This window comes from Babylonia areolata, chromosome 11 (assembly GCF_041734735.1).
Source record: "Babylonia areolata isolate BAREFJ2019XMU chromosome 11, ASM4173473v1, whole genome shotgun sequence".
Taxonomy (NCBI): Eukaryota; Metazoa; Mollusca; class Gastropoda; order Neogastropoda; family Buccinidae; genus Babylonia; species Babylonia areolata.
In genome coordinates, this window is record NC_134886.1 from 10,452,461 (window position 1) to 10,575,287 (window position 122,827).

General features: G+C 40.9%; 4 protein-coding genes across 5 annotated transcripts; 3 read left to right on the plus strand and 1 right to left on the minus strand.

The window, feature by feature from the left end:
- Positions 1-5,663: 5,663 nt before the first annotated feature.
- Positions 5,664-30,883, plus strand: LOC143287509 (uncharacterized). Its single transcript, XM_076595542.1, has 12 exons — positions 5,664-5,799; positions 7,584-7,707; positions 8,577-8,704; positions 11,071-11,190; positions 12,437-12,516; positions 13,499-14,192; positions 14,622-14,695; positions 15,922-16,005; positions 17,512-17,647; positions 18,161-18,286; positions 19,943-20,073; positions 20,845-30,883. Exons 1-12 carry the CDS (start codon positions 5,724-5,726, stop codon positions 21,004-21,006), a joined length of 1,935 nt encoding a protein of 644 aa, XP_076451657.1. The 5' UTR covers positions 5,664-5,723; the 3' UTR covers positions 21,007-30,883.
- Positions 30,884-41,546: 10,663 nt separating this feature from the next.
- Positions 41,547-53,730, plus strand: LOC143287292 (tRNA (cytidine(32)/guanosine(34)-2'-O)-methyltransferase-like). Its single transcript, XM_076595235.1, has 11 exons — positions 41,547-41,631; positions 42,640-42,788; positions 43,217-43,286; positions 44,230-44,332; positions 45,175-45,253; positions 47,258-47,310; positions 48,220-48,273; positions 49,973-50,075; positions 50,578-50,661; positions 52,127-52,230; positions 52,874-53,730. The coding sequence occupies exons 2-11, from the start codon at positions 42,668-42,670 to the stop codon at positions 53,081-53,083; spliced, it is 981 nt and encodes a 326-aa protein (XP_076451350.1). The 5' UTR covers positions 41,547-41,631; positions 42,640-42,667; the 3' UTR covers positions 53,084-53,730.
- Positions 53,731-56,219: 2,489 nt separating this feature from the next.
- LOC143287510 (uncharacterized) lies at positions 56,220-109,233 on the plus strand. 2 transcript variants are annotated; one of them, XM_076595544.1, is made up of 10 exons: positions 56,220-56,352; positions 59,263-59,852; positions 91,640-91,788; positions 95,449-95,561; positions 96,254-96,379; positions 97,012-97,131; positions 98,739-98,838; positions 100,174-100,268; positions 101,188-101,325; positions 101,998-109,233. In XM_076595544.1, the coding sequence occupies exons 2-10, from the start codon at positions 59,296-59,298 to the stop codon at positions 102,073-102,075; spliced, it is 1,476 nt and encodes a 491-aa protein (XP_076451659.1). In that variant the 5' UTR covers positions 56,220-56,352; positions 59,263-59,295; the 3' UTR covers positions 102,076-109,233. The 2 variants fall into 2 exon arrangements, with proteins under 2 accessions (XP_076451659.1, XP_076451658.1); XM_076595543.1 differs by lacking the exon at positions 56,220-56,352 and adding an exon at positions 56,830-56,925.
- A 3,659-nt stretch (positions 109,234-112,892) lies between these two features.
- LOC143287511 (uncharacterized) lies at positions 112,893-119,826 on the minus strand. Its single transcript, XM_076595546.1, has 5 exons — positions 119,371-119,826; positions 118,364-118,509; positions 117,775-117,882; positions 116,756-116,859; positions 112,893-113,882 (listed from the first exon to the last, which is right to left on the minus strand). The coding sequence occupies exons 1-5, from the start codon at positions 119,500-119,502 to the stop codon at positions 113,710-113,712; spliced, it is 663 nt and encodes a 220-aa protein (XP_076451661.1). The 5' UTR covers positions 119,503-119,826; the 3' UTR covers positions 112,893-113,709.
- Between the last annotated feature and the right edge of the window lie 3,001 nt (positions 119,827-122,827).

A 122,827-nucleotide genomic window follows, 5' to 3' on the forward strand; every position in this document is an offset into this window, starting at 1 on the left:
TCTTCTGTGATTATTGCATGTGTAATATACAATCATTGCACTGAGTTATTGTATGCAGAGTTTACTTAGAGTTGACAATAAGCATTTTTGTCTTTTATATGGTATGCCGCATACTGAATTACTCTGATTTTTGTGTATTGTTTATGTGTTTTCACCACATTGAAATGAGTGAAGATAAAAGTGGCTGTTTTGTATTCCATCGCCCCGGCGTACCTTCCCTGGTCGACTTTGTATTTGTATTTCTTTTTATCACAACAGATTCCTCTGTGTGAAATTCGGGCTGCTCTCCCTAGGGAGAGCGCGTCGCTACACTACAGCGCCACCCTTTTTTTTTCTTTTTTTTTCTTTTTTTCTTTTTTTGTATTTTTTCCTGCATGCAGTTTTATTTGTTTTTCTTATCGAAATGGATTTTTAATCTACAGAATTTTGCCAGGAACAACCCCTTTATTGCAGTGGGTTCTTTTATGTGCGCTAAGTGCATGCTGCACACGGGACCTCGGTTTATCGTCTCATCCGAATGACTAGCGTCATGACCACCACTCAAGGTCTAGTGGAGGGGGAGAAAATATCGGCGGTTGAGCCGTGATGCGCCGAACCAGCGCGCTCAGATTCTCTCGCTTCCAAGGCGGACGCGTTACCTCTAGGCCATCACTCCACTGACTTTTTCGTCAGTGTGTGCGTGGGTAGTTGGAAAACACTTCGTTAGTTTAGTTGTAATTCGCACATTTGAAAAGAGCCAAATCTGAATCAAATCGGTCCAGACTCAGCTGATCGGACGGCTGCACGACCCAATCATAATTGTGGTGAAGAGCAGTGGCCGAGAGCGAGAACGCCACTACCATGATTGGTCAAAATTATCTTTAATCTGTTCCACAGTTCACATGGTTACACTGCAAACAAGGACAAGAGAGCATCAACAAGCTGAATGCTCACAGACCTACTGTGCTCACAGCGTTGCCCTTCAATTTTAACATGACGGCTAATGGACCGGCAAATTATCATTTGTATCGAATACGTTATTCATAACTGAACAGCAGATGAAGAAACTAAATAAATCACTACACAAATAACACACAAACAAAATACAGTAGATTATAAAATACAAATAAAATACAATACATTCCAGTTTTAGAGTTGTGCTTGCGTGTGAATGAGAGTCGACTCAGTGGTGCGAAAGCGCTCTTGATTTGTCTCTGCACAAGATTCAGTGCTACTGATATCAATATTGTTATCATTATTATTATTATTTTCATCATCATCATCATCATCATCATCATTATTATTATTATAACATAATCAGGCCTGATATCATAGTCGTAATATGATAGAATCAAACGCTGTTCTGCAGCACTGGAGATCATCGAGAACCCGCATTGATGTTGGTGTGTTTCCGGAATGTGAATCATGACATATGAAGTGAGTATAAAGCTCATTTCCGTAAAGCTTCGATTGTTCAGAAGTGGCCCTTCCGGCAATATCTTTCGTATGTTTTCCTCCAGTGAAAACGGAACAGAGAGAGAGAGAGAGAGAGAGAGAGAGAGAACTATGCACGTCACACACACGGCGCGCGCGCGCACACACACACACACACACACACACACACACACACACTGATACATACCCGGCACACACACACGTCACACACACACACACACACGCGCACATACACACACACACACACACACACACACACACACACACACACGTGACACACACGGCAAACACACACACACACACACACACACACACACACACACACACACGTCACACACACACATACGCACGTCACACACACACACACACACACACACACACACACACACACTGATACATACCCGGCACACACACACGTCACACACACACACACACGCGCACACACACACACACACACACACACACACACACACACACACACACGTGACACACACGGCAAACACACACACACACACACACACACACACACACACACACGTCACACACACACACACATACGCACGTCACACACACACACACACACACACACACACACACACACACACACACACACACACACACACACACACACACACAGAATGATTACAATTTTATGCATGGTGTTGGGTTTCAAGTTTGTGACCACTGACAAGAAAACATTGCTAACCTCAGTTTTGTTCATAAAATCAGCATTGTCAAAGTATTTGTAGACTTCAAATGCAGACTGAAACTGAACACTCCTGTTCTTAGTGTCTTGTGTGCTTCTATTGTCAGCAAGTTAAATAAATAAACACCATGTGCTGATAAGAAAACCCACAACAAACAAAAGCTTAATCTGATATGCAGACGCTTTTCAATAACAATATCAAACAGAACAATATAATGTTTGAGGAAAACAAGCGGCGCATGACTGACTTCTCCGGCTTCACTTCAGTATAATGAGTTTACAAACCACTTCAATGTGAACAACAAATGCAGGGCGTGCTGGGTCAGAGGGGAATTTAGTGAGGGCGATATGAATTCTCTCAGAGGGAAAGAACCAATTGTCATGTTCGATATAACTCAGTCAGGAGTCTAATAAAGCCGTAGCAAAACTGAAGAACAAGACTGAACTATAACAACCCGGTGAAAAGCAGCAACAACAACAACGATGGTAATGATGAGAACAATAAACCGCAATACTGATGATGATGATGATGATGGAGTGATGATGGTAACATTCTTAAAAATAATGTGCTGCTCCCTCATGATTGATCTTGACCACTTGGTTTAGAGCACACACACACACACACACACACACACACACACACAAGGTTTTCTTTATCAGTTCTAAGTCTTCGGTTTTCAAATGTATATACTATTAGACGAATACTATTCTGACTCACGCCGCAAACGAGCGTGCATGACATCCGTTTCTTTGACCATGTTTTGAACTGCCGAGTCCAACAATGGGATACAGCATTCTGCGACAGACTGACAAGATGTGCCATTCCCACTGAACTGCTCGCTCACAGTTGTCAAACAGATGTAACACACACACACACACACACACACACACACACACACACACACACACACACACAAGCCATTCATAGCGTGGAATAGATGCAGTTTAGAACAGTGGTGGACAAAGATATCAGTACTGTTTAAACAGACGAGTCTTCAGAGAAGATTTGAAAGGGGTTGAGGAAGTGAAGTGTCCAGTGTTGAATCTTCTTCTTCTTCTTCGTTCGTGGGCTGCAACTTCCACATTTACTTGTATGTACACGAGTGGGCTTTTACTGACGTATATGACGGTTTTTACCTCGCCATGTTGACAGCCATACTCCGTTTTCGGGGGTGCTGAATCGAAGGCTGTTCCAGATCGTTGGACCATGACAGCGGTGTCCCAAACTCTGGCTCTTTAAAAAAAATTTTTTTTTTTTACCCTTCTTGTGTTCCCATATAACATTATGATCCCCTTAGATGAGATGTCGTGCGGAAGAATTTAACTTGCTTTGTTTATGAGTTGATAAGGAATTATTTCACCCTATTTTCCTTTTTATTGTTTTTGTTGAATGGAAAGGAAGGTAGGGGGTGGTGTGTAACATGCACTGGCCTAAGGGAAGCAAACACTCCAATACAATGCTATCCATGATAGTCTAGAGTAATGTCCCTTCCCCCCGAATCGCAGGTCGATAAATAGAAACTGTTTCAAAACAGTCTGCGTGTCTTCGTTCATGACCTCTGCGGCTCTATTCCTGAAGATACAATTTTTTTAACGTCTGTTCACTACAAGCTGATTTAGACACGTACTCGTTCATTCTTGTCAGCACACACATACATTCTCCAAAATTGGATGTGGGAGTATCGAGCTCAGTGACCCCGGGAGGGAGAAGTGACGGGGGTCACGGTCACACACACATACACAACCAAACAAACAACACCTGCTAACGGTGGAATAGTGGTGCGTCGGATGGAGGGATAACTTGTCTTAAGGAAAAGAAGAAGAAAAAAGAACAGAAAAAAGAAAGAAAGAAAGAAAGAAGTACCCATTACAGACGGGCATATACTGTATGCGGACCTAAGCAATCGATGTTACAAATTGCTGTGGACATGATCATACAGAACATACATGTATGTAATCATCAATGTTTCTCAGTTAGACATGAGAATGTTTCAGAGCGACTTTAAAAGTGAAGTAGCTGGGCGTGTAAGGAGTTAAGGGCCGAAACACTTCTCTGAAGACCTTGTACTGTCCAGCTCTCACTAGAGTTGTGTTTGGTTTTTTTTTTCGGTTTTTGTTGTTGTTGTTGTTGTTTTTAATTATTTTTTTTAAATCACATACGATGATTATGGTGGACTTAGTACTGAGTTCGTAGGTAAACAGAAAATATAGCGGTGGGAGTTCGTTGGTAATTTTGGTGGGAGATTTGGCGAAAAAAGAGTCAGGAGTGAGATGTTGAGGGTCACGTGACCAATCTGTGGATCAAGAGTTTGATTCCTGCATGGTTCAGTGGACTTATCTCGTCAGTGTACACTGTCAGTTCTATTAGCCATTAGTGAAAAATTCAATCATGCATGACAAACTCAAGAATCAAGAAAGCTCCGCATAGACTGTCATCAGCTGACCGAGAATTGAACCGGTTACATCCGTCAGTTCGGGACCGATGTCGAGCTGTTCGCTGCACATCGATCCGGACTGAGGATCGATGCCCAGCGCCGGTCAACCTTTTTATATTGAGTGATCAGAGTTTGAAATGTCAACTCAAAACTTCGAATACCTCCACGGTTGCTTAAATTATAATAAATATTCATTCCTAGATGTGGCAGTTTAAAAAAAAAAAATTTTTTTCGAAGGACGTGACTGATAACGAGACAACAAATAAAACAGACAAATGGGAAAATAAGAGAGAAAATATGTAAAACTATCATATGCCACCTCCCACCTTGAGTGTCTGAAATGAACCGGCCGAACTTACCTCTATGGTTTCATGGGAAAACACTTCCAAATTGATTTTCATAAGAGGCAAATCATTTCTCTAATCTGCAGATGGAAAATGAAATGTCTTAAGACCAAGTTTGTCCGAGTCGGTAATGTTTCTTTGCATCTGTGGTGCTCACATAACACTGAGGCCGATCATATACTAACTTGCCATAAGTGCCATGCACAGGGATTGTGCCATCCCTGAAAATGAAATCATCTTCAGTGTTGACAATCTTCAGCAGTCCATTGCTAATGTATGACTTTTTCAAATCCTTGTTAAATAGTCAAGTTGGTTCGCTGTCAGTTTTTCATTAGAAAGATGTTATATTGTTATGCTTATATATATATATATATATATATATATATATATATATATATATATATCTTTTTAACAAAACTTAAATCAACCATTTTCTGTATGTAACACACACACACACACACACACACACACACACACACACACACACACACACGTCACACACACACACACACACCGTCACACACACACACACACACCGTCACACACACACACACGCGCTCATGCACACGCACGCACACACACTTTCATTTACTTGCATGCGATCGCAATCATTTCTTCCCCCCTTCGACTTTTTTTCCTACCCTCGTCTAATAACACAGACAGTGAAAAGACGTTAAACTAAAGAACGAACAACCTGTCAGAGTCGAATTTGTGGAAGGGACGTAACTCTTAATCGCAGCTACAGCATCAATGGCGTGAACTGATCGACGGTGTAGCAGACGACATTTCACACTATGATAAACGATGTCACCTGACTCAAAAGCAAAACTTACTTATCTGATGTTAGGAAGTATATATTTTGTCGGTGGCATCGAGCATGGTAAGTATAGTGCTATACATTTTTAAAAATTTCAGTTGCTGCTCCAGCAATGATGTTCTTTGGGTTTTGTTGCATATTTTCCCATACTGAGCAATTTCGCTTTCAGTTTGTGTCAGTTTGTCGGTGTATTTATGAATGTGTCTAGTTTTGTAGACCAGATCGTCTCGATAGTGGAAATGTCTGAATATTCATCCAGAATCCGCTTTTCTAGTTATCAGGATTGCATGAAATGTCATACCACATAAGTTCCTCAGTTTTGATTTTGACCCGAACACTTATGCCCACTCGGGTGTCGACATAGTTTTCGCAAACAATAAAATTGTGATTTCTGTGCCAAGTTAATTGTTGGAAAAACAAGCCATGATCCGTATAAACCACATTCCATATGAATAATGGTGTTTTTAACCATACTGCAACAGTGTTTACTTTTTATGACATTGCAACGTTATTTATTTTAATGTCTTTTCCATTCTGTTTCTCCAAAGATATGTCTCATCTGCCTGTGCCTGTTCTCTCTCCCCACTCACTCTCTCTTTCCACTGTATCTCTATCAGGTTCATTTCTCATTAGAGTTGAGTACATGGTGGCATTCGCCCATAAGGTCAAGTTGTCTAGTGCAATGTATTTGGTATTGATTATTGGTATGGGTCACAGTTGTAGAGAGAGTTTGAAGTTGCTTAGGGATGAAATCCTGGCCATCAGATGAAGTCTTGATCAGAATCCAGGGTGGGAGTTCAAGTCTTGTGTCCAGCTATGAAGTTCTGGGTGTGCAATTCAGGTTGAAGTCCATCAAGGTTACATGATGAGGTCTGTCAATCTAGGAGTGAGTCCTGGTCATCCATTTGGGATTTCAAGTCCTGATCCAGGTTTTCTATCTCCACCCTTAGTTATATATGATATATAACTCAGCCCCACTCTCTCTCCCAATTAATGTTTTTGTTTTTCTTCCTTCTTTCTGTTACATGACGAGTATCTAATTGCTGGTGATTTTTTATTTACTTTTTTTTTTTATTGTCTTATGTTGTTTTCCTGCTGATCAGGTATAATTTGTGGTTGCCTACAGTCTCTGCCCATGAAAATATAGCAAATCAAACATTTGTTGAGATATAATTCTTTTGTTGATCAGATGCTTTCCACATGATTGGGTGTAAATCAAGCATTTATACATGTGACTTCAGCCTCCCTGAGACAAAACATACCTGCATATCTGTAACAGTAAGAAGATTTATTATTTAGGTAATGTACAGTTCCTAGTTGTTAATAACTCTTCACAAAGTTAAGGGGGTATTTAAGAAGAATACATCAATCTGGTAATATTTAAAGATAAACATTTCTCCCACGCCATACCCCCCCACCCCTACACACACACAATTAGCATGCATGCACACAAAACCAAGCACAAACAATTCTTGCCTCCTGAATTCAGTTGTTTTGTATACATTTAAGTGTGTGAATTGCCATCATCATGTGGTGTGACAATAAATATGTTTACATAAGCATGTATATGTGAATATGAACATGTGGTATGACAATACATATGTTTTTTGTACATGTGTGTGTGTGTGGATGTGTGTGAGCTCATTGTGTGTGTTTGAGCATGTGTGTATTTGTAGTGTGTACATGTGTGAATGTGTACATGCAGGCATGTGTGTGTATATATGTGTGTGTGAGTGTGTGTGTGTGTGCAGATGCTCAAGCATGAATTTGAAAAATAACAGTTGGGGACACTGCTCTGTAAAATGTAAACGCACTCCCAATGAATGGTTTCACTTTGTGCTGATCAGGCGTCAGTGTCCCCCGAGGCTGGCTTCACTGGAGACAACATGCTGTCCAGGCCAGCAGTATGGCGGGCATGGCAGTGGCTGCCTATAGCGTAGCAACCCTCCTTGTGGCTCCCTTTGTTGGCAGGTGAGTCATTTGCATCTTCTCTCCCCTGGGGCAGGTCTCCAAATGACTGCCTGGAGATGTAATGAGTGCGAACAGATCATAACAGATGCCCTGTCTTGTCTCAGTTGATAAGATATGCTGACAGTTGTTTGAATAATAAAAAATATAAAAAAATTTGGTCATGTGGTTCATTCACATTCGAATTACAGGGATGTATATAGGATGTGAACAGATTTATTCTGTCCAGCTGTTGAGTTGTGAATTGCCTTTGCTGTTTTATGGTTGGGTTTGTTTTGAGCCCCCACCTCTCTCTCTCTCTGTCTCTGTGTTTCCCTCTCTGTGTATATCAGTGTGTGTGTGTGTGTGTGTGTGTGTGTGTGTGTAAAGGGTAAGGACTGGATGAAAAACTGTACACCATTAATTATCCTCAGAAATGACCAATTTGTAAATTTGTCCTCTCTCTCTCTCTTGGTTCATTATTGATTTTTTGCTTTTGGATACGTGTTTCTATTTCAGCCAAACAATTTTGGTCAATGCTTATAGACACTATGTTTTGTATCCCCCTTGCCAAAAGGGTATCTTTGCCAATGGCAGTAAAATCAGTGTCAGTGTCAGTGTCTCTCTCTCTTTCTCTGTGTGTGTGTCTCTCTCTCCATTCTTCTCTCACTCTTCCCTCTCTCACAAATTTTCAGTCTTTCCTCCTCCTCCTCCCCTTTCATTCAGTTCTCTCTGTATGTCTGTCTGACCTTTTTCAGGTTTTGAACAGTCACACCTACATATTCTGCACCAGTATGCATGCATAGAATTGTCACCATGTCGCATGCAGTACTGTTCTTACCTTTCCCTTATTTCTGAACAAGGTTCTTGTCATCGTAATCATTGTGTTATAGATGGGTGGACAAGCCAGGGAGGAGCAGGAGGGTGCTGATAGTTGGAGCGTGTCTGCACATCACAGGTGCCACACTGGAGATTTTCCTGGCCGATCAGTGGGTCACAGTTGTAGCCAGGCTGATTTCAGGTAGAATCACCAGTGTGGGGGAAATCTGTGGGTAAACCAGTGAGGGACTAAACAAGGACTAAGGATGAAAAAATAGTTCATTCAATTTACCTGTGTTGTTTTTTTGATTGCTTTTATTTTTTGGAATGTTGTTTTGTTGTTTGTTTGTTTTTATCCTTAAGTTGTTTGCAGTAAGGGAAGATTGGCTTGTTCCTGGAAAGATTTGTAGAGGGAGGAATGATTTGTGGCAAGCTGTAGTAAAGGCCTCAAGACCTGATCATTGTGATAGGTTTATATAAATGTCAGGCATCTGTTGCCTTTATTTATTATTTTTCTAACAGCAGATGTGGCATAGCTTATATGGATCATTTTGTTAACTCTGACACTTCTTTGAAACTGAAGCTATGGTAAACAAAAATGTAGAAAAATGTGGACACATAAGCACACACAAAGCAAGCACATATACATACATGTACACATCAGGCAAGCATGCACAAACACATGCACACACACATACAGACACACACACACCCACACACACATGCACGCATGCATGCACACATACATACATACGTGTGGAGTGATGACCATGTGGAGTGATGGCCTAGTGGTAACGCGTCTACCTAGGAAGCAAGAGAATCTGAGTGCACTGGTTCGAATCACGGCAGAGACCCAGTATTTTCTCCTCCTCCACAAGACCTTGAGTGGTGGTCTGGATGCTAGTCATTCAAATGAGATGATAAACCAAGGTCCTGTGTGTGGCAATCACCTACCGCACGTAAAACAACCCATGGCAACAAAAGGGTTGTCCCTGGCAAAATTTCAGTGAAAAATCCACTTTGATACGAAAAACAAATAAAAAAAAACTGCAGGCAGGAAAAAATACAAAAAAAACGGGTGGTGCTCTCAGTGTAGCGATGCACTCTCCCAAGGTGGAGGAGCCCGAATTTCACACAGAGAAATCTGTTGTGACAAAAAAGAGTACAATACAGTACAATACAACACAATACAATACACAGTTTGTGTACATGCAAGTGCTCAATGTCTTTCTTTTTGTTTCTGTCTTTCTTTTTCAAATTTACAACTACAGGCTACCTTGATGGATGCATGCACACACAGTTCACATAGAATACCTGACAATGTGTCACAATGATTCAAAATCTTTATTGATTCAATGATTGACTGCTCAATGATTTACTTTAATCAACCCTTTCACAGCCACGTTTCTGCATGAAAAACACTCCCCAGAGCCATATATTTTGGAGTCAGTGCTCTCATTCATGCTATTAGGCCCATGTCAAAACAGCACAATGGACTTGCTCACTTCAAACTTGGTCAGGGGGTGAAGATTAGTCATTGTTCTATTCTGTGGAAAAATGGCTGCAGGTTTCAATCTTTGTTACATGTGATAAGATTAATGGTCCCTTCAGAATGGTCCTTTGTTGCCGACTAAAGTCGCCAATGGCAGTGAACTGTCTGGTTGACTAAAGTTGCCTATGGCAGTGAGCTGTCTGGATGACTAAAGTCACCTATGGCAGTGAATGTTTGGTTGACTAAAGTCGCCTATGGTAGTGATTTGTCTGGATGACTAAAGTCGCCTATGGCAGTGAGCTGTCTGGATGACTAAAGTCACCTGTGGCAGTGAATGTTTGGTTGACTAAAGTTGCCTATGGCAGTGAGCTGTCTGGATGACTAAAGTCACCTATGGCAGTGAATGTTTGGTTGACTAAAGTCGCCTATGGTAGTGAGCTGTCTGGATGACTAAAGTCGCCTATGGCAGTGAGCTGTCTGGATGACTAAAGTTGCCTTTGGCAGTGAGCTGTCTGGATGACTGAAGTCGCCTATGGTAGTGAGCTGTCTGGATGACTAAAGTCACCTATGGTAGTGAGCTGTCTGGATGACTAAAGTCGCCTATGGCAGTGAGCTGTCTGGATGACTGAAGTCGCCTATGGTAGTGAGCTGTCTGGATGACTAAAGTCACCTATGGTAGTGAGCTGTCTGGATGACTGAAGTCGCCTATGGTAGTGAGCTGTCTGGATGACTAAAGTCACCTATGGCAGTGAGCTGTCTGGTTGACTAAAGTCACTTGTGGCAGTGAACTGTCTTGTCGACTAAAATTGCTATGGCAGTGAACTGTCTGGTCCACTAAAGTTGCCTACGGTGGTGAAAGGATTAACTATTCATTCGTATTCTTTCTTGAAGGACATTGTTTTGATAGTGATGATGGATGGTGTATGTTGTACTGACCAGTTAATTTCTTCACATATTGACTCATGAACCCTGTTTGAAAATGATGATAGATGATATCTTTATTGACTGGTTATTTTTATACTGATTGGCAAACCCTCTGCTCTACACTTCCCCATCCACTGGTGTTTTGATGGTAGGTATAGGGGGAGGCACAGATGCAGCGGTTTTGTCGGAGACCTCTCGATATACTCGCCCCACCCGCAGAACATCGGCCATGGCACTGCTTGTGGGAGCCAGACTGTTGGGCTATATGTTAGGTAACAGTGTGTCATGGTTTGATTCATATACCTGTGTCAGTGTGTGTATGTGGATGTGTTTGTTGTGATTCTGGTTGCCAACACTTGGACCTGGGTGTTTGTCAGTGATCTTCTGTAGTTTAGAATCAGCACTAGAAATAAATTGTGTGTCAAGTTCTTTTTCAAAATACTTTTTCTTATCATGTGGCAGATTTGTTTTTGTGTGCAGGTATGTGTTTATAGTTTGTTTTGGCTTTAAAAGTTCTTGTATTTAAATATTTTACAGACTGTCTAAAGGTAATTGACATATCTACAACAATCATGGTTCACATACATGTCTACAATTATACTAAATTCAAAATATGTGTAATATTACCAACAACTTCAGTTTTATCAGCAAATATCAGAACAATGAAAGAAGATAAGTGGAAATTGTAAGGGTATATGACTGTGTACAATTATCTCGGGTTATCATAAATATTGTATATATATTCCGGGAGGTTATCAGCCATAGCTACTTTCGTTTTCTCCGCATAGGCGGATAGTAGTTTGCACAGGACAGGAATGTCAGACCCCTGCCAGAGTCTGCACAAGTGGGTCACGGTAAGTATGTTACTTAAACGTAATTTTAGATAGAAAATTTCCTATCAGTGGAATTAGCATTTACAAGTAATATTAGAGGTAAAGAGAAGAAATGACAGAAATAATGGTTTCACATTCAAGTCTTCATATCTTGGTTGCTTGTCATGTGTATGTCAGTGTCCCTAGTGGGAACAATTTTTCTGTAAGGTCAAGTGCTTCAGATCTTGTGTAAAGTTACTTCAGTGTTCATGATTCTCTGCACTTTATGACTTTGCATGGTAATTTTTTACCCTGCCATGTAGGCAGCCATACTCTGTTTTTGGGTGGGGGCATGCGTGCTGGGTATGTCCTTGTTTCTATAACCCACCGAGCGCTGACTTGGATTACAGGATCTTTAATGTGTGTATTTGATCTTCTGCTTGCGTATACACACAAAGGGGGTTCAGGCACAAGCAGGTCGGCACATATGTTGACATGGAAGATCCGAAAAATCTCCACCCTTTACCCACCAGGCGCCGTTACCAAGATTTGAACTCGGGACCCTGTGATCAAAAGTCTGGTAAAAATGGACATACATGTAAAAGCCCACTTGTGTACATACCAGTGAGCATGGGAGTTGCAGCCCATGAAGGAAGAAGAAGCAGCATGTTAGTGATTGTAAAGTCACTTTGCTTTGTACGCACAGTGCCGGGACTGGACAGTTTGATGTGGAGAGTGGTGCTGACTCAGATACACCTGCCAGACAGGAGGACAGCTGTTCTGGGGGTATGTATTATGTCAATGATATCATGATTTGTCTTACAGACTTTCCATGGTACCATCAAAAGGGTTTTCAAATGATACGGTGGATATCTTCAAACCTATAATTGTTATATCAGGTACAAAATAGATGCAATCAAACTTGAATGAATTAATCGATAGGAAGAAAAAAGTGTTTAGCATGATGCATGTCTGCAGATGGATGTTAAACACAAGCGAACAAACCTAGAGGCTGATATAATATTTGCTTGAAAAGTAAAATTGTTGCTGTGTTCTAAAAGTATAATTGTTGCTGCATTTTGAAAAATTAAGATTGTTGTTTTGTTACTAAAAGTAAAATTATTGCTACATTTCGAAAAAGTAAAGTTGTTGCTTTGTTATAAAAAATAAAATTGTTTCTTCTGAAATGAATTACATTTGAACACAACCTTGTCATTACATAGACCCTGAAATGAATGTGCTTAGAATTAAATTGTTGCTGCTTAATGGACACTTTAGTAATCATGTTTGACTTATTGGAATGAAAATCAACATCGAAATAGAAATCACCATATTTCCGTTTCATAAATATGAACAAAACACAATACTGAAATAAAGATCACTGTTCATATGTTCAACATATATAAACAAAAATAGACATTGAAATAAAAATATGTCTATGTTTAACATATGTGAACAAAAATAGACATTGAAATAAAAAATCACCATGTTTTTTGTTTGACACAAAAGAAGAAAATTGACACTGAAATAAAAACCATCAGGTTTAATTTGACACACATGAACTAAAATAGACCTCAGAGTAAAAAATGTGCTTGAAAAGTAAAATTACTGCTTCATTATGAACACAAGTTTTTGTTTGACACATTTGAACAAGCAGGGACAGACTGAAGTAGTGAAGTAGATTTTTTTTAAATGCTTGAAAATAGAAATGTTGCTGCCTCATGACCACTATGCCTGAGACTGACCCATCTCCTCCCTCCCTTCCCAGCTGTTCCTGGCGGTGACATGGTGTGCAGTTCTGCTGCTGACAACCATGTTGTACACTGACCTGTGTCGCCTGCAGCCCCCTTCCCAGCATGCCTCCAGTGCCCCAAGTCCAGCGTCCACTCCACAACACCCCTCTGGGGATACCAGCATGCTTGTTTCTGGAACGGTTCCTTCCGTCCTGGGGGATGATTCTGAAGGGGTTCACAATGCCAGCTTCACGTCCAGCCAGCCAGTCTCCTTCACAGCATCCTTAACCAGCTCGCAGTGCTCTGAGTCCTCAACTCAGCATCTTCTGGGAAAATCCTCGGAAATGATCGAGGAAGCCGAGAAGTGTATCCAGCGCATGGCGGAACAGTCCTTCTCCTCGGCAGTGACCGTGTACAACAGTGAGGAGATGGAGCCGTCATCAGCTGTGAGCAAATGTGAAATAGTGCGACAACAACCATCTGAAGCTGATGAAGACTTGAATGAACTGATGCCCACGGCTTTCAGTCATGACCGTCGGAGCAGGAGCAGTTCTGGGCAAGAGGCATGGAGCTGTGTGGAATCTGGGCAGGTGACAGGGACCCAGCAGGCTTTGTGTGGGTCTGTGAGGCGGTCGTCTGAAGCGTTGGACCAGAACAGCTATGTGAAGCGGTCCGGTGTGTTGCCACGGCGTCTGCAGAATGAGTCTTGGGTTTATGTCTTGTATGAAGGTCAGTATGGTGATTTTTTCGGGGGGTCTTTTCTAGCATGTCACGAGTCAGTGCTGTATTGGTTTAGCTAAACACAGTAAAACCAATCTCTTCGCCACACCACCTGTATTAGTTTGGATTATTTACTTTTCTGTTTGTTTTGGGGTGTGTTATTTCGGTTGCGATTTATGTATATTACTCTTCAATTACCAGATATTTTAGCTCTTAACAAGTTTTATTCAGTTATGTGTATTTGATGCTTTATGTTGGTTTGAAATAATCACAAATGATATTCCACACTACTGTAACTGAATTAATGGTCAAATGGAAAGTATGTCTTCCTGTTTTGATTGTAACTTTTTGTACACGAAAAAGAAGATATGGCTTGAATTTCTTGTGTGTTTGCATTTACATTTTTATTTTATACTATTTTATTATTTTCATCTCCAGAGTTCATCCGCCATGACGTCATTGCACTGCTGGCCGTCATCATGAGCGGTTCTTTTGCGCACCTTTGTTTCCAGGTAATGGTCTTCCTGAACTGTTCGGACAACTTAGATTAGAGCAGCGCTGAATGTGAGAAAGTGTCATGGGTCACTTTCACAGTGAACGCTGCACCCAGTTCATGTACTGGGTGATTGTACCCACACCTGTGAATTTTGGTGTGCAGGTTTTGTTTATGAGGCAATCCATGTTTTTGCTCTGCATGTGTTTGACCATGCGTCAAAATGCAGTATTTTTACATAAAAGATACATATTGTCCTGCTCAAGCTCTGTGGGATGCAACTTTTTATGAAAATGATGATACTGAAACAGTTCCTTTACACATTTTTCTAGTATAGTCTAGAGCTCTGTGCTCTCTGTATTATCAGCGGGCTGTTATCTCCAGCTAAATATAATAAAGGAATAGCAATAATGCTGCATGCCTCTGTACATTTGTGAGATGTCCATGTCTTGCAGATGTGATAATGCACAGCTGTGAAAGTTTTGTGCTGAAGTTTCGACTCCTTAGGATAGGGCAATTGGCGATCTGAGTAAATCATGCTTTTCCTTGATGACTGTGCTTTCTTGTCAACTTCATTAGGTTTGATATGTTTGTGTGACAGTTTTCAGTTTCTGTTTCTCAAGGAAGCATCACTGTGTTTGGACAAATTCATATATGTTATACCACATCTGCTTGGCAAATGCCTGACCAGCAGCATAACCCAACATGCTTAGTCAGGCTTTGATTGCATACATATATATTTGTGTACCTATCAAAGTGGATTTCTTCTACATAATTTTGTGAGAAGACCACACTTAGATACCTTGGGTTGTTTTTCAGTGTGCCAAGTGCATGCTGCACACAGGACCTTGGTTTATCGTCTCATCTGAATGACTAAATGCTCAGTTTGATCTTCCAGTCAAACTTGGGAGAAAGGGCAAGACCAGGATTCAAACCCCGACCCTCACAGATACTGTACTGACAGATAAACATCTTTACCATTCATCCACCTTCCTCCTTCCTCCTTCCCCTGTATGTGCATCAACGTGGCTTTTGTAACTTGTGTATGTGTATCTCTGGGCCTTGCTTCATCTGTTGACAGCAGTAACATGACTGGTATACTTACATTGGCAGATGATCACAGCAGTAACATGACTGGTATACTTACATTGGCAGATGATGATCACAGCAGTAACATGACTGGTATACTTACATTGGCAGATGATGATCACAGCAGTAACATGACTAGTATACTTACATTGGCAGATGATGATCACCCCTGTTACACAAAGGTTCCTGGAAGCTCAGGATCTGTACGTCATCATTCTGTTTTGCCTGGCACTGGTTTTGGTAAGTAACGTAATACTCAGCACAGTTTTGTTTGTTTCAACCCCAAGATACACACTCATTCCACGCTTGTTCTGACAACAGCATCTGTTTGTAAAACACATTTTAAAAAGAACAATAATAGAATAAGAAAGAAAAGTTGGATGTGCTCACTCTCTCTCTTCAAAAAGAATTTCAGTGAAAACTTATTTGATCTCAATTTGCAAACTCAAGTTGATGGACAGTGTGTTGAGAGTAGGCAAGAGTGTGTGGGGGGCTGTGTATGTATTATATTTTTCATGTAGTAGTCATTTTGTTTAAAGTAAACCACTTGAACTTTTATGTGGGTTTCATTATCATTGCTTCTGTTATTATTGATTTTAGGTTATTAAAATCATATGGAAATGTATGGTATATTTTGAACAAACTGCTTGTGTTTTTATCTTCTGTGAGCAAACTTGAACACAGCAGTAGAAGCTGGGGTTAACTCACTTTATAATCTGAAGGGCATGTTGTGCACAGGAGTCAGATTGATGAACCTAAATGCTTCGTGGATGTCATTCCAGTCCATCCAGCCATCTGTAAGATCTATAGATTGTGCAAATTGTGCAAGAATATGTGAATCATGCAATTGAGTGAATCATGCAAACTGTGTAAATTGTGCAAAATATGTAAATTGCAAGATGTGTGTATTGTGCAAGAAGTGTAAATTGTGAAAGATGTGTTCATTGTGCAAGATATATCAGGAAAGGTCATTTCAGGGCATGGAAAAGAGGACATATTTTTTTCTCCTTTTATTCCTTCTCCTTCTTTATTGTTGTTATTGATGTTATTATTGTTGTTGTCGCTGTTCTTGTTATTATCATTATTATTACAATCTTCATCATTATTATTTTAATTCTTATGTTGTTATTGTTGTTGTTATTGTAATCATCATCATTGTTATTGTTTCCTTGATGAAGGAGGAGGAGGGAGATTACAAAGAGGTGGAGATAATGATGATGATGTTGATGATGATGATGATGATGATATTGTTATCATCATCATCATTATATCAATCTTATCATTATCATTACAGTCAGTGTTGTTGTTGTTATCAGTTTTTGATTGATATGGATACTTTTATAGCTCCTATCCTCGGTCAGAGACCAAGCTCTGAGTGCTTTACAAACATGGGGTCATTTACACAACAGGCTGCCTACCTGGGTATTGCCGACTGACAGCTGCCACTGGGCGCTCATCATTTGTTTCCTGTGTCATTCAATCAGATTTCAGGGACACACACATACACACTCAGATAGACATGTTGTGACATTTTACGTGTATGACTTTTTAAAAATTTTATTTACCCAGCCATGTAGGTAGTCATACTCCGTTTTCGGGGGTGTGCATGCTGGGTATGTTCTTGTTTCTCCACCCTTTACCCACCAGGCACCGTCACCGAGATTCAAACCTAGGACCCTCAGATTGAAAGTCTGACACTTAAACCATTTGGTATTGTGCCCGTCAATGAGTGTTACTGTGTTGCAGCTGTTGGTGGTGTGTGGGTCAGTGTGGGTGTGCAGTCCCCACCACAGAGTGCTTCACATGCTGGGGGCTGGGGCCTGTGTGCTGATCGCGGGCATCATCCTCTTCATGGTTCTGCTGCACCATATGGCCACACATGGTGTGTGTGTGTGTGTGAGTGTGTGTGTGTGTTCATTTGTTCTTTTGTTTAACAGCTATCTTTGTGTGTGTGTGTGTGCATATTTTTGTGTGTGTGTGTGTGTGTGTTCGTTCATTCTTTTGTTTAACAGCTATCTTTGTGTGTGTGTGTGCATGTGTGTGTGTGTGTGTTCATTCATTCTTTTGTTTAACAGCTATCTTTGTGTGTGTGTGTGTGTGTGTGCATGTGTTTGTGTGTGTGTGTGTGTGTCTTCGTTCGTTCTTTTGTTTAACAGCTATCTTTGCGCGTGTGTGTGCATGTGTGTGTGTGTGTGTGTGTGTGTGTTTATGTGTTTGCCTGTCTGTGTGTGAATGAGTGTGTGTGTCTGTATGAACACCAACTTGAAGTTTTGTGAGAGAGGGTGAGAGACACCATTACCCAAAGCATGTGCGTGTCTAAAGCACTTAGATTTTGGTCAGTGACCGAAGACAGGTGCTGCATTAAGTATCCATAATGGTGGTGACTGTGGAACAGATGGGGACACAGAGGAGCACATGGCACAGATCAGTGTGTGTGTGGGTCTGTACGTGGTGGGTCTTCCTCTTCTCCTCATCTCTGCCACGTCCGTGTACACCCTGCAGTCTGGCTACAGGCACCATGGTATGGTACGGCTCCCTGCCAGTTTTTTTGTTGTTGTTGTTGTTGTTGTCGGTGCTAGATATCTTCTTTTTTCTGTCACTCTCTTTGTTTCCGTCTTTATTTTTCTGTTGTTGGTGTTTTGCTTTCCTGGTCCCTTTGCCTGTGTTTTGTTTTGGAACTGTTGGCTTAAGTGTCTCTTGTCACTCATCTTCACTGCAATCTACCGATTGATTCTCAACAGCTCATCCCTTTCTAGTATGAGCTAAAATGACTATTAGTGATTGAGTGACTTTTGATAGTTTCAGAATTTGTTGGTAGTATTTTTGATTGTGTACTATTTACAATTTGTGCTATGACTTTTGTGTGTGCGTGCATGTGTGTATTGTGGGGGATGAACAATTTTTAATGATGTTTGGTATCTTGTGTTCAATTTTTCCTTTTTGATAATTACATATGTATTCTATTTGTAAACGCCTAGGGCTTATTTGCAAGATTTGGGGTAAATGCTCATAATAATAATAATAATAATAATGATAATAATAATAATAATAATCATCATCATCATCATCATAATCATTCTGTGTTTCAGTTTGTCTGTGTCTGTGTGTGTCTGTGATAAACTTGAACAAATTCATTTTCTCTTGAAATATGTTTTGTCTGTCAACACCAAATTTTGCTTGAAAAATGGGGGAACAAATGTCCACGCATTCAAATTATGAAAATGTACTTCTAGGAAGGTCACATGAAATTGTGAAGAAGCACAAAATGTTTCCACAGTCAATTTACAGAACATTATATTCTTATTTCAGTTTTCACAGACTTTCACTTTTTTATGTTAGTTATCAGCATATTGATTGATAGCAACCACTTATGATTAAAATAGAAACTTCTTTTAAATACTGACAAATTGCGTGATAGCAGTCATTTTTTATTTATGTATGAACTTCTTTTAGATACTATCACTTTGATTAATAGCAGTCATTTCTATTTTGAAACTTATTTTTAAAATGACACGTTGATTAATAGCAGTCATGTTTAGTTAATATGGAAACTTCTTTTGAATATTGACACATTGGCTAGTAATTTTAGTTAAAATGGAAACTTCTTTTGAATATCTACACATTGACTAGTTAAGAATCAACACGTTGATTAACAGCAGCTATTTTTAGTTAAAATGAAAACTTCTTTTGAATATTGTTAACATTGACTAGCAGTAATTTTAATAAAAATGGAAACTTCTTTTGAATATCTACATATTGGCTAGTTAAGAATTAACACGTTGATTAATAGCAGCCAATTTTCATTGAAATGGAAACTTATTTTGAATATTGATAATATTGACTGGTAGTCATTTTACTAGACATGGAAACTTCTTTTGAATATTGACACATTGACTAGTAGTACTTTTAGTTAGAATGGAAACTTCTTTTGAATATTGACACATTGACTAGTAGTAATTTTATTTAAAATGGAAACTTCTTTCGAATATCGACACATTGACTAGTTCTAATTTTATTTAAAATGGAAACTTCTTTTGAATATCGACACATTGACTAGCAGTAATTTTAGTTAAAGTGGAAACTTCTTATGAATATCGACTCATTGACTAGCAATCATATTTAGTTATTTAGATAGAAACTTCTGCATAGTACAGATGTTAATACTGTGTGTCTGCAGGTTTGCGTCAAGGTGTGTATCACAGTGCTCTGTCTGTGTCGGCCATACTGGCACCGCTGTGGATCGAGGGCACCATGACCCACTTCTTTCTGCACCATGCCGTCATTGTTGGGCTGTTGGTGATTTCTCTTGTAAGTGTCGCCTTGTGTTTGGGATGTCGAGTAGTGCGTGATGTCTCAGAACATCCTAATTCATTCATTTACGTGGGCATGCTGATTCTAGAGTGGAGCACAAATATATTTGAGAGATATATAAATATACACACATAAAAAAACAACAGCACGTATGCACATGCCTGAGCACAAAAAAGTACACACTTGCACACACACACACACACACACACACACACACACACACACACACACTCACACAATGTGCCTGCGGTTGCATGCATATTGTATGCACATTTGCTTCCTCACATGTTCCTAAATACCTTCATAATGCACATAGATTTCGCACAGACAGACAGACACTCTCTCTGTCTCTCTGTCTCTCTCACTCACACACACACACACACACACACACACACACACACACACACACACACACACACACACACACACACACACTCACTCACTCACTCACTCACTCACTCACTCATACATAATGGACAACAACTACATAACACACACTCCACACCCCTCCACACACGTGCACACAATACACAAACACCCCCACACACATCCCCTTTCCTTTGCTCCCTCCCACCCTCCCTCCACATACACACCACCTCCCAACACACACACACACACACACACACACACACACACCACACCACACCACACCACACCACATACACACACACACACACACACCACACCACACCACACCACACCACACCACACACACACACACATACACACACAACGGCAGGCAGGTCACAAACCTTACATCTGTTTCAGGTGACAATCTGTTGCTCTCACAAAGAGCTGTCATCACTACAAGAGCCAGTGGCGAGGGCAAGAGGCAGCCGCAGACACCAGGTCGGCCACACTCACTCTGTGGGAACGTCCATCTCTGAACAGCAGCCCCTGCTTCCTGATAACACTGCTCGTGGTCACTAGTTACCATGGCTGTGTTATCTCAAGAAGTTTTTGGGTTTGCTGTTAGTGCTTATTTTGATTCCATGTGTATGTACATTTTATGGAGAGAAGCATACACAAGTACATACACACGCAAACACACAGACATACACATAAACTCACACACATACACACACATGAGACATGCCCATCCCCACCCTCACACACCACACACACACACACAGACACACACACACACACACACACACACACACAAAAGAAGTCAGGAGTCTGGCATCTCTCTCAGGTGTCTCTCAGATGACATAATTATTATGCACTCTTCAGACACACACACGCACACACACACACACACACGCACACACGCAAACACACACACACATACACACACACACACACACACACCACACAACTACTCCTCAGAAGACAATAAAAAAACAACAACACCACACACACAGGTGTTGATGTAAACAAAGTGGAGGAGTCATTTTCTTGCTGTCTTCAGTGTGGTGTGTTCTGTATACCAACAAGTCCAGCTTGGCTGAGCTGATTGTACAATTACAGTTTAACATTTATGGTTAATGCCTGTCACATGTCTTGTTAATGTCTGTGCCAAATGCACTGACTGTTTTTTGGAATTTGACATCTTTGCAGATGTTCAGAAATGCCTGGTGACATTCAGACACTACTACAAAATTTGTTGTAGTTCTTGTTATCGAAGATGTTTTTATGAGTGTGATATTCAAGCGTTAGTTTTATGAGACTGTGTGAAAACCCATACAAGACAATCATGACATTATGTTTGCTTTTTCATTTTTATTGTGTTTTAATTTTTAAAGTTTATCTTTCCACGTCCTCTGGATAATTTGTGCTACAACATGACAACTAAAGACAGGGTGCTTCCATGTGTGTGAACATAAAGCAGATGAGGCGTGAGTGCTTTTGTCTACGGAACAGGATTCAGTTGCTATTTGCCCATCTGAGGTCTTTTGGCTGAAGTGTGGGATATTTTGTTTCGCTTTGGTTTCATCTTTTCCTGTTGTTGTTTTTGCTTTTTTGGTTTGTTTGTTTCCATTGTGTTTCTGCAAGTAATCTGAAGAGATATGCAAAGAATGTGAAATGGGAAAACTTTAAAAAAAACAAACAAATAAATCTGTGTTATCACTCTTACATGACCACATACATATCCGTCTGCACAGAACAAGGTTGAATACATAAATAATTAATGTGTGAATGTTTATAAAAAGAGTATATTGAAGAAACAAAGAAGAGAAAAGAAAACTGAACTGACAAAGCAGAACAATATTGAAGGTTGTTTTTTCTCTTTGTGACAATGCATTTAAAAACAACGACAATAAAGAAAAACCTTGTCAAAGTGCTAACAAGCATGAGAACAAGCGTCAAAGAGAGTGAATGGGAAACTGTATCAGCTAACTTTCACCTAATAAAGATGTTTTTTTTAGTGAACTTTCCTTCATTTCTGTTGAGAAATTAAACTGAAATCTGTGTAAAATTTTCACATATCTTTTTAAGATGATAAGAATGTGTCACTTACATCTACAAAACACACTGATTGACTTCAAAAGTTTGCCATCACCCCATGTGAGTCGTTTGAATGTTTGCCTTTCTTTGTTTTGGTTACTGGTCTGCTACTGTTTCTTGATTATGACACATTTGAGTTGGTCATATATGTAACTGTGCTGTTAGAAGCTGAGGCCTTCCATTCCAGTGTGGTGCTTTTGTGACTGTGGATGGTGAAAATGATGGCTTCCATTCAAACATAATGGGCGTATGTTTGAGATGTTGTTGTTAAAAGGGTGTCTGGCTTGTTCAGCTCTTCTTTGGAACTCTTCTAAATTTGCTTGTCAGCAGTTTTGTATCCAAGCATTTTGATGATACTTTTGTGGTTTTTGTCTTTTCCTGGAAGATTATGAACCATGTGTATTTGAGTCCTTCAAAACTGCAGTGAGAGGACCAGTAACTGAGACATAACAAAGGCGTCTGTAATTTTCTTAAATTAATGTTATTGATTGGTTGATCCCAGTTTCAAAAAGAGGAAATAATTTTTCATTTTGTTACTGATTTTTGTGTGTGTTTTTTTGTTTTGTTTTTGAGACATTGTCTTCCAAAATCTGTTCAAAATATTCTTTCTCTGTGGATTTTCTGGGTTTTTTTTTTTTTTTTTTTTTTTTTTTAATGACATGACTATCATTGCATGTACATCAGTTGATCTTACAAATTCCTGTCCCAAATTTTTTTTTTTTTTTTAAATATGACATGACAGTGCTAGTTTTGTTTAATGCAAATATAATTCCTACTTGTCTGATTTTAAAACCGGTGTACAGGAAGAGAAGAGAAAGTTCACTGTGGAGGAATTGAGTTTTGTTTGTTTGCTGTTCTTTTTTCCACTCTTTCTTTGCTGGACTTTGATCTGAAAAAAAACAACAATTTCCAATGATAGTTTGCATTCCAATTGATTAACAAAAAAATATGATTATCTTTCTTCCATTGAGGTTCCCCTTTTCATGCCTTCAGTTGGTTACATTCGGACTTTACGTTGACACCCACCTCAGGTGAAATGGTTGATGGGGATTTAACCATCCCAGGACAGTGGTGGGGTGGGTGGGGGTGAGGGGACATATCTGACTCATCACTGACCGCACCAGAACAACAGCATGTTAAGATGAGCAGCATAAATACCAATTTTTATGTTGGTTGTTTGTGCTATTTGAACTCACATAACCTGGACTGTGAGTGTTGGCACTCTGCCAACAGCGCTAGCCAGACAGCCACTTTTTCACTCCTTGATTTGTACAGCCCGGAAAGATTTAGAGACAGGATTGGTGGTTTGTGAGAATCGTTAGTGGTGACTTGTGAGAATCATTAGTGGTGGTGGCTTGTGAGAATCATTAGTGGTGGCTTTAGTGGTGGCTTGTGAGAATCATTAGTGGTGGTGGCTTGTGAGAATCATTAGTGGTGGCTTTTGAGAATCATTAGTACAATAGACTCTGCAAGAGATCTTTTTGTTCTCTGATGTGTGATCAACAGTCACAAATCATATTTCTTGATCTTTTTGGTAAAAGCCATATGTGTTCTTTGAGAAGAAAAAAAAACACTTGTCACTATTTACAAAGCATTCCAATACTTCAATTCCCAGTGAAATATACTTTCAGATGTTTGAGAGTACTTTGATTTTTAAAATGTCCTTATTCAAGGTCATATGAGTGTGGCTCTAAAAGTATGGTTTGAAGGGGTCAGTTATAACATGTTTTGCTTTTTTTCAAATAACTTTGGGTAATTATGAAGTAAGATGACTTCTATTTATGACTCACGTTTTATGCCTGTTGTTTTTATCCTTGTTTGTTTAAGAAGATGAAGAAAAATTCAATGGTTGTTATTCAGGGTTTGTGCGTGCCATTTCACTTAAAAGCAACAGTCATGATGTTGGTTGACATTCTTGTCCAGATTTTGTAATTCCAAGTTTTGCTGTCACATTGTCAAGAACTAAGCTCCAGGTTTGCATCAGATGTAGTGTTTAGTTCAAGGTTAATGTTGTTTGAACAGAACATTACTTTACATTTTGTCTTCCAAATTTGATGTGATGTACACATGGGCAGTCTTCCATTAGATTGTTGAGTTCATACATAGGTTATCTGTGATTGAAGAGAGAGAGTTAAATAGGTAATCTGTGATTGAAGAGAGTTAGATAGGTCATCTGTGATTGATGAGAGATTTAGATATTCAGAAACCTAAGAATACAAAGTCAGGAGCAGCCAGAGAAGTGTTAAAACAAATACATAATACAGACAATTAGGTTGTATGTCAGGCAAATGTGAGAACATCAATATATACATATAGAAGCCTAGGAATTATAGGAATCCATATGCTAAATAGTCAGTATTTTGTATGTATTTACAGTTGTATCTGTAAGTTGGTTGAAGATTTTTCAACCAACTCTTATATTTCCATGACATGAATTGTGATAATCAAGAGAATATATCCAGTCTGTATATTACAATTGATTATGCCATTGATCCCTCTTGTATCAACTGAGTACATATATATATATCCAGTGATGAATCTGTTAAAAATGTGATCAGCGTATACAGCATTCCTACAGTCAGTTATCTCTTAAAAAAGAAAAAAAAGAAGATATATATAGATATAGATATATAGATGGATAGATAGATTTTATAGATAGATATAGATATAGATATATATATATATATATATATATATATGTGTGTGTGTGTGTATGATTTTAAAAAATTGCTTGATATATATAATTTATAAATATTGCTTGATGTAAACATCTTCAACATATCTGATCAATTAATACCTTTATCAATAAAGTCATATCCAGTGTACGCCATTATACTACTCAATCTGTTTCTGATCCTTTCAGTCACATCTGGTATTAATTTTCTGCATGTTACATCCTGTGTCACAGCATTATTATATTTTGAAATCTAATCACTGGATTATATTCTGAGAACAGCTTTCTTGATTTTAATGATCTTCAGCATCTTGGGTAATATTTTCTTGTGTCTGATCATGTCTAACTCAGTGAATGCTAGATGCTTTAACATCTGTTGTGAATAAATGAAAGTTAACAACACAGCTAAGACCCACACAGTAAAGCTTGCTATTTGGACTGTATTTATTAGTATGAAGTTCCGTAATGTCTACTGAAAGAATATCAACTTAGTGAGCCCCCATCACGCCCCTAAAAAATAAAAGGAAAGAAAAAAAAGTGAAAATTTCTTACTCTCACACTCCCTGTATAGTATGACGCTCAGTGAAGCCAATTAGCATTCATCTGAAAACCTTTACATCATATTGACTTCATGTTTACAGAACAAAGGCATTGCTTGAAGGTAAACTAATGAAAATTTCTTGAACAGAATTCTCCAGTGTAAAAGCATTAACTGCAGCCCGTATATTTATTGTTGCTATAGTTGTTGTTCCTATGAATGCTGTTACTTAGTGCCCATTGTTAAAGACAGAGTAGGAGCATTATATGTGTTGTCATTATTAGACACTTTGAGCTGGCTGCGTACTTCCAGTGAAACGTAAGGTATCATCTAGTGGTAATAGGTATGTCCATGCAGCACTAAAGATTGTCCTTAATATGTATATAATTACAGTATTTGTGTGTATTTTTACAAATATACAGATGATTATATATATCTTTACAACATTTGACATTGTCCTTGTATTCTCATAACACTTGATTTTGCCATTTTATGTACCTTTAGAGTAATTAATATTATTCTTTGTATCTCTACAGCAGTTAAGAATAAGCTTGTATGTCTCTTAACACAATACTTCATATTGTATTATAGTACTTTTTGTCACAACAGGGGGGAAACATGTCACTTCAGTGCAGCACACCCTTTTTTTCTGTCTGCAGTTGCATTTGTTTTATTTTCAGATTGTTCTGTGTGTCTCCACAGCACTTAACATTGTCCTTTAGTGTATCACAGCACATTAGAATTTCCTTCAGTGAACCTCTCAGTGAACCTCCACAGCATGTACAATAATTATTGTCCTTCAGTTCTCTTTTATTCTGTGCTTAAGTCCTTGACTGCCTCGTCTGTTAAATTACCGGAGCTCTCCAAGCCTTCTGTGATGCCTATCTCTGTTAAATCGATGGAGGTATTTCATCAAATGCTGGTGCCTATTTTAGAAGATCGAAAGACATTGACTGATGTCGATTAGCACAAGAAAATTTTTAACAAGTTTCCTAACTCACTGAGTCATACAGTTCTCATGAAATCATTTTTCTCCTGAGAATTGAAATCTGTCTTCTTCAAAATTGCCACAATTGTCTGGGAGTAGCAATCTTTTTTAACGATTGAGGAATTTATAACTGTTGTGGACAATAATGAAGAAAACTTTTATAAGGATTCAGAAGATAATTCTGATGAAGAAGATATTGAAGCTTATTGCTTGCATTTTTTGCTTGTTTCTGTACTGAGTGCATGTGAATTTGTTTGCAGGAGTATTCATAAATATTACAAAAATGTAATAATTTGAATAAATCCTCAACAAATCACAAAGTGAATCCTTTTGTTTTACTTTCTTGTGAAGGTAGACCCTATTATGCATCAGTCAGTGTATCATGCATCACTCAGTGTAATTTCCCACAGATAAAGAAGCTACAGTAGTTTCAGTGTATATAGTTATGTCACAGGTTTTTTGTCCCCACCATGTGAATACAGCTGATCTCAAAAGATGTCATCAGTTCACATTGTTTTGTGTCTATCTTTTCAGCACTTACTCACTGTGGCACCTGAAATCATCATAACAACAGAGATGAACTTTTTCTTAAAAGTATGTGTGTTGTTCTTCTTTTTCTAATTTCACACATGCCATAGATTTTTTTTATATTAGATGATAATTTTTCATATTTTGGCAAGGGCTGTTGAAACATTTTCCTTCAGTATATCGTTACCACACTTAAAGCATTGTACTTTAATATTTCTGTACAGTTCTTTAGACTGCCCTGCTTTCCTTGTGTATTTACAGCACTTAGGGTTGTCCTTCAGAGTGTCTTTATAGTACTTAGATTATCCTACACTGTATCCTTGGCACACATAACACTTAGTGTATCTTAGCAGTACTGCAGATTATTAAGCATATTTTCATTGCATTTAGATGACCTGTCTGTGTGTCTTTGTATCATTTTAGATTATCCTTCTGTTTGTCTCATAGGTTGTAAAACGTTGTTCTTTGGTGTATTTTTTCAGCAGTTAGAAATCTTTGTGGTGGTAAATTTTGATGGCATTTCAGTTTGTCCATGAATGCATGTATATTGTAATTATGATGGCTTGTCCCTATGTTTTCTTGTCCATGTGCCAACTAGTCACAAAACAGCTGCTTCAGTATACCGGTATTTGTTCTTCACAAGCATTTGTTGCCATCATCTTTTTCCATGTGACGACCAACATCAGTATGTTATTTTGTGGGAGGTTGCTGTTGGGTGCAGTTTAACCGGGTTGCTGATGGATGTGCTGTTAGTTGAGAGGGGAGGTGGGGTGCAGTCCACTGGTGTGTTCACATCTCCAGCTAGGCTAGTCTGGCTACAGCAATGGTGAATACTCCCGACCGGCACAGCCCTAGCCTTCTACAACGCTACTTCCCAATGTATCTTGTTGCTAAAAAGAAATTTCATGTGATAAGGATGACAGTCATTTTATAAAATGTATAGGTGTATCAATATGGAGTGTAACAATTTTTTCACTTGTAGAATTGTAGGTGTTTCTACACATATCACAGCATTATATTTTGTGCCAAACCCTGAAATCCAGGTTTGATTTTCTTCCAGCAGTATGAAATTCTGTGTACAGATTTATACACTGGATTTGAATGGTGGCAATGCCATGATAAAATTCCTGGATTGTAGTGGAATTTTGTAACCAATATCAAGTTTAATTGTAACTGCTTCTTCTTCTCCTAAAACTGAAGAGTCAGTGGGGCGCCACGCAGAACTGTTCACCAGATTCTTTCAGGTCTGTCTTGTGTGAAAGCCTGGCTCTCAGTAAATGGTTTTCCTGTCCATCATTCAATTTTATCAGTCCATCAGTTTTTCTGTCTTCCTCTCCATCTCTCTCATTCCCTGGAGGATTGCTTCAGCCAGGCTGTTGGATCTTGTTAATGGCCATTTGTATGTAGCTTTCTTTTCTTAAGACATGAACAGTTCTTTATGTAGTCCAATGTGCTGCTTGATGGTTTTGGCGCACTTGTTCATTGGTGAAATAATCAGTGTATCTGATGTTTAGTGCCTTATTTCCAAGCCTTTCTTTCTTCTTTCCAAATCTGATTCTGTACAGTAATGCATAATCAGCTATTACGCATATTTTATTGTAAACTCTATTACAATATTTGTAGCTGGGTGGCATCAGAAAATGTTAGAGTTTAGAGAAAAAGTAGTAACTGTATGTGCTGTTGAACAAGTATCATTAATTGTCCAGGTGTACAAAAATTAGATGTCATTCACAAGCTTTGAGAAATGGGTCTACGGAATTATTACAGGGTTTAACAGGGAAAGAAAAACAGGAACAGGGGTACACATTTTCCCCCTGAACAAAAGACCAAGTCTCTACAAACAAACTTAGTCATCTGTTATCTCCCTATCACTGTTGTATCAAAACAATATAGGTTGTTACTTCTCAATCTGATGAGATTTCTAAATGAAAATGTTGCAATAGTATTATGATTACTGTTAAAGGATGTTTTTGTTTTTTGTTGTTGTTGTTTTTTGGGGTTTTTTTGTTTGTTTGAGAAATTCAGTGTGCTGTGCCAATGTATACTTTTGCAAATTGATGTGGTATATTAGAATATTTTAATATGTTGGATTAATCAGATTGATTCCTTTGGGGTCCAAATGCATGTTCATAATCATGTATTTATTTGTTTTCTATAAGATGAACATGTCCTGTGTATTAGCATCAACTGGTTATATTGGGGTGCACATATATGTTCATATAAATTTACCTGTTTTCTATATAAAATAAATATGTGCTGTGTATTAGTTAAGCACATACATGTCATATATATATACATATGTTCATTTACAGTTGTTGTTTTTCTTTTTTACCATTTGTTTGCTTGTTCATTTGATTGCTGAAATTTCATTTGTGATGATGGCAGGTGCACTTCCAACTATCAACAGTATTCCCATCTGGAAATTCTGCATTGGGAATTTCTTTTTTTTCTATTGTTCTTTTTGTTTTTGGCTTTTTTCTTTTCTTTCTGTTGTCTCTTCCTTTCTTATTTTCTGTTTTGCTGGTCTGTTTGCCTGTTTTTCTTTCCTAGAAAGTCTTGGGCGTTTTTTGGTTTTTGTTTCTTCTAAACTAATGAATTGGATAACTGGGCACTGTTGTTGTTGTTTTTTGTTTTTTGGTTTTTTTCTTTCTTTTTGTTAACTCGTTCACCACCAAGTTTCTTTGTGAAAAATGCTCCTCAGTGCCAAATATTTTAGATACAATCCTCCCAGTGACAGGTTTCAGTTCATGTCAAAAACAACACTAGAGACTTGTTCACTTCAGGGGGCAAAGGTTAGTAGTGGCGGGATACTGGCTGCAGCTGTCAAGTTTTATTACAATGTGAAGAATGGTCTTTTTGATATGACCCACCAATGTCGACTAAATTTGCCTATGACGGTGCACTGTCTAGTCAACTAAAGTCGCCTATGGTGGTGAAAGAGTTAAGCCTGATTGCTCTCTTTTTAGGTTCTGCACGATCAGCATTGACAGTCTGCTGGGTTTTAAGCAGCACTGATGATAAATAACGATAATAATAATATAACTGCTTTCATGTATTCTTTCATGGGTTTCTTTGGCATGCACGTCTATATATTCATTTGTTGTGGGGATAACTGCCTGAACAGTTGATTATTTTCCTTTAAACTCTGAGTTGTTTCTTGCTTTTGCTTGAGTGTATGTGCACCAGCAAGCTTTATTTTTTGTTTATTTGTAAGTTTACCTTTGTTTCTATTGTGGAAGTTTTCATTCAGAATTGCTGTCCAATACTTGGGTATCACCATGACTCTAAATTTCACAAATAAGCAGCTGTTTTAATACCAACTCCTTTTTGTTTAAAGGCAGACACAATATACAAAACACTGGGACCAATTTCCATAGGGAGGAAATACGGCTAACCACACACATGGCATACCATTTAAAAATGTTTTTGATTAAAAATAACTGAACAATATTGATATATATAGAATCATATGTTTTTGTTTGGATTTTACGTAATTCTTTCAAAAACTGACAGTTTTTCTTTTCAACTTATGCATTTTTCTTTTAAATACTTTCTAAACCTTCCATTTATATATAGCTTGTGTTTTATTTATTGCATCATTATAAGTAAACTATTTTGCAAATAAAATTATTGTAATCAAAATTGTTTGTCCATCTTATGTGTTCATCATTTTCAAGTTTGTATTGGCATGATTGATGATTCGTTGTTTTGCTGTATGATCTCAGTCACTTCCTGAGTATTTATTAACTGTACACTTACAGTATTTGAAAGAACATGGAAAAAAGGGGTGGGGTGTTGTGGGATGGGGTGAAGAATTAGTTCAGTGGATTGGAGAGATGGCAGGACTGGTACAGCCAGAGCATGGGTGGAATGTCATGGGGGAGTGAAAAGTCTGGACTGTCATCAACCACTACAGTGCTGTTGAAACATGACAGAATGGCATGAGCTAGCAGAACGTTCTAGTTATATGGCTATTTTGGGATTCCTGAATATGATTTATCAGCAGCTGTATTAGATATAAATGAACAAAACCATGTAAAAGCTGAAATGACGTCAACTGTATGGAAATCATCTTCACACCTTCACACATGCACACAGCCATAGCGTGTATGCATACAGACTTTAATTGTATATTATATAATGAGGCGCTGATATACTTTCTATATTTCTTTGTCTCTTTCAGTGTGTGTGTGTGTGTGTGTGTGTGTGTTGATATCGTGTGCCAGTGCATATGATACACATGCCGACACACATTATACTTCATATCATGTCTACATATTTGGCCAGTTTGTTCATAAATCATGAAATCATGCTTGATTTATGTCAACACAAACAACATATTCCTCTCTCTCTCTCTCTCTCTCTCTCTTTCTCACCAGAGCAGGCCATGCAGTGTGCCAAAACTTGAGCATGAGTGGATTAGAACTGCCACATGGATTTTCAGCCCCATCCAATTACAAAAAGATGTAACTGGCATATTCCAGTACTCAGCCTGGTTCTTAAACTAAACAAGGATTACCATATTGTTGTCAGTGTGGTGTTTAGTTGATGGGGTTCTGTTTACATTGAATCATAAAAGGCACTGCTTAACATCACCAAAGTGGCCAGCAACAGTACTTGTGTGCAGGGTCTCCTCTGGTGTGTGGTTTTCTCCATGAAAACCATCAATCTCCACATGAAAGGAATGAGATAACAAGAGAGGCCACGCCTTCAAGACCAACATGTGATAACCGCTTAACCCCATGAGTGCCCAAGGACGAAAATTGTGGTGTGTAAAAAGAGTGCCCTAGGCTGGAAATTTCCGTCCCCATATGGTGTGTAAAAAGAGTGCCCTAGGATGGAAATTTCCGTCCCCACATGGTGTGTAAAAAGAGTGCCCTAGGCTGGAAATTTCCGTCCCCATATGCTGTGTAAAAAGAGTGCCCTAGGCTGGAAACTTCCATCCCGATATGGTGTGTAAAAAGAGTGCCCCAGACTGGAAATTTCCATCCCCATATGGTGTGTAAAAAGAGTGCCCTAGGCTGGAAACTTCCATCCCGATATGGTGTGTAAAAAGAGTGCCCTAGGCTGGAAATTTCCGTCCCCATATGGTGTGTAAAAAGAGTGCCCTAGGCTGGAAACTTCCATCCCTATATGGTGTGTAAAAAGAGTGCCCTAGGCTGGAAATTTCCGTCCCCATATGGTGTGTAAAAAGAGTGCCCTAGACTGGAAATTTCCGTCCCCATATGGTGTGTAAAAAGAGTGCCCTAGGCTGGAAATTTCCGTCCCCGTATGGTGTGTAAAAAGAGTGCTCTAGGCTGGCAATTTCCGTCTCCAAATGGTGTGTAAAAAGAGTGCCCTAAGATGGAAATTTCCGTCACTATATGGTGTGTAAAAAGAGTGCCCCCAGGATGGAAATTCCCATCTGTGTAGGAATTTTCCTATCACAAGTTCATTTGATTCATGCGACATGGTCATGATTGGATAGTGTGTTCATTTTTCATTTAGAAAAGTGTAGGTTATACACTCCCTTATACATACTTTGTTTTAGCAGTTTGCATACTAAAAAAACAAACAAACCCAACAACAAACCTACCCACCCCCCCACCCCCCCGCAAAAAAACCCCACACACAACAACAACAACAAAAGAAACCCACAACAACTCCATGACCAAAACATCTTTTGGCAAAATGGTCACTGAGCATAGAATAGAATTATGTCTGTAAGGGTTCATCCAAACAACACTTTCAAATTAGATCATGCAGGAAAAAAGACAGAGAGAGGACAGGGTGGAGATAGGGAGGGAGAGTAGGAAAGGGGGGCAATGGGGGAAGGGAGACCAGGATAGGGGGAGATGGGGATTGGAGAGTAGAACGGGGGCGGGGGGGGGGGGGGGGGAGATTGGGGAGGGAGAGTAGGACAGGGGGAGATAGGGTGGGGGGGGGGGGGGTGAAAATGAAATGAAATGAAATTATGGTGCTTAGAGCCTCGCCGACCACTAAGGCCATCTCAAGGCTATCGCTGCGTCTAAGGGGTGATATGATGGAGGGGAGGTGGGGGGGGGGGGGGGGAGTGTGTGTGTATGTGTGTGTGTGTGTGTGTGTGTGTGTGTGTGTGTGTGTGTGTGTGCAGAGACAGAGAGAGAGAGAGAGAGAGAGTGGAAGAGGGAAGAATGGAGAGAGATATCTATGTACTTTTTTTTCTGTGTGTGTGTGTGTGTATATATATATATATATATATATATATATGTGTGTGTGTGTGTGTGTGTGTGTGTGTGTGTGTTTAAGTCACTGATTAGATATTCAATCCAGCTTCACTCCTGTAGTGCCACTGAGTTATTTCCGTCCCTCCCCTGTCTCTCTGTCTAATTCTTCATCAAGATCAAAATCTCTGTTCAGTCTTTAGGATATCGTCTATCATGCACGGAATATGATATATCTAATAAACAGTGGGTTAAAAAGACATGCACACATGAGCAAATAAACAAAAATCTATCTACATCACTCCCTCACCACACTCTAGGTGTGTGTGTCCTACCTGTCCTACTCTCCCTTCCACCATCTCCCCCTGTCCTACTCTCACTCCCACCATCTCCCCCATGTCCTACTCTCCCTCCCACCATCTCCCCCTGTCCTACTCTCCCTCCCACCATCTCCCCCTGTCCTACTCTCACTCCCACCATCTCCCCCCTGTCATACTCTCACTCCAACCATCTTCCCCCTGTCCTACTCTCCCTCCCACCATCTCCCCCCTGTCCTACTCTCCCTCCCACCATCTCCCCCCTGTCATACTCTCACTCCAACCATCTCCCCACTGTCCTACTCTCCCTCCCACCATCTCACCCTGTCCAACTCTCACTCTTACAATCTTACAATCTCCCCCCTGTCCTACTCTCCCTTCCATCATCTCCCCCTTGTCCTACTCTCCCTTCCATCATCTCCCCCATGTCCTACTCTCCCTCCCACCATTTCCCCCATGGCCAACTCTCCCTCCCACAATCTCCCCCATGTCCTACTCTCCCTCCCACCATTTCCCCCATGGCCAACTCTCCCTCCCACAATCTCCCCCATGTCCTACTCTCCCTCCCACCATTTCCCCCATGGCCAACTCTCCCTCCCACAATCTCCCCCATGTCCTACTCTCCCTCCCACAATCTCCCCCATGTCCTACTCTCCCTTTACTACTCTCCCCCATCTTCTACTGTCTACTGTCCTACTCTTCACCATGTCCTAATATCCCTCCTGCATTTCCCCCAGTCCTACTCTCTCACCCCCCACCCCACCCCACCCCACCTCCCACTCCCTATCTCCCACATCCTATTCTCCCTTCCACCCCCTGTCCTACTCTCATATTTTTCCATTTCCCAGCCCAGTCCTACTCTCCTATCACCCCTACTCCCCATTCCCCTTCCGACTATCCCCAGTGCACACCCTCCTACTCCCATTACCCTCAGTCTGACTACCCCCTCCACTGCCCGACCTCTTACCCCATGCAGTAACCGTCCATCTGACATAATCACCTGCAGACGCTTTACAAAAAGAAAGAAAGAAAAAAAAGACCACACATTTTCCTCCAAAGAACGGAGGAGTAGAATTATTGAGTGTGATCCCCTCCTATCCATCTCCCTTCCTGTCCTACTCTCCCTCACCTCATCTTCCCAGTCCTACTCTCCCACCTCCATCTCATCCCATCTCTCCCCCACCCCCATCCTACTCACCTCACCCCATACACCCCACCCCGTCCTATTCACCAACCCACCCCCTGTCCAACTCTCCCATCAAACAATCCCCACCTGTCCTACTCTCCCATCTCCCCCACCCTACTCCCCCTCCACCTTCACCCTGTCCTACCCTCCCTTCCCCCATATCTCTCCTGTCCTGCTGTCCTATCCCCCATCTCCCCCCTGTCCTACTCTCCCCCATGCCCATCCACCCCCGTCCTACTCTCCCATCCCCCCATTTCCCAGCCCAGTCCTACTCTCCTTTCCCCCTACCTCCCTCCCGCTTCCTACTATCCCCCTCTTACACGCTTATACTCCCGTTACCCTCAGTCTGGCTACCACCTCCACTGCTCGACCTCCTACCCCATGCAGTAACCCTGTATTTGATATAATCGCCTGCAGACTCTTCACAACAGAAAGGAAGAAAAAAGACCACATATTTTCCTCCAAAGAATGGAGTAGAATGATTGGGTGTGAACCCCCCCCCCCCCCCGCCCCCTTGTCATACTGTCCCTCCCCCCGTTTCCCCCATCTACTCATCCACCTTCCATCTACCCCTGTCCCCCCTGTCCTACTCTCACTCTCACTACTGTCATCCCCCCACCCCCCGTCCTACTCTCCCTTTCCCCTACCACCCCAGCTGTCCTAGTCTCTCCCCCCCAGCCCCCCCACCCCCACCCACTATCTTTCGCCTGTCCTACTCCCCCTATTTCCCCCTCTCCTACTCTCCGATACCCCCCACCCCCCATTCTACTCTCCCTTCCCCCTACCACCCCACCTGTCCTAGTCTCCCATTCCCCCTATCTCTTGCCAGTCCTGCTCCCCTCTCCCATCCATCCATTTCTTCCCCCTGTCCTATTCTCCATTTTCCCCATCTTCCACCTGTCCTATCTCCCCTGTCCTACTCTCCCTTTCCCTATCTTACCACCTGTCCTATTCTCCCTTACCCCATCTTCCACCTGTCCTACCTCCCCTGTCCTACTTTCTCTTTCCCTGTCTTACCACCTGTCCTATTCCCCCTTACCCCTCCTACATTTTCCTCCAAAGAATGGATGAGTAGAATTATTGAGTGTGATCCCCTCCTGTTCATCTCCCTTCTTATCCCTCCTACCCCATGCAGTAACCATGTATTTGATATACTTTTCTCAACAGAAAGAAAGAAAAAAGACCACATATTTTCCTCCAAAGAATGTAGTAGAATTATTGGTTTTAAACACACCCGCCCACTACTCTCTCTTCCCCACTATCTAACCCCCCCCCCTCCTACCCTTTGCCTTTGTGAGTGTGTGTGTGTGTGTGTGTGTGTGTGTGTGTGTGTGTGTGTGTGTGTGTGTGTGTGCTGAAGTCACTTATTATTCAATCCAGTGCATGACAGGACTTTATCCTTAAGACTGAACACATTGCACTTTGATCATGATGAAGAATCAGACAGAGACAGGAGGGTGGTGTGGAGAGGGACAGATATTACTCAGTCAGTTGTCGAATATTGGCAGTAAGGGGAGTGAAGGTGGATGTTCCCTCTGTTAGGCAAAGGGCAGTAACTTCCGACCAAATCATTAGTTGTTGTTTTTTTCCATAACGACATAATCCTTTGATTTATCCGCTTCACATGCAGTTTAACACAGTGCAAAAGCATTGTTTGCTAATCAGTGTACACGCTGAGGGCAATTGAGTAAATTTACTGATGTATCACACCTTATCTTTTTGTCATAAATAAGGTAATTATGCAAAAAAAAATTTTTCTTTTTTTTTTTTTTTTGGGGGGGGGGGGGTAAAAGGGCGAAAAAAGCAACAAAATAAGACAATCATGCCAAATAAAATTATGCAAGAACATTATATGAAATGAATATGGGGCTTTAGTATCATTGATAAAGCAGTAAAGATGGGGAAGTTAAAAGAAATCCCCAAAGGAAATATGCTAAAATTTTGCAAAAGTGGATACACCAGGATATTATGAACATTTTAGTTTGGTTGGGTGGCATTGTAGCGGGAAATTGTTGGCCAAATTTAGTTCTGAGTTAGGACGATCTCTGCGGGGATCACACTCTATAACTCTCTACTCCTCTGTTCTTTGGAGGAAAATGTGTGGTCTTTCATTCTTTTCTTTTTGTTGTTTTATATGTTTGTGGATGAATAGGGCAGATAGAAGGTAAATCAGGGGAGTGAGAGTAGGCCAAGGTGGGGAATGTGGGGTAGTAGGATGGGGGGACAGGGTTAGAGAGAATATGGGGGGGGGGAGTGAGAGAGTAGGACAGGGGAGGATGGGGATAGCAGGACGGGAGAGACATGGGGGGGAGATCACAATCAGTAGGAGGGTGTGGGGGGGAGGAGATGGGGGTGAGATGGGATCAGATCCAATAATTCTCTTCTTTGCAGGTCTCATCCCCCCCCCCCTTTTTTTTTTTTGAGAAGTGTCTGCAGGTGATTGTGTCAAATGGAGGGTTACTGCAAAGAGTAGGGGGGTGGGCAGTGGAGGGGAAGTCGGGCTGAGGGTAACAGGAGCAGAAGGGAGAATAGGACAGGGGGAAGATGGGGGAGATGGGTTGAGGGAGAGTAGGACAGGAGGAGATGGTGCAATTGGAGAGTAGGACAGAGAGGAAGGTAGGATGGGAGAGTAGGAGAGGTAGGGGGATGGAGGATGAAGAGTAGGACCATGTGGGAGATGGGGGAAAGGGAGAGTAGGACGGGGGCGTGGGAGCTGAGGGTGGTGGTGGGGGGCAGGATGGGAGAGTGGGAGAGGGGGGAGTGGGAAAGTAGACAGGGGGGCATTGAGGGAAAGTTGGACGTGGGACTAGGACAGGGTGGAGATGGGAGGAGTCGGACAGGTGAGAGATAGGGGGGATGGAAGACTATGACGGGTAGGGGGAAGGGAGAGTAGGACAGGGGGGAGAGAGGGGGGTGGGAGAGTAACATATGGGAAATAGGATATATTAGAACAGGCGAGAGATGGGAGGGGGGGGGGAGACTAGGATAGGTGGGGTAGTAGGGGGAAGGGGGAGTAGGACGGGAGGGGGGGCGGCGGAGACTAGGATGGGTGGGGTTAGAGTAGGACAGGGGGAGATGGAAGGTGGATAAGTAGAACGGGGGGAGGGGGGAGGTGGAACGGAGAGTAGGACAGGGGATGGGCATGAGAGATTGGGGAAGGATGAGTAGGTGGGGGAAATGGGGGGGGGGGGGAGAAGGGTCAGTATGACAAGGGGTGGGGGGGATATGTGCTCTTTTGTCTTTCTTTTGTGTAAAGCGTCTGCAGGTGATTAGGTCAAATAGAGGGTTACTGCAGGGGGTAGGAGGTCCAGCAGTGGAGGGGGTAGCCAGACTGAGGGTAACGGGAGTAGGAGTATATAAGAGGGTGATAGTAGGAAGGGAAGAGATGGGGTAAGGGGGAGTAGGACAGGTGGTGAGATAGGTAAAGGGAGAGTAGGACAGGGGAGGTAGAACAGGTGGAAGAAGGGGGGAAATTGAGAATAGGACAGGGGGAAGAGATGGGGTGATGGGAGAGTAGGAGAGAGGGAAATAGGAGGAGTAGGACAGGCGAGAGATAGAGGAGAATGGGACACTCAGTAGGACAAGTAGGATGGTAGGGGGAATGGAGGGTAGGAGAGGGAGAAATGGGGGGAGTAGGACGGGTGAAAGATATGGGGAGGGGTTGGGAAACTAGGACAGGTGGGGTGGTAGGGGAAAGGGAGAGTAGGACAGGCGGGGAGATGGGATGGGTAAGGGTGAGTAGGACGGGGGAGATGGGGGGATGGGAGGAGAATTAGGACGGGGGGTAGGATGGGTGTAGGCCGGAGAGTAGGACAGAGGGGATGGGGGGGTGGGGGGGGGGTAGGACAGTAGGCCAGGGGGAGAGAATGAGGGAGGATTTAGACAGGCGCGAGATGGGGGCGGGGGTGAGGGGGGGGGAGGGAGAGCATGTCACAACTCATGACAATCTCGTGTGGAGTGTTTTGTGCATTACCTTCCCCATTTACCCTCTCCCATTCGAGCATTCGTTTAGTGTGTGTTAGCTCCCGGTGGTGCGTTTTTTACGTGCAATCGGGGAGTCTCGTTTGTGTGTTTGTGTCACTGCTGAGCAGAGGTTAAAGTCTCTCTGTTCTGGTCAGTGACACTTCTCTTGGCTTTTGCGCCCGCGGCCTTTTTGGAAGAAGATAGTGCCTGTTTCGAGTCTGGCTGGCACCCTCATATGGGAATTGCTTTTCCTCTGGGTGGCCATGTTTGTTTATCTATGTTCTGTGTGCTCCAACTAAGAGGGTAGGAGTACCCTGCTGGACATGTGTCGTCTGTTTTTGTTGTTGTTTTTGGGTGTGTGTTTTTCCTTTCCAGCGTCAGGGTAGTAGTACCCGGTTGGCAAGTGGATTTCATTATCAAAATAGTTGAACCTATCTGTTGCAGTTTGTTCATGTCAGTTGTCTGTTAGATGTGCTGCTTCTTTGTTCGTTTGTCATGTTCTGTTAAGATGCGAGATGGTGACGTTTGATTTTGTTCATTGGGAGCTGAGGGCTAATGCTGGAGACGTCAGGCTTGCTTTGTTTTCCTTTATTGTGATAGTATTTTAAACATAACGTTTTAAAATTATGGTGACTGTGATTTATTAGGTATGCTGATAAAATTTCAGCCACTAGAAGGGAGTTAACGGTTTCCTTTGTGAACCCCTTTACTGTTGTTGTAAGAATGTTTATAATTTTCGTTATCTTCACAAGGCTGAATTATCATTGATGAATAATTTCCTTTTCCCCCCCATTTCTTCCTTCATATGTCCTGTATTATCTTCCTTCAGAAAATGTGCTCAATAATGAGTGTGAAGGGAGGGGAGTGTCTAACGGAATTTTATATCAAGATTTTTAAATGCTGTTTGAGTTTGGTTAAGTCTTTTGTTTGTCACTTCGCCTTGAATGATAATTGAAGGAGGGCAGGGGTAATCTTTCCAAAAGAGTAATGGAATTGATGCAGTTTGCAGCATTCCATTTCCTGTGCTTTCCCTTCTTCAGCCTGTGTTGGCAGGACAGCGTTGGTGCTCTGGATGTCTGCTGTCTTCCTGCTGCCCTCTTCTCATCACTGTCGTCGTTTGTGCAACAGCTTCGTTTTCTTCAGCCTTCGTCGTCCACATCATCGTTTTTCTCTTGTGTTGTGCAGTGCTTCAGTATTTTTAATTCATTTATCAAACATCCTTAGTGTACACTTAACATTCTTTGAAACACTGGTTTCCGTTGGACGGCCATTGTTTTGTATTTCTTGTCTATTTACCCACTCCGTCATTTGAGTGTATAGGTTGTTGCGGCAAGGATTGTGGTTATTGTTTTATTAGTCAAGTTCTGTGTGTGAATAAATGTGTGTGAACTCTGAATTGTTTTAGTCTGTGTTTGTGTTGTCAGGGTGTTAGTGCTGGGTTGGGTGGGGGTTTCTAGTCCGCTCTCTTATAGAGCGTGACAAATGTGTGGGAAGAGATGGGGGTCACGTGACAAGGAGAGTAGGCTGGGAGCCGGGGAGACGGAGGAGGGACAGTAGGACGGGGGGTGGGAGGCGGGGGAAGATGGGTATTGTAATCTCATTTTTTAAGCCAAATTTCACCAATTATGATTATCCAACACACACACACACACACACACACACACATACACACACGCACACTGACACACACACGGCGCGCGCGGCGCACTGCGCGCGCGCGCGCGCACACACACACACACACACACACACGTGACACACACATGAACAGTTACTTTTCCCCGTCACCAGTAGCCGTTCCCCCCCCCCCCCCCCCCCCCTGTCTTTGTCAAATAACACTCAGTTATGGCTAAACGACGCTAAACCGAAAATGAGACTGAGACAACTGAATGAACAACAACAACAACAACAAACACACACACACACACACACACAGGCGCGTGCACACGTGTGTGTGTGTGTGTGTGTGTGTGTGTGTGTGTGTGCTGTACGGGGGAGTATCATCGACACGCTCCCCACTTCCAGTATCAACTTCAGTTTGCTTTCGATAATACTACATCCTGTTTTAAGACCTTAACCTTTAATCTTTGATTTTGAAATTCTTTGGAGATTATGATTTACCCAGGACTTGTCACGATGCCAAGTTTGATTTAACTTGGAAGTGAGAAATGCATGCTCTCTGTCAAGCCCTTTTTTTTCTTCTTCAATTTTTTTTCCAAATAATCTTGCCAAACCTTGACCTTTGACCTCTCACACAGCTTCCCAGTTCTTAATTGGGATGACTTCAAAATTTCTTATTCATTCCATTCAGCCTGCTATGCTTTGTTCTTATGCCACTTGATTGTTGTCATGTACTTATACATTTCTATTCATAAGTCCGTTCTTGTAGTAACCGAGAAAATACCAATATTAATGTTTCACACACACACACACACACACACACGCACACACACATCGTGTCATTACAAAGACTCACTTTGTTTACACACGTGAGTCAAAAACGAGATACAAAAGTGCTACTTTCCCCTCTCCCCCTTCCCCTCTCCACGAACACAAACGCATCCAAAACATGTTTAAAGTTACTTCCCTTAAAACATGTTCAAAGGTACTTCCCTTAAAACATGTTTAAAGTTACTTCCCTTAAAGCATGTTTAGAGTTACTTCCCTTGCGCATTCGGCATGGCTTTCTAAGTGGTCGATATTGAACCAGACGATACGTATTTTGACAGACTGTGTAAGTTCTTTATATCATAATATCATACTGTTAAGAACCCAAAATAGATTTGAAGGGGCCTATAAATTCAAGTTAACATTTCGTAGCATTGAAGTGGCCGGATCTGGATAAGGAAAATGTGTCATTGGCATCGATCATGTTTTGCGTTCGTGCAACTTTTACATGGCGTAAGGTGGCAGCCCGGTAACTAAGGTTTGGAAACTAGCCTCGAATAAAGATATTAATCGCAACCATTTTACAATACAAACTGGGTTGGAACAAAATAAATTCTAGTTTGATACTTGTTTTATATTTTGTATGAATCGATGGAGTAGAAACACACACACACACACACACTGTTCCCCCCTCCCCCTGCCCCCACACACATGCAAATTAAAGATTCTGTCGTCCTTGTTAGCGTTCAGTGGGTTATGCAAAAATGAACTTATCCAGCATCCAAAGTCTTGAAACAAGAATGTGATGATGGCTGCCTCGATGTCAAAGTAAAAACAATCATACACAAAAATATATATGTAAAAGCACACTTGTTTTAAGAGTCAAAGTCATCAGTGAAAGTGTGAGTTACAGTCCACAAACACAGAAAAAGGCAGATGAAGAATGTACTGAATTTTCCCCAGCTGGCTTATCCCTTTTATATTTTTTGTTTTGTTTTTGTTTGTGTGTGAATGTGTATGTTCACTGTTGTCAACCAGTATGTATATATGAAAGGATGAAAAGTGTAACAATAAAGAGATAAAAAAAAACAAAAAAAAAACTCTTCAATGACAGAACGTGATCAGAACAACAGGAAATGTGTAGCATCATTCAAAAGGTTGTGTGAACAAATTATACAGTACAACATGGAAGCAAATTGCATATTGCATACAGGAAATAACTCACATATTTTTTACTACACAAGCAAACCAGCAAATTTTGTGGCCCAAATCTTCCCAGTCCATGAGCTGATATATATATATATATATATATATATATGTAATGTATCATAATTTCTGTTTATATCTGTGTCAGAGAGTTTCTGCCACACATATTTGACAAAATGGGGCGTTCGTCCAAGGACAAGAGAGACGTTTATTACAGACTGGCCAAGGAAGAGGGGTGGAGAGCAAGAAGTGCATTCAAACTGCTGCAGATCAATGATGACTTCAATATTTTTGAAGGTATGTCATGTATATATATGTTTTTGGTATAATTTTTGATGTAATGTATGTGCATGTACGTGTGTTTCCTTACACATAGATTGTTATTTATTTGATGTTTATTTAGTTTGATTTAGAGTCATGTATATAAATCGACACAGATTACACAAACACACAGCAGACAGACTGATGCAAACACACACAACACACATAGATGCAGACACAAAAAGAGAGTAACCACACACACACACACACACACACACACACATACACATACATACATACATACACACAAACTCGAGTTCTCTCTGTGTGTTTCTCCCCCCCCCCACCCCCTCTCTCTCTCTGTGTCCTCTTACACACTCTCGCAACATCTGATTGGCAGTAAAACAGTATTGATGGTCCAGATGTACAGTGACAGTAATACCTGCCATGTTGTTACCTGACAGGAGTGAAGCGTGTGGTGGATCTGTGTGCGGCCCCCGGCAGCTGGAGTCAGGTGCTCTCCAAAAAACTCATGTCAGTATATGTATGTATGTATGTATGTATGTTTGTATGTATGTAAGTATGTATGTATGTATGTATGTATATCAGTCTTAGACAATAATGGTGGTGATTCTTTTGTTGTGGCTGTCGATATTTTATAAAAATAATGGTGGATCAACCACAAGGATTCTGTGGTGATGTTTAAGCTTCTTATTATGTTTTCTAAGATATGTTTATAAATAATGTGATGGGGGAGGTTTAAATTACCGAGTATCTTAGAAGGCACTCTTTGATTTGTAAATTTAAGAAAATGATGTCATACTTTGCACTTGACATGTAATTCATGTAGTGTTTGTGCTTGACGTTAATTCATGTGAGTGTTGTTGTCATGTTTTGCCTCTGTGTTGGCCTTGATTATGTTCGCTTTGATTCCTTATAGTCCTCAAAACCTCACAAGGGATGAAAAGAAATAATGTCTCAATTTATGATTCTTTGAACAGACTGTCAGTTCTAACATCTTGTGTATATTTTTGCTGTTTGCAGTTATATTGTACTGATATAAGTTATATTATGGTTATGTGATATTTGATATTCAGCAGGTTTAGTTTAGAAATATGGCAATGCCTATGATGTAGTGTAAAGCATTACAACTATTCGCTGTTGCTGTCAGCAATTTGCATTAATGAACACTTTATTTGTCACATAAACTTGTTGTCTGTAAGCGTGTACATATTAATATGCTACAGATTTAATCAGAAACAATCATTTACACAGTGATACATATATCATCCAATACAAGTTAGATGGAGTTCATGTCTTATATTGTGACAGGAGGTTAGAGAGAGAATTATTTAAGAATGATGTCATGATCATGGCACGAGTTAGCTGGAGAAGCTAATGATACAGGTTAAAGCACGAATCACACAGACCTGATGAAGGTGCATGCTGTATAGTTGGCTGTCCTGTAACATGACAGAGGTTCTGAAGGAGAGAAGAGTGACGCAAAGATAGTGGCCGTCGATCTTCAGGCCATGGCCCCCATTCCTGGAGTCATCCAACTGCAGGGGGACATCACCAAGGTGCTGCACTGTCATTTAAAAACTTTTTTTATATATATTTTTTTTTAGCAGAATTGTTATCTATATTTATTTATTTATCTGTTGTCTGTGCATCTTGTCCATCCTATGTAAAGAGATTTATATCAACCCTTTCAGCACTGTGTGAATCACACCTTGTGCAGTCTTCCCTATCTAGGAGGGTTTTTGAAGTATTTGTTTGATGATTTAAAAAAAATATGTAAAAAACAACAACAACAACAACAACAAAAACTCCGAAAAGACAGGTGATCTGTATCACTGGTGAACATTGTCTCACCTTACAATATTTGATGAAGATAATTTTACTGAGTATCATTGTCAGGATCAAATTCACTTTGTACATCTTGGAAACATGGTTTCCTAGCCATAATCAGAGAACTTGCAAAAATTGTGCTTGAAAATGCTTGGACTGTGCTTTAATTTTGTCAGTTTAGTTGCCCAGAAGTTCATCAAGATTTGTGTCCCTTCCCTATATGTTTATATTTAGTGAAAAGGATTGGATGCCTGAGTATTGCTTGGGCATACATGTTAGAAGTTGATATGTGAGGAATGAGTTCTTTGGACATATTTTGGATACATGTTTCTCTTTGCCCTTTAACTACTCTAAGGGACCATGACAGGTGGTGTAAAAAGTGCATTAGATGCTACATTTGTGTGTGTATGTGTGTGTGTGTGTGTGTGTTTGTGCATTCATTTGTACATGTTGTTCTGTATGTGTGAATGTGTGTGTGCATGTGTGAGGAAGCCTTTGTTTGCCTCTGTGTATATATATATATATGTGTGTATTTCTGTAGTTTTAAGTTTGTTTGTGCTTTTCTTTTCAGAAATCCACAGCCCAAGAAATCATTCAGCATTTTGAAGGAGAGCAGGCAGATTTGGTGATTTGTGATGGGGCACCTGATGGTAAGTACCCTGACTACAGTTTGTTGATTATTTTATTGTCTGTCATTGTAGTGTAAACATTCATGATCTTTACTTCATGTGTACCCAGACTAAATGGTAGCTACAAGTTGCTGATCATTTTGTTTTCAATTATTGTAGTGTAAACAGACATTTTTCATGTAATTCAAAATTGATTTGCAGTTTAGAAGTAAGTGTTAATATTGTGTGTGTTTATTATATTAATGTTAAATCTGTGGGGTAAACATCTTCATTTCACTTAAACTAATTTGCATTTCTGAAGTTGGTACTGTGTAAATAAATAAAGTGACAGTGCAAGAGTGGGCTGTTTGAAAGAAATTGATAATTGTGCTTTATTTAGAAGTGCACAATACCTGACTTTATACCATTTTGTAAGTGCATCACATGGCAGCTTATTTGATTTAGTTATGTGCACATGTTCCATTGTCAGAAAAACAACAATGACAGAATGGTTTCTTCCTCCTCTGCCTGTGTTTTGATCATAAAATTACAAAATGCATGAAAACCATTTCTTTTCCATTAACCCTTTCGCTGCCAGGAAAATAAGATTTAAGTGAAATCTATTTGCCAGGGTTTTTTCACAAAAAACGGGTATAAATTTTCAAAAAATTCTGTGCTCTTTGTTATTGGAGAAAGACCCATAAAAGTATATATTTTCTGAAAGGTAAATGAATAAAGAATACAAAACACATGCTGTTTCCCCATTTTATATATTTTTAGTGACATGCTGTTGTTTTGAAATCAGTGTTTTGTTTTTTGTCACATTTTCAACTTGTTCATTACAAACATTAGTCAGGTAATTTGCACAAAAACATCATATTTTCTGGACAAATGGATATCTGCAAACACAAAATCATACTAGAACAACCACAATATATATATATATTTTTTTAAGAGATAGATACACAATACATTGTGACTTCTCCAAGTGATAAGATGGATGTGAGGCCACGCCCCCTCAGTCTCCACCCCCCTCCTCCTCACCCCTCTCACACGGTCACTTGATTCAGTTCTCATCAGACCGCGTTGGCTGTGTGCCAAGAATATCGCTCTGCTGCTAATTCGGTCATCTGTCGTCTGCTAACACCTGCACAGCCAGCATCACTCACTGACAGTCGCATCTTGGACACTCTCTTGATTACTCCCTTTATTTTCTATCAGATCGTCCTATAAATGTTCATCACTATCTTCTCCTTCGAATTTACGCTTCAATTCTTTCTGAGCATCAGCTAACGAAAGAAATCATGGTTGATTTAGTTCGTCACGATCGCATGTCTTGAGCACGGTGTCAGTCCGACATTTTGTTGAGCGAGCGAGGAGAGAAGTCAGGCAAACACTTGGACAGTGACCCAACCAAAACGTTCAAATAAAGGACTGCTTCATGACGTAGATGGGGTTTCTAGCTATGAATAGAATCTAGAGAGATTCCCCAGGCTAAAGGTACCACTATTTTTGCCAAGGAAGTGAATGCAAACCAGGGAAAAGTCAGAATATTTTGATGACGAGTTATCTCGTCATGCAGGCAGCGAAGCATACATGCTTGCCATGACGAGTTATCTCATCATGCAGGCAGCCTAGGGGTTAATAGAGCACAATGTCTGTGAAAAAAAAGAAAAGCAAAAAGGTGTATGATAAAATTGTAAGAGTTTTTTTTTTATATCAAGTATATTGCCCACATATTTTTTCCTTAATATTTATTTGACAGAATTTGATTAATGGAGGGTGGTCCTATATTGCATGAATATTATTTATACCTGAGTGTAGTGTGTGTGTATGTGGACTTAGAGAGGATAATTCTGTGTATATCAGTGATCAAGTTGGAAATCTGAGCAAGATCATATGTCCTTTGTTGCTGTTAAAGCTATTTACTGCTATTGTTGTTACTCATGGTATTCCTTCCTGAGTTCCCCCCCCCCCCCCCCCTTGTCTCTCTTCACACTCTGTGTCTTTCCCTCTATTCTGTGTCTTTTTCTCTGTGTGTCTCAGTGACAGGCCTGCACGACATTGACGAGTACATTCAGGCACAGCTTCTGCTGGCAGTAAGTGTGTTCACCAAAATTTGCTGTGAAAAGCAGAATATTATTCTTTGACTGTTCCCAAATGTTTCAGTGTGTGTTTGTGTGCATGTCTGCATGCGCGTGAGCGTGTGTGTGTGTGCAGAAAATCTGGTAGTAGTGATGATTGTGAAGGAGCAATGTATGGATGTTAAAGATTGGTTTTGTCATGATTACAAATAAACTGAAATTATATATATGCAAAAAAGGTGTAAATGCACCAAAATAGGAGAATAATGTATTGAAATCGTAGAAAGGAAACTAATGAACCACAGAGAAGAAAAATATATTGAAATCTCAAAAAGAGATATAAATGTTTCAAATATATGAATACTGAAATCTAAAAAACAAACAAAAACAACAACAAATGACATTGATGCACCATATTGGAGAAAAACTGGTTGAAAATTGGAGAAAAAAATGCATTGAAATCCCCAGAAGACATAAGTGCACAGTGTAGGATCATTAAATTGAAAAAATGCAGAGATGTGATTTGGGACTCCTCACAAGTTTTCTCCAAAGTCTTAGAACTCCAACAGTAATTCATGGGACAAGTCTATTAGAAACGTGGAAGGCCTCAGCATCAAATTGATAACTTAGCCATATATCGACATTTCACTGAATGTTGTCATGCCCATTTGCATGTTTATGTGTGCATGAACATGTGAGAGAGAGTCAGTTTGTGAAAGTATGATTTTTGTTTAAACAGATAACATGACTGTCTTTGATGTTTGTAGTTTTCTGTTGGCAGCAGTTGTTTAAAGCAAAACTATTTTACCTAACTATAATATCATTGTAGATTTGTGTGTGTGTGTGTGTGTGTGTGTGTGTGTGTGTGTCATGCAACAGTAGCAGCTATTATACAGACACTTACTTTGGTTTTGTTTTTCGCAGGCTTTGAATATTACAACCCATGTGCTGAAACAGGGAGGAACTTTTGTTGCAAAGGTAATAATCATTTATCTTGACAATACAGCAGCCCCATTAAGAATGAATCCAAGGAACTGGTTTTGTGTTTATTGTCATTGCATTCAGCTGAGATTCAGATGCTTTGGATGAATATTTCCTGCAGAGATTCAGATACTTCTCATGGAATAATTTTCATTAGATTCAGAAACTTCTGATAAAATGTTTTTCTTTCTGACTTTTTATAGCATCCAAATGACAAAGGGAAAATGGAACATACTATAATTATGTTGAGTGTATCGAGGGATATTGGACAGGTTAGTACAGCTCAAGTACAATGCAATTTCACCATTGATAATGGTATTAATATGTCACTGTCAAATATCATGGCAGGTCCTTTTTTTTTCTTATGTTAGTAAGAAACTAGTGATAAAGAGACACTGTGGCAAAATCAGGTGTTGGACATCTGATTCAGCAATCAGAGTTTGAGGTCCTGTTTCTTCATTCTGTCATTTCCCTGGGAAAAGCATGTTATTCTCTGTTGTCTGGTTTGCCTGCTTCATCCATTCAGTCTCTTCAGCGCATACAAAACTCTGCTGCCCGACTCATCCTCAGAAAGAAAAGATCTGAACACATCACTCCTCTTTTGCAACATCTCCACTGGTTCCCTGTCTCACACAGAATAAAGTACAGGATCAGCACTCTATGTTATAAATGTATTCACAAATCTGCCCCTTCCTGTCTCTGCAGCTGCCTTCTCCTCAACACTCCATCTCACTCACTATGATCGGTTTTGGATCCACTCTGTTTACGCATACCCAGATTCAAACACTCGACTGTTGGCCGCCGTTCTTTGTCTCTGGACCTTGCAATTGGAATGAACTTCCTCTTTCGCCTCGTCAAGTCTCCACACTCAGCTCTTTCAAGTCTGGCCTTAAAACCCACCTCTTCCCAAAATAGCCTCCCTCCCCTGCCTCTTCCTTGCCTTCAGTTTCTCCAGTTTTAGAGTTACGCATGCGTGTGAATGACTGGTGCGAAAGCGCTTTGATTTGTCTCTGCACAAGATTCAGTGCTATATAAATACCATTATTATAATTATTATTATTTTCCTCGCTCAATGCTTACCTGACTTCGGCTGCGGAAGGTAAAAGCATCAGAAGGAGAGGATTGGGCCCCGCTTCCCTGTGCCAAGCCCTTGACAAAGTGAATATGAATTCACTGCCCCTATGGTTGTAAAAGGCTAGCGGACCTTTGACGTTTCCTTTCGTAACCAGCTACATACATGCAAGTATTGATAAAAAAAACACAAGTGTTATTGATTTTCCTCTATGAATGTTCTTATAATTTTTTCTCATCTACTTAGTGAATATATTTTTGTTTGCATTCCTGATTGCTTTGGTGTGTGAGAAAGTTGCTCTGTGTGCTTTAGTAAGAAGGTAGAGGTAGGGGCGGGTTTGTTGTGTGGGGAAAGGACAAGGTCAGGAAAATTGGAAACATTACCTTAATTACAGTAGTATACCCTGTGTGTGTGTGTGTGCGTGTGTCTGTGTGTGTGCATGTGTGTGTGTGTGTGCATGTGTGTGTGTGTGTGCATGTGCACATGCATATGTGTGTGTGTGTGCTTGTGTTTGCATGCATATGTGTGTGAGTGTGTGTGTGTGTTTATTAAGTAAAGATGATTATGATAGTTATCTTCATCATCAGTTCCAACTCAATGTGACTAATGTTGCATCTGTTGCAGATTTTCCGTGGGAAAGATGTGACACTGCTATACTCTCAGCTCAAGGTCTTCTTTCCCATGGTCACAGTCCATAAACCTCGTAGCAGCAGAAATTCTAGCATTGGTATGATCTCTATGAGTCTGAGAAAGCGACATGGAAACGAAAAGAAGTGTGGATATATGTACATGATTTGTGTGTGTGTGTGTGTGTGTGTGCGTGCATGTGTTTGTGCGTGCGCGCGCGTGTGTATGTATGTGTGTGTGTGTGTGTGCGTGCGTGCATTGGACTGTGTTTGTGTGTGTGCATATGTGTGAGCATGTTTATATTTGTGTGTGCATATGTACACACACGTCAGTTATATGTTAGAATATTCATTGGTCACAGCTGTATGCATACATATGCATGGAGATATGACATGATTGATCAGAATCTAAAGTCAGAGATCAGAAGATATCTCTGTGTGTGTGTGTGTGTGTGTGTGTGTGTGTGTGTGTGTGTCCCTGTTTTCCTATAGCGCCTGGAGCCCTATTTAGATAACAGGAGCTACAAAAATTCATATTTTTGTTATAACTATCATTATCGTTATTATTTTCATATAGTGTATTGCAGACTGTGTTGGTTTCAGAGGCCTTTGTGGTGTGTCAGAACTACAGCCCTCCCAAAGACTATGTACCCAACATGTCCAACCCTCTGCTGGATCATCATTATGGTGGGTGACACTGTCTGTAGTGTTGTTCCCTGTCTGTCTGTGTGTTTGCATAATTATGTCTGTCTTTTGTTCCCTGTCTGTGTCTTTGTATAATTTTGTCCGTCGTTCCCTGTCTGTCTGTGTGTTTGCATAATTATGTCTGTATTTCGTTCCCTGTCTGTGTGTTTTTATAATTTTGTCTGTCTGTCGTTCCCTGTCTGTGTGTTTTTATAATTTAGTCTGTCTGTCGTTCCCTGTCTGTCTGTGTGTTTGCATGATTATGTCTGTCTGTCGTTCCCTGTCTGTGTGTTTGCATAATTATGTCTGTCTGTCGTTCCCTGTCTGTGTGTTTGCATAATTATGTCTGTCTGTCGTTCCCTGTCTGTCTGTGTGTTTGCATAATTATGTCTGTCTGTCGTTTCCTGTCTGTCTGTTTGCATAATGATGTCTGTCTGTCGTTCCCTGTCTGTCTGTGTGTTTACATGATTATGTCTGTCTGTCGTTCCATGTCTGTCTGTGTGTTTGCATGATTATGTCTGTCTGTCATTCCCTGTCTGTGTGTTTGCATAATTATGTCTGTCTGTCGTTCCCTGTCTGTCTGTGTGTTTGCATAATTGTGTCTGTCTGTCGTTCCTGTCTGTCTGTGTGTTTGTATAATTATGTCTGTCTGTCATTCCCTGTCTTTGTGTTTGCATAATTATGTCTGTCTGTCGTTCCCTGTCTGTGTGTTTGCATAATTTTGTCTGTCTGTCGTTTCCTGTCTGTGTGTTTGCATAAGTATGTCTGTCTGTCGTTCCCTGTCTGTCCGTGTGTTTGTATAATTTTGTCTGTCGTTTCCTGTCTGTCTGTGTGTTTGCATGATTATGTCTGTCTGTCGTTCCCTGTCTGTCTGTGTGTTTGCATGATTATGTCTGTCTGTCGTTCCCTGTCTGTCCGTGTGTTTGCATAATTATGTCTGTCTGTCATTCCCTGTCTGTCCGTGTGTTTGTATGTCTGTCGTTCCCTGTCTGTCTTTGTGTTTGCATAATTATGTCTGTCTGTCGTTCCCTGTCTGTTTGTGTGTTTGCATGATTATGTCTGTCTGTCGTTCCCTGTCTGTTTGTGTGTTTGCATGATTATGTCTGTCTGTCGTTCCCTGTCTGTTTGTGTGTTTGCATGATTATGTCTGTCTGTCGTTCTCTGTCTGCGTGTTTGTATGATTATGTCTGTCTGTCGTTCCCTGTCTCTGTGTGTGTGTGTGTGTGTGTGATTATGTCCGTTTGTTGTTCAAAGACTGTAAGTTCAGACTAGCTGTAAGGAAATAGTAGATTTACAGTGTATGATTTTAATATGCTGTAGTTAGCATATTATAATGATGCTCTTACTTGCAGATGTACAGATATACACATCACGTGCATGAGCACACATGAAAATGTGCACACATAATAGTTACTCACTAAACACACCAAGTCAGGAGTATATAATTTCTCTTATCATCTCCGAACAGATGTAGATTTCAACAGTCTGGAAGGACCTAACAGAGTCATCGTTCCATTTTTGGCATGTGGAGATCTGAGTGGATTTGATTCTGACAAAACCTACCCACTGCAGGTAAACTTTCATGCTCTGTTTGCGAGGATGAATGAGGGTGTCACCTGTGTATGTGTGTGTGTGTGTGTGTGTGTGTGTGTGCGTGCGTGCGCGCGCATGCATGTGTTGTTGAAAGTGGTGAAACAAACTTGAAACACTTCTTTCTTCTCTCTCTCTCTCTCTTTTTTTTATTTTTTTTAAATGTTGAATATTATAATGGTGGTATTGGGTTGGTACATCAAGGTGATTATGTACCATTTTACTTGAAAGCTATTGTATTAATGTTATATTTATGCATTAAAAATGTATTTGGTAATAGTGATGATGATGATGATAGCAGTAATGATAATGATGATAATAATTATAATGATAACAACAGCAATGATAATATTGAGTGTGTGTGTGTGTGTGTGTGTGTGTGTGTGTGTGTATATATATATATATATATATATATATATATGGCAATAGTAAAAAAAGCAGCAGTGTTAGTAGTACTACTAGTTGTAATAGTAGTAGTTTATTATTATTGTTGCTACTGGAGCTCTAGATAATAATCATTATGTATTATGTTGGTACTGATCACAGACAGTTCGGCATTCCAAACTGGTTAGTTTTCTAAAGGAGAAAAACAACAACAAAACTCTTCAGTCTGTTCCCATCACAGCTTGAAGAGGGAGCAGAGTACAGTTACCATGAACCCACGCAATCTCCCATCAACCCTCCGTACAAAGAGGCCTGTTACCTGCGTAAGAACGACCTGCTGGCAAAACCCTCCGCCCAACCCAAAGACTGCGCCGTGCAGACCTCGCAGGGATCACCAGCCACTGTGTCAGACATGCCAGAGACACCAGCTGCAGCAGGCACTTTGGACTGAGCTGCTTTCCTTTCTTTCTGTTGTTTTGCTGGACAGTAAATGAGTGATTGCTGACGTTATGTGATTCTGTGGGCTGTATGAGAAAGAGAGTAAAAGAGAGGGAGAAAAGAAAAATGAAAGTTGCATTCATTTGTTTGCAGTGTGTGTGTGTGTGTGTGTGTGTGTGTGTGTGTGTGAGATTTTCAGATGGGTGACCTTAAAATGATTGAGATTGAGAAAGGGGTGCATGTTTGGCGAGAAAGAAAGGAAAGGGGTGGCTGGGCAAGGGTGGGAAGAACCAGGTCTGGAGATTTTTTCTGTTAAATTCAAGAACATCCACCATCACTTTAATGTTCCCCATGGTACAGTGTCCCACATGTCTTCAAGGGAGTAGTGGCCACAGTGGTTGTTGTGTGTGTATATATCCACAAGAAACAACTTAACATCCATACTAGGACCAGAACAGGTCATTTTTCCCAGCTGTGGTCTTAAAGAAATCTGAAATCGGACTGACGCCGTGATATAAGGTCTGGAAAATGGCAATTCTTATTGTTTTATATACAATTGTGAAGGTATTTTAACATTTTGAGACTGCAACTAAAAATGCCAGTCTAATCCCTGTGCCAAGAATAAAGTGATATAGCACATGCTGTGTTGTGGAAAGTGAAGATATATCAGAATAGGAGAAAATTACATATACATGGCTTCACCAGTTCATCAGGTGTTCTTTGTTTACTACCTTCATTTGCATTTGCTTGGTCTTCATTTGTATGGATGGACGTATATTTGTGCATGTCTGGCTTGCATTAATATGTAGATGGATTGTGCTTATTTGTATGTGTGTGTGTGTGTGTGTGTGTGTGTGTGTGATGTGGTGGTATGAGAAAAGAACTATCTGGGCAGTTCTTTGTAATAAAATGAAATTTTGGAAACAATATATGGATATGTGTTCGAGTATTTTAATTATTTTTAATTGTTTATTGTACTTGAATGGAGCCTTCTAGTTCTACAGAACATAATATTATGTCCGCTCTTTCATTCACACACACACACACACACACACACACACACACACACATTTGTCTCACATGCACATATATTTTCTTTCTTTCTTCCTGAGTGTATTGTTGTCTCTATGTCAAACACTAACTTCTGTTATTGAACTTGTCAACACTGTCCATCTTCTGAACAGTTTTAACAATAATCAGTGGTAAAATAATGTGTTCACCAGCACTCATCCATGTGCAAAGGCATTCACAGACACAGACTCACACATACTCACACACACATTCACATAATGCACAAACAACTGATCCACACACTGATGCACAAACATGGACATAGACATGCATATGCCTCTTGCACATGCATGCTCTCAGAAATTCCTGCATGCCCAACAACCACACACAGACATTAGCTCTTTTCGTTGATTGTCAATAATATTCTCATGCACATCATGATACTATTCTTTGTTTCACAATGCCTTGTATCCCCCTCACATTTCATTTCATACATTGAGGCTTACACAAACACAGATATACACTTGCACTCACACATATGCATTCATACATGCACACATGTACACTCACACCTATCTTTTAGCAGCAGCAGCATCCATCCATCTTATAAGACAATGGGCTGTGCATGTTGGTGAGCATGCCTTGGACCTTGAACACTACTGTCTGTGACGGTTGAAGAATCCAGTCCCAAAGTCTCCTATGCAGACCTTGTGCTGGAAATTTGAACTAACTAGATGGGCAACAGCATGTGCTTCATACAAATGTATGCAGTTTATCTTTATATTTTTCTGTAATCTAACAGACATAATTCTTCAGGATAATCACTTCAATCGTCTATGATATTATAATATTTATTACACCTAAAATCATATCATTTGTGAAGTTAATATTACAAGGACAAGGAGTTTACAGTCAAAGATCTAATGTTCGATATGTCACACTTTGAAAACCGGGAAAAACAACAACCACATGTACGTAACATCCAGTCATGGATTTAAAACTATTTTCATCAATTGATAAATTAAAACTACTACTACCAATAATAATGATAAAAATAATAATGATGATGATGATATTATTATGATCAATTTTATCATATTATAATTAGTCATTCGGATGAGACGATAAACTGAGGTCCCATGTGCAGCACGCACTCAGCGCACATAAAAGAACCCACGGCAACAAAAGGGTTGTTCCTGGCAAAATTCTGTAGAAAAATCCACTTCCATAGGAAACAAATAAAACTGCACCCCCCCCCCCCCCCCCCCCCCCCCCACCCCCTCCCCCCAAAAAAGGGTGGCGCTCTCCGGATTTCACACAGTGAGAAATCTGTTGTGATAAAAAGAAATACAAATTTTATACAAATACAAATATTATTATTATTATCATCATCATTATTTGCTTATTTATCTTCATTGTTGTCTTTTTTATTTATTTATTTATTATTATTATTATTATTACTACTACTTTTTAAAAATATTATATTTATTTATTTATTTATGTACACTTACAGTTGACTTCATCAAGTTTTTGCGCCTAATACATATTATTAGTAGTGGTAGTAGTTTTTTTTTTGTTGTTTTAAAAAAATGTATTTATCTATTATTTACTCACCCCTTATTTATTTTTATTTTAAAAATTTTTTTTTATTATTTTATTTTTTCTCAAGGCCTGACTAAGCGCGTTGGGTTACGCTGCTGGTCAGGCATCTGCTTGGCAGATGTGATGTAGCGAATATGGATTTGTCCGAACGCAGTGACGCCTCCTTGAGCTACTGAAACTGAATCATCATTATTATTATTATTATTATTATCAATTTTTCGAAAACTACAGGTGAAATTTTTGGGTGTAAAATGATCCGTTTATCTGTTTTCATTTTGTGCGGCTAAAAAATTACCCAACTCCGCCAATGTGCTAATGTTGATACCTGTGAACCATCCAAATCGTTACTCTGTTCCAGGCGTAACGCAGGACTGCAGACGAATTTCGTTACGTCATGGTCGTACCCGTTTAAAATACTTCAATCAATTGAATGACACATGCGAATGAGACAACATTGCTGAATATGATTCTACTTTTTCTTTTAAGTCAATAAGTTATTGACCATTAGATCAGTTGTATTTCTCCAATTATTTGCTGTTTGGTGTGAGTCGCTGTTGTCTCAGAAAGGCAAAAACAAAAAGCTGTCTGCTTCGCAGGTCAACTTCCGGTCCAAGCGCCAACCAAAAACATTCCAAACTTCCGAAAGAGCGACATCGAGAGACGTCGCAGGTGAGTCTTTGACAGGTTAGCAACTACTCGTCAGGTGATTTGAAAATGTAATTACATTGTGTTTTGCTTGCAACGTGACAGAATAGTTGCCCTACATTCATTGAAATACAAAAACGAGCTGTCTTCTGTCGGAGCCAGAAACAAACATCCATCCGTCCGTGAGAATGGAAACTGGTATCGCTTTCAGAATCGCCTGAAAACTTGTTTTTCAGGTTACCCACAAGAAAAAGCATCCAGAGACGAGAGAAAACGGCCGTGATGTGTAAAGCCGGTTAAAAGATAAGTAGAATATTATGGGGCAGAGGAGCTGTACTGTTTTCTAGTTTATCACGGCTTTTTTCAGACAAGTGGACGTTGGCCAGAAAAAAAAGTCACCAGTGACGCGCTTGGCATTGATGATTTATTTTTAGATTGTCGCGTCAATTGAAGTGTCGCGCTTACTCAGTGTCTTGTCAGGTGAGGTTCTTCGCTTATTCAGAAATTGTATGCGGTTTGTGCGACAGTGCTCCTTTTAGTGTGGATAAGACTTGTGTTTTGAGTGGAGAGGATTGGCACTGAGAATTGAGACTGTGGGTAAGCTTGATTAATTGAACATTGCAGTCAGTGCACCAGTCTTTGACCATTAGTCTGTCTCTCCAAGCAAGTTCGCTTGGTATAACTATTACGTATTATTTGTCTTCCATTCTTTACCATGCAGTTGTGCACACCTGTGTACTCAGACATATGTAGATATAACCACACACAGCCATTCATATCAGTGTCAGTGTCGCACACATACACACACACACACACACACACACACACACACACACACACACACAACGTGCATACATTTTGGAACACTCAATACTTAATTGCCATATAATCACTTGTCATTAGGAAAAATAGAGAGAAAAAAAAGTTTTTAAATAAGAAACAATATATACTGACAACCCTTTTTCTCAAATTAGGGAGTGAAAGTCAAATCTTCTGTAAAAGAAGAGTCTGCTGAGGGAGGAAAATAGTCTGCTGAGGGAGGAAAATGAAAACTTATAAAAGAGGGGCAAAAAATAACAACAGAGGGTGCTCAACTTCTCATTAGTTCCTCCTGAAGGGGAGGTACAGTGCACTAAACCAAAGGAAACAATGGTTGTATGATTCATGGTGGACTCTTGCAGTCTTTGAAAGCTTCTTCATACACGTTTGAGTCTTTCTCCACAATTGATGTTCTGTCTGAGAATAGCAAGCTGAAAGAGTCTTCCCGGCTCAAAATGGCTTTTTCATGCTTATTTTTTTTGCTATCATCCCTTTTTTTCCCCAAACAGATGGTGAAACAGTTAATAACTGTTGTAAAATTTATTTTAGCCTTTCTTTTATTACTGCGTTAGCCATTTTTTTTCTTCCAAATCCACTTTAATTTTTTTCTTTTACTCACCTTTTACTCCGTAATTTGAGCTGGCCCATGCTGGGCATGGATGCAAAGCTGAAGTGCTTTACAGATGAAATTGATAATATGATAAATGTATGATTTATACATAGTGTTGAGTCTTGGGCATAAACAAATTAATCAAAGTGCGTTCACACCTCTCAGTCATTCACACACATACGTCTCATTCAGAGGGATGAAAGATAAAATTTGTAACAAATCTGTATGCTGTGTAAATAAAAAACGAATCATGACAAAAGATAGAAATTATAAAAAAATCTATCTATACTTTGTAGAAAGAAAGCTTGAGAAACTGTAGATCAGAAAGAGGGATGGCAAGGGGAGCAAATTTGGTAGGAGGTATGTTTAAGGCAGATCTTGAAAGAGCAGATGACAGAGACTGACAAAGCAATAGGAGGAGCTTGTTCCAAGTAGGTCCATAGGCATTAAGAGGAGGAAAAAATCTTAAACATGGTTTTACTTTTAGTCATAAGTTTTAAAAGAAATTACAGGTGATCAATAGCAACATGGGTAGTCTATGTTAAAAAGAAACAGATCATACAGATCTTTGCTTTATGGGATTGTGAACATAGATCTTTCTGGCATGAACTGGAGGACTTTCTTATTAACCACTGCATTTGATAAAATGTAAATTTCAAGATATTCAACCATGATGATTTTCAGTGCAAGTGCAGATTTTTAAGATTCTGATTGATATTCTTAATATTACTGGTATTTACAAAATACTTTATCATCAGTGTAGATCTATAAAGAAAACCAGGCCAGCCATCATTGACTGTTTTGGAATAAAACTGAAAAAAGGTACCAAACTGAACTGCACAAATAAAACTCTACAACTAAAAGACTAGAAAATTTTTCTTTTTTAAATCCAACAAAATGAGTAATTTGTAAGTGGACAATATATAATGAATATGATTCTGTGGGCATAATAAATTGCTTAAAAGAGTTTTGCCTGGTACAGACATTTTTTGGGGGTTTTGGTACCTGCCTTAGTTGTTTACTAAATAATGTTTTTACATTTGCAGACAGTGTGAGGTAAGAGAGGGATGGGTAGAAGGAGGTGTTTGTATGAAGCTAGAAAAGGTTTAGAAAAAACACAACAACACACACTCAGAATTAAAGATTGGTTCAAAAGTATGATCAATTTTCATATCAAGAATACTTTTTCAAGCTAAGACCAATAATGTTGGATGGATGGTAGTGAAATTACATACTGAAATTATTAATTTGCTTTTACATTGTAAATATTTTCATTTCTCTTGGAAATAACTTTTTTTCTTGTACATGTAGCAGAAATAAGTGTATTGTTAAGAATAATAAAGATAGATAAACAGTACGTAAATCATTAAATGACTAATAGAAACACAGAACAGTCAAGCTTTCTCTCTTTAGTCTTGCCCTTTCTTTCCCCTCCTCCCCTCTCTTTTACAACCCCACCCCCTCTGTCTGTATCTTGAAATGAACCAGCGGTATCCACATTTCAGAACGGGAGCAGCAAGAATCACATCGCGTTCTGAATGTCTTGGACTGGCAGCCACCACGTGCCAGGGGCTGGCTTTATGGCCTACAGAGACTTTCAGAACCGCCGCACCCCGGTGCACGTGGTTCCGGGACCCCATCACCCCAGCTTAGTGCGGAACCAGAGACTGGAGATGCACGGGGGTAGCCCCTCCACGTACAGGAGTCACCCACAGCTTCATGGAAGCCACACCCAGCTGCAGGGCACACAGTCTGTCAGTCACCCCCAGAATCGTCCCCAGATGGCTTCAGGTCATGGTCAGATGAACGGGGGTCATCCTCAGATGAACGGGGTTCACCCACAGATAAACGGGGTTCATCCTCAGATGAACGGGCGTCATCTGCAAGTGAATGGAGGTCAGCCGCAGGTCAATGGGGGTCATCCACAGATGAACGGGGGTCGTCCCCAGGAGCCTGATGAGAACTGGGCGGTGAGGGAAGCATACCGCAAGGAGAGGAAGATCGAGTCGTATCTGGCGGACGACCTGAACTTCCCCAACTTTGCCAAGAAGCTGAAGGAGGTGGGGCTGCAGCTGCGCGACATTCCTGCTGATGGGTGAGTCAGGCGTGTGTGGCAGTGCTGAGTCTTTCTCTGTTTTTGTGTGTTATCATTCGGTTGGTATCTTTATTATTGTGTTTGTTGTGTGTGTTTACAACAATCATTCTTGCTTGTTTTTTTGTGTGTGTGTCTGTCTTTGGGTTTGTTTTGTTCTATGGTTGATTGTGTGTATTTGTGTGTGTATGTGTGTGTGTTTGCGTGTGTGTGTGTGTGTGTGTGTGTTTGCGTGCATATGTGTGTGTGCATGCATGTGTGTGTTTTTGTGTGTGTGTGTGTGCAAGTGCATCTGCAAATGTGTCACAGTCTCACTGGTTTCCTGTGTTGTCATGTTTTTGTGTGGTTGTTAGAAACAGCTTCATATTTTTTTGTTTTTGTTTTTGTTTTGTTTTTTGGTTAAAAAAAATTGTTTATGTAACTATCATTTAAATATTTATGATTCATCTACTTGTTTATTTGAAAAGGCTATAACATGTGATACCCACCCAGTGCCACCCAGTTTGGTTTTTGTCAGCTCTGCCAGTTTACCCATTACTGCCTTGATCCATTGGTCGTTTATTTCTTTCTCTTTCACTCTTTGTTTGAATTGAATCATCTTTCTTTGTGTTTCTTCCTCACTTTGTTACTGTCTGTGTCCAGTTCATCCCCTCTTTGTTCTTTTTTGTGCTCTTTGTATTCTTTCTTGCTATCAAAGAAGGATGTGGTAGTGTTCCTTTGTCTCTTCTGTCTTCAGGTCACTGTATGAATCACTGACTCTTCTTCAGGAAACTAATTTTTCACCTCAGTGTATAAACTGTAGCACTTGTTCTCTACACACCAGACACACAACACAGTCACACACACGCACACACGCACACACACACACACACACACACACACATTCTCTCTCTCTCTCTCACTCTTTCTCAATGTCTCTCTGTGTCTCTGTCTCTCTCTGTGTCTGTCTCTCCCTCTCTTTATTATACTCACACACACACACACTCTCTCTCTCACACAGACATACAGACACACACACACACACTCTCTCTCTTTCTCTGTCTTCTCTGAATGTCTCTGTCTCTGCCTGTCTGACAATTATTCAAGTTCCCCTCATTCCTTTGCTATAATTTTAATATGTTTCATTCATGCTTGCTTCTACATTTCTCCTTGTCGAGCTACAGTCTTCCCATAGAGAAATCTGTTGCGATAAAATGAAATACAAATACAAATAATCTATCTTTCCCTTTGTCCCTGCGTCTTTCTTCTTGCCTTTCCCATTCTTTCTAGAGCTATCTTTCTCTTTGCCTTTCTCTTTCTCACTGCCTGTGTCTTTTTTCTTGTCTTTCCCTTTCTCCCTGTCTCTTTCTTTCTTTTTGTCTAAGTTCCCTTTCTCTCTGTGAGCTATCTTTCTCCTTGTCTGTCCCTTTCTCCTTGTCTTTGTCTTTCTCCTTGTCTGTCCCTTTCTCCCTGTCTATCTTTCTCCTTGTCTGTCCTGTTCTCCCTGTCTTTGTCTTTCTCCTTGCCTTTCCCTTTCTCCCTGTCTTTGTCTTTCTCCTTGTCTTTCCCTGTCTCCCTATCTTTCTTTTTGTCTTTCCCTTTCTTCCTGTTTATTTTTCTCCTTGTCTTTCCCTTTCTCCCTGTCTCTGTCTTTCTTCTTGTCTTTACATTTTTCCCTGTCTCTGTCTTTCTCATTGTCTTTCCCTTTTTCCCTGTCTGTCTTTCTCCTTGTCTTTCCCTTTCTCCCTGTCCCTGTCTTTCTTCTTATCTTTACCTTGTTCTCCCTATCTTTCTTCTTGTCTTTCCCTTTCTCCCTGTCTCTGTCTTTCTTCTTGTCTTTACATTTTTCCCTGTCTCTATCTTTCTTCTTGCCTTTGAATTTCTCCATGCCTCGTTCTCCTTGCTTCATCCTTATCCAAAGTTACCTCTTCCTTTCTCTTCCTACCTCTTCCTTTCTCCTTTCGTTACTTTCTCATGGACTCTTTTCCTGGCCCCTCTCTCCTTGCCTCCCTCCTCTATCTTCCTCCTTCCTCTATGTTCCTTCTTGCTTCTGTCCATTCTCTTGACCTTTCCCTTTCTACTTGCCTCTGTGAAATCTTGCCTTGATCTTTCTCCTTATCTTCACTTTTCTCTCTTAAATGAAAATAGAAATGATGATGATGATGATGATGTTAAATTAAATAATAAATCCACTTTCACCATCCTCTGTCAATGTATCACTGTACATCCTTCAAAATATTCCACCAACAGTAATTTGGTGCAAACACTGCTTGCTGGATCTTTCCAAAAAAAATTTTTTTTTCCATTATAAGGGAAAAGAAAACATTTCTTTTGAGCCGTGAAATTGATGTGCAACCACTTCAATGACACTGACATCAAGAGGAAAGAGGACTGGGAGTGGGACTGATAATGGAGATCTGGATGTGGAAAGGGAAGTGGGGAGGGGGTCACAGCAGTAGGGGCACAGGATATAGGCAGCAATATGTCACCCCATAGAAAATGAATAGAAGCGACATCTCAGGGCTTCTTTCAGAGGCTCAGTGGTTGGCGGAAGCTACTGGCTGCTTTCAAGCTAAGTGAAACTCAACAGAGAACATTAATCTGCATTCAGGGTAGCCAGGTACTCCTTGCTTTCTTGAATTGAGGCGACCATCTCTGCAATTAAGTTTGAATGAATTGAGGGTCATGATTGATGTCTGATTGGTAAGAGCCTTGAATGTGAATGTTGAGGGTCTGTGAGATCTGTGTTTTGAATGTTGGTTGTGCTGTGCTCAGGGGTGAGGATGGAGACTTTTAGAATCCCCCACGTCAACAGTTGTTCTGACCTGCTATATCTAAATCCCCTTTTTGAAGTTCTATCATGTGCATGTAATGCATCTGATTCAGATAAACATGTTAAATGATGTGTTCCATGCAATGTTAAGTAAGTAAAGTAGACATACCAAGCATGCACCCACCCCTTGAAAATGGAGTATGCATGGCCGTATTTAGAACAGGATGAAAACGGTTTGGGGAAAATCTGAAGAAGTGAATATGTGGGAGCTGCACATGGCATAGTCAAACTCAGAATAAAAGAAATTGAAAAATACAAACAGAATAAAAAGACACATTAAACGGATTGATTAATTGATCAGTTTCATTGAATTATGAAAGAAAAATATGAGATAACAAAATGTAATTGTGTGGTGATTAATCTTACTCTGCTTACAACTTTTGTTTTTTCCACATCCTGCTTACCTTCTTTCTCTCTTTTCTTTTATTATTTCAGTTTTTTAAATTTTTTTAATCTTTTTAACATTTTGAAAGATTTAAGTCATTGTTGCATCTGTTGGGACATATTGCTCTGATATCTGTCTATATGTGTATATATATATATATATATATATATATATATAGTGTGTGTGTGTGTGTGTGTAGATAGAGAGAGTGAGAGAGAGAGCTAGCTAGCTAGCTAGCTACTGCCTGTTTGATACCCTGTAATTTGTTGTTGTTGTTTTTTTATAAGTAATGTGAGAAAACTGAGATTGATTTGTTCTGTATGTTGGAACATGATGTTTTATTGATAGTTATGTTTGCAAAGTTCTGGCTGTTCATTCTACTCTTTTGGACTTTTGTCATATGGATTTATTTTTTTTTTAGTCTTGCAAGAAATTTACTCAGCATTATAATTGATATGTATTGGAACATGATATTCCTTCTTCTTGCTGATGATAAAAAATTTGAGTGTATAGAAAACATCCATCATGATTCAGAGGCTGCTTGCAAAAAAACCAAAACAAACAAACAAAAAAGAAAAAAAAACACCCAAAAAACACCAATAATGTATTATGATTTCCAACTGCCTCTCATATACTCAGATAAGGATTGGACATCTGAGTGCATACTTGTAGCAAATGATGGTTTGGAAAAAATTATCCCAGCATTTTAGAATTATTTTTCATGGTATTTGAAACAAAAATGGCAAATGGTGTATCACCAACACTTTTGATGCTTTGTATAGTGTAGTTCTGGACATAAAATCAAACAAAAGCCGTGATAGATAACCCTTTAAAAAAACAAAAACAACCAGGATAACACTGTTGAATACAGAATAGAAACTAGATACATGCAGAGAATTGGCTTCTGAGAAAACGGTTTTGCCAAGACTTGAAAGATTATGGTTTGGTCAGTAGGGGCAGATAACCTTTTTTCTTTCCTTTGTTTTGTTGTTTAGGGAGTGGGTAGGGATGGGCACTGAACGCGATTTGAGGTCAAGCTTATATGTGATACAGATTTGGATCCGTGTGTGTGTACATGTAATCTCTTTATGCAAAAGAGAGAGCATGTGTATATGCATGCATGTGTATGTAGTTCTATGTCTGTACATATAAAGAAATTACGTTAGTCTCAAAGCAAAGTAATTTTGCTTGTGCATAAAAAAACATTATAATGAATAAATGGCAGTCACATAGAATCCAAGAATAAAGATTAAAAAAAAAAACACACACAAAGGGAATAAACGACAGTTACATGAGTTAAAGGTGACAAGTTCGTGAAACTTGTAATGTGATTAAAGTTCAATATTGCATTAAAAAAATCGTTACACATTAATTAACTCTTTTAGCAAATCTCCACACAAAATACATGCTCTTAAAAGCACTTCTGCACACACACGCATACATTCTTACAATTTTTACATGTGTATGCATCCTGCTTCAATTTGTGTGTGTCACATTTGTGCATTGATGTCAGAATGTGGACTCGTTTGAGAGAATTTGTGTCAGTGACAACATAATTACATCTTATTTCAAAACAGTCAATATGCTCAGTATATATATAATTATTATACAATCTGGTGGAGGGAGTACAAGGACGGAGGGGGGTCAGGGCAAAGGGAGTGGCTGAAAGCAAACATTGGGCCTACCAGTATTGGACTTTCAATTTCATCCACATCGAAACACATTGACAGTGAAAGAATAGACAGACAGACGCGGGGTTGGTGTTTGTGATGAGAAAACATACATTCAGTCGACATTTACATTAAATTCAACATTTCTTGGCCTTCTTGTTGACGTTGAGGCAGGTTCCCCTTTCACTGTAGTTTCAGATGCCTTGGAGGGGGGGGGGGGGGGGGGGGGGGGGGGTTGAGACTTTGTGGATATAACATATGTAGACTTATGTATACATGATGCATACACAAACATAGGGTGTGTGTGTGTACCGGTAAATAATCTTTTATAATGACACAAAAAATTCACAAGGAGAAAGAAGTGTGGCAACAAAACGAAAAAATGAAGGGGAAAAAAAGTGCAAAACCACATATTCATAGACATTGCACTGGCTTACACACACATTCACATGCATATGCATGCATGACTGCACATGAATGCAAGTATGTATGTGTGCGCATGCACACATGTGGTCACACACACATTCCACACCAGTTAACATTCATATGCATGCACACACGCATTCCTGAACACACACAAACACACACACACACACACACACACACACGCACACGCACACACACACACAATCACATCAGCACACACATGCACTTGTACAGTAAACAGACATGCATATACACACATATATATATATTTTAAAAATACAGAGAGAGAAAGACTAGGAATAAGTTGTCAAATGCTCACAAACAGCACAGAGAGAAAGAGAGGGGGAGGGAGGCCAACCAGCCAATATTGATTTTCCACAGTTGAAACCCATTTGAAAATGACTGGGCCAGTGGAAGAATAACATCGACAAATATGCCTGTGAAAACTGACTGAGGTAATAAAACAACATTCGTAATTCCATTTACCTTTTCCACTTTAATTTTCTCTCCTCTTTTCTGTTTTTGTTTTTGTTATTTTTTCTCCTGAAGCATCAATTAGAGAAAAAGCTTTCCAATTCCATCCCTGTCTGCATTTTCTGGTTTCTGTCTGTATTTCTGTTTTCTCTCTCTCTCTCCCTCCCTCTCTTTCCCTCCCTCTCTCTCTCTCTCCCTCTCTCTCTCCTCTCCCTCTCTCTTCCTCCCTCTTTCCATCTTTCTCTCCCTCTCCCTCTCTCTCTCCCTCCATCTCTCTCTCCCTCTTTCTCTCCCCCTCTCTCTCCTCTCCCTTACCCTCTTTCTCCCTCTCCCTCTCTCCCTCTCCCTCCCTCTCCCCCCCCTCTCTCTTTGTTACTCTGTCTCTCTATAGATCTATGTATTTGTCATTCTGTCTATGTATGTTCTCTGTGAGTCTGTGTCTCTGTCCTGTCACTCTCTCAATCTTTCCACAATCTGCATTTTTGTCTGTGTCTCACAGCCCCTCCCCCTCACTGTCTGTGTTCTTTTCTCTGTGTGTCTCCATCTGTTCTTTCTCTGTTTCTGTATCTCCCTGTCTCTGTGTCTTTTTCTCTGATGTCTGTCTGATTCTGTGCCTCTCTTTCTCTCTGTCTCTCTGTCTGCCTGTCTGTCAGTCTCTGTATGCCCATGTCTGTCTGTCTGTTTGTCTGTCTCTTATTCCTTCAAACATTGAGCTACTCTAACCTTTTGACATCCAGTTTCCAGAGGGTCATTTGGTTCAGAGAGTAAGCCACCTGAAATGTAATCTGTTCAGGTCAGTTGAACACAAGCTGAGTGGTCTGAACATTTTTATGTTTCTCTCACAATGGCAGCTGTGGTTTTGCTAGTACTATTGTGGTTGTGCTTTGAAGTGAATGTTTTTCTGTTCTTTTTTTCTTTTTTATCCTTTTTTTGGAGGGGGTGGGGGGGCCTGAGAGGAGAGGGGGTGGGGGTGTGTGGGGGTAGAGAGGTAAGGGTTGGTTTATGTCTGGAACAAAGAGGGATTGGTGTTTATTCCTGGGAGGGGCTGATGTGTTTTCTTTGTGTGTGTTGTTTTCAGTAGAATCTGAGTGGGATAGGTTTCAAGGATTTGTCATGCACACAAATACATGTTTACATGTGTATTCATGCAGACAGAAACCTTCACATTCACTTGTGCCTGTGTGCACACACACACACACACACACACACACACACACACACACACACACACACACACACACACACATGCTCACACTTGCACACCTCTACATGATGGCATACACACACTTACATGTGTGTTTGACACACACACACACACACACACACACACACACACACACACACACACACACACACACACATACCATTGGTAAAAAAAACAACAAAAACACCGATAGATCTGTATGCATGCACACAGCTGCATACATGCTCACACTCACACACACACACACACTCACACTCACATTCACACACAAACACACACAGTGACACACACACACACACACACAGTGTCGAATAATCATTAACATTAAGGAGTCCTATTACCTTTTCAATATCCCATTAACCACACCACACACAATAGTTTCATTCAGAGATGGTGGTTTCACTGGTTTGTGAATGGACATTAACATAAAGTCGGCCACAGAGAGGGAGAGATGGACAGAGAGCATGAAGCCCAGAAATGACCCCTGTGGTCACCGGGCTATAAACAAACATGATTTGATTGGCTGAGGCAGAGCCTGTGTCCAGTGGATTATGGTGTTCTGATGAAATAGCCATGTCCATTTAACAAGGACAGGTGGGGCCCGGCTAGTTAGGGCTCATCGGCTCTCAGTGGACTCCATGTTGACTGTTTAAATGGAACATTCAGTCTGCTGGTGTCCCTAAGTCTGCCAGTGTGTCTGTCTGTCTGTATTGATCAGTGTATCAGTCTGTGAGTGTCTGTATTGATCAGTGTATCAGTCTGTGAGTGTCTGTATTGATCAGTGTATCAGTCTGTGAGACTGTCGTTGTCTCTTATCGTCTCCTCCCTCCTCTTCATTCCTATCTCATATTCTGCTGTCTCACATTGATTTTTCTTTCTTTCTTTCTGCCATAATTTTGATGAAGGGTAGATTCCACATTTGTGTGGTTGGCATGCAAAGAAGCTTGACTATCATCTTCAGTACTTCCATCTCCCTTGATCATTCATCTTCATACATCTCCAGCATTTCATCGTTCAGAGATTATACTTGACCTACACCAGCAGTCAATATAAATATATACTGTTCCTTGTCATCTAAATGGTGGTTTGAGTCACATACTGTCTCCCATCTCCCTTGGCAAGTAACCAGGGAGGCATTCAGTTACAGCCCATCACCTCTGTGATCCCTGACATAGTTGTGAGAATTAGGTAACCTGCAAAATGTTATGACCTTTTAGCGTTTTAAGTTGACAGGATCAGCACATTGCTTGATGATAGTTATAATATCTCCTGGAGTTGATTGTTGATCTGTGAAGTATCAACTGGAGAAATTTAGTGTTGGCTGTTGTGGTCCATTGTAATAAATGAAAATTTTACAATCATGAAAAGAAAGGAAGAAAAAAAAAAATCCCCTTAGTAGCATGCAGTGAATGTTGAAAATTAAATAATGTGTGCGTGTGATTTCTTGCCCATTAGTTTTAAAAATGCTGGATTTGATATAAAATTGAAAACAAAAAATGAAATGACAAGTTTTCAATACATTGTAGTATTTCAAGTGTCATATCAAATCAAACCTTGTCTAGAAAGATTGAGGAAACAAACAAGATGGAAAATATGTACAGTGTCTTTACAGCTAGAACACACACACACACACACACATATATATATATATATATATATATGTGTGTGTGTGTGTGTGTGTGTGTGTGTGTGTGTGTGTGTGTGTTGTCTTTTTAGTTGGAAAATGTTTATGGTGTTATTATTCTTTTGTATAGTTTTGGGCTGTAAATGAAGAGGTGAATTGACATGTTTCAAAAATCCTCAGACACTTCAGTGAAATAATCAGATACAAACTGTGACTGTGAATCAGCACATTCAAAATAAAACAACAGGCAGTGCTGTACATTTGATTAGGGTCCATCCATGGTAATTACGGGTGCTACACACTGCTCATATCTCATGCTTTGGCAACATTATAGTGTGCTGAAGCTGTGTTTGAAACAAGTTGTTGGCACACTGCTGAATGCCATATTATTGTCAAGGTCTTCATTATTGAGAGGAAATGGACCATGGCATGTTCATGGTTAGGATTACTTAGTTTCAGTTTCTCAAGGAGGCGTCAGTGTGTTCCAACAAATCCATAGTACACTACACCAGATCTGCTGGGCAGATGCCTGACAGCAGCATAACCCAGTGCATGCTAGTCAGGCCTTAAGTACATGCATATATATTTTTATACATGGTCTGTTAGAGTGGATTAATACTTCTGCAGAATTTTGCCAGAGGACAATTTCATGCCACAGACTCTTTTTTTCCACTGTCTTCTGTCTGACTTCTGCCACTCTCCCTCTCTTTCCACTCCTCCCCCCCTTCTCTGTCTCTGTCTCTCTCTGTGTCTCTGTTGCTGTCTGTCTGTCTGTCTCTCTCTGTCTCTGTCTTTCTGTCTCTGTTGCTGTCTGTCTGTCTCTCTCTGTCTCTGTCTTTCTGTCTCTGTTGCTGTCTGTCTGTCTCTCTCTGTCTCTGTCTCTCTGTCTCTGTTGCTGTCTGTCTGTCTCTCTCTGTCTCAGTCTCTCTCTCTCTCCAGGCACACATCTATGTGTTTGCACGCACACTTACTCTTTCTGTCTGTCTCTCTGTTCCCCTCCCTCGCCCCCCTCTCTCTCTGTGTATTGTGTGTGTGTGTGTGTGTGTGTGTGTGTGTGTGTAAATATCCTTTCAGACATATTGATTTCTTTCTTAGAGAAGAGGCTTTGAAAAGTTGCTTCTCTTTTTTTTGATGTGACTGCATTTTTAGGTATGTTTGCTGTATAATATGTATTTATGTCCAAAAATACAGTTCTTATTAGTTTTTAAAGAAATAGTGAGAAGTGACATGAATATATATTTTGCACTGGTTTATATCGTGGATTATGACAGGTTTTTATTGCCTGTTTTCTCTTCCATTTTTTTGATTACCAAGGTTTAGTCAAATATTAATACCTTTGAAGCATTTCATTTTGGTGGTTTTTTTTGTGTCATGTCATCAGTCCTTGATACAGCCATGTGTGCTCAGCTGAGCTACAGGGCACACTGAACTGAACTGATGCTAACATTGCCATCTCCCTGGGTCACACTGAACTGAACTGATGCTAACATTGCCATCTCCCTGGGTCACACTGAACTGAACTGATGCTAACATTCCCATCTCTCTGGGTCACACTAAATTGAACTGATGCTAACTTTGCCATCTCCCTGGGTCACACTGAATTGAACTGATGCTAACATTCCCATCTCCCTGGGTCACACTGAACTGAACTGATGCTAACATTGCCATCTCCCTGGGTCACACTGAACTGAACTGATGCTAACATTCCCATCTCTCTGGGTCACACTGAATTGAACTGATGCTAACATTGCCGTCTCTCTGGGTCACACTGAACTGAACTGATGCTAACATTCCTATCTCCCTGGGTCACACTGAATTGAACTGATGCTAACATTGCCATCTCCCTGGATTACACTGAATTGAACTGATGCTAACATTGCCATCTCCCTGGATTACACTGAATTGAACTGATGCTAACATTGCCATCTCCCTGGGTCACACTGAATTGAACTGATGCTAACATTGCCATCTCTTTGGGTCACACTGTGTTGAATTGATGCTAACATTGCCATCTCTTTGGGTCACACTGTGTTGAATTGATGCTAACATTGCCATCTCCCTGGGTCACACTGAATTGAACTGATGCTAACATTGCCATCTCCCTGGGTCACACTGAATTGAACTGATGCTAACATTGCCATCTCTTTGGGTCACACTGTGTTGAATTGATGCTAACATTGCCATCTCTTTGGGTCACACTGTGTTGAATTGATGCTAACATTGCCATCTCTTTGGGTCACACTGTGTTGAATTGATGCTAACATTGTCATCTCTTTGGGTCACACTGTGTTGAATTGATGCTAACATTGCCATCTCTTGACTCTCACATTACAGCCAGAGCAGGGGGACAGGCAGGTTGGGTTGCGGGCGTTTTCATTTCCTGCGTTCAGCTTGCGTGCACCTCCTCAGGGGGAGCAGGGTATTGTTGGCCCCCTGCACCCTCCTCTGGTAGACGTGTCACCAGGGCACGGAGATGAGTCCTTTCTGCACTGCTGGAGATTTTGAATGGAGGGGGAAATCAACACACTTCGACGTGATGGGAGAGGCTGATCCCTTTTCTCCCTGTGCTTTTTTCTGTTGGTGAATAAAAAAAACGCAAGTGGGTGATAAGTGAGGGTTAGGGGGTGTGGTGAGGGGAGATAGTATATGTATAGATATATATATAATGGGAGGGAGGGGAGAAGAAAAGGCAGGGGGTGTGGGTGAAGGGGAAGTGAGACATCACTTGTGCTTTTTCTAAAGGAATTGTGCACCTTTTTGTCAGCGAGTTGGGAGTGGAAATTTCCGTTCATGAATCGAATGAAAAGAAGTTTGCCCTGCTTGCTGAATATGCTTGCAGACACACATATATATGTATTCCACAAAACGTATACATGTATCAAGCACTCATCATGTTTGCTACAGACCTTTGGGTGGAGAGTGGATGGACACACACGCATGCATGTGCATACGCACACATACATACATGCATGCACACATGCACACACACAGAGACACTCATACGCACACACAAAATGCACATACTCATGCATGCACATGCATGCATGTGCACATATGCACGCACTTGGACACAGACACACAAACAGACATGCAGACACACACACACACACACACACACACACACACACATGTACTTGTGTTCACATAATGCAAAATTAATGAAAAAGGCTGGATGCTGGGACGCTAAGAAATTAGGTTGAGTTTATTGATTGACAAACTCAGCTGGGAGAACTGCCCACAAGTTGTCTGAGTTTGCAAACTGTTGCAGAGGTTCAGATTGGTGTGTAAAGGCAGGGGCCACATAACACCTGACAGTAATTGCATCACAGGTTTTATGGATGTGAATAAGAATTAACAATAAGAACAATGAAATGCAAGGGGCCATTTGCCAAGCATTCATAAATGCAATAAGAAATATCTCCATTAGGGTGATTGAAGATAGATTTATTAGTGAATACGGTTTGCAGACTACTTTATTGTTTTCTTTACAGTTAATGTAATGTCACCTGTATTTTATTTATTTATTTACTTGTTTTTTGGAGGGAGGGTTGGGGAGGGGGGTAGGGGGGACTGCGCAGTATGTATTTGCATTTGAGCACAGTATGATTATTGCTTATTGTTTTTACTTTCTCTTCTCTTCTCTCTCTCTAACTCACTTGTCTCTCTCTCCTCTCTCTCCCCTTTCTCTCGCTCACCACCATGTCTCAAGTAAGTTTTTGGTGTGTTTTTATTTATTTATTTATTTATTTTTTGTGGATGACTGAAGTGCTGCCTTCTGTTATGGTGACCTCTGTTTCTCCTTCCTGTCTGAGATAGTAGACACATTGCAAGTCTGTGTCAAACTTTGGTGGAGTTAAATAGAATCTCCTGAGTCTGTGTCAAACTTTGGTGGGAGTTAGATAGATACTCTTGTGTCTAGACGTCCGTGCACAAACTTTGGTGGGAGTTAAATAGATTCTCCCGAGTCTGTGTCAAACTTTGGTGGAAATTAAATAGATACTCCTGTGTCAGTGTCACACTTTGGTGGGAGTTGAACAGATGGGGTGCTTTATTATATGTATGTAATCTGTTTTTAGACAGCTGCAACAAGAAGAACAAAAATAAAAGCATGTCAGCAGAATCAAGCCAAGATGTGTGCTGATGGAGTTTTCGTTTGTTTGGCACACACACACACACACACACACACACACACACACACACACACACACACACACACTTGTGTGTGTAATGTCTCTTTTTGTGCAGTAGGGTGGAGATGGTCTACCTGCCCGCCCGGATACACTTCACTGACAGACATTGATCAGAGCAGCAGGTTTGGTTTGCTTTATGGGCTGCTAGTATCAATGTCAACGTTCTGCAACCCAAAGCCCAGTGCTTGCAAGAGAGAACTCACTTGACTCACTCACTCACCCACCCACCCAGGCAAATGGCACACCTGAAAACCGACAGGTGTGAACGAACCACCACTGCCCATCCCAGACACTGGGTGCCGTGAGTGCTGACGATGTCACTGATCCATGACTCTCATTCCCTCAGGTGGATGATTGGGATTCGGCGTTGTTCTCGGTCATTGGGCATTGTTGTTGTTCTCGGTCACTGGGCATTGTTGTTGTTCTCTGTCACTGGGCATTGTTGTTGTTCTCACTCACTGGGCATTGTTGTTCTCGGTCACTGGGCATTGTTGTTGTTCTCACTCACTGGGCATTGTTGTTCTCGGTCACTGGGCATTGTTGTTGTTCTCTGTCACTGGGCATTGTTGTTGTTCTCACTCACTGGGCATTGTTGTTCTCGGTCACTGGGCATTGTTGTTCTCACTCACTGGGCATTGTTGTTCTCGGTCACTGGGCATTGTTGTTGTTCTCACTCACTGGGCATTGTTGTTCTCGGTCACTGGGCATTGTTGTTGTTCTCACTCACTGGGCATTGTTGTTGTTCTCACTCACTGGGCATTGTTGTTCTCGGTCACTGGGCATTGTTGTTGTTCTCGGTCACTGGGCATTGTTGTTGTTCTCGGTCACAGGGCATTGTTGTTGTTCTCACTCACTGGGCATTGTTGTTCTCGGTCACTGGGCATTGTTGTTGTTCTCGGTCACTGGGCATTGTTGTTGTTCTCGGTCACAGGGCATTGTTGTTGTTCTCACTCACTGGGCATTGTTGTTCTCGGTCACTGGGCATTGTTGTTGTTCTCGGTCACTGGGCATTGTTGTTGTTCTCGGTCACTGGGCATTGTTGTTGTTCTCTGTCACTGGGCATTGTTGTTGTTCTCACTCACTGGGCATTGTTGTTGTTCTCGGTCACTGGGCATTGTTGTTGTTCTCTGTCACTGGGCATTGTTGTTGTTCTTGGTCACAGGGCATTGTTGTTGTTCTCACTCACTGGGCATTGTTGTTCTCGGTCACTGGGCATTGTTGTTGTTCTCGGTCACTGGGCATTGTTGTTGTTCTCTGTCACTGGGCATTGTTGTTGTTCTTGGTCACAGGGCATTGTTGTTGTTCTCTGTCACTGGGCATTGTTGTTGTTCTCACTCACTGGGCATTGTTGTTGTTCTCACTCACTGGGCATTGTTGTTGTTCTCACTCACTGGGCATTGTTGTTCTCGGTCACTGGGCATTGTTGTTGTTCTTGGTCACAGGGCATTGTTGTTGTTCTCTGTCACTGGGCATTGTTGTTGTTCTCACTCACTGGGCATTGTTGTTGTTCTTGGTCACAGGGCATTGTTGTTGTTCTCTGTCACTGGGCATTGTTGTTGTTCTCACTCACTGGGCATTGTTGTTGTTCTTGGTCACAGGGCATTGTTGTTGTTCTCTGTCACTGGGCATTGTTGTTGTTCTCACTCACTGGGCATTGTTGTTGTTCTCACTCACTGGGCATTGTTGTTCTCGGTCACTGGGCATTGTTGTTGTTCTCGGTCACTGGGCATTGTTGTTGTTCTCTGTCACTGGGCATTGTTGTTGTTCTTGGTCACAGGGCATTGTTGTTGTTCTCTGTCACTGGGCATTGTTGTTGTTCTCACTCACTGGGCATTGTTGTTGTTCTCACTCACTGGGCATTGTTGTTCTCGGTCACTGGGCATTGTTGTTGTTCTTGGTCACAGGGCATTGTTGTTGTTCTCAGTCACTGGGCATTGTTGTTGTTCTCACTCACTGGGCATTGTTGTTGTTCTTGGTCACAGGGCATTGTTGTTGTTCTCACTCACTGGGCATTGTTGTTGTTCTCACTCACTGGGCATTGTTGTTCTCGGTCACTGGGCATTGTTGTTGTTCTCACTCACTGGGCATTGTTGTTCTCGGTCACTGGGCATTGTTGTTGTTCTCACTCACTGGGCATTGTTGTTGTTCTCACTCACTGGGCATTGTTGTTCTCGGTCACTGGGCATTGTTGTTGTTCTCACTCACTGGGCATTGTTGTTGTTCTCACTCACTGGGCATTGTTGTTCTCGGTCACTGGGCATTGTTGTTGTTCTCACTCACTGGGCATTGTTGTTCTCGGTCACTGGGCATTGTTGTTGTTCTCACTCACTGGGCATTGTTGTTGTTCTCACTCACTGGGCATTGTTGTTGTTCTTGGTCACAGGGCATTGTTGTTGTTCTCGGTCACTGGGCATTGTTGTTGTTCTCGGTCACTGGGCATTGTTGTTGTTCTCACTCACTGGGCATTGTTGTTGTTCTTGGTCACAGGGCATTGTTGTTGTTCTCACTCACTGGGCATTGTTGTTGTTCTTGGTCACAGGGCATTGTTGTTGTTCTCACTCACTGGGCATTGTTGTTCTCGGTCACTGGGCATTGTTGTTGTTCTTGGTCACAGGGCATTGTTGTTGTTCTCGGTCACTGGGCATTGTTGTTGTTCTCACTCACTGGGCATTGTTGTTGTTCTCACTCACTGGGCATTGTTGTTCTCGGTCACTGGGCATTGTTGTTGTTCTCACTCACTGGGCATTGTTGTTGTTCTCGGTCACTGGGCATTGTTGTTGTTCTCACTCACTGGGCATTGTTGTTGTTCTCTGTCACTGGGCATTGTTGTTCTTGGTCACAGGGCATTGTTGTTGTTCTCACTCACTGGGCATTGTTGTTCTCACTCACTGGGCATTGTTGTTCTCACTCACTGGGCATTGTTGTTGTTCTCACTCACTGGGCATTGTTGTTCTTGGTCACCGGGCATTGTTGTTGTTCTCACTCACTGGGCATTGTTGTTCTTGGTCACTGGGCATTGTTGTTGTTCTCACTCACTGGGCATTGTTGTTGTTCTCACTCACTGGGCATTGTTGTTGTTCTTGGTCACTGGGCATTGTTGTTGTTCTCACTCACTGGGCATTGTTGTTGTTCTCGGTCACTGGGCATTGTTGTTGTTCTCACTCACTGGGCATTGTTGTTGTTCTCACTCACTGGGCATTGTTGTTCTCGGTCACTGGGCATTGTTGTTGTTCTCGGTCACTGGGCATTGTTGTTCTCGGTCACTGGGCATTGTTGTTCTCACTCACTGGGCATTGTTGTTGTTCTCGGTCACTGGGCATTGTTGTTGTTCTCAGTCACTGGGCATTGTTGTTGTTCTCACTCACCAGGCATTGTTGTTGTTCTCACTCACTGGGCATTGTTGTTGTTCTCGGTCACTGGGCATTGTTGTTCTCGGTCACTGGGCATTGTTGTTGTTCTCACTCACTGGGCATTGTTGTTGTTCTCGGTCACTGGGCATTGTTGTTGTTCTCACTCACTGGGCATTGTTGTTGTTCTCGGTCACTGGGCATTGTTGTTGTTCTCACTCACTGGGCATTGTTGTTGTTCTCACTCACTGGGCATTGTTCTCCATCACTCATGTCTTTTGAAAACCTCGTACTTATCTTTCCCTGCGCTGTGTTTTGATATACTTACCTTTCATAATAATTATTATTATTATTTTTATTTATTTATTCATTCATTTATTTTTAATTCATTTATTTATTATTATTATTATTGTTGTTGTTGTTGTTGTTATTAATTACTTTATTTAAATTTTTTATTGGTTTATTTATCTTATTCATCAGTATCATATTTTTTCCTCAGAAGGCCTGACTAAGCTTGTTGGGTTACACTACTAGTCAGGCATGTTAACAGATGTAGTGTAGCCTATATATGTATATGATTTTGTCTGAACGCAGTGATGCCTCTTTGAGAAACTGAAACTGGGTCACTGTGGACCATCAGGCTGTGGTGGCCTGGCGGTAACCACTAAGAAGTGAGAGAATCATAGTGCACAGGTTCGAATCTCACACTGGCCAGTGTTTTCACCCCCTCCAAATCCAGTAGACCTAAGGTTGTGGTCTGGACGCTAGTCTCTAATGATTAGATGATAAACTTGAGTCCCTTGTACATCATGCACTTTGCGCGTGTAAAAGAATCCATGGCAAGAAAAGGGTTGTCCACTTTGATAGGAAAATGAATACACTTGCAGGCAGGGAAAAATGAAGACAAAAAAGGGTGGTACTGCGCTGTAGCATCACTGCGCTCTCCTGGGGAGAACAGCCCAAATTTCTTACAGAGAAATCTGTTGTGACAAGATGTAATGCAATACAATACAATACAAAACAATACAATACAACCCAACCCAAACACAATGCAACACAACGCATTGTGCTCCACTGCGCTTCGCTGCACATACAATACAATACAGATACAGTACAATACAGTATAATACAATACAGTACAGTACAATACAATACAGTACAGTACAATACAATACAATACAAATACAGTACAATACAGTATAATACAATACAGTACAGTACAATGCAATACAGTACAGTACAATACAACACAATACAATACAGGGCATCAGAAGCTCATTGGGTTGGACTTTTGTCAGACGTGGGAGGGTGTTAGAAGATGGGAGTTAGATGGCCCTTGCCTCTTTTTCTTCTGCATTCAAGGTCAACAGCTTCCATGCCCATTCTTTTCTGACTAGTTTGTACATGTTGGGTGGTTTGCTTTTTTTTTTTTTTTTTTTTTTTAACCCTGCCTTTTAGGTAGCCATACTCTGTTCTCACGGGTGAGTGAATGCTGGGTGTGTTCATGTTCCAATAACTCCACGGAATGTCAGTGTGTGGATTATGAGATTTTTGTGTATCCAGTGTTGTGCATGTGTGTACACACGGAAGGGGATTATGGCACAAGCAGGTCTGCAGGTACAATGACCTGGGAAATAAGAACACGTCTCCACCCTAAACCCACAAGGCGCCACCCTGAAATGCCAGTGCCTGAAGTCCAGCTCTCAGCTGTTGTGCCCAGTGGGGGCCTGTACGGACTTTAAAAAAAAAATTTTTTTTTTTACACCATTGAGGATTGACCAGCTGAACACAAATGTAACCACCTCAGTGACTATTTTTCCTTAGAGAGAAATGGTTATGGGGCTTTTCTTTTCTTTTTTTTTTTTTTTTTTTTTTTTAACAGGCTGGTCATAAACCGAGCAGTATGCTTAAATTAAGAGTGCATCTGAATCACTCTGAGTAAACACATTACATTTATTTTGGCAGAATTATGAGCATGTGACCCAGTTTCAGACTTTCAGTTGAGTAGAGAAAGCATATGAACTTTGAATCTGGAAACAGTTTGCATGCACACATTAGCATGGACAGAGTTAGATTGGGCATGGTTGGTCACACACACACACACACACACACACACACACACACACACACGTGCACATGCATGCACAGGCATGCACACTTATCTATATATGCAAACACACACACACACACACACACACACACACACACACACACACACACACACACGTGCACAGGCATGCACACTTATCTATATATGCAAACACACACACACACACACACACACACACACACACACACACAGAGCAAACTTTGACAGCAGAACTTGAACACAATAAAGGCTTTTTCACCCACACTGCTATTTAACTAAAGGCTGAATATTTTGAAGAAGATTGCTGGTAGAAACTTTGCAACAAAGTGGAAGAGAAATAATGGCCTGACATGCAGCTCCCTTCAGTGTGTGCTGAGACGCAGAGAAGGTCTGAAAGGAATGGGGATAATTTATGATGTTACTTGAATGGCTACAGGTCGCTGCAATGGCATTCCGCTTTTCGATACTTGAAAACTTCTGTTTCATATGCTGATGAGCCCACACTTCATATTACTGTGCTGTGTGTATGTGCTTACAGGAACAGAGAAAGGATATTGAGAGGGAGGGAGGGAGGGACGGAGAGAGACAGAGAGATGGGGAGGGAGGGAGAGAGAGAGAATATACATACTTGTGTATACATTCATACAGGGCTCACTGGAATAGAGAAGGGTTACTGAGAGAGAGAATATATATATGTGTGTGTGTGTGTGCACGCGCGCGCATCATTGACACTGGCAGGAGTGTTATGAATTGTTGCAATATGATGTTGCTGTTGCCAAGACAAGGTAAACCAAAGAAGTGCCCAGAACTAAGAAATTTAACTGGGTGCAGATGGATGACTGGTTAGGTTTTTGATTGATCAGTATATTGAAGCACAGTAAAAATAAAAATCAGTAACAGAACAGTCTTGAATGAGTATGTGTGGAAATCAAACTTGAGTTGATAATGGGTATGGCCAGATAATGCAGATTTTGACTTCCAAGTCGTAGGCACAATGCTTGTTCATTTGTGGTGATGACTTTTGCTGAAAAAGCCCCTAGACTTTATGAGTACATCAGCAGTGTATTTGTCTACCCGGTGGGCAGTAGCCATCAGTGACTCAGGCAGTGGATCATCTTTTGTGTTGCTTGATTTAACATTTTGTTGCTCGAGTAACACTTAATTTGAACACACACGCACACACACACGCACACACACATACACACACACACACGCATGCACACACACACACACACACGCACACACACACACACACACACACACACACACTCACTCACTCACTCACTCACTCATGCACTTACACACATGCACACATGCACTCTCTCTCACTCACTCTCTCATTCACCCTCTCTCTTTCACTCTCTCTCATTCACTAACTCACACACAAACTCTCTCTCTTTCATTTACCCCCTCTCTTTCAGTCTCACTCATTTTCTAACTCACACACATGCTCTCTCTCTCTCCCTCACTATCTGTCTCTTTGATTGTTTGTCTCTCTCACTCTTTCATTTACTCTCTCTCACTCATTTACCGACTCTCTCTTTCCAGACCCTGGAAACACCACTTTGCCAACACTGTTCTCAGACAATGCAGTCAACACGTGTTCCATGGTTTATACGCACATTGAAAGGAATGGCATTCCACCAGCAAGTCTGGCTAGGAGCGTGTATCAATAATGTTAGCATTCATCAAGTCTGATTCCTCCTGTCAATACAGCTGTTCCATGGGCTTTGTGCCTTAACCGTTTTCCGTTGGCTGGGACTTTGCCTTAACCCTTTCCCATTGACGTAGGATTGTGTGGTTTGTTGCACACTGGGAGGTCAGTGTGATAGAAAGGTGTGGGGTGTGAGTCATGTCATTCACGCTGTGGGTTCAAATCCTTGGCCTTGCTGCCAGTCTGAGTTGTCAGGTTTTGGAGAGAAAGTCATTCACTGGTTTATTCGTTGAGTGATTCAATCATTTGTGTTCATTCATTCTTTTTTTTTTCTCTTCTTCTTCTCACATTCATTCATTGATTTATTAATTCATTTCTTCACTCTGTGTGTATTACTTGTTTTATTGAAATTGCTTGTGTGTGTGTTTGTTCTTTGATTGTGTGTGTGAATTTGCTTTGCACACACGCAGGCACACACGCACACACATGTGCGTGCACACATACATGCACGCACGCATGCACACACACACGCACACACGCACACACACACACACACACACACAGAGCCTTTAACAACACACTGTGCTGTCATGATGTTGATGATCACAGGAACCACATGGCTAATTACGTTGTAGCTGTGGACAGTGGAACGCTGTCAGACATAGTAATGACACCCCTCAGACAAACTGACACACAGGTAGGCAGATGGCGAGATTGAAGAAAGAGCTGGATATTGGTTTTCCTGTGATTGGGACATGGTAGACTGAGAGACCTGTTGTTTGTCTACACATGTAAGTGAGGTGAATATAATGATGATTATGGTGCTGATGTAGTTTTTAATTTTAAGGCCTCTTGATAAAGGCCCTACCCTCTACCTATCCTACACGTTAACCAAAAAGAATAAAAAGTTAATGATGGCATTGGTGGAGATTTTTTTTAGCACCCCTAAATAAAACCACCCCTTTTTGCTCCTTTCCTTTCTTTTCTTTTTTTAGATTTATTTATTCACTAGTAATGTGCTCCTGGTTTGGGATTTCATGGCTGAATGGTGGAATTATCAAAGTTCAAGGAAGATGAAACAGAAAATAGTGTTGTAAATTGTGTGTTTGTGTTTATTTGTTTGTTTGTTTTGGGGTTTTTTTTGGGGGGGTGGGTGGGGGGGTTGCTTGTTTATTTGTGGGTTCTTTTTTTGTGTGTGTTTTTGTTTTGTTTTGTTTTGTTTTTTATACAGGATTTGGTGAAATGCATGGTTTACAAAGAGCATGAAAGATAGTCAGAGAGATGAAGAATATGTGATTACTTTCAAAGATAAAAGTGCAAGCATGCGTACATGAACATTTGTGATATATATCTGTGTGCACCTGTAAATATTTGCATAAACACTTCAGTGCATCTATTTATGTACATACACACACACACACACACACACACACACACACATATATATATGTGTGTGTGTGTGTGTGTGTGTTTAGAGAGAGAGAGAGAAAATGGTAAATAAACCCTTAAGAAAATTATTGTCCTCCTTTTTTCTGCTCTCAAATTTTTGCCCATAGGGGTTCATCAGGAGAACGTATTATGTACGTGTGTGTGTGTGTGTGTGTGAGAGAGAGAGAGAGAGATAGAGAGAGAGAGTGTGTGTGTACAAGAGCACATGTTACAGAGGGATGTTTCAGAAAAGAAGGCAGCAAACAGTTTTGGTTTGGATAAACTCTTCATTGTAATGTTTGTTCTGATAACAGGGAGGAGGGGTGGCAGTGGTTTACTGATAGGTGAAATATATCTCTGCACCCACGCCCTTCCCTTGTAAGCTGTTCCTGTCCACACCCACGATGTTGCAATCTGTTTACTCAGGGACAAGAGGGTGTGTGGGTGTGACACTGTGTGTGTGTGTGTGTGTGTGTGACCCTGTGTGTGTGTGTGTGGGTGTGACTCTCTGTGTTTGTGTTTGTGTGTGTGTGTGTGTGTGTTGCTGACCTGGAGAATTTACATTTGGCTTATGCTGTGTGTCGTTCCATAATCCACTATTGCCGCCTGATCACATGTGTCAACATAACTGATGCCCTGACAGCAAGACCGCAGAGTTTCATGCTGTGGGATTTGGACAGGGGACAGTCTGATACATTACCTTTTTCTTATACTGTCGGTTTTGTTGTTGTTTTCACAGGCATGTGAACAGTGAAGATTGTGCGCTTTGTTGCTTTACACTTGCTGCTTCAGTGTGTATGATAGTGTTAAAGCTTTATATCTGCTGCATTGACATGAACGTTTGTGTTGGAGTTTTGTATTTGCTGCCTTCAGTGCATGTTAGTGTTACAGAACTTGAATATTATGAGCTGATAGTTGCATACACTTATTTCCAAGTCTGTACATTCACTAAATCTTGTCCTCTAAGGCACAGAAGCATGTTCATATTCATTTAATCCGTGCACACACACACACACACACACAACACACGCACACACACACACACACACAGCTTATGGTGTGCACTGTGAGATTATAGATTTTCTGCTGAGAAATGACATGATCAATCATTCAGGCACCACACAGCTTGTTGACCATCACAACCAGTGAAGCCAGCTTGTGGCATATAACTCTCCCTTGTGAAGTCATGAATCCTTGTTTGAACAGTTCACATTCAGAAAGAACAAGTAAATAAGCAGTCATGGCAATTAAATGTTTCGTCATCATGCAAAACAATTTGGAGGTCAAGAACCACACACACGCACACACATGCATGCACACCCACTCCCACACCCACCCCAACCCCACACACATACACTCTCTCTGTCTCTCTCTCTTGTTCTTTCTATTTTTCTCTCACACTCATGTCATGGGAACACAAAGGGAGACATCTAAACTTTCTGAGGACAGAATCAGGGGCTCTGTTATAACTAGGTAAGTGTTTGACCTACTCAACTACCAGAGTTGCCAGTACATGTGACATGTTTCTGAAAAAAAAAAAAAAATGTGCGATGAGATAGATCAGGATGTTGGACCGATGGGGGATTCATTGGCTCTTCGTTATGTCCAACTATGTTTGGACGACATTAGGATGTTTGCACAAATCGGGTGTTCTTATCGGCCTGTTTGAACAAATGTGCTGGACAAATAAGGACACAGCGCTGTTCTCTTTCGCTTTGTCCATGTGGCTCCTTGCAGGTCCTTGTTGATATTGTCCTCCCTCTGTCTCCCCCCCAACCCCCTCCCTCTCTCTGTCTCTGTCTCTCTCCTCTGTCTGTCTCTGTCTCTCTCTCTGTGTTTTGTTTGTATCTTTCCTTCCAGCCTGTCTGTCTGTTCATGTGTCTGCCTGCCTGCCTGTATCTTTTCCTGCATAGTCTGCTTCGCTGTTTCTCATTCTGTCCCGCTCTTTGTCTTGTTTTCTTGTTACATTTCTGTCTGCCTCAGGTGCTGTCTGTCAGTCCGTGTGTGTGTGTGTATGTGTTGTGTTTTGTGTTGTGTGTGTGTGTTTGTGTTGTGTGTGTACATGTGTACATGTGTGCATGTGTGTGTGTGTGTGTGTGAGAAAGAGAGAGAGAGAGAGTGTGTGTGTGTGTGTGTGTTTGTGTTGTGTTGTGTTGTGTGTGTGTGTGTGTGTGTGTGTGTGTGCTTCCCATCCCCTACCCCTTTCCCTGACCTATCTCAGTGCTGCTGATCCCCTTCACTGCCCCAGCATGGCCTGTCTGACCCCCCCCCTCTCTGACCACCTCTCTACACCTCCGTGTCACCTCCCTTAACACACCCCTACAGCAAGACCCCACAGTATGCACTGTCCCCCCATCAGCATGGTTCCCTGTCAGAGCATCGCCTTCAGCTGTGTGACTCATCAAAGACTCCAGGTGAAGGGAGCGCACAAGGTGCGTCCTGTCACGGGGTCTTGACTCCCACTTCACAGCGTGCTTGTCAGACTGCACACCTGAAGGCCCACCTGTAATGCATGACGGAGACAGCGGCCAGGGAAGCACTTTGGTTATGCACTCTGAAGCCCAATAGACTGGAAAGGGACTGAGGGTTACAAACCTGGCGCCAGTTGAACTTCTGGAAAGACTGTCGTGTCCATAATGGCAAGGCTGTGGAGCTTCTTGGGTCTTGGACTTTTAATACCTCCTGCTATCTTCCCATCAGCTAGAAGGACACTGTTGGCTGGGTTGCTTTGCGTGTGGATTAGCATGGCTCTGAAAGAATGCAGTTTTTTAGCCATGCTGTATGCTTTCAGAGGATACAAAAGGGAGATATTTTCTAGTCCTTAGGGCGGGGAAAGGTCACATAACCATTTGAGCATCTGCTATGTTTTGAAGTCCCTGATTATATCTATTGTACATTAGCATTTGTAGCGAGGGAGCATATTTGTAAAACAGACATTAGATAGTGTGGAAAATGTATATGGTTGACCTGTGAGACTGCTTCAGAGCAACTGAAGCCATGCCTGAAATTGTGCAGCTCAGATTTTGACCTTGACTCCCAGAATAATCACTAATGTATTTCATGACTGGTTGAATTTCTCAAGGCTTCAAACTTCACTGCATGAGAAAATGACATCAGACTGTAGACCTTGTGAGTTTGATGACATGGATCCAGAGTGGGTCATTGCTTGATTGATTAAAGCTAATTACTTTAATTTGGAAAGTCTTCACATCTCAAAACTTCAGCTGGAACCAAGGCTGGGTGCTGAAGAGCATGTGAGCTTCTCTAGAAGCCAGTCCTTGGAGCACTTTAGATGGAGAAAGCAAAAAAACAAACAAACAAACAAACAAAACAACAACAAAAAACAAACCCCTTGCCCTTTGGGGACAGCACTTGGCCATTTGGCATTGGTAGATAGATCTGATGTCTTTTCTGATGATAATGAATAGAAAATGTTGAGCTTGATCATGCTGCATAAAAGACATACATATTTTCTTTCTTACCAGACGTTTTTTTTGGGGGGAGGGTGGGGGTGGCAGGGGGGGTCAAACACTAGCAGGTCTGCGCATCTGTTGACCTGGGAGATGGGAAAAATCCCACCCTTTACCCACCAGGACCTTTGACGGGAATTCACTGCCAGGACCCTCAGAGTGAAAGTCCAGTGCTTTAACCACTCAGCTATTCCCACCTTCTGTCCTGACAGATCTGTTCTGTCAGATCATGGTCCTTTTTAACTTGGTCTTATATGTATATGTCTGAGCGATGTCCACATAGTGTAGTTTCAAGGCATGAAGGCTCTATAACTGAAAGCAGTGAGAGTAAATAAATCAAATAGCTGCCGATCCATGTGATGAAACTTGTGTGTTCTACCAATCACAAAACCCATTAGTCTTGAGTAAGAGTTCAAATTGGAACTGGGAACAATTTAACTGGCGAAGCGCCACATGCGCTGTGACTTCAGTTGCTCTGAATCAGTCGCACGTGTTGGCCTACATGTACATTCTGCAAGCTGCCTCAAGTCTGTTCTACTCCTGCTTCCTGGCAAAGCCAGGTACAACAGTTTGTTATAAATAAACCCAACCTCAGAGTTGTCCTTTTCTGTCAAATCTTTCGAGATATCCTCCTCCAACTGCTAGCTATAGATATACCCAACATCAAAGCTGTCCTTTTCTGTCAAACCTTTTTAGATGTTCTCCTACAACTGCTAGTTATAAATAAACCCGTCAAACCTTTTTAGATGTTCTCCTACAACTGCTAGTTATAAATAAACCCGGCCCCAAAGTCCTTTTCTGTCAAACCTTTTCAAATATTCTCACGCTAAAGGACGCACTGATTCCCGGATGTAGCGCGTTCCTGTCTGCATGGAAAAATCGAGTATGTGCATATGTGCATGATGTGTCTGCCTGTGCCATTATGTACACACATATATATGTGTGTGTTGGTGTCAAATGATTCAATATTTATTCATGTCTGTGTTTGTGTAACCGTTTTTCTTGTTGACATGCACTTTATTTGAATTTCTTTTTAAAGTCTTTCAAAGGGATTTGTAGCGTACTTGTTGGACAGGTGCTATTTAAGTGTACCTCATTATCATTGTAATGTCTGAGGGCTCCCTTTTTTCCTTTGTCTCTATACCTTGCTGTACTGCTCTCACCTGTCTCTTTCACATCACTTGCACGGACGCATGCACGCACGCACATACACACACACACACACACACACACAACCATATACATACACCAAAAACGTACACACACCACCCCAGACCCCCTCCCACACCTTCCCACCCCAACACCACACCAACCACACACACGCACACACAAACACCGCACCACACCACACCACACCACACCACACATACACGCACATGCACACTGACAAACTGACCACTGACACACTGACACACTCCCCACATAGTCCATTCCCTCTGTTCTCTCAGTCCAGAGCTGCCTCCATTCCATTTGATCTCCATTCTGCACAATCCATCTTGCTTTTTATTTTGGGCATCCTCACCAGGACAAGGGTCTCTGTAACAGCAGGCAGACCTAAGGTGGACTTGTAGATTCAAAAGAAGTAAATGTTTGTTTTCATTTTCAAATGCTTGAAATGCTGGACAGAAGTGATTGTATGCTGAGAAATTCAGTGATGCTTCCAACGCCAGTGTAGCACTTGGCAGAAAAATATCTTTTTGTAACTCTGAGAGAGAGACTGTGAACAGAGAGAAATGAGAATGGGTTGCCAGGCGGTAAGCGTGTGTGTGTGTGCACAAAGCAGTGTAGCAAGGTGGTGGATATCACACTGAGCATCATGTGGCCATGGGGTGGACATCACACTGTACCATCATGTGGTGATGGGGTGGATATCACACTGTAGCATCATGTGGTGATGGGGTGGATATCACACTGAGCATCATGTGGCCATGGGGTGGACATCACACTGTACCATCATGTGGTGATGGGGTGGATATCACACTGTAGCATCATGTGGTGATGGGGTGGATATCACACTGTACCATCATGTGGTGATGGGGTGGATATCACACTGTAGCATCATGTGGCGATGGGGTGGATATCGCACTGTAGCATCATGTGGTGATGGGGTGGATATCACACTGTAGCATCATGTGGCGATGGGGTGGATATCACACTGTAGCATCATGTGGCGATGGGGTGGATGTCACACTGTAGCATCATGTGGCGATGGGGTGGATATCACACTGTAGCATCATGTGGCCATGGGGTGGATGTCACACTGTAGCATCATGTGGTGATGGGGTGGATATCACACTGTAGCATCATGTGGCGATGGGGTGGATATCACACTGTAGCATCATGTGGCCATGGGGTGGATGTCACACTGTAGCATCATGTGGTGATGGGGTGGATATCACACTGTAGCATCATGTGGCGATGGGGTGGATATCACACTGTAGCATCATGTGGCCATGGGGTGGATGTCACACTGTAGCATCATGTGGTGATGGGGTGGATATCACACTGTAGCATCATGTGGCGATGGGGTGGATATCACACTGTAGCATCATGTGGCCATGGGGTGGATGTCACACTGTAGCATCATGTGGCCATGGGGTGGATGTCACACTGTAGCATCATGTGGCCATGGGGTGGATATCACACTGTAGCATCATGTGGCGATGGGGTGGATATCACACTGTAGCATCATGTGGCGATGGGGTGGATGTCACACTGTAGCATCATGTGGCCATGGGGTGGATATCACACTGTAGCATCATGTGGCGATGGGGTGGATGTCACACTGTAGCATCATGTGGCCATGGGGTGGATGTCACACTGTAGCATCATGTGGCGATGGGGTGGATGTCACACTGTAGCATCATGTGGCCATGGGGTGGATGTCACACTGTAGCATCATGTGGCCATGGGGTGGATGTCACACTGTAGCATCATGTGGCCATGGGGTGGATATCACACTGTAGCATCATGTGGCCATGGGGTGGATGTCACACTGTAGCATCATGTGGCCATGGGGTGGATGTCACACTGTAGCATCATGTGGCCATGGGGTGGATATCACACTGTAGCATCATGTGGCCATGGGGTGGATATCACACTGTAGCATCATGTGGCCATGGGGTGGATGTCACACTGTACCATCATGTGGCGATGGGCTGAGCATGCTCAGTCCACTTCAGTTACTCAAGGAGGCATCACTGCGTTTGGACAAATCCATATACACTACACCACATCTGCTAAGCAGATGCCTGACCAGCAGCGTAACCCAACACAGTTAGGCAGGCTTTGAGCATGCTCAGATAACAGGAAGGGAAACTTCATAAGATGATACCATGCAGTCATGATAACTACCAGGAGCAGAAGATGCCTTATTCTTAATATTGCCAGCTTTTGAGGCACAGTTCTCAGTTTTGTGTCAAAGCGTGCAGGCAAATCCATATATGCTACACATCTGCTGTTTAAACACATACACACACACACACACGCACACACACACACATACACACACACACATGCACACATGCACACACATACTAACAACAACGCCAACAACACCACCACCACCACCACCACCAACAACCCAGCTTCACTAGCAGCTGAAATTCTAATGTCACTGTGAAAATGTAGACACGCTAAAGCTTGGAATTTAAATCTAAATTCAGTGTTTGAAGTTTTGCTTACTTAGAAAATTAAAATAACAGTCCATCAAACAGGGCCATTAAACAGCGACAGTGTTTACCTGTAGCTGGGAAACGCACGATGATCAGAACGAAAGGAGAGAGAGGGGGAGAGGGGACTTGGTAGGTGGGTGAAGCAAGGAGGGGTTAATGTGTGTGGAAACAGGGGCTGTAGGTTGACAGCTACGTGGTGGGGTGGGGGTAAGGATTGGGATCACGGAAGGGGTAGGAGGGAGGGATGAGAAAGGTAAGGCGGAGGGGAGAGGTGGTAAGGTTGCTGGCTAGGTTTTCACAGTCATCGATAAAAGAAAAAAGAAAAGGAAAATAAAGTTAACTATTGGTGGGAAGTAGACAAACAGTAGCTGGGTCCTGCCCTATCAGCTAGCGGCGGTGAGGGAGGGAAGGGTTTTTCAGGTCAGGAATGTGGTCAGTTTGGATATGCGTGTTTGCACAACGTCTCCACCTCTCAGCTAACATGATTGGGGGCCAGAACAGGACAAAAACTGGGTACCTGGTACTGGCCTTTGTGTGTGTGTGTGTGTGTGTGTGCGTGTGTGTGTGTGTGAGTGTGTGTGTGTGTGTGTACATGAATGGGTGCACATTCTTCTTTGTGTGTGTGTGTTTTGGGGAAAGGGTATACGTGTGGTGTGAGAAGGGGTAGGAGATTGGAGTTCAGGGAATGAGGGGTGACTGGGGGAGGGGGGTGAGTGAAGATGATGTTTATGTTCAGAGCTTCCAGTGTCACCCCTTTCTTATCTTGTCCACCTTTGAAGCAGGTGGGGGGCTTGGGGGGGGGGGGAGGAGGTGGGGGGGGGGGGGTCGTTCACAAAGCAGTCTTCCTCTGTAGTTGTGTGAACATGTTTATGGGCACGTTCTTCTGTGCATCTCTGTATGTGTGCATGTGTGTGTATGCATGTATGCATGTGTGCAAGTGTGCATTCAGATAAGTATTTGCTTGGTCTTGTCATACCACAGTGTTCCCCTTTGAAGATAGATGCATACCACCATCTCTTCCCTCCCCTTCCCCTCTCTCTCCCCCCATCTCTACCACCGCCACAGTCACACAGAGAACATCATTTCAGTTTGAAAATACTCACTTGTGGGTTGTAGAAGCTGTTAATAGTTTAAAAACAAAGCAAAACAAAAACAATGAATTTATGGAGAGGATAAGTAAGAAAAGATAATAAAAGGCACAAAAAAAAACAAAAAACAAAAAAAAAAACCCCAAAAAACAAAAACAAAAAACAACAGAGAATGAATAGAGAGAGAATGAATGAGCATGGATGAAATCATCTGATTAAAATTCTGTGTAAAATGGTATGTTGTGACAGTTTATTTGATAATATTATTCGCAACAAGGAATCTGTCGTACAGTCAGTACCTGATAATCTTCAGCTGCTCACTATCAAAATACGTACACCAAAATGAAAGTAGTTGATGGCTGTCAGTGTCATGAACTGTTCTGCATGATTGTAGACACATTTAGCATCTGTGCTCTAACAACCCAGGCTGCTGTATTTCATTTTATTGTTAACGGTATTCAAAGGAAATACGATAAAAGAAACAAAACAAATCCAGTTGTAATTTCAGAAGGGTAGATTTTTGCTCCCTCATGCATGCAAGGGCATAGGAGCATCAAAGTGAATTGAGCACATTCTCTGTGATCTCCGTACCAAGTTACCGCTGTGGCCGGGCTGCACGATGCCTTTATTGGTGAATCTGAAGCGAGTGACATGACCGTGGAATGATGAGACGCAACACTCAAAGCAGGTTCTGTGCTCCAAATGTATGATGAACAGGTTTTCTGAGAAAGTGTCTTTGGCTTGCTCCCATCGCCATACCCCCATCCTGTCCCCCTGACCTGTCTACTACCCTTCTACCCTGTTTCTTGTTTAAATGGGTGTGTGTGTGTATCCCTTCCAAAGGTAGAATGATTTTGCACAGCAGTTAATGATTGAGGGAAGAATTCATGCAAGCATACGCACACACATGCTTGCATGCACACACACAAATGCACATGTGCACACACACACACACTCACGCACGCACGCACATGCACACACACATACACACGCACGCACGCATATATACAGAGCAGCAGCAAGCATGGACACTCACAGGAAGATGAAAACATTTTTCTAATTAATTCTTTATTTGTATTTTTTTTTCTTCATACACAGGTGTATGTGCATGCACACACACACACACACACAGCCACAGCCACACAGCCACAGCCACACACACACACACACACACACACACAGCCACAGCCACACAGCCACAGCCACACACACACACACACACACACACACACACACACACACAGCCACAGCCACACACACACACACACACACACAGCCACACACACACACACACACACACACACACACACACACACACAGCCACAGCCACACACACACACAGCCACACACACACACACACACACACACACACACACACACACACACACACACACACACACACACACACTCATCTAATATCACTTAAAGTGGAAGACATTAAACTGAAGACTACTACTACTACTACTGCTGCTGCTACTACTACTACTACTACTACTACTACTACTACTACTACTACTACTACACACACACACACACACACATACACACATACACACACACACACACACACACACACACACACACACACACTAAAACAAAGCAATTCTCATTAATCCTCATGCTTCAGTTAGAAGAAACCATCTTTTTATTGAAAATTGAAATGTCACAGCTGGTTCAGTTCTCTCCAGCGTAACAGTGCAGCATGGCTGAGGACTGGGCACTGAGCCCAGTTGGCTGGGTGCATGTAGGGAGCATGTGGACAGGTCTGGGGGAATCTCTTCCTGCAGGCCATGAACTCATCAAACATGTATTGGTTGACTGGCATTTCTGTTGGACCTGCTTCCTCTGGGTGTGAGAGGAGGGAATGTGTGTGTGTGTGTGCATGTGTGTGTGTATGTGTGTGTGTGTGCGTGTGTGTGTGTGTGTGTGTTGTGCAGTTTAAAAAAAAAAGAAAAAAAAAGGAAAGCCTTGAATATATGTGTGAGTGTGTGTGCATGTGCTTGTGTGCATGAGTATGCATTAATGTGTGTCTAGTGTGCGTAAGTATTTTATATAATGCATCTGTTGTATGTCTTCTGATTTGTGCCACTGTCAGTTTCTCATGTGAGATAATACAGTAGTTTTGTGTTGCGAGAGCAATTCAACTGTTTGACACCTGTAACTGACCTGTTTGACTCCTGTAACTGACCTGTTTGACTCCTGTAACTGACCTGTTAGACACCAGTAAGTGACCAGTCCTCTGTGTGTTGTTTCAGCAACTGTCTGTTCAGAGCCCTGGGCGACCAGTTGGAGGGTCACTGCCGCAACCACTACCGGCACCGCCAGGAGGTCGTGCAGTACATGCTGGAACACCGCAAAGACTTTGAGCCCTTCGTCGAGGATGACCTCCCCTTTGACGACCACCGTGAGTGGGGGAGGAGGGAGGGTGTGGTGTGTGTGTGTGTGTGTGTGTGTGTGTGTGTGGGGGGGGTGATAGGTTGTGGCTTTGGGGCTTGGGTGTACGCTTTGATGGAGTGAACATGAGGTGTGGTTTTTTTTTGTTGTTTTTTTTTTTTGCTGCCCCATCAGCTGCACAATTTCAGTGGCATTACTCCCATGCCGCTCATTTAGATTCCCCCATACACGACCACACCCAGGTTCGTCCTTCACAGTTCCAGCATTAGCAGTCCGCAGGGAACCATCGATGTTAGAGGAGACCCTGCACTGCTGCTGAGTCACTTCGGTGGTGTTCAGTGGTGCCTGTTCTGATTCAACGTACTAAGGACACCTTCTACTATGCCCCCTACTAACGACAATAATGGCTTAGTCGTTGAGCCAGACTGAGTGAGGGTCCCTCCCAAAGTGGAGACCGCCACCACATCCCTCAAACAACAGCCCCCTATGAATCTACTGACACTGACGACATTGACAGGACTTGCCGTAAGCACAGAAGTGGAGAGGTATCGAAACTGAGGTCACCATGAGAGCAGGGCATGAAAGGCCACAGAGTTTGAGACTGTTTTGTTTTTATATTGATGATGATGAAGGAAGAGGAGGGAGATGATGACAATGTCGATGTTGCTATGGAGGTCCATTTTGGTTTGGGACTGCGTGACAAGGCTGTACTCTACGCTTCCTGTCATAATGATATCTCGGCGTTAACCAGGCCCGCAGACACTTGCAGTGTTGGTCAGGTAATTAGAGCAACACATGCAAAGACGCATCCTTGAAGCGGATGACACTCAACTGTGGTCCCAGTCTCCCCATTTAAGTCCATAGCACGCTCAGCTCTGGGTAGGAGCCGGCCACGGGCCGAAAAACCCACCTCCGCTGGGATTCGCACCCGCTTCCTCCCAGCCGTCAGTCCATGACGCTAACCACTTCGCCATGGCAGCTGGTAGAGCTTGTGTCTTTTTCATTCTGTCATTTTTACTGTCTGAAGGATATGAAGATCATAATGATTTGCTGCAGAGGCTCTACTTTCTGTTGCTGTTGATAGATTCAATCTGAGTGCAGAACAAAGACACCTGCAGTGTTTTGGGAGGTAGGGGTATGTTGGTCAGAGGTAGGTGAGTGAAAGAAAATGACAATTTAGATCAGTGCAGATTCACTGATGATTCATTCAATGGGAATGATACCTGTTTGAGGAATGCTGGAAGAGGGTATGCAGTAAAATAACCATCAGAGCAGTGCGGATGGAAAAACTACTGGCTGCCTTGTTGTGCAGTGAAAGGCCATTAAATGTTGTAAAAAGGGTGGACAGGTAACGCCCACTGTTGCTAACTGCCAGCTTTCAGGTGTTGGCCATTCATCCACATTGCGGTGTAGAGTTGAAGCACTCAAGTGTCCATAAATCATGTGCTTACTGAATGAAGTTGGGTACACCACCCTGCCCCGCTTTTTTTACTTTTGCTTTGCTTCCCCCCCCCACCCCCCTTTTTTTCATTTTTTTTTTCATTTTCCTTCCCTCTCCTTTTTTTTTTTTTTTTTTTAGCTACTGGTAGATTTTATCTCTCAATTAAGACTTTTACAACAAATGTAATGTCACATATTTTATTTTATGAACGAGAAGAAAAGATTTTCTAAAATCACAGACCATGAATAAAAATAAACTTTCCAACCATCTGTATTTTGTACAGTATATTTTCACAAGAAACCGTCACACCCTTTTTAAATGTACTGTTGTTAAGGAGAATCAGTGTGCCAGTCACCTCCCTAATCTTCGTACAGTTGACCTCCCCCCACCCTCCCCACCCCCTAACCCCCTTTCAAAAAGAAAAGAAATGTCATTGCCTCACACAGTGCTTTTTAACTTTCACTTCTTAAGTTTAGTCTGGTTAGAAAACACTTTGTATATCTTCAAGTGTTGTATACCATTGTGCACAGTTGTCTGAATGTATTGTATCATGTAAGGTCCTTTGAACCCACTATATCAGTATATAGGAAGTTTGCATCATATAGATAGTCGGTCATTATCATTATTATTATCATTGTTATTATTGTCAATGTTATTGTTATTATTAAGACAACAGGTGAGATTGACAGGATCACACTGTGCAGGAGACTGAAGTTATTTCTTTCCTTTTTGTATGGAAGTTGTGAAATTTACATAATTACTAAATATTTCTGACAGTTAATTGTATTACTGTATTATTTGCCTTGACTGCATCACTTCTGGAAAGACCGTTCATATCGGATTTTCTCTCAGTTCCTTAATGTTTTAAGTAGTATTTAGACAGAATATTGGAGTATTACACATTTTGGTGGGGGAATGGGGATTGGGGGGTTGAAATAGATGCAGTGTCCCTGATTTGTCTCTGTTGAATCATAAGTGAGTTGTCTACAACATGGGTATGTCACCGGATACACTGAAGTGTCTTTAACCGACAGTTGATGTGTCATGAGTGCATTGTTTGTTGACATTCTTGTTGGTGTTTTTGTAGCGTAGCAGTGATTTATTTTAACAGCGAGGGCTCACTGACCCCTCGTCCAACCCTCCTCCTTTTGCATTTGGGTGTGGGACTGGCATGAGCAGAGTGTGTGCATTATCATGATCATGTCATCATGGCTGCCATGCCTTGGACAGACTGTAGTTGTTTGAGGAATGCAGTGTGTGTAAGTGATGTTGACGGTGTGTGTGCATGCAGTGTGTGTAAGTGATGTTAATGGTGTGTGTGTGCATGCAGTGTGTGTAAGTGATGTTAATGGTGTGTGTGTGCATGCAGTGTGTGTAAGTGATGTTGACGGTGTGTGTGTTCATGCAGTGTAAGTGATGTTGACGATGTGTGTGCATGCAGTGTGTGTAAGTGATGTTGACGGTGTGCGTGCATTCAGTGTGTGTAAGTGATGTTGACAATGTGTGTGCATGCAGTGTGTGTAAGTGATGTTGATGGTGTGTGTGTGCATGCAGTGTGTGTAAGTGATGTTGACGATGTGTGTGCATTCAGTGTGTGTAAGTGATGTTGACGATGTGTGTGCATTCAGTGTGTGTAAGTGATGTTGACGATGTGTGTTCATTCAGTGTGTGTAAGTGATGACGATGTGTGTGCATGCAGTATGTGTAAGTGATGTTGACAATGTGTGTGCATTCAGTGTGTGTAAGTGATGTTGACGATGTGTGTTCATGCAGTGTGTGTAAGTGATGTTGACGATGTGTGTTCATGCAGTGTAAGTGATGTTGACAATGTGTGTGCATTCAGTGTGTGTAAGTGATGTTGACGATGTGTGTTCATGCAGTGTGTGTAAGTGATGTTGACGATGTGTGTTCATGCAGTGTGTGTAAGTGATGTTGACGATGTGTGTTCATGCAGTGTGTGTAAGTGATGTTGACGATGTGTGTGCATGCAGTGTGTGTAAGTGATGGCAATGTTTGTGCACGCAGTGTGTGTAAGTGATGGCAATGTTTGTGCATTCAGTGTGTGTAAATGATGACGATGTGTGTGCATGCAGTGTGTGTAAGTGATGACAATGTTTGTGCACGCAGTGTGTGTAAGTGATGGCAATGTTTGTGCATGCAGTGTGTGTAAGTGATGACGATGTGTGTTCATGCAGTGTGTGTAAGTGATGACAATGTTTGTGCATGCAGTGAGCAGCCTGAAGAAGCTGGGAACCCACGCAGGCAATGACGCCATTGTGGCCTTTGCCAAGCTCCACAACGTGAACGTCTTCATCCACCAGTTGAGAGGGAACCCCATCCAGGTAACATCACATTCCGGTAGCACCATATTTAGGTAGCACCCCCATTCAGGTAACACCCTTTCAGGTAACACCCAGCGGGACCCCAATTTAGGTAGCTGCCCAACAACATTTGTCTGAAAGTTTTTTTTCTGACCTCCCAGTCAACAAATGTGAATGTTTGTATGCTGGGAGAGATTGGTGGGGGGTGGGGGGTGGATGTCTTTGTGCCTGTATTTTTATTTTTATGTGCTTGCAATGAAAATTTCCTTACTTCATGAGGGTATACTACAGTCTGATGCCTGGATTAGAATGTGAAAATGAAACATATTCTCTTTTTCTTCTTCTTCTTTTTCCACTTGATGACCAACATCAGTATGTTGATGAAAATTGTCGTCGTGTTGTGTATTTTGTCAGCATATTGTAGGAGGTATGAACTGTTTGGGTTTTTGTTTTCCCTGCTGCTGTTCAGCATGATATATGTATAGCATAGAATAAAACATAATCTATATTATTTAGAATGAGAATGTTGCAAGATAAAATGGAGAGTTTTTATTTTTCACTCCCAGTTTGGTGAAATTTACTTAGCATGTCAAACTGGTGCAAAATGGGTGTGATGGTTTGAGGACAGACCTTGTTTGACATGGCGCAGTACATGACACTGAATATGAATATGTATATTATAAAATGTATATGAGTGATTTTGTGTAATACAGATCTCAGGGCCGTCTAGCAGTGCCAACGTGCGACAGGTGCACATTGCCTACCACAATGGCGACCATTACTCCAGCATACGGCGTCATGGGGACAACACAGAATCGCCGGCCAACATCAGAATACAGGTGCTCTGTCAGTCTTCAAGTGGAAAATCTTTCTGAAAAACTTTTTTCAAACATCACTGAAACATCACTGAAATGGGACAAAAAAAGATTTTCCACTTGAATGCTGATGTTTTTCCAAGCACATATTTCAACTGTTTGTACAGAGCTAGCTGGTTCTGATGGGTTTTTTTTTTACTGCATGTGAGAATCTGAATATTTCATTAAACGTTACATAATGATGTAATGCTATGAGAATCTAAAAAGGAAGAAAAAGGCCATGAAATATTTTCTAAACTAAATAAAATGTTTCCCAATACAAGTTTTGTTCTTTGATGCAAAAAAAGGAACAAAAGACTCCATCATACCTATCAGAGTGGATTATTTCTTCATTAATCTGCTGGAGGACAACACTTACATTGCTGTTTTTTTTTTTGGGGGGGGGGGGGTTGTTTGTTTTTTTAAAGTGTGCTAAATATGTGCTGTACACAAGGCATCTATTTATTGTCTTATCAGAATGGCTAGACACCCAGTTTGATTTTCCAGTAGAACTTTGGAGAAAGGGCAGTGCCGGGATTTGAACTGATACCCTCATGGATACTGGATTGGCAGCTAGGCATCTTAACCACTCTGCCACCTTCCTCCCTTCCTGACAGGAAAGCAGCAAGCCTGCCAGCCAGCCAGCACCGGTGCCCCAGACAGACGAGGGAGTGGTGACAGTGAAGCGTGACCTGAGCCACCTGGAGGCTGAGGTCATCCACGCTACTGGGTGCCAGGTGAGGGCAGGTGTCGATGTCAGTGTTCAGTGTTCAGTTTCAGTGTCTCAAGGAGGCATCACTGCGTTTGGACAAATCCATACATGCTGACCAGCAGCATAACCCAGCGCACTTAGTCAGGCGTTGAGTGCATGCTTATATATTTATATGCCTATCACATTGGGTTTCTTTTTACATAATTTTGCCAGAGGACAACACTCTTGTTGCCGTGGGTTCTTTTTCAGTGCACCAAGTGTGTGCTGCTCACGGGACCTTGGGATCTCATCCGAATGACTAGACGCTCACTTTGATTTTCCAGTCAAACTTGGTAGAGAGGGCGAGAGTGGGATTTGAACCTACACCCTCACGGACTCTCTGTATTGGCACATGAGAATCTTAACCATTCTGCCACCTGCCTCTTAAAAGTTAGGCTTGTCTGGGATATGAACCTGGGACCTCTTGCACCCTAAGCGAGAGTCATACCCCTGTGTCAGTGTTGTAGTCATTATTGTCGTCGTCGTCTTCTCCGGTCTCACTTTTTATTGTCTAACTAATGTCAGATGTGAAAATGATTTAATAAAATGCAGAGGCTTACAATATCAGAAAGAAAAGAATAACCTCTGGATAACATCATCATGTGGACTGGAATGAATGACGGGCGCAATAGCCGAGTGGTTAAAGCGTTGGACTGTCAATCTGAGGGTCCCGGGTTCGAATCATGGTGACAGTGCCTGGTGGGTAAAGGGTGGAGATTTTTCCGATCTCCCAGGTAAACATATGTGCAGACCTGCTAGTGCCTGAACCCCCTTTGTGTGTATATGCAAGCAGAAGATCAAATACGCACGTTAAAGATCCTGTAATCCATGTCAGCATTTGGTGGGTTATGGAAACAAGAACATACCCAGCATGCACACCCCCGAAAACGGAGTATGGCTGCCTACATGGCGGGGTAAAAATGGTCATGCACGTAAAAGCCCACTCGTGTGCATACGAGTGAACGTGGGAGTTGCAGCCCACGAACGCAGAAGAAGAAGACAGGAATGAACGTCAGTGTGCAATAATGTATGACTCTTTGTATTTATGCATTTTGGTTTTCTTGTTAGTTCTTTTGTTCATTTATTCTTTTTCTTTTCTTGTGTTGTTGCTTGTATCAGTTGAATTATCTACCTTGGAATTAGAGCTATAAAATGTATTTGCCAGTAAAATGTTGTCATTGTCTCTTTTTATTGGCTCTTTAAAAGTCTTTCTTTCTTGCTCTCTCTTTCTGTTTTTCGGTCTCTTTTACTGGACTTTTTATCTTTAAAAAAAATTTTTGTTTACATGTTTGTTTTGTAGTTGTTGTTTTACATGTTTTTTGTTTGATTTCAGGCAGATTTTAAAGTGCATTTGCATGCGTATGTGCCTTGCGTGCACACACGCATGCAGAAACACACATGCACCACCCCCCCCCACACACACACACACTCATACACACAAAATATATCGGCTTTTATGAAGTATCACACAGGTGAGCGATATTAAGTGCAGGTGATAGTCACAGTTAATAGTAATGATTCCTGCCATTAGATCATGGAAATCAACTGTGAGGTAACTGGACTTTGAGGAAAATAATGACATTGTATTTTCAGGATGCTGCGACTGTTCGGGAAACTCTGAAAAATCACGCTTATGATGTGGATGCCACTATCGCCTTCCTCGTGCAAACCTTGGGTTTGGACTCTACACAGGGTATGCTCTTCATCCCGTGACGGAAGATGTGTGTGTGTGTGTGTGTGTGTGTGTGTGTGTGTTATTTTCCCATTGATTAGTTTTTCATGCCGCTGTCTTAGACTCAAAATTGAATTAGGAAGATGAAATGGAACTGCCCATGAAGAAGGCATTAGAAAACATTGGGCGTAGGAGTTACTGGAGAGGAAGTTCATTTCATAATTGAATGTCTGAAGTATACTAATCTCAAGGAGAAGTTTAAATCTAAAAAAAATATTTGTGTCCAAACCAGTGTTCAGTATTTGTGTCCAAACCAGTGTTCAGTATTTGTGTCCAAACCAGTGTTCAATATCTGTGTCCAGTGTCCAAACCAGTGTTCAATATTTGTGTCAGTAATATTTGTGTCCAAACCAGTGTTCAGTATTTGTGTCCAAACCTGTGTTCAATATTTGTGTCCAAACCAGTGTTCAGTATTTGTGTCCAAAGAGTGTTCAATATTTGTGTCAAAACCAGTGTTCAATATTTGTGCCAATAATATTTGTGTCCAAACCTGTGTTCAATATTTGTGTCCAAACCAGTGTTCAGTATTTGTGTCCAAACCAGTGTTCAATATTTGTGTCCAAACCAGTGTTCAGTATTTGTGTCCAAACCAGTGTTCAGTATTTGTGTCCAAACAGTGTTCAATATTTGTGTCAAAACCAGTGTTCAATATTTGTGTCCAAACCAGTGTTCAATATTTGTGTCCAAACCAGTGTTCAATATTTGTGTCAAAACCAGTGTTCAATATTTGTGTCCAAACAGTGTTCAATATTTGTGTCAAAACCAGTGTTCAGTATTTGTGTCAAAACCAGTGTTCAATATTTGTGTCCAAACCAGTGTTCAATATTTGTGTCAAAACCAGTGTTCAATATTTGTGTCCAAACAGTGTTCAATATTTGTGTCCAAACCAGTGTTCAGTATTTGTGTCAAAACCAGTGTTCAATATTTGTGTCAAAACCAGTGTTCAATATTTGTGTCAAAACCAGTGTTCAATATTTGTGTCAAAACCAGTGTTCAATATTTGCAGTCTGCTGTCTGCTGGAAAAAAGTCCTACTTTGCCAGATTTAGTCATTTGAGGTAATAGGATTAATTTTTGCTTTCTTTTGTTCTTAAGTTGTTTTCGATAGATCTGTCTTCATAACCTTGACAGATGTGTGAAGATCTGTGTGATGTCTTCACATTCTATGTAAAGTTGGTGTTTGTTCATTGCAGTCCTCTATGCCCTTAAGTGTGCATTTGAACAGGTGCATGTGTGTGTGTGTGCGTGTGTGTGTGTGCATGTGTGTGTGTGTGTGTGTGTGTGTGTGTGTGTGCAGGCGGGGATGACACCACCTCTGTGGGGTCACACCAGACAACAGACAGTGGAATCTGGGCAGCCAACGGCTCACCAAGCATCATCATGGGTGGAGGAGTGAGTTTTCATGTCGTGCTAACTTGTGTGCAGGGCTTCATCAGGCAACAGCTACAACAACAACATGTTGCAGCTGTGTTTTATATATATATATATCTGTAACTATATATGTAGAGAGAGAGAGATATACCTGCATTCAAGTGTATGTGACACACGCACATGTACATACACACGCATGCACGCTCTCGTGCATGACGCATGCACGCTGGCACGCATGCAGGCACGCACCCGCACGCGCACACACACACACACACACACAAACACACACACATATACACAGAGTACATACACAGTACTTACAATACAAACACACACACACACACACACACACACACACACACACATTCACACATTCACACATACACACACACACACACCTCATCAATCACCAGTATTTTCTCCCCCTCCACTAGACATTGAGTGGTAGTCTGGACACTAGTCATTCGGATGAGACGATAAACTGAGGTCCTGTTTGCAGCATGCATTTAGCGCACGTAAAAGAACCCACTACAACAAAAGGATTGTCCCTGGCAAAATTCTGTAGAAAAATCCACTTCGATATGAAAAACAAATAAATTTGCAGGCAGGAAGAAAATACAAAAAAAATGGGTCGTGCTGTCAGTGTAGTTACATGCCAGCCCAAATTTAATACAGAGAAATCTGTTGTGACAAAAAGAGTTAATACAAATACAAATACACATACCCACACACACACAGGAGTACATACACAGTACATAAACACCCCCCACCTTCCACACACACACACACACAGATAGAATACATACACAGTACATACACACATATTGACATATACATTGACACACCAACACACACGTGTTTATTAGTGTGTCAGAGAGAGTGTGTGTGTGTATGCAGGTTTCTTTAAAATCGTGAATCCCACATCTCCATTGTGTTGCAGGCCCCTGGCAAGAGCTCTGTGAAGGGGAAGGGCCAGAAGGTCCACTTCCGTGAAGACAGCTTTGGTGGCAGTAGTGGCTACAGTTCCATGGGCAGCAACAGGGGTGGTGGCATGCGGCCCAAGTTGGTCATCGCCCCGGTGAGTCTCTGTCGTCAAGTGATGCAAAGCTTGGGAATCGGGTAGGGGGGTTCTTGAGGACAGTCGAGGCAAAGTTCTTGGGAGAGTGTGTGTTTGTGTGTGTGTGTGTGTGTGTGTGTGTGTGTGTGTGTGTGTGTGTAAATGGTGTTTGTTATTTTCCTTGTCAGGTGGGGGATGGTGAGGAAGGAAGAGTACGCGCGTGTGTGTGTGTGTGTGTGTGTGTGTGTGTGTGTGTGTGCGTGCGTGCGTGGGTGCGTGCGTGCGTGCGTGCGTGCGTGTGTGAGTGAGTGAGTGTGAGAGAGAGAGAGAGGTTCTTTGTTTGGATGACGTGCTGTAGTTGTTCCAAGCATTTTGATTTCTTTTTTGAAGGCAATATAGGGTTTTAAATGACATCAGGGATGTAAATGCATAAATAGTCTTCATTATTATTATTTGTTTCAAAAGGCATGAAGATATTCATATTTTTATATGAGCATAAATTTTCTGTTTTGTCAAAGCTTGATGGACAAGGCCCTTGTAGATCCATGCAGCAGAACACACACTTTGTTTTTGCATGCAAAAAACGTATGTCCAGCATAACCTTGAACATGCTTTCCTCTTACACTTTGTTAGGTTGGCCACACCTTACAGAGGCCTCACCTGTACATCCGTTTCTCACCTGGTTGGTTTCAGACACCTGTGCAGTACCACGTCCTGACAGGGAGCAAGGCGAAGGAGTTCAGGAAGATGGAGAAGAAGAGGAGAATGTAGAATGCACCTGATCACACACACACACACACACACACACACACACACACACACACACACACACACACACACACACACACAGCTACTTGTGAATTCTATCAGTGGCAAGCGTGGCTTTTTTATTTTTTTTTTTATTTTTTTATTTTTTATTTTTTAGAATGTAGAATGCACATGATCACACACACACACACACAGAGCTACTTCTTATAAACTATCAGTGACAGGGATTTTTTTTCTTTTTCTTATTGTTGCTTTTTCTTCGTTTTTGTGTTTTTTTTAACGAACACTTTTTAGTGCTGGAAAGGAAGAAGAAAGGAACAGAGGAGATGAAGATTTCATTTGACAAGCTTTCAGCCTCATCCAGCCTTTGCTACTCGTCATTTTTGTTCTCTGTTCTTCCTCCTTTTCGTGTATAGACTGATTGTCAAAGGGACGCCGTGAGACTCGAGTGCCAGGGCCTGACTTCCTCCTGTGGCGTGATATTACTTTGTGAGCTGCGTCTTTCTCCTGCTGTAGCTTTGTCGCTGCACCTTCTTCACGAGAAAGACAGCTCCTTGGATTCAAACAATAGCTTTTATGCAGTGATGAAAAGATATGGTTTTTTTTTGTTTGTATGTTTGTGAGTATTTGAAATTGTTGAACTGTTTCTCTGTATGTGTTTGTGTGTACTTGTCTTTGAGAGTGATTACAGCTCTCGTGTGTGAAATTAAAGTTGTCCTGTAATGTTTTAATGACTGACTAATTTTGAAATTCTGTGAACTTCATTAACTCTCATAAAAAAGAAAGAAAAAAAGTAGTTTATGCTTGATCCGTTCTTGTTTTATGCTGATTTTTCTTTTTTTAATCAGAAAAAAATCATCATAAATCAGTACAGCATCTGGAACTGCATATCTCAAGGCAAGAAGAAAGCTTTCTTGAAGAAGTAAGTTTTTAATCCTGATTTAAGTTCTGACAGGGAAGGAAGATTTCACCGGTGAAATGAATAGACTGCGGATGGTGGGAGCAGTGAAACAAAATGTTGTCTAACCAGCAGTCTTTTGATTGTGATTCATTTATCGAATGAAATTACAGAAATTCTCCATATGGGAGTCAGCTGTTTCCATGTATAGTACAGGCACTGTTTGACAGAACAGGCCATTGCTTCATAACACATTTGTAGCGCTTGGGTAAGAGCATCCATAGGTTTCTTTGTCATGTTTATTTTAATCATCTGGAAACTGCATCAGTATTGTACATTCTATGTAAACAGTTTATACTATTTTCAGTTTTAAAGTCTTTCTTGATTTTTAAATGGAAATATATGGTTGATGTTTTAACAGTAAAGACAATCATTGGTTCTTATTTCTGTTGTATTTGTAATGGAGAATGAGACTTGGACATAATGATGAGACAGCGCAGATTTAACTAAATTGATTAGCAAAATAGTTTGTTTATATAACTAATAAAATGTGTTGGCATATTCACCAAGACCATTCCAAGTCCTTGTTGTTTAGATTTTGTTTTAACTTCAGTTTTATCATGAAGAAAACAGCCTGATGAATTTCTTTTTGTCAAAGAAAATAATGGTGATGGGGGCGTAAATTGCGAGACAGTGTGCATTCTTGTGTGCATATTTGTGTGTGTGCGTGCATGCGCATGTGTTTCTGTATGTGTGTAGACATATTACAGAGCTATGATTATGCACTCGGTTTGATCGTATGTATTCATCTGGATTTAGCATATCCAGTGTGTATTAAGATTCTGCCATTAGTTTGGCATCCGGAACTTGAGTTTTGCAAAGCAGTGTTGGACATGAATCACTCTTAAAACCAACAACAACCCCACCTGCCCCCTCCCCATGTTATCAAACTTTCTGACCAGTCGGCGTTCACCCTGGGTGGTACAGGCAGAACCTTGTGAAAGCTTGTGTCCTGGAAGAGGTGGGTATAAAGACTGTCTTGTCTCATCTCTGACACCACCACAATGACTGAAGCACAGCAACAGGGAATGAATCCGCTTCCAGGGTTTTCTTCTTCTTTGTTTTTTGCAGATCTGCTTGTTTCAGCTACACTTGTTTCCTGTTTGTCATTACCCTAATTTTTAGGCAGCCATATTTTGTTATCTGAGGGTGGGATGGGGAGAGAGGTGAGGTACCAAACTTACAGTGTTGGTAGCAACAGTGAGGTGAAGATCTGTTAGAAGGAGGAATTCAACACGTGGCTTTGATTTTTGTCATGTGAAGGTTCTTCCTCATCATCATGCAAACCAAAAACAAACAAACAAACAAAAGAAAAAAAACAAACACAAACACAAAAAAACTTCCAAATGAAAAAGTTGTTTCCTTAGAAAGCTTTGGAACAGGACCATATTTGTATTTGTTTCAAGCACAGATTTGTGGATTTGTGTTTGTGATCATGGAGGTGCATGTTACATGTCTGTCTGTGTGTGTGTCATATATGTGTGCGTGCCTGAAATCAGATTGAATGACACAGGAAACAAATGATGAGCGCCCAATAGCAGCCATCAGTCGGCTCTGCCCAGGTAGGCAGACCGATATGCAGATGACCCAGAGTTTGTAAATTGCTTAGAGCTTGGTTTCTGATGGAGGATATGCGCTATATAAGTATCCATATCATAGCATCCATGGAGGTGTCTGCTTTGGTTTTTTTTTTTACCTGAATGATTGACTCCTGTCAGTGTGTTGCATAATCTGGAGAAGTCCTGTTCCTCACTTTATTTTTGTGTCAGCATTGCTCCCTGTTGTGTATGATATGACTGCAGTGCTTTGTATCGTTTGTGACAGCCATGTGATGTGTGAAGTTGGCTTTATGTCAAAGCACCATATCATTCTTTAGTGCTGCTCTGTACGGAAACGCTGTTTTTTTTCATTGGTAGACCATTGGACTGAAATGATAGGACGTGTGTCAAGACAGCTTTATATCAACTTTAGTGCAGCTCTGTACAGAAACACTTTGGTTTTTTTTCATTAGAAGAAATGATATGATTAATCCTTCAATGCAACCAGATGTCTCACAAACCTTGCCAATAGTTTGTTGGCGTCAACAGATCAGCACTGGCTAGTTGCCATTTGTTCTGCATCAGTTGTGGAAACAACTGGAAACAGGACCACACTTGGTTCATTAAGGAAGTTATTTATGGTGTTAGAACTATTGAGGAAGGGATCCATCCAAACTAGTTAGAACTATTGAGGAAGGGATCCATCCAAACTAGTTAGAACTATTGAGGAAGGGATCCATCCAAACTAGTTAGAACTATTGAGGAAGGGATCCATCCAAACTAGTTAGAACTATTGAGGAAGGGATCCATCCAAACTAGTTAGAACTATTGAGGAAGGGATCCATCCAAACTACAGTATGCCACAGTGGCATTCACATTCCATTCCATTGGTTAACAGGAAATCAACCAACCAACCAAAAAATCTTGTACTGGGAAATTGAGGCAGTTATGTTAGCCACAGTTTGTTGTGCTGTTACCTTCTTGTTGTTGTTGTTTTTGTGTGTGTGCTCTATGCAAAAAACAAAACAAAAAACACGCAAAAATGGTTGTGTGTTGTTTGTGTGTGTTCTATGCAAAAACGGTTGTTGTTGTTGTTTTGTTGTTTGTTGTTGTGTGTGTGTGTTCTGTGCAAAACAGTTGCTTGTTATTCTTGTGTGTGTGTGTGTGTGTGTGTGTGTTTTCTATGCAAAACGGTTGTTTGTTGTTATTTGTGTGTGTGTTTGTGTGTGTGTTCTATGCAAGAACGGTTGTTAGCAAACCAGTGATCACAGTCAATGCCAGGTGCATGGCTTTAATGAAGCATGATGTCGCCACTGTTCAGGAATCGATAGACAGTGCTGGTGGGATTTGTACTTCTGTCTTGATTGTTGCTTCCGTGATGGTGTCATGACGGTGTTTATATATGTGTATATGTACATATGATGTTTTCAGAAAGTAAAGAAAACTAGTATATGCATGATACAGCTGTTCTTGGAAGGTAATGGATTCTGATAAATGAAGTTGTTTTTTTTTTTTATATTGATACAGTGATAACATTTTAATGGAGCTTTTTCATATTGAAAATATACAGAATGAAAATCAGTTGCACATTATGAAGTATATTGTTAGATAAATATGAACTTGTAAATAACCCTTTCATAGATTGTCATAAAAGAGATACTGATTTTCAGAAATTCTTCCACCGTTGAAGTGCTTGGGATTGAGTGCATTCCTACTTAAGATGGCACGCCTTTGTTCCTGTACATAATGAAATGCTTTACACATTTCAGTGCATGAGTGTGTCTTCAAGGATTCATGTTTCTGTAGTACTTTGTAATAAAATGGTTACGGATGTTAGATTGATGTTGAATAACCCACTGGCCTACTTGATATATGTTGCAACATTTTGCAGTTTCTATCACTTCATGAAGATGGCATCATTGGTAGTTCTGGTATTTCTGCTGTGGAGTAAATATTTTGCTGTGCTCATTGGACACGCCAACCACTGTCTCTTCACAAAGATGACAAACTGCATTTGTGCATAGCACTTTCTGATTTTATCAGAACATGTAAATCTGAATGCACCAGTTGCTTAGTACTGTGTTTCCCTCTCACACATGGATCTTGAATGTACAGTTTATGTTGAATTATACATCAGCTGCATTTCTATTTACTGCATGGAGTAGTAATCAGCTGTTCAACTGCTACAATTCCAGGGTATACTGAATGCAGTTCTGTCTGTCCATGGCAATCTTTGTTAACATGTTTTGTTTATCTCAAATTCACATCTCAAACAGTTTGGCTTTCATGTGCTTCTCCTTTCTGTCTCAGGATGATGTGTTCATATGTGTTTTTAACAAATGATTGTTTGTCTTATTTGGCAAGTCTTGGTTCATGCTTTTTGATAAGTGTTGTTCATGTTATGAAGAAAGTCTTTGTTCAAAGCTGCTCAGAAATATTGAACGCTATTTGCTTTTTTATATTTATTTGACTGCAGCATAAGTTATTAGCGAATTTACATGTAATTACTGCACAGTGATGATTTTGTGCTGCGGTGACTGACAGTGTTTATGGTCAGTGGAGGGCAGTAAATGGGACAGGATGTTACTTAAGTGTAATGCTGTAGCATGACTATGCAAAGGAGGGTTGATCTTGCCTTTTGATTTAAAGATCTTTTTAAAATACATTGTCATCCCTGATATTGCCTATGGGCTATAATCGTGCAAGCTTCTACAAATAAATCAGTAGGTCTGGATTGGATTGTATATTTATCAGAAGTTTGCTAGGGCCTCTCTACTGTTGCCATTCATTCTTTTACATGGGGGAAGAACATGCTGCATGCGTTGCCTTTGGTTATTGTCTCATCAATGAAACCACCACTCAAGGTCTCAAGGAAGGGAGGAGCGGATGTGCTGATTTTTGCATGAATCGAACCAGGACCCTTGTTTCCAAGACAGTTCTTTAACCACTAAGCCAGTTTTCCACTAGTGGTAGGGACAGTATTGAGGGTTAAAGTTATGGATGGAATGAAGGCTTGGGAATGAATAAGGGGTTTAGGCTGGTGATTATTTGCGATGCAGTCACAGCAAGTCTGTAGCTCTTTTCGTAAATGTCACGGTTTCAGCAAGTATGTGTAATGAACACAGACTTGACTCGTATTCACATTATGCAAGATCAGGTGAAGTTTCACATTTTTCTGGGAAGTGGGTTTTTTTTATGGTCATGCTGTTCAGGTGGTCTGTGTCAACACTGTGTTGCACTGTTGGGGGATGAAGTTGAAGATCGGGCATTGATTCTTCAGTCCAGTGTATTTCCCCCCCGCTACCCCAGTTCCACAGATCTGCAGGCTTTGGTACATAATTATGAGACATTTTGCCTGTGAGGACACACTGACAGGTCTTATTGTCACAGATGATCTATGAGCATATAACAAAAAATGTGTGTTCTGTGTGTGTGTGTGTGTGTGTGTGTGTGTAAAGAAAGACTTGTAACTGTAAGAACTTGGCATGTTTGAAAACTGTCTTGCTTGTGCAACATTGAATATTGTTTCAGTTGTTATGTGGATGACTTTCTTGTCGGTTTTTTTATTATTTTTTATTTTATTTTTTTTTAACATCCTAAGCCTTCAGGCAATACATCTGTTGTGTTATGATATTTTGGTGAATGTAAATATATGCAAGTAGACAGGTATATTAACTGTATTTCAGCAGATATCACAACTACTTCCTAAAGTATGCATTATCAATGGTCAGTAACTGTCTCCTCTTGAATTCATGACTTGAACAGATAAGACGTGGGCATTACACGAATGGTGTGCTCTACTCACTGACTGAGGTCTCTTGAAAAGTGTGTATTTTTATTGACTTGACATTAAGAATGGAATGGAAGAGAGAATTTCTGCATGCTATACTTCTGGTTGAGATGTTGCCATGAGGGCTTTCTTTGACCAAGTGGAGAAGAAATGAAAATCTTTTTCTTTCTTTCTTTTCTAATTAATTTTATTTCAAACTTATCTCCATGACAGGCTTTGAAGCTGAAGAAGAAGATCTTGTATATTTATGAAGCTTAAAAATTTTTTGTTGACAATGTGTGTTTGAAGCATTCATTGCTTACTGCTAATCAACAATATACATTATACATGCAAGCATGCATAGCACATACACTGGTGCATTGCATATATGTCCCCAACCTCTTTTTTAGCAATGGAATCACTTTCATATGTAGAACTACTAAGCAGGGTACTTTGTAAATATTTTCTGTTTTAACTAGTTGCCAGGATTTTTTTTCCGAATAATTGATGCAGGTGATCTCTTCTGTTCACAGCTGAGAGTTGGATGGTGTATGAGTTGTGTGTGTATTTGCAGTTTATACGCAGATGCACGTGTATGTGTGAGTGTATATTTGTGTGCATGTACATAAAATTATCTTACTTTTCATTTTTTTGTTTTGAATAACAAAAGATTGAAGATGAGCTCAATCCAAATAATCCTTTAAAGCATGTATCTGGCACATTGAAGTAAAGGTACCAGCATAGATAAATGTAACTATATCAGCTAAATAATCGGACTACATACCCATTAACTGAACAACATTTAACATGATGTAAGGGGCAGTCGAAAGTTGAGAGTACCCCGTGGGGATGCCAGAGGCTCTTTCAGAATAAATAGTAACCATACCTTCTGGAAATTCTGTGCCGGAAGTTTCATCTTTTCCATTGCTGCTTTTGTTACATTTCCTCCTGTTGTCTCACCCTTTCTGCCTTGCTGGTCCATTTGCATGTATCTTTTTATTATTTAAAAAAGAATTATTTTATTTTTTAGAAAGCCTTAATATTTTTATGTATTCTTCAGGACTTGATAATTGGGCATTCTTACTGTGTTGTATTCTTCTCTACGTCCAGGTTGTGAGAATTTCTTGATGACATTTTGTTTTGTTTTGAATGCCTGTTTTTATGTATGATTTTGTGTTGTGTGCAATTATGTTCAGGTTGGGTTTGTTTTTAATCCTCTGGCAAAACACTGACAGTGTTTAGGTGGTGGTGTTTTTTTTAATTCTCTGGCAAAAATGAATGGAATGGGGAACGTCAAAGGCATATCTGAGGGTTATGTGCCTGGATGTGATGGTACAGGTGCATAATTTTCTATTCCAGGCTCTTTTGTTTTCAGGTTTTACTGAATTGATATGTTGTTACTCAGCCCTGGTACAGCTCTGTGTGGTCAGCTGGGCTATGAGCAGCAGTGAGAAACAGATAAGTAAATAACTGGAAATTGTTCACCCATTGTGGAAGACATTCATGCCAAAAAGTGACTGCCTGGGTACTGGATTTCTGGATGAAGTTGAAAAGAAAACAGAGAGTGAACACCTTGACTGGTGCTATCATGTACATAAGGCTGGAGGCCCACAGTAACAAAATAATAGAATAGAATATCAATATGTCTTTATTACCAAGTGTACCGGGGTCACAAGGAATATTGGGGGGGATAGTACATAACAAGGTATGAACATAAATTGAAAATCATTAAAAAAACACTGATACAGCAGAAATTAGGATACATACAAGTGAATATCAATATAAAAACTTGAACATACTCACACATGCACGTGCTGCACGCATGCACACACACACATGCACGCACTCTCTCTCTCTCTCTCTCTCTCTCTCACACACACACACACGTTTGAACAGAAGCCGCATATTACATGTGGATGGGGATGATGACTAGATCTTCAGGTAGATGGTTGTTGGTTGCACAGTTCTATTTATCATACTGGATTTGTTCAGTATAATAATAATGAATTTATCAGGAACAAAAAAAAGTCTAATAAAAAGAAAAAAAGAAAGGCCCTTAGTAGTGAAATAAGTCCGGTGACATGATTTAGTTATTTCCAGGTTCTTACATTGTGTAGTTTTTTAAAGCGTGATGTTTTGATGAATTTGACATAGCATATATTCTAAATTGAAAGTCTGTTTTCAATCCAAACAACAGAACCCACGGTGCAGTTCAGTTTGGGGGAACTTTTGGTTGAATTATTTTTGTTGATCAGTGTGATTGATAGTCCAAATAGTCAGGGCATTAGTCCTGCTGCCAAACCCCCTTGACATAAACCAAGCATACATGCTGTGTATCCACTGTTCTTTTGCAGAACATCTGCTAAAGGGTGAGGTTGTGTTGAATTTTTCCAGGTCGTAATTAACAGCAACTGGAATGCATGCATGCTTCTTCCAAAGAACTTGGATTCAATGAGTAATTTCATTGAAGACCAGTTATATTGATTTGCTGATTATTACTGGAAAAATTCTGTCTGTATGCACATATCACATAATTGAAGCTTGTTGATCACATACATGCTGGTAAGAATATTGTTACTTACTGTTCTATTGCTGTGGTGTTATCACAATTTTATTTTTATTATTATTTCTTCTACTACTGCTATCATCTTCTGTTTGTTGCTGCTTGTGATATTGTTGTTTATACAACAGAATTACTGTTGTATGCTGTGTGCACATTACAGGGTGTGAAATGACTTACTTTCACTACTGTTTTATGAACACACATGCCTGGTTTTTCAGTGACTTACGCATTCCATTTCTGCTGGGGCAACTTGGGTTGTGACCTTTTGAGACATTGTTTTGGAAACCTTGTTTAGAACCTTGTTGACTCTAAAGAATTTTTTTGTTCTTTTTTGTTGTTGTGCCCTTTAAAATTGTCTTCAGCTGCCACATGATCTGCACCTTTTCAGTGGTGTACCTCTCAGACTGCTCATCCCAGTCACCCAGTCAACAGCCACACCCAGGCGTGTTAGTCACAGTCCCACCTACAAGCAGTCCAGAGAAAACTGTGTGAGAAGTCTCAATCAGGCCACTCATCAGAGGAGACGCTGCACTACTGCTGCGTCACTTTGGTGGTGTTCACAGTATTGTGAATTATCATATGCAGAACACCACCTGTTCATGCCACACACAATGGCCTTAACCGATAATCCATGGAAGAGTGAGCGATTGTCCCTCAACTAAGTTATTATTGTCATCAGCGTAGGTATAGGGCGCCCTGCACATATTGGCAGGCACTGCAGAGCACCACATGAATGGTTCAGCAGCATTGCAGGATCTCCTCCAGTGTGTGACCTGAATTTGATGGTTGGCTGGCGATTTCTAGCTCTGGAACGGTGGTAGATAATTCAAGATGTGGCCATGAATGGGGATGAACAGTGAGAAACACCACTCAGGCACTGACGTCGTGTGAACAATGAGCACCAAGGGACAATAAAGTACATGCACACACCACACACACACACATATATGTCATATATATATATTTTTGAAATTTAAAAAAAAGAGAATTTTTAACATTTCCATCTTATTATGTAGACACTGTTTATTTCAGTCTTTTAGCATATTTTGTAAAATTGCAACTGGCATCATGATGTCAAAATCCCTAGCTTCAAATTGTCACAGGATATATCAAAACTGGAAAATGAGGAACAAGGGAGTGATTAGAATGGTGTCTGCCCTAGGTACAGTTTGTTTTTTGTTGTTTTTTTGTTGTTGTTTTTTTGCATTGAATCATTACATCCCACCAACCACCATTTTTGACACTGCAAAATGTGAAATGCTGTGTTTTTTTAAGTGATAAACAAAGGAAGGAAAACACAGTGTTTAATCTTATTTCAAGAATATTGTTAGATCAGTTATTCACTGAAGAGACAGTTTTGTCTCTAAACTTGCAAATTCCACAATACCAATTTTACAAATTGCCTCTGAAAAAAAAAAAAAAAAAAGGCATCCACAAACTCACACTGACTCGAACTTGACTGACAGAGTACATGTCCTTTGAACCCATGTTGGAAATGACTTTCAAGCAAACGTATTTATTTCAGATTTTGTTCTCCTCAACTTACAGTTCTACACTTGTTTTCTCTGTGCACGAAGGTGTGTACATGTACGCAAACACATGCAGAATGTGGCATCATGTCTATCCCATTCTCTCTTCCCCCCCTACATCCCCCCCACTCCCCACCCCCTCCCACTCTCCCCAGTTGGACAGTGCATTCCACTTGTCTTGAAAATAACTATCCCCTAAAAAGAAAAAAAAAGTATTTTTGGCTTGATGCAATGCTGCAGTGTACTGATCAATAAAGAATCTATATTATCTAATGCTTGTGTGAGTGGTTAAATTACTTCAGTTTGTTTTAATTAAAAATGTTATGCTGAGTGTGTAGCAGATTCATTCTCTCTCTCTCTCTCTCTCTCTCTCTCTCTCTCTCTCTCTCATAAACACAAGAACACAATTCACACTTTTTTTCATTTTCAATGCCAAGCTGAGAAAAAAAATCATCACCATGAGTGTGTCCTCACAGACTGCCATTCTTTAATAATCAAGTACACACATGCATGCATGCATATCACAAACTTATACATACATATGTATATAATATACACCAAGCATTAACAAAACATTGCACTCAAAATGTACAGCAACAAGGGACACGAAATTACTTTTTATATTTTTAGTGTGTGTGTGTTTTACATAATACTCTTATCTTTGTGTGTGTGTGTGCACTGAAAAAAATCTTTTTTGAGCAAAACTAAAGTTTCTATATGTAAACTGAATGCAGTCATATAAAATTAGCTTTTGCCATTTAAGTAACCACAAGTTCCGAATTTGTTGAACTCTTGTGAAAAAAAAAAGAAGAACTTAAAATCAGACAATACCAAATGTCAGCACAAAAACCAAAACTCTTTCAACTTCCAATATGATTTGAATAACTTTAAACCAAATGAAACAGCACATCAAATTATTCTTATATATCACTGTTCATTAAAAAGAAAATCTGCGTGATAAAGACAGAAAACTTGTAAACCAGATGAAACAAAGAAGATATTAAATAATACAAGTGAAGTGATACCTCTGTGTGATCAGACTGTGGGTCTATCAAAGTTTCATTTCAATAGACAGTTGACAAAGAAAAATTATGACCAGCTGTCACCTTCAAATACCCTCTCTATTATTGCAAGATGTAGTTCAACATGCAGGTAAAAAATTTAAAAAAAAGAAATAACAAACTCAAAAAAAAGTAGGAAATGAAAAGGGAGGAAAACCAAACCAAACTAAACCTGTCTGCTTGATAATATGTGGGTCTTTTTCATGAACATGCAGCCAATCAAAACAGGTTTGTCTGCAGCATGATTCTGATGAACTCTGATTGGTCGATCTGTCCGTCGCCATTGACGTCAGCCTCCTCCACCATCTCCTCCAGTTCCGTCTGGGTGAACTTGATGCCCGCCTCCTGGCAGGCATTCCGCAGGTTGTCCAGAGAGATCTGGCCTGTCTTGTCTGCCAACACATTGAGTGGTGGAATACAGTGGTGGAATACATTACATACTGTCCAGAGAGATCTGGCCTGTCTTGTCTGCCAACACATTGAGTGGTGGAATACATTACATATTGTCCACAGAGATCTGGCCTGTCTTGTCTGCCAACACACTGAGTGGTGGAATACATTACATACTGTCCACAGAGATCTGGCCTGTCTTGTCTGCCAACACGTTGAGTGGTTGAATACATTACATACTGTCCACAGAGATCTGGCCTGTCTTGTCTGCCAACACACTGAGTGGTGGAATACAGTGGTGGAATACATTACATATTGTCCACAGAGATCAGGCCTGTCTTGTTGCCAACACATTGAGTGGTGGAATACAGTGGTGGAATACATTACATATTGTCCACAGAGATCAGGCCTGTCTTGTTGCCAACACATTGAGTGGTGGAATACAGTGGTGGAATACATTACATATTGTCCACAGAGATCTGGCCTGTCTTGTCTGCTAACATGTTGAGTGGTGGAATACATTACATATTGTCCACAGAGATCTGGCCTGTCTTGTCTGCCAACACATTGAGTGGTGGAATACATTACATATTGTCCACAGAGATCTGGCCTGTCTTGTCTGCCAACACATTGAGTGATGGAATACAATACATATTGTCCACAGAGATCTGGCCTGTCTTGTTGCCAACACATTGAGTGGTGGAATACAGTGGTGGAATACATTACATACTGTCCACAGAGGTCTGGCCTGTCTTGTCTGCCAGCACAAAACAAGTACAGAAGAGAATGTCTCCTACACAGTCTAAACATTTTTTTAAATGACAACTGTACCTTCAAGTAAAAGTAATTAAAAAAATAAATTTCAAAAGGTCCCAAGGATAAAAAACCCCCAAAAAACCTTACCAACATTTTATGTTATACACTTCTTGAATAATAAAATGAGGTGGCAATTTGAAACCTGTGGCTCTGTCAAGTCATACAGCCACCTAAATTCACCACAACATTTGACCCTTGAAAAAGTGTACAAAACATGATATACAGGCCACAGTTTTTATCCAGAGGTCCTATATTTCTGCTTTTTATATTCATCCTGCTAAAGAAATAATTCTCACAGCCAATCAATCAGTCTTTTTTTGTCTTTTTTCTGTTGTTGTTTTCGCAAATAGCTAGTTAGACCCAGAAATGTGAAAAAGTACTAAAAAAAAAAAAAAAAAAAAAAAGCAGTGCCTTGATCACAGAGAAGAAAACTAGCCCAACAAAAGGGCAGCAATTTCTAACAACTACAAAAGATGCTAAGTTTCTGCCACAAGGGAGATGCTGCTCTTGATGCTCTCGACTGCCACTAAAGTCAATGATGGCTGTTGTATTGTTGGGAAGGAAGATGGCGGAAAGGTTAAGATGCTGATCTGCCAATACACAGTCTGTGAGGGTAAGACGCTGATCTGCCAATACACAGTCTGTGAGGGTAAGACGCTGATCTGCCAATACACAGTCTGTGAGGGTAAGACGCTGATCTGCCAATACACAGTCTGTGAGGGTAAGACGCTGATCTGCCAATACATAGTCTGTGAGGGTTTGGGTTTGAATCCCACTCTTGCCCTTTCTCCCAAGTTTGACTGGAAAATCAAACTGAGCGTCTGGTCATTTGAAGTGACGATAAATGAGGTCCCGTGTGCAGTGTGCACCTGGTGCAGTGAAGAAGATACCCATGGCAATAAGAGTGTTGTCTGTGCAGTGAAGAAGATACCCATGGCAATAAGAGTGTTATCTGTGCAGTGAAGAAGATAGCCATGGCAATAAGAGTGTTGTCTGTGCAGTGAAGAAGATAGCCATGGCAATAAGAGTGTTATCTGTGCAGTGAAGAAGATACCCATGGCAATAAGAGTGTTATCTGTGCAGTGAAGAAGATGCCCATGGCAATAAGAGTGTTGTCTTTTTGAAGAAGAAGTCCACTGACAGGTACACATAAGCATGCACTCAAGGCCTGACTGGCACATCGGGCTGTGCTGCTGTCAGGCACCTGCCTAGCAGATATGGTGTAGTGTTTATGGATTTGTCTGAACACAGTGATGCCTCCTTGAGAGACTGATACTGAAACTCATCACTGGGGAAGGCCTTCAGCTCGACATTCCAGGCAGCAAACTACACAGAAAGTCTCCAACATATGTAACTTCTGCATTCGTGGGCTGCAACTCCCTGGTCCACTTGTATACATGTACAGGAGGACTTTGTATTTACAAGTATTCCAACCACACCATGTAGGCAGCCATGCTCTGTTTTCAGGGGGGTGAGTGCTGGATGTTTCTTGTTTACGTAACCCACCGACTGCTGACATGGATTACAGGATCTTTAATGTGCATATCTGATTTTCTGCATGTGTACACGTTGGGGGTTCAGGCTCTTTCAAGGAGACCAGAAAAATCTCCACCCTTCATCCACCAGGTGTGTTGAAACTGGGGATCGACCTCCAGGAAACTGTGGTGAGAATAAAGCACTCTAACCAACTGGTCACTACACCCATCTAACATATGCAACAAGCTGCTCCAAAGACTGCGGAAAAATGTCTCACATTTTAAGTGAAATCTCTACCACCAAACATTGGCATGACTGGACAGGAAACTTCTGAAGTAAAAATATGTAAAATAAATCATGGCTAATAAATGATAGATAAACGAAAAGAAAGAAAGAAAATGAATATAAAATGTTTAAAGACATTTTTAAAAAAGTACTAAATTTGATACTTCTATGAAAATAATAACACAAATACTGAAAAAAAAGGAAATATACATCTGAAAATCAGTGAAAATACTACATGCCATTAATCATGTATAATGTTTGCTTCCTATTAACTGTGCACAAAGCCATTCCATCTCACCATAGTCGAACATTTTGAATCCCTGAAGAATCTCATCATATATGTCCCTTGTATCTCCCTGATTGTCGATCACTGTCTCCAAAAATTCTTGGAAGTCCAAGGACCTGAGGAAGAAGAAGAAAATATCAAAATTTCAAACAAATCCAGAAATGAGAAAGTACACACACACACACAGACACACAGACACACAGACACACACTCACACACACTTAAAGACAAAGCCATCAGAACACCCCAAAAACCAATTTCAAAACTTCTGAAGAAGGTTTTGAATATGTAAATCTATATGCAAGTAAAAACTGGATTATAAAAAAGATTGAACAACTTAATTAAGTCCTCCACCCCCTCCCTCCCTTTGGATTATTACAGCCCTCATCAACAAAATGGAAGTGTATCAGTTTTGGCTGGTCACATGTGCCTTGTATCAGCAAACAAGAAAATTCTCCTATATAGCGTTTAATGTTTATTCATTCTTTCTTTCTGAATTTTTTTCTTTCTGAACAAAAGTCATTGAAGCAAAACGGTATATATGCCACCACACACAGCAATTCAATCAACTTTGATGTTTTTTGATAGATCACGACCAGTCTTGACATTGGAAGGATGTTCTGAATAAGGAACAAAAATTGTACGAGGTTCAATAATCATAATAGTATTTGTAAAGCATTAAAAGCACTGTTTGTTGATGATGTTCATGATGATTATATGGACACAGAGTCATTTGCACAACAGGCTGCCTACCTGGGCAAAACAAACCAAAGCATTAAACATATTGCTCTGTTGCATGCACCCCCACTTACAGATGACACGGGTAAATAATGAAAAGTAAGACAGACCTCACAATCCCCCCTTAAAAAATAAAATAGAGAGAGAGAGAGAGAGAGAGAGAGAGAGAGAGAGAGAGAGAAGAAGAAGAAGAAGAAAATGCTTACATATACAAAAATGAGTACAATCACAAGTGTGAAAAGAAAACAAAACGTTTGCCAACAAGAACAGCCCACACTGTGTGATAACCTTACCCTCTCCCCTTGATGCTGACATCGGCAATCATCTGCTGGGCTTCCTCTCTGGACAGCTTGAAGCCCAGGGTGCGCATGGCCTTACGCAGCTCTGGGGCCGTGATCAGTCTGAACAACGCAGTTATTGTGATGGAACTGATAATGTGCACACAAATCAGCATACACATGGATGCACACATTGTAACTCTCAGTAAAATGGCACAAGCACATGTACAGTTACAGAATGTGTGTTTTCTTTCTGTCACACATGGACAAGCATACATGTACACACATGCAAATACACATGGGCAAGTAAACAGAAAAGTGTGCATGCAGTTTGTGCTTGCATACAAACACAGAACATGAAACTAGTGTATGTACACATATATGAAAATGACACACACACACACACACACACACAGACACACATTCACAAACACAATTTGGTATATTATCTCATTATATGTGAATAACACACACTCTTTCTGTCACACACACATTGGTATAAATCTCATTATATGTTAATAAACACACACACTCTGTCTTTATGTCTCTGTCTCCCTCTCACAAACATACACACACACACACACACACACACACACCGCCTTACCCATCAGAGTCTGTGTCAAATATTTCAAACACAGCTCGCAGGTCTCGGACTTCATGTGGCGTCAACTGTTCCAGGATTCTTGTTGACACTTTTACACCATGAATTTCTCGCACATCTGCTGGGTGTGTTGTTAACAGTTTGATCAGCTGTGTGAAAGAGAAATAAACAGTTTGGCTATAAGTAATATGAAACTGATACAAGCCTTAACTCTCTGATATGCCTTCTATTCCAATCTCATATGAATTTCATATCAATTTCAGCAAACAAACTGAAATACTTACTGGTATGAACTGAACTTCACCCATTCCATGATTCATAATTATCTTTAAATTTCAGTAAAGCAGGTAGAAAAACAATTAACAAATACACCTTAAAGATTATATCACATAACCTTTCTTTGTTTGCCTTTTTTCTTTGTGTTGCTCTGATATCACCCATGTACACTGCAGAAACATTCAGGATCTTTGGATATCTTGTCCAGAATCAGCAGTCTGCAAAAAGCTGCCTGTCATTTGTGTCAACATATCGAATATTTATCACAAATGCTACCAATGTGACTCAGCAGCAGGGTCTCTAATATATGGTCTAATGGCAATGTAACAACAACAGCTTCTGCTGTGATTGACTGCTGACAAATTAACAGCTGCAAAAAAATCACCCTGGGTGTAGCCTTGCACACAGTGTTGGAATGGGTGACATGATTATAAGTGTAATGCCACTAAAACAACTGGGACAGCAAGGAATTCCACAAAAAACTTATAGCACCCAACTGGCAACAGTCATTGCAATTATAATGTAAACCTATGGAGCCTGACTAGGTCAGTGGGTGAGGACATCTTGATGTTCTCCCATGTGTGTGTGTGTGTGTGTGTGTGTGTGTGTGTGTGTGTGTGTGCGCACACACACACACACACACACACACACACACTACCAATGCATACAAGAATGCAGTAAGTGTTCTGTAGTCACAAATCGCATGGTCTATGTTCAATATTGTAACCAGTTACCTTTTCTCCTGGTTTCAGTGGTGAGGGGACTTCATTCTTGGAAAACGGATCTCCAGGTTTCTCGGCAACAGCTTTCTTATCCCCTTTCTTGCCCTTCTTCTTCCCCGTACTCTTGGTTTTCTTCTTGGGCATTGTAGTCCAGTGGTCCTTTCCTCTTTCTGTAATTTAAGTCTATAAGATTTTTTTTCACCTTTTGTTTTCAAATATTCATAAGTTTTCGTCCGACACGATTCAGTTTCTACAATAACAATTCTACTGTGTTTCTTCACCTTTCCCAAAATCTAAACACCCAAGATGAGGTTTTAGTGTTATTTCACTACAGTTCTAGAAAATCAAGACGTTGTTATTGAAATAACAGCATAAATATTTGATCTGAATATTTTTTTTTTCACTGCGCTACTTCCTCCATCCTTCGTGCAGGCGCCATGTCCTAACAATAAGCTGTTGCTACGTCAAGCGCTGGACAAGGCCATATGGGAGGGGACTTCATTCTTATCTTTAAAAAGTACTTTTCAATTTGATGACCTCCCTTAATTCGGAAATGTGTTGCGGTTGTAGTAGTCGTCTTTGGGCTGGCAGGTCATCTGCCAAGACCTCTCGGCCTTTTCTTTTCTTTTCTTTTTTTTATGTCGCAGTCGAATCTTCATCTTCACTTCTTTCTTTTTATTTATTTATTTATTTTCTTCCTTTGTTTGTTGTTGTTGGGCGGGATACGCAAGTACGCTTCTGCAAGAACCAAAAAATATTAATTTATTCTTTTAACTCAATTTAAGATGGTATTGGTGTCGAGGAGATTTTGAACGTATTAGTATTTTGTGCAAGTTTAACTTCGGTTGGTAGTGCATTCCATATTTGTGCAATTTGGTTTAACCAATGAATTTTTTCTAAGTGTTCTAAACAAATTTTCTTTACTGAGTTTCTTGTACGTATATACTGTCATAATCCGACATTCTAAAGATAATTTTGTCTTGCATTGATTTACATCATTTATGTTACTTGATATCTTATAAGTTTTGATCAAATGTCCTCTTAATCTTCTACCTTTTAGTTAGTGTAGATTTATGTATGTAAGTGTTTGTTGATAACTCATTTTCTTGCATTCTTATGATAATTTAATTGCCCTTCTTTGGACCCTTTCTATAGACCATCTCTTAACCTATGGGTGCCCCACAATATTACCATATTCTACATGTGATCTAACAAATGCTTCATATAGTTTCAGAAATATATCTATCTAAGAAATTGAAGGTTCACTTAATTACACCAATCATTTGATTGGTTTTATTTATAATACTATCTTTTTGTGTATCAAAGGATAGTTTATAATACTATCTATATGTGTATCAAAAGATAGTTTATTGTTAAATATTATTCCTAGGCCTTTCTCACTATATGGCATTTCTTTGTGTCGTGTTTTCAACTTTTCATATGGTAATTGTTATTTGGATTTTCCCCCTGTGTGCATTACTTTACACTTTGAAACGTTAAGATAAAGGTTCCAATTGTCAGACCATTCTTGTAGTTTATATAAATCGGATTGTTGTGTGCATCGCCGTAAATTTTAATGTCATCTACAAAAAATTTACACACTTTGTATACAATCAGGAAGGTCGTTTATATGTGTTGTGAAAAGTACTGGTCCAAGAATACTGCAGTGTGGAATTTCACTAATTACTACTACGTTTGCACTGACAAGTTGACTTATTTTCTCCTATTCTAACTGTGTTCTATCTGTTAAGCAGCTTCTTGTCCAGTTCAGTAAATTACCAGTAATACCATACGAGGCTAATTTTGATAACAGTCTTTCGTGTGGGACAGAATCTGTCTAGAGTCATGTTTTTGTTGTTCGATCTACGTAAAGGTTAATTATTTTCATATGTGAAGCCATTGCATCTCTAATAAAAGATTCTAAAATTCTGCACACGATACACGTTATAGGCTCACTGCTCGGTAATTGCCTGGTTCTTGTTTTGATCCTTTCTGGTAAACAGCTGCAACTTCAGGCATCTTCGATCCAGTCATTTGGTATGCAAGCACTTTCAAGTGACTTATTATGTGCTCTTGTTCGGAACGCATAGTATATGTGTGCTTGTGGGTTTATTATTATGATTTGGATTATTAGGATGATGATGATGATGATGATTATTATTATTATTACTATCATGTTACTATCATGTTTATTATTATTATTATTATGTTTATTATTATTATTATTATCAGTAGTAGTAGTATTGTTAATTCTACAAAAACAACTAATACTACTACAGCCTATCATGGTATCCAGCATTCTGCAGTCTATAGTACATGTGAATTGTAACGTATCTAGATGTAAAACCCTCTTGGCCGAGAGAGTGGGGGTGTACTTGAGCAAGACACTCTCCACTATGATCAAATTCTAGCCCAAATAGTCGGAACAGCAGTTGCATCCTCTGCTGTTCTGATGGTGCATAGTCGGACACGACTGACTATCATAAAAAATATGTAACTGTCTCTACAAAAAACAACTGATACGAAACAAAACAGAAACAAAAACACCCGCTTGATATCTTTGTGTCAGCCTGTGTCTGTACGTCCACCCCCCACAAAAACAATTCTGGGCAGAATTGGTAGAATTTACTCCCATGATGAATAGGATCCGTTTTGTAATGCCAACATTTTTTTTTCTTTTTCTTAAACTGAATTTTTTATCATTCTAGCACGCACACACACACACACACACACACACACACACACACACACACACACACACACACACACACAAACCCCTCCCACCGCTAGCCAACTAATTAATTTTGCTGTGCATGAATTCCCGCGGGAGGTGGACAGAAATTAACAGAAAGGAATTCGCAGACGTGGAAAAACAACTGAATAATTTGCTAGCCCCCCGCCCCCATCCCTGCCACTTCAAGTTGTGGCACACCTAGGTGGTGTGTGTGTGTGTGTGTGTGTGTGTGTGTGTGTGTGTGCTCTCTCTCTCTTTCTCACTCTCTCTCGTTCTCTCATACGTAGAGAGAGAGAGACAGAGACAGACAGACAGAGACAGAGATTGAGACAGACAGACAGAGACAGACGGAGACAGAGAAAAAAGAAAATACGTGGTGGTGGTGTGTGTGACCGTATACTTCATGCTTAAGATGATGTTAACAAATCCCATGGGCAAATGCGCACAATCATGCATGCACCACATTCGCACGCACATGTACACACAAACAAACAAACAAACACACACACACACACCACCACCACCACCACCACCACTCCACACACACATACACATACAAATACCCTCCCCATTAGTAATTCTTGGATTATCTCTCTCTCTCTCTTTCTCTCTCATACACACTCCCCTCCCTCTCAAACACACACTCCCCTCCTTCTCAGACCATCAACACTCAATACTGAGTTTGAACGCTCCGGACGCTGACAATGTTGGTTTGATCCCAAACCACTGGCCACC

What these genes read in the sequence shown, in the direction of transcription:
- LOC143287509 (XM_076595542.1), top strand. Translation starts at nt 5,724, where the DNA reads ATGTCACCTGACTCAAAAGCAAAACTTACTTATCTGATGTTAGGAAGT. An exon ending in TGTAGCCAGGCTGATTTCAG is followed by an intron (nt 8,705 to 11,070) that starts GTAGAATCACCA and finishes TTTTGATGGTAG; the next exon opens with GTATAGGGGGAGGCACAGAT. An exon ending in GTCTGGCTACAGGCACCATG is followed by an intron (nt 18,287 to 19,942) that starts GTATGGTACGGC and finishes GTGTGTCTGCAG; the next exon opens with GTTTGCGTCAAGGTGTGTAT.
- LOC143287292 (XM_076595235.1), top strand. Translation starts at nt 42,668, where the DNA reads ATGGGGCGTTCGTCCAAGGACAAGAGAGACGTTTATTACAGACTGGCC. An exon ending in TGACTTCAATATTTTTGAAG is followed by an intron (nt 42,789 to 43,216) that starts GTATGTCATGTA and finishes GTTACCTGACAG; the next exon opens with GAGTGAAGCGTGTGGTGGAT. An exon ending in TGCAGGGGGACATCACCAAG is followed by an intron (nt 44,333 to 45,174) that starts GTGCTGCACTGT and finishes TTTTCTTTTCAG; the next exon opens with AAATCCACAGCCCAAGAAAT.
- LOC143287510 (XM_076595544.1), top strand. Translation starts at nt 59,296, where the DNA reads ATGTCTTGGACTGGCAGCCACCACGTGCCAGGGGCTGGCTTTATGGCC. An exon ending in CGGCCAACATCAGAATACAG is followed by an intron (nt 96,380 to 97,011) that starts GTGCTCTGTCAG and finishes CCTTCCTGACAG; the next exon opens with GAAAGCAGCAAGCCTGCCAG. An exon ending in GGGTTTGGACTCTACACAGG is followed by an intron (nt 98,839 to 100,173) that starts GTATGCTCTTCA and finishes GTGTGTGTGCAG; the next exon opens with GCGGGGATGACACCACCTCT.
- LOC143287511 (XM_076595546.1), bottom strand. Translation starts at nt 119,502, where the DNA reads ATGCCCAAGAAGAAAACCAAGAGTACGGGGAAGAAGAAGGGCAAGAAA. An exon ending in CACTGAAACCAGGAGAAAAG is followed by an intron (nt 118,510 to 119,370) that starts GTAACTGGTTAC and finishes TCTTTCACACAG; the next exon opens with CTGATCAAACTGTTAACAAC. An exon ending in TTTGACACAGACTCTGATGG is followed by an intron (nt 117,883 to 118,363) that starts GTAAGGCGGTGT and finishes TGCGTTGTTCAG; the next exon opens with ACTGATCACGGCCCCAGAGC.